Below are 144,179 nucleotides of genomic sequence, written 5' to 3' on the forward strand. Positions count from 1 at the left end.
CTGTATAGTCAACCAATGAAATGGGCTTTAGTTTTGTCTTCACCTTCATATGCCCCAACTTGAAATACAAAATGGGCATCTTATTCCTCTGACTTATTAGAATTACTTTTTTATGAGGGGGAGGAATCTCTTATATAACCTCCAAATTAAATGATATAACTACCCTCTCCCCCCAGCACTTAGGAGCTTCCTACTTGCCCTCCACTCCCAATCAGATAGAATCATCCTCCAGAAATAATTGCCTGCTGTACTTGTGCACATCCTTCTTTTACTTTTCATTATGATGTGACCCTACAGAATCACCTAGACAGTCATAGAAAGGAAACTGAGAGTCAAAGCTGGAGAGGACAAGTTTAAGTGTAAGTGATAGAGCATATAAAAGCAAAGTTTGGGCATTAGCCTTGGTGTTGCCTACTATGGGTGTGTTCATAGGTAAGAAACTTCACTCTGTGAGCCCCATGACATGTAGAACTGACATACTGAGAACAACAACTCAGGGTATTGTGAAAGAGAAATGTAGATGAACCTGGGGCATGTAGCAGTGTGTGACTCATTGTCAAGTTACTACTGGTCTGTTATCCTGTGTCTGTTACTTGGACACTCACGTGTATCTGAAAGCCAAAGATATTTTGTGACTCATTTGATAGAAATCTTGATATAAACATATTTGAAGCTATTTATAATCTTTATTTCTCACTCTTCATGTGAATATACATATGTTATTCTGCAGAAATATTAATATGTCTGATTATGGTTTGTTACTTGAGGTACCTGTAAGACTAATGTCATATACAGTGTTTATACCATGAGATGTCTCTAAAACCTATGAGTCTCCAAATTCTGAAACAGATTTGGGTTTTGATAAGGAATATTGATTAGTATTCACTCTCTACATAATTCTTATGGGTGAGGGGAAGGAGGGTACTGAAAAAAAATGAAGTCAAGGGCTGGGTTGAGAGAGGTAATTATGAGAAATCAATCAAGAATGAAGAAGAGAAGCCTTCTGAATGTTCAGAACCTGCTTTAATACACCCTTTGCTGCACCGTGGTCAGAGTATTGGAATGGCTTGAAAGAATTTGGGAAGGGAGCTTTTGACATGTGTGCTTGTGATCTCAGGCATTGCTTAAATATAACTGACAGAGATGTGAAGTCATTTGGATTTCATCTTTTGAAAGTAGTTGAATCTCATTTTTACATTGAACTAGGTCTAGTTAATGGTGAAATTCTATGGCAAATGTCTAAAGTTAAGCAACACAATGTCTTTACATTATTTGTTTCTCTTCTGAATCAAAGTAAATCACTTCTTCTGAATATTAATAATTTTGTACTGGTGTTGTTTTCTTTACGCTAGGCTTCTGGAGGTTTCTATGTCTGTATACATGTTGTTATATAGTCCTGAAAGTATTACTAAGGAGAATTACTCTAGATACTTTTTGCAATCCCAGCAATTGCATCTTTCATTTAACTTCTGGGATCTCATAGGAAAAATGAGATGCCAAACAGACTCATGTAAATATTTGTAATTTGATATGGTGGTGATTCACCGAGGACACTAGAAGAAGGATCTGGCTTATACTGTGCTGCTAGCCTATGGACTAGCCATTTAGGAGGCTAGGAATGAACTCTCCACCCCACCATTCTGCCAGGAGGTCTTGGAGAACTTGCTTCTCAAACTCCTCTCCTGGAGACTAAGATGAACTATGTATTGCTCTCTGAAATGCTCAAAAGACAATGAAACATTGAAAATAGTTATACAAATACAAAATAGCTAGCTGAGAGAAGTGTAGAACTAAGGACTGGGGGCTGGATTTAAGGGCCTCAGACATTTGATGGTTAATAAGTGACATCTGGATATTGAGTGGATCTTTGCCAGGACCACAGAATGTTTTATTCTTCTTGGATACACCCTACACAATGCTTAATTCCCATCTTTTTGAACTCCATCAACAGCAGGGAGCTTACCAACTCAGAGGCAGCCTTATCCAAATTGGAACAGTTCTGGCAACTGAACAGTCTTTCTCTATATAAAGATAGAATAAACATCCCTGTAAATTTCAGGACTTTATCTTAGTTTTGTTGTTTGAGGGCATGCATTACTCCTGGTTTACATTGTGATTTTCTGTGAAGTTTCCTTCCTCGGACAGGCCGTGTCCTGTAGTTTTTAAGAACGGTGGCATGAACCGTGTATAAACCGCCTCTACCAGTTTCTGGCATTACCACCTTCAGTAATCCGCTTCAGTACTCTCAGCCTGAACAGTAATAATGCTAATCTTATGGAACCATGTGAATATTAAATGGAATAACACACACAAAATGTATCAAGTACATAATGTAGGTAAAGTACCTGGAGCATAGTAATCAATATCTGAGAGCTCTTCATATTGCAATCACATAATCACACTATCCCTTTTCTTCATATAAGTCTCTTCTGCAAGAAGATAAATCCTCTTACAGTGGTAAGAGATGCTTCTTCTCTTAAACATTTTGCTCATCCCACCCCTGCAGAGAGACTTCTTGTATGGGGTCAGGCTCCTAGAATACAGCTGTTGGCTGATAATTCCATGGGCCCAGTGAGAAGGCTGGAAAGAAGCAGAGGCAGTTTTAGAGACAGGCAAAGTCAATGTGTTTCAGGAACTTGTGGCATACAGAGCAAGACCTGTATTTCTTTTATTTCACATATAAGGAAAATAATGGAGTTTGATTTCCTTAGCTACAAGAAATCTAGACCTGTGGAAGAACATATTCACTGTCTGTAGATCGTTTAACAATGGGAACTTGAGAGAGTCTGAAAACAAAACCAAACGAAAATCTTCAAGGTAATAGCCTGCAGGAATTTGTGATACTGTTTAGGGCAGGCTGTTTAAAGGTCACGATCACTGGAGGGGAACATCAGCTGTGTATGAAATTTCACAGTGGGTACGTCCCCATTGTCATCACCACGATGGAAAGTTGTTTTATGTTATTTGTTACTCTTGAAGGACTTCCAGGACAGAGTGTACAAAGTCCCTGGTCAAATATGCAGAAAGAAACCAAATTTAGTAAACCAATGTGGCTAAAAATTGGTACCAATCATATGTGCCACTGGTCCAGGAATCATCAGTTTACAAAGTACATCACTGGTTGGGATCTAATTTCCTCTATTTGCCTCTAAATTCATGTTCATAGCCATGGCTGTTAGATTGGATGATGTGGGGTTGGGGAGGAAGAAAAGTCATGTAAATGTGGTTGAAGACCTGAGTCTTCACAGGCATATTTCCCTTTAGTGAGTTTCACTAGGTAAAGACTTTTTACCCCTAACTTGAATTTCACTTTTTTTCACTAATTATATTCTTTGTGATAATCCTGCAAAATATTTTATTCCCATTTTAGAGATGAGAAAATTGAGTTCATTCAGAGGGTTTCGGTAATTTGTTAAAAGGAAAAATTGGCTAGAATAGACCTGGATTTCAAATCTCAGTGCTCTCTTATTGCTGAGCCTTAAAGTTTGGTTCCTCTTTCATTATTATATATTTCCACTTATGTCACTAGATTGTGTTGCTCAGATGTGAGAATTATTAATAGGTATATTTATAGAGTGCTTCTGTGACTTTACAGAGAATATCACTGCTTCTTAATTCATAATGCTGCTTCTTCTTCTTCTTCTTCTTCTTCTTCTTCTTCTTCTTCTTCTTCTTCTTCTTCTTTTTCTTCTTCTTCTTCTTCTTCTTCTTTTGGTTTAGGGGTGAAATAACAGAGGTACATTTTAGATATTCAATCGTATGTCCAGGTATTGTATAACAAAAGAATCTGGCTGGCCTTTATCCATAGCTCCTGGGAGGGATACCCTAAACCCTTGGAATTTCTTGTGTGAAAGGAGTGTCTTTGTTATTCATGCTGGGCCCTCAGACCACATTTGAATTTATCCTAAGGAGATGATCCAGGATGGAGCATGGTTGTGCCAGAAAGTCCAAGTGATTAGAGGTTTGGAGCTTTCAGCTGCTTGATGTCAACTCAACCTCCAGGGAGGGGAGAGGGCTGGAGACTGAGTACAATCTCATGGCCAGTTCTTCAATCAGTTGTGCCTACATGAATGCACCTTCCCCCTCGGAAAAAAAAAAAAAAAAAAAGAAAGAAAAAAAGAAACACCAGATAACTAGGCTTGGGTGAGATTCCTGGTTGGTAACATACTTCAGTGTGTGGGGCAGGTGACGTGACTCCACAGTGAGAAGACAGAATCTTCTCATTGGGTACCTTCCCAGACCTTGCCCTTTGCATCTCTTCTTTTAGCTGGTCCTCATTTATATCCTTTTTTGGTATAGTCAAACTGTGATTCTAGATAGAGTTGACCCTTGAACAACACGTGTTTCAACTGTGTGGGTCCACTTATACATAGATTTTTTTGGAAAAATGTACACTACAGTACTGCACATGTATTTTCTCTTCCTTAAATTTTCATAACATTTTCTTTTGTCTAGCTTACTTTTTTGTAAGAATACAGTATTTAGTGCCTATGATCTACAAACTATGTGTTGACTGACTGCTTATGTTGTTGGTAAGGCTTCCAGTCATCCATAGGTTATGAGTAGTTAAGTTTTGGGGGAGTCAAAAATTAAAAGTGGATTTTGTACTGTGTGAGGGGTCAGTGCCCCAATGCTCACACTGTCCAGAGGTCAACTATATAGCGTTTTGTGAATCCTGTGAGTCATTCTAGCAAATCAGTAAACCAGAGGATGTAATGGGAACCCCCAAATTTGTAGCTGGTTGGTCAGAAGGGTAAGTAGTCTGGGAACCCCCAAGATTCTGTGTTGTGTCTAAAATGAGGGCAATCTTGTGGAGGACTGCATTTTTAATTTGTGAAGTTTGGTTGAGCGCTGAGCAGTTAGTGTCAGATTTGCATTGCGCATGGATATCATTTTCCCCTTCCCTTGTTTCTTTTCACTGAAGTATGGTTGACATACCATGTTACATTAGATTCAGGTGTCCAATACAGTGATTCAACAATGCTGTATACATCGTACTATGCTCACCTCGATAAGTGGAGTTACCATTTGTCACCATACAACATTATTACAATATTATTGACTATACACGGCTTTTCTCATTTTGAACATGATGCTATGATGGTTTTGAGAAGCCTCAGGATTCAGATACACCCAGTGAATAGAAAAACTATGGCAAAAGCAAGATGTGGCAGCCAGTATGGCACTCAGCTCAAAACCACTGAATACCTTCCCTGGGTTGTAACAGCTGCAGCTGCTTTAAAATGCATTTGACAGGGTCACCTGGGTGGCTCAGTCATTAAGTGTCTGCCTTTGGCTTAGGTCATGATCCCAGAGTCCTGGGATTGAGGCCTGCATCAGGCTCTCTACTCAGTGGGAAGCCTGCTTCTCCCTCGCCCACTCCCACTGCTTGTGGTCCCTCTCTCTCTGTCTCTCTCTCTCTGTCAAATAAATAAATAAAAAATCTTTAAAAAAATGCATTTGACAGAAAGAGAAGAAACAGTGAATTCCTTACACAATGGGTTAGCTTACATGGAAACTATCAGTAAAAGCTGCTTTTCCACCGGAACAAGAATGTGATGTGGCTTGAGTTATGATCTAGATTTTGTAGGAGAAAAAAATAACCAAAAAAAGAAGACTTCAAGACCTCATCTTCATGAGGAAGTATCAGGTCCTTGATTATGCTTAACTGTCTTCTGTAGGTACCTAAGTGTAGCAGGTATAAAAGCTCGATCCCTTAAAGCTTATATATTTCAGAGGGTTTTTAGATACCCATCATGAGAAACATTTCTCCTTGTTTTATATTGTTTTTATGTTTTTTTAAATAAAATTTTTTCCAAAAAATTTCTAAGACTTGTCATGAATTCAGTACTTCTATGATTGAAATTTGTGGAAAAGGGACAATATACAAGGGAAAGTTATTCTCTGATACTAGGGACAGTACATGATACGATATGATACTGATGATTGATAGAGACTAAGTTACACTGGTAATTAAGATCAATCAACATTTCTTTCTGTACCAGGTCATTTTGTTGCCAGTTTTTCACCCATGTGGAGGCAGCATACCTAACAGAACAAGCATTTACGCTGGCATTTCCTGAAGAAGAATGAGAGACATATGGAGAAGAGTCATCCCTGCTACCAGAATCTGAAGCAGAGATACTCCAACTACCTGCAAATGAACAGTGAGAAGCAAAGCTGTCCACCAATCTCAGCCTACATTAGCTAATTCCCAGATGAACCACAGATACTTGAGATGATTGCTATTCTTGGTCACTATTTTGGGGAAGTTTATTACATGGCAATTGTTGATTGATATGTATCCCGAACACTTGAAGCTGGTTGTTTATTTCACTGATATTCCAATTTGCAGTAACTTAGAATCTTACACTGGATTCACTTAATATTTCTAAAATTTAAAATTATATGTCATCCATTAATGATTTATTTATTTATTCTCAATTACTGAAGACATGTCATGGGTGAAAGAGATAATAAAAAAATCAATTATATACTATTTAGAAAATGAAAAAATGTACTCTCCATATCTTATGAAAAGTGGTTAAAGATATACAGAAAAAGATGCAGTTGTAAATGTTCTTAATACGAACCAAAAAAGAGAAAGTGTATATATACACTTATATGTATAAAAGTCAATAAAAACATGACAGAAAAAACTCATATCAAGCTTTAATAGGACTTACTGATATGGAGGCAGAGTAGTTGGATATGGGGTTGGTAGAAATAGGGAAGAAGATATAATTTGGTAATATTTGAATTGTTCTCAAACGTAGTATTTTATTTATCGTATAGTTTTTAAAAAAAGCCAAGGGGCACCTTGGTGGCTCGGTCAGTTAGACAGCTGACTCTTGATTTCAGTTCAGGTCATGATGTTGGGGTGGCGAGGTCAAGCCCTACGACAGGCTTTGTGCTGAGCGTAGAGTCTGCTTCAGATTCTCTCTCTCCATTTCCCTCTGTCCCTCCCCCTGCTCTCTCTCTCTCTCTCTCTCAAAAACAAAATAAAACAAAAACAACCCCCAAAATGTTAAGGTTTGTTATCTTTAGGTATTTTAACCACAGTTATATATATATATTTTATTTTTATATGATTTAGTTTCGGTTGTCCTGAAAGCATAGCCTGAGACAAAGACTTGCAATTGGATAGTGTTTTTGGGAAATGAAACTAAGAGCCAGACTGAGGGCAGAGCAAGATAGAAAAGGCAAATAGGCTGAATACAGATAGGCAAGAGGTGCTCTATTCCACTGGAACCACCTGGAAAGTATTCAGAATATCTTCCAGATGGATTGGAGGCTGGAACCTGTAACTACTACCTCCTTCTTTGGATGAGGGGTGACTGCTGGGGTGTTAACTTCCTTATGTTCTAGGTCATGGTTACACAAGAGCTAAGTGGGTTCTTCCAACTTTGGAGAAGTTCTAGGGCCAAAATCAAAGAAATGCACCTTGGATACTTGAGGGATGATCATAACACAATGTGAATCTGAGCTTGAATGGAAGTGTCAAGGACAGCTATGACTATAATCAATAATGGTTCAAGGGGATGTGATGCAGCACTCCATTCTGTTACAATTTTCTTTTTTTGCTTATTCTTTGTAAAGGGAAATAAAATCTATTCTAAAAGCATCTTGGCAAAATACACTTTCCCTCCCAGCTACAGGAAAGAAGGATTATTGGAAGGATTTTTAGTATTTACATTCACAGCATCATACATTTAAATACCCTACTGCAAACATTAGAACTGTCTTAAATATCTACATATTTTATAAATTGGTTGTAGAGTTATTAATTAACTACACTGACAAGGAAACATAGGCTTGCCAAGATACAAGGCCTAATGATGGATCATTTTGAAAACTGCTACAAAATACAAATACTAAATCTAAAATGTTAAGAAACACATGATTAAAACAGGTCTTTTGTTGTTTGTATTCTATTATTTTATTCAGTAATTCTTCACTGGTTAGAACTATTTTCATTTTTTGCTGTATAGCTCTCCAAATGGGAATAACCACCGCAGCAACCTATCTTGCCCTTGATCTGAAAAGAAAGCTATGGGATTGAACAATTTTTCATGACCTCGGTAATGAACCAGAGTTCCAGCACTGACTTTGTTCTGTTTCCCCATCCCCCAATAACCAGTCTTGTTGTTCACTTTTTCATTTTCTTTTTCTTTTTTTTAATTTTCATTTTGATACAGTCATTTACTAGTCTATTTACTCAACCAACTGGTGTCTGTTGAATTCTTGCTGTGTTCCAGATATTCTAAGAGGTGGGGTTAAATGAGATGGACATGGCCACTATCTTCACAGACCTGGAAGCTTTTAATAAGTGGAACAATCTTATGAATCACCTTTCAGGTTTGACACAGCACCATTTATCTAACTTACCGTAACCTTGGCTCTTCTTGACTAAAAGTTCTTTTTGTCAAGACTTGGTTAACTCAGGTTGTCTTGAGGAAACAACCCTCTGCATTTGGGACAGTTATGGCCTTGGGATTTTCCTACTGCAGCAAAATAACTTAATTTTCCATAAGGTTCTGTAAGAGGGAGGGAGTTTAACCTCTCTAACTGTTGGAAGTTGTACAGCTATAGTTATCCATTTACCTGGAGAACATAAATATTCACTCTAATGGTGAATCATCTTGTTTAATGGATGCCTCATAAAAAGGAGAATGATAAAACATTTTTTTCATTCTAACAAAGAACTTGTTTGAGGAACACCCCACATTGATTTTCTCTATGTTTGTATGACTACTGCTTATTCTACTAACCAACGTTGTTTCAACTTACATCGGAGACTATTAACTGTGGAGAATCATACCAGGGCCTCCTTTGCCATATTTCTTTCAGGAAATGCCTTTCCTCACCTGGGCCTATCTTCAAAGGACCAGTGGGGACATTTTCTCCAGATCCCAGCCTGAATTTTTAAATGCATGTTTGCATCCTTATCTAGAGTCTTTCCGATAGCAGAATATCCCCTGTCTGCTTGCATTTGGTACCATGGCTCCCTTCTTAACTACTAAGGTCTTTGATCTATATTTATCTCAGGCTGGAACAAGTCTTCTAAATGAATCTCTTGGGTTATGCTATTTACCCTACCTTTGCTTAAACTGCCTGAAATAGAAACTAATTTTCTTTAATGGTTCAGAAACATGTAAATCTCCTTGCTTGAAACTAAATCTTAACTGCAATAAAGGATTTTGCCTTAAAATACTGATAGATTTTAAACTTTTCACAAAATAAAACAGCATGGTGTCAGATTTACCTTACATACTAATTATTTGTTTAAGAAACATACACACAATTTTCAATACATTTTAATAGGCTACTGAATGCCATTTTCTTGGCTTACATATGCTAAATAACTAACCCACAATAGACATAATGTCTGTATTCTTTAAGCTCACTAAGAAAAGGAAAATTGTAAAGGAATTTATAAAGAAATTAAAGCAGCCCTAAGAATTACCTAAAATGTATAATTCACTGTTTGAAGTCTTGTTCTTGGCTGTGAACTCTCTTATTTGTCAGCTCGTCATTTAACATTTAATTTTCCCAACATTCATTCATCCAGTCTTTAAATAAACATTTAAGTACTTATTGCTCTGAGTCACTGATTTAGGTACTTCAGTAAAAGTTATGGTCACAGTCATTTAGGAACTTAGAGTTTGGAAAGCAAGAGAGTATATACATCAGAAATTGAAATATGATATAAGAATGATGATATCAAGTCACTCATCCATTTCATTCATTTATTCATTGACTTTTTAATTCATTATTTGATTCTTTAGTTAATATTTTGGAATTTACACCATATATCATATGTTGTAATAGAAAGACAAATAAGACACAGTTTATAACATTAAGTAACTAAACAGTCTATAGAGAAATATAGACACAAAAATAAAAGATAAAATCATGTATCAAATATATTAATAATAGAGACATGCATGAGGCCTTATGAGAGAAAGAGAAGGGGAACTTATCCTTGTATAGGAAAGAGTCAAAGAAAATTTTCTCAGTAATACCAATACCAAAAAGAGAAAGGAGAAGAACTTTCAGAATCTGAGGTACCACCTAAGTAAAGGCAGAGGCATAGAAATGCATGGAATGTGGGAGGAATTACAAGCATTTTTGTTTTTTGGAAAGTTATTCACAAAAGAGGGAGTAGCTAATGAGGCTAGACATGTGAAGGGTCTGGCTCATGTAGGGGAAATGTGTTGCTTTATAGATCTTAAAATCTAATCTATAAAAATGAGGAACCATTGAAAGTTCTTAAGAGAGGAAATGATGTCATCATGTTTTGTTTTAGAAAAGCCACGTTAGTGGCTAGTGTGTAGGAGGGAATGTGGCTCTTGCAGAAGCACAGTCATTGTAAGAGGTTAAACCAAGTTCCAGGGATGATGAGAGAAGGGTTGGTTTGAAAAATATTGAGGAGATAGTTTGGTTTACCAGTTGGATGGCAGAAGTTATTGAACATGAAGGGTTAAAGTTGGGTGGATGATGGTGCCACTAATAGAGATGTCATCTGAATGAAGAGCAGTCAGTTGAAGATGGACTATTTCAGTTTGGGTAGGTTCTGAATTTGAGGTTCGGTGGAGACTTTCAACAACAGGTGGTGGAATATATTAGCAGGCATGAGATTTACAATCATGAATTCTAAAGGTGGGTGGAATCACCTAGGGACAGTATGTACAGAGAAAGAGCACTAGGAATGGGGTCAGCCCTGGGACAATCACCAGTACATGAGGAATGGGAGGAAGGAGAACTCTTGCAGGAGGAATGAACAGGTTGGTGAGTGAGAGGGGTGTGTGAGGGAGTGAGGAGGTGTATGGAGGATCAGGGAAGCCTAGGTCATAGAGAATTTACCCACCTCATCAGTTTCAATTGCACCAATATGTTCAATTAGATAAAAGCTGACAAATGGCTGATTAGTGTTGCACTGGTGATCAGGGTTTAATCAATTTCAGTAGCATTCTGGAAACATGAGTCACATTTTGAGGGAAGCAGAAGAGACTCGGAAATGTGGAATGTGAAGACAGATAACAGATTGTGTTATTCTGAGAAGTTTGAGTTAAGAAGGGCAGGGAGAACATAGATAGTATTTAGAGAAAGACATAGATTTAAGGAAGAGTTGTTTTTCTGGAAATAAAAAGCAGACAGTTGCTAATACACTGGTGAGCCAGCAGAGGAATGTGTAATGAAGATACGAGCTAGCATGTCTGGTAAGATAGCAGAAGACATGAAGACACGAACAGCTGAAATGGACCTACCTCCTCTCCTCAAAGGAAAGCTGTATTGGGTGTGTGTATATATATATGTGTGTGTGTGTGTGTGTGTGTGTGTGTGTGTGTGTATATATATATATATGACAGTAAGAACTGAGGAGGATCCTGCCTGAGGGATTATACCAGGTAGGCACCAACACTGTGACTGTACTTAGAGAGCAATGGGTCCATCAGCAATACTTTCACAGACAAAATACACTGGATATGGGTCTTAAGAAAATGAGAAATAACTTTTTGGTTAATGCAACATATATCTATTGAGAATTTACAGTATGCTCAATATAGCTTTTACCCTCAATGTGGTTACATTTAGGTGAGATGAAGAGCATTCTAGGGAAAGGATACAACATATATAAAGAGGCAGAGGCATATTAAATCTTGGCCTGTTATGGTGTCCCTAAATTCTGTGATAGCACTTAAGTGAAGGGTTAGATCCTTCCTGTAGCAAGGACAGAGTAAAGTAACTGTAATTGTACATATTTGTGTTTTAGAATGATGACTTTGGTAAAAGCATAGGGAATGTATTGGAGGGGGGCTAAAACTGGAGACAGGCCTACTATCAAACAGTGTATTGCAATATCCAGAAAGAAGATGATGAAGATCTGAAATAAGACAGACAGTATTAACTGCGATACATTAATTTGACAAACATTTTTACAGGCCTATTTTTAAGGCATTGTGTTAATCATTTTAGAAAAGAATCAGGTATATATGTGTGTACATATATACATTTTTATGCACATAGATGCAAATAGGGAAAGCATTACAGTTATATTTATATTGTTAGATGTATCTCTAACTTTGCTGCAGCAACAAATTAATCATGGTTTGCCTTCAGACTGCAGTTCTATTCCATGTGTCTTCTCATTCTAGGTCCCATAGCCATGACAACGCAGAGGGGATGTGATCTTCCTCAATTCCTATTCTCATCCTCCACATATGTACTAAACACAGCCTTCCTTTAGTCTCAGAGTCTTTCAGCTATACTTTCCTTCATATCTCCTCCTTTTCCTTTCTGTAGAAGCATGAAAGCTGGCAGAATCTCATGATTCCCCTTGAAGTTTCTGCTTGGATGTGAAGTGTACCACATAGTCTCACATTCCATTGGCCGAGGCAGTCTTCCACATGTGTATATATGTGTATATGTATGAATTATACAGCAGTGATAATCAAAACTCATAACACCTGGTATGGTGTGGGCACAGACAAATTAGAATTGATGCACTGGAGTGTGGTGGCAGTGGCCCCTTGTTAGCATGTTATTACATTAGCTACTGATGTGGACAAGACACTAGTGGATCCAGAGGAGAGGTTGGGATAGCTAAGGTGATTATAGGATCTGGGAGACTGAAGAATGTGGGTATTTACCAATCAGTAGAAAAGGATTCAGTATTTCAACAATCACTTAAGCTACATTGGTGTGTACTGGATGGCCATCAGCCGTGTGTGTATGTGTGTGTGTGTGAGGCGTGTGTGTGTGTGTGTGTGTGTGTGTGTGTGTGTGTGCAGGCAGGTTCAACATGGCAATAAGAGAAATAGGGTGTTTTAGGATTATTCCTATTATTTCTGGCTTGGGTGATGACATAATGAGGTGATGCAAAATGGGAAAGACAATGAAGGAGAAAACTGATTAGGGGAGAGATAGTACATTAGCTTTGGTTACATATTAAGTATATATGAACTAAAAAGTTCAATTATAGGTCAGTTATGTCAGTCAGACCTCAGAGGAGAGTTTATGCTGTATATAGCCATAATATACATTATGACTAATGTATAATTGTCAGCCTGTAGATCACTAAGACACAAAATGTAGAAGGCATTAAAAAAAGATTGATATGTTTATACAAATCAAAATATACAACTTATGAATATCAAACACTTAACAAACCTTATAATAAAAGCCACACAACACTTGTAGAATGTAATTTGCATGGCAGGCAAACATTTAATTATTTTAATATACAGAGAACATACTACCTAATAAACAAAATGTCACAAACCCAACATAAAAAAATAGGTAAGAATAACTATAAATGGCTTATAAACCTACAGGATGACTCCAACTCTGAAAATTACATAATTATGACTTTTAAAATATTTAACTTAACAACTGACAAGTACAAAAATATTTCAACATAAATAGTTCTGAATGGGAGGAAAGAAAATGCACACCCCTGTGTGCTGCTTATAGAAGTGTTAATTAGTGTACACTTTTTGGCGACCAGTTTGCTAATATCTATAAAAAATAAGTTAAAAGAAACTTATGAGCAGAATATGCTGTGATTTTTGCATGTAAAAAATGCACACACATGGACACATGCACAAACACATGCACATTTTCTGATAGACCATTCAAGAAACTTTTTGTTGTGTTGCTTCTTTGGAGAGCAAATAAGATACTCCTGAAAGTGGGAGGGTTCTTTTATGCTGACATAAAACATTGTGATGTTTGAAGTTTGATCATTTGCTTATGCTATTTTTATCATTTTTAGAAGAAAAACATTTTACATATATGAATACATGTAAATATTTAGTAAAACACTTGTTTATGGGTGTTTAGACCAGAGATAATCATACAGATTTATGAAAAATCTTCAGAAATATCCTTAAAACATCAGGTAATTTTCAAAAACAATGTTTTTAATGGTTGAGTGCAAATAACTCAAGTGCAGATGAGCCTAACTTCTCTGGATTTTGAGAATTTAAAGAAAGAAAACAACTTGTAGTAAAACTTTTGGATTTTAAAAGTCATATGTACACTTTAAAATGGAAAAATTGAAATTATTTGTTTCTCTGTTTTCACTCAGTTTATTATATGCCTAAACCAACAGCAAATCTGGTGATTCTACACATTATCTGTATGCACAGACTACAATGGAATTATGTAAAAAAAAAAGTAAAAAATTAATCTCCCTGACTTTTCTGCCACAAAAACTTAAATATTTACTCTTTCCCTTTGGAATATGTTTGCATAATAAAGATTTTATTTCTTCTAGATTTTTTTTATGGAATTGGGAGAAAAGCAATAATTATATCAGCTGTGAGATTTGCATGTCAATATTGAATGAGGACAGGGCAAAAATGGGCATGTTTAAGTCAGAAATTTGGGGAAAGACAATCTAAACATGATTTGGATTTGGTTTTTGGTCTCTCCTGACTGAGGCAATAAAGTGAAATTAAAATACATCTCACACTTCTTAAGTTCCTCTTCAAAATTTGAAATAGCAGAAATTTGGCCTAAAATTTCCTTTCTCTAGATGGCTTGTTACTGTATATTAAACGTTCTTATTCACCAGATAGGTTGTGCTTTGAAAAGAATGTTTCAAAATCCCTCCTACTGTTCGTGATCCTGTGCTCTAATGCTCAACCCATTTGCAGCTTTCCACAAGCTCTGCAGATGATTGTCAGTCTAGGGTTATCTTATTTTACCTTATATGATGTCAGACTACCATATAGGATTATCAGACTATTATTTCATCACATGTGATGCAAATCCATATGTGATTTCCTGGGGCTATCTGAATAAATAAATTATTCCAAACACAATTAAGAGATGGTATTGGCAAATTTTCAAAAGCAAAGCAATCAACTTTTAAAGTTATAACATGCTTCTGCTTCTAGGAGGTATGGTTATTTTGCTGTTATATTGCTTCCTCAAGTGATTCAAGGCAAATTATCTAAATCGTTTTTTTAATGCCACATGTGAATCTCATTTTCTATAATCTTGTATCTATGTGTTAATCTGCAAGATATATAAAAACAATAAATAAAATTAAAAATAATAATCAATAATCTAAAACTTCAGATTATTTTAATTTTATCTCTTAGAAATTAAAACTCTACACTTACAAATGCATAGTTTTTGAAATAAAGTCTAAAAATAAAGAAATATTACATATATTAAGCTTGCTAAAATTGTTTCCAAGATAATTGTTCTCAATTTTCAGATGATGAAGTTAAGAGTAAAGTAACTCGCCTAAGGATGCAAAGTTATTAAGAGACAGAAGTAAATATGATCTCTAAGCTGCCTGAGTGGAAATTTCAGTCTATTTTCAGCACCGTGCAATTCTCATAAGAGCTCTGGATTTTGTCTTTTTCTCCTTACTTTCAAAAGGAGGCTGCACAATGTTCACTAAGTATCTTCATCATTTGGATAGAACTGTGTAAGGACTTCCCCAAACAGATCCACTGGGTTCACAGTAAGCTGTAATGAAATCCTGGAAATGTGTCCAATAAAACTTAATAGGTATCAGCCCTCTGCCTGCCTTGAGGCCACACAATGCACACAGGATTGTCTACTCAATGTCCTCCTTTTGAACACTGTTGTGTTCAAAGTATACAAGGCTATGCTCTTGGGTACAAGCTGTGGCCATGAAACTGAAAGAAGTTAAATGACCTACAAGGAACTGTTTCAGACCCAGCTCCATTAAACCCTGGCACTGAATAAAATTAATCTATTTTCTGAGGCTGTTGCTATCAGGGTTACCAAGGAAGTTCCTGCAATCTTTTGGCCTGGAAGAAAAGGAGGAAACTGAATCTATGGTCCTAATGTCAATCTTCAACCTTGGTCTGGTGCTGGAACAGTTTCTCCTTATTTATTCTTTTTAGTATGGAGTTTTCACAATCATTTCACCTGGAATGCAATACTGTTGAAATATCAATCTAGATTTGGTAGGTGGAGAAATGTTTACAATTAAAGTGTTATATGATTAGAAAGTATTATTTTACATAAGCTTACCATGAAAGATGGGTTTCATTGATCTGTATAATGGTGTTCTGACTACTTCCTACTCACCCCACTGGTGGAGGAATCTTGTGCTGTAAATAATATAGGGTGTTCAAATATATGGTGCCTGACACTGGACTCATGAGATTGGCAACAGTTTATTAGTCACATATATTCTTAGCCCATGAAAGGGCCACACTGCACCATGAACCAGAAATGGCTGTGGGTATCAGGCTTTGTAGTAACACAAGGATGGGATGCCCCAGGTTCTTATGGGAGGATGTGATTGGCTTGTTTGAATAATTTGATGGGTTGTTAGAAGGTAAAACCTATTAGGTTGCAAAGGAACCATTGAGGATGGGGATGCAGGCATAGGTCAGGGTATGGGTGAGAAGGTGTAACTAAGCTGTTAATGGGGGAAATAGCAGGGTAGGGAGCCTTTCCCACTGGCAGGAGAAGCACTTGAAATTTTATGTCTTATGTTACAATGTCTATAATAATTTCCTACCACACAGAGCTCTGAGGGAAATAAATGAAATAAACGTGAAAATAATCAGTAAAATGAAATGAGTTTTAAAATCCTTAGTTATTCGCAACATATTTTAAGAAAAAAGAAAAAGAAGAAGATAACAGGAGAGGAAGAATGAAGGGGAGTAAGTCAGAGGGGGAGACGAACCATGAGAGATGATGGACTCTGAAAAACAAACTGAGGGTTCTAGAGGGGAGGGGGGTAGGGGGATGGGTTAGCCTGGTGATGGGTATTAAAGAGGGCACATTCTGCATGGAGCACTGGGTGTTATGAACAAACAATGAATCATGGAACACTACATCAAAAACTAATGATGTAATATATGGTGATTAACATAACAATAAAAAAATTAAAAAAAAATAAAATCCTTAGTTATTTATGTAAGCCTTATTAGAAAAACTTGAAAGTTTAATTCTTAGTTTATATTTATGACCCCTTATCTACATAGTATTTTAAAATAAGAAGTGTAGAATATACTTTAAATCTTATTCATAAGTTTACCACTACTATACTCTTTGCCACTAATGAAGAGGACAGTGCATAGAGCATTTGCTATTATAATGGCTATCCTCCATCAGACTAAGCTGAAAATGGATTGTGTGGTTATGCATAATAAAAAGAGAAAGGGACCAAGGAAGTCAAGATAGTAACAGCCTACAATGTTCAGGAGTTCCCGAGACCACTCTAAGGTTCAAAATTTGCCAGAAGGATTCACAGAACTCAGAAAAGCCACTATACTCATGGTTATGGTTTATTACACCAAAAGGTTAGGGGCTAAAATCAGTCAAAGGACGGGAACAAAGAAGCAGCATCTTAGAGTTATCAGGTGTGAGCTTTCACTTGTCCTCTCCATATGGTGTTGTGTAAGCAGCACCTATTTCTCCAGGAACCACGTGTGAACATATACATGGAGTATTGCCAACACGAGAAGGTCACTCCAGCTTTGGTGTACAGAGTTTTTATCAGGGCATGGTCATGTACATATGGGTGACCACTTGCATTGTTGACCTCAGTCTCCAGCCCCTTCAGTCAAGTGTTCCAAGCCCCCTCACCATAAATCACCTTATTAACATTGACAATCTATATGTTCCAAAGCTGCCAGGCCAACAAAGCCACTATTGTTGAGCAGGTGATGTTCCAAGGGTTTACAGATTACCTTCCAGGAGCCAAGGGCAAAGATCACATCTCTCTTTGGGCAAAGTTAATCCTTTACTCCACATGGCATTTTCTTTCTATTCTAACACTAATTCACCATCTTTGAAAGCATTGGGCATGGGTGTCCTCACCTGAAAAGTAAAGGGACTGGACTGGATCAATCTTTTTCACTCTTAACTTTGAGGAGGATTAGGAGATTTTTAGAACTGACTGAGATATTATTGAGTGTGGAGAGAGAGGGAGCTACTAGAAAGGTGTCTCAACCAAAGCACTTCAAAGCAGTTTTATGTAGTGGATTTTGCTTAAGGTTTAATCAAAAGAAAGTACTTTTCTAATCACTTAGAAGTAGGAAATCTCTGGAAATACGTTATTTCTGAGGTTTCTTCCAAGTCTAGTGTTAAAGGATAATATTGTTTTAAGAAAAGACAACCTATGGTCATATAATTAGATACTTTGTATTTTAATGTAGTAGTCTGAAGATGCAATTTTTTTTCAATTCTACAGTTATTATGGCCACTTATATTTTCTTCCAGAGCTGCATATGATTACCTATGATTATAATAATAACATTCTTTGATGGTAGTTTTTGTAACATAAACTGCTTTCTCTATAGATATTATCTTAAACCTGATTATGTGTTATTTTTCCATTTTCCAGGTGAGTATTTGGTTAAGTGGGTAAAAAGTCCTCCACAGTCAAATTACTGTAAACAAATGTGAGTATTGAATACTTTTATAAGAGAAATATTACATTCTAGCAAATTACTAAAAAATATCAAATGAATTTTAGCTGGATACTTTGGCATGGACCAAAGAATAAGACAGAAGATAAATTTTGTATTATCTGTTCCAGCCTCATTCATGCAACTACTTCAGTGGACAATTTGGGTCTAGGTCCTTGCTCTATCAGCTCCTGAATTTTTGCACATAATTCAGATAAGTTAAAATCCCAAAATGTTTTATTTGTAAACGAAGATTTTGACCTATTTCTCTTAGTCAAACTTGCAAGCTACAGTACCAAGATAAAACAAATGATGAATTCCTTGATCCAAAATTTGAAAGATATCCTGAGGATGCCTAGGCTACGAGTTAGTTGACTTGGCTGTTAGTTCCAGCTCTGCGACTGACAATTTCCATAACTTTGGGCACATAACCCCTTTCTCATTGATTCCTCATGTGTCTAAAGAACATATGAAACTGAGTTCTCTGATTTGTGCAGTGCTTTATGTTGATTTCCTAGGCTTTTATAGTCTAACTGTGTTAGGCACTTGCAACCAAAAAAACCCCTGCAGGATGTATTTTTTCCTTATTTTATGAAAAATCATTTCAGCATATCTTAATCACTTGTCCATGATTGCTTCACACAGGGAGGCCAGGTAGGTTCAAGGTCTGCTAGAACTCCACTTGTATGATTCTGCATATTTTATGCAGTTCTCAAGTTTCTTTGTTTCCATCATAAAAATCTATTTTACTGTATAAAAAGCTCAGCATTTATTTTCCAACACCTTTGACCTTTAAGAACAACAAGTACACCCCCAGTTTCACCACTTCTATTAAATTACCGCCTATAAAGGGCGTGCATTTGCTACTGCTGTCAATGATTACTAAGAAACTATGCCGTATGGTTCCAAGGCCATGCAGTGTTACTGTGTATTTAATGTAATCTGTGCCATCACTCTGTGCCATGCTCAAGTGTCAGTCCTATTTTGTTCCATAGCTGGTGGAAGTGTGGAGGCAATGCCTGTGGTATAACCTGATCTAGTAGTGACTATTACAGAACCATACCACTATTATATTTTACAAAATGGATCATCTCACTCTAATGAGATACCATTCTGTGTAACAGTCACTCCCAAACTCTTCTTCCATCTTGTTTGTAAGCAGATGGGATTGCACATATGGATCAAATCACTAATTAAGTTTTAATCTGCAAAGCACATCACCCATTCCAACCCTTCTGCAATAAGTAAAATTTAACTTAAAACAGGAATGTAAAAAAGCAACATGCTCAAGTGAAAATGTTTCTTTGAAAGCAAAATAGTTACAGCCATCTCTGAATATATTAGCTAATAACCAATAAAAACCCCACAATTTTGCAAGAATAGCTGCAGTTGGTAGCCAATACTTTAATTTCCACCAAGTTATTCTACATTAACAAGAAGTTCTGTATGTTCTCCAAGCTGTATTATAAAAAGCTATATTGAAGCTAAAATCGCCACAGTGATTAAAATGCAAAGTACATTTTGGGTTCATTTTGAACGAGTGAGATTTTTTCAACCAACCTAAAGTAAAATAAACTAATTAGGAAGCCATCTGAGTAAAATTAAATCTCAGGAAATGGCAAGTAAAAATGTGGACCCTTAACACTGCTGTGGCTTCCAGGGGTTTTCAGAAAGATCTACTATCAGAGTTAGGTAACACTTAAACTTGTAAGTAGATTAGGATTTCACAAACCTGGATAAGTCTTATTATCACCTGAGCAAATTAAAATAAATACTGCTGCCTAAGCTCCATCATAGATCCCTTGTTTTAACTGATCTGTTGTGGGGTCCAGGCACTGGCATTTTTAAAATGTTCTTCAGGTAATTTTAATGTATAGTTAGGACTCAGGACCCCTAACTAGATGTACTTACTGTGATCAAATTTCCATTTCTCCCATTATGCAGTAAGTGACAAATTACATCTTCCATTTCCCTTGATGCTAGAAATTATGTTACCATAATCATGTCACCAGTTGATTTACATGTTGCATGTGGACTTTTGGAAGATATTGATAAAATATTATAAAATATTTTCTTAATGTCTCTCTAAAAATGTCGCCGAAATGTTAACATTCTCAAGTATTCTTGTACACTAACAATGGGTACTTTCTTTTTTTAGATTTTTCCTTATGGATCTTGGTCTTGGACTCTACAAAATCAAAGAGAGAGAAGCATACAAGATTTTCCACCAAATAGATGTTTTTAGTGTTGCATTGTATAATTAAGTTCTCATAGGAAGTTTTAGAGTTTAGGGATGGGGCAGGAATAGAAGAAATAATGATTAGGAAGGGCAGATTCAGTGGCATCAACTGTATCCAGGGCCAGTAAAACATAGGAGGAAGTAATTTTGTTGAATAAATAAATAAATGAGTGGATGGATAACTGAACAGTAAGCCTTGAGAGTTGGTCAGAGAACAAAATTTGAGTTTACGAAAGCTCAGATATAGGAAACTTCTGGTGAGGGAAATGTTGAGCTAGAACTGTGCCTCCACACAGATGTGAACTAGTGGGATTGTTGGGAAGTTAGAAGGGACCTCACCCAAATGACTGGTATCACCATGGGAGACAGTGAAAGAAAAGGTGGGAGACAGGTGCTGAAGTCCTTGAAGGAAAATGAGGGGTGTTTCATGTAATGGAACAAGGATGTGTAGAGTGTGAGGAACATGACATAGGCTTCAAAAGGAGGCACCATTAAGCAGTGGCCCAAAAAGGCACATTGCAGAGAGAGAGGAAGAGAGAGAGGGAGATTCTTAAGCATCAATGAGTATTACATACGAAAACAGTCTGAAAACTATAAAGGGCAAAGCTAGGCAGACACTTGCTAAGGAGCTCATATCTGCACTAATGAAAGTGAACTAATTTTATTTCTTTATATACTGATACAGATGACTTTTTTAAAGAGTGATCAAGATGGTAACTATTTTAATTAGAGATCTTAGAGCAATTTCAATTGGAGAACAATTTAGTTTTTCCTGATGTATGGCATGGATAGCTAAAGTCCACCTTTAACAATAAACCTGGAATGATTTTTTCCACAAACTGAAAGTTTTGAAGAAAGGGTGTTTTAGACTTGGGCTGTGGGTGGGGAGAGAACGGTGATGCAAAGACAGATGTGAATACAAAAAACATCTTGTATGAAAATTGGTCCATAGTCTGTGTAGAACGAATTGAGAGAATTCTAAGGGCCAAACCTCAGATACAGGGATATAAGAAAAAATAGCATTTATATTTCTAAGAATTGAAAGCTGTAAAGCAACATTCTCACACACCAGTATGGGTGAGGGGCACCATTTCCATTATTTAAGTAGAGATGGCTCCCTGGACTGATGAAAGATGAGCTCAAGGAAAAGTGCAGCTATTAGTATTTTATATTCTAATACATTGTATACTTTTACTTTGATTTTTCTCTTTCAAGGAAAGAGGAAGACACTGACATTCATCCATCCAATATATAAGCCTTTTATTCAGACATCTAGACAGGCTCCCAGCATCTTCAACATCCCTGTAGTCTTGTGTTCATAAGTTTACTGCTGTCCCCTCCCCTCAAGGGAACCCCTGTCCTGTGGAAGCTAGTTTTCTTCCTAAGCTCCTTGAATCTGTCTGCAAAAATGGGAAAAATGATTCTTTCCTCATTATGACATAGCGAGAATTAAAGAAGGAAATAGCTGATAGTACTGTCAATACTACTAGGTTATATTTATTAAACATTTATTATCAGAAAAAAAGTGATAGGTTTAGGCAACAAGACCAGCTACTCTAATCCCAGAGCCTTCCTTAGCTCTGATTAGGCCGACTAGTTGCTTCTAAACCTCTTATGTAATGATGCTTGCTTGCCTGCAGTGTTGGTGCTCAGTATATGATGAACGAAATGAAGGCATGAATCAGTGGGTGAGCATTGCCTCTGTGAATGTTGTTCATTGCTGCTTTACTCTCTGCTGTGGCCCAGAATTTTACCTTTTCTAACTGATGTTGTAGCCATGCTGTAGGAACAGGATGGACCCCTCATCCCCAAATAGGTTCAAATGTCAACACTGATGATGTCACACACACACCAAAAAAGTAGAAAGAGATTTGTGTAAGTAATTACATAGTGAGACTCTGTGAAGAGAATAGGGCAACTCTTCAAAAATTGGCTGAAAATGGTTTGAAACAGAAAGGAAGGGAGACGGCTTGGGATTTTTTTTGGTGGTTCAGAGGTGTGGCCGGGCTGAAAGTTTCCATACTGGAGAGGGTTTTTATAGTTTGAAACTCTCACAAATGCCAAAGGAGGGAGCACTGGAGCTTTCTTAGTTTGCCCAGATGTGTGCACAAAAATAAGAGGAAGCTGTGAGGCTTTAAAGATGTTAGTAATCAAACATTAAAAAAAAAGTGGAGTCAGATTTTATTAGAGCCAGAAACTGATGTTCTGCCTAAATCAGTGCATTCCCTTTTCACCACAATCTCTCTCTCTCTCTCTCTTTTTAAAAAAGATTTTATTTACTTATTTGACACACAGAGAGAGAAACACCAAGAGAGGGAACACAAGCAGGGGCAGTGGGAGAGGGAGAAGCAGGCTTCCCGCTGAGCAGGGAGCCCAATGCAGGGCTCAATCCCAGGACCCTGGGATCATGGACTGAGCCTAAGGCAGAGGCTTAATGACTGAGCCACCCAGGCACCCCTTTACCATAATCTCCTGACTTAGTCTAGTGACTGGATTTCTGCAGACCTCCTTCATCTGGGATTATAATTCCATGTACATACTGCACTGGTTGTCTAGACTAACCCTTAGGTTATAGGTCTCCTTGGTATTGTTGTTTCCATTTGCAACTAAAGTGGAAGAATCACCAAGTACCAAGGCTATGATCTCATGGAAGGTATCAGTGACGTTTGAGAAGGAAACAAATTTACAAATCACTTAAAGAGCATTATGTTTGTGACAAGATTCAGGAATGAGAGCCTAGTGCTCAGAAAACCAGGTGGGAGTCTACTGACAAATTCTGAACATGAGGCTGCAAGCCTTGAATGAGTCACATGATGGTGTATCAGAAAGAAAAAAAGGAATGTGAGAGGGATCATGTATGAATGACCAAGAGCAGGTCTGGGTAGATTTCATCCCTCTTTAGAAAAAAATAATTTTCTTTTTCCAACAGTGATTTAGATGGTGCAAAGTCTTTCTCTCTAATGACTAAAGATATATTAAAGTAGGAAACAAACTCTATCACCCCATAAAATATGGAAGGTTGACACCCATGAGTCAGGAACTTGGCAGATTTCCTGCAAAATATATTGTTGAGGAGACTGGATACTGAGAAACAGAAGTGGGCTGTCTACATTCAGCACACGCAAAGGAAACTTTTACCCAGGGTAGGCAGGAGTGAACACACAGAAAAATTTTCGATTCCCTATCTTAGTTCATCTTGGCCCTTTGAGGAGAGGTGGCAGTCAGGAGTTGGAAGCAAGGGTCAATTATGGAGTGGTTGGTAAGGGGGGAATATCAAACTTATATAGGCTTTGAGAAGTATAGTAAGTATTGGCATTGAACTGGCTTGTCTTCTTAATTTCCCTCTAAACTTTTATTGATGTGGATGCATGTCAAGTAAGGCAGGGATATTGACAATGTAGAACCTTAAAAAGGATAGTCATATCAGCAAGAATCCATGCAATTTATTTAAAATTTATGTGAATTCTATGCTCTTGCCAAGATATGCATGAATTCCTAGAAATGCAAGCTCAGATGGTCACCTCTGATTCTGTTTTCCTGTGTCTGTGAATTTTAGACCACACATCTCTTTTTGTTTTATAACCCAAAGGAAGAATATGGACTAACAACTTTGATTTGCTTATAGTGCCACTCACTATAGGCTGTTGCAGGTAGCTGATTTTAATGAAGCTTCAGTGGAACTGAAAGGAATTGTACGACAGAAAAATACAACAGGACAATTTTCAAGATTAAGTATTTGACACCCCTGCTTTTAAAAATTCTAAGTCTATTCCAAATTTTTCAGATGCTGATGTTTCTCATGAAGCTTCTTTACATTCCTTGTTCCTTCTCTCCTTCCTTTTTAGCTGACTCCCCTCACTTCTCTTCTCTGCTCTCCTACATTGCAAGAGTCTCTGTTTATTTTTTGAGCTAAGCATTTTAATTATTTCTCTGTTTTGATATCTCCTTCTACACCACACTCTATGGACCTCATCTTTTACATTCATGGCACAATTTCAAAGTATTTTTTTTAAGAAGACAGGCTGACACATTGAGAGAAATTTTTGATTCCATTAGGAGCAGAAAGAATTACAATCACCTGTGGTTTAAAAGAGCAGATTTTAAGACATCTGTTACACAGAAAAAGTACCTCATAAACTATTCTTCTACACGCTGTATCCAAATTCAAGTCTTTTTCAACAATTGATAGGCTTACTAGAATGTCTAACTATCATAATAAAAATCTTTAGATATTAAATCTTGCCATATCTCTGATTTACATTAAATACTTGAAGTGTAACCTGTAAAATCTTGGACAAAATCCATTTCAAATCAGAAAATATATAAATTTAATTCTGTGAGGTATGGTAACAAAAACTTTTTGATAGACTTACCCCAAGAAACTTAAGGGAAAAAAAGCATTCTCAATGATATTTGAGAAGATATATTACTTAAGGAATGGGGGGGCGGGAATCTAAGATGAGGAAAATATAACTTTATTTAAGGAACACTTTATTAGAAAATTTCTATTTTTTTCCTGCATAACTGTTAGGTCAAAGAGGAAATCAAAAGTGAAATTAGAGACTAGGTAGAAAAATAACAATAACTTTGTAATAATATGACATAACTTTAGGCATATGGTGAAAGTTATACTCTGAGGCAAAAGCATAGCTTGACTTTCTTATTATTAAATAAAAAATGTTAAAGTAAATGAACTAAATATTTAACTCAAGTAATAAAAAAGATTAAAAATAAACCTGAAGTAAGACAAAAGAAATTCATACAGATAAAAATATGAGTAATAAATTTAAAAGACAAGTGAAGTTGAACTAGATATATCCAAAATATGGTTCTTTGATATGATGAAATACATATAAAATTTGGCAATACTGAGAAGAGAAAAACAAAAACTCATAGACATGTAATATTATAGAAGAGAAATGAAGTATAATCGCAGGTGATTGAAAACATAAAAATATACTTAAAAACTTTCACAAATGGATGATTCTCTAGGCTCTTAGATCACAATAGACTCAAGACATGGTTAAAAATCTTATCAAGTTATAAAGGAAGAAATTAAAATATTTCTTTAAAAATATTGCCATAAAAATCCAGACTCTGAGCCTTTCAGGGCAAATTCTACATATCAGTGATAAACAGATCATTCTTATGTAAATTTTTTCTAGAATATGGAGAAAAAAAGTCATCCATTTCCTTTTACACCAAAAGTATATCATATTTTTCAAAAGGGGGAAAAATAATAATTTTAAATACTCAGGCACTAATTCAAAATAAAATATAATCAAATCATGAAATCAAAATTGTATTATTGTATTAGAAGCAACATATCCTGACAAGTAACATTTGTTTCAACATTAAGAGAATGATCCAATTTCAGAAAATCTATTTCCAGGTGCTGGAAAATCTGTTTTCCAGAACTGCCTGCTCTGAATGAACTCATCTCTACATACTAAACCCAAGCTTGCAGTTTGGCATTTTTCTGAGATTTGCCAGTTTCCTCCCTTATTTCCCTGACTGGCAGGCAATACCTCTCCAAGGCCTAATAATTCTGGTTTAGGGCTCTTTCAACCTCATTTTAATAAATACATATTGGGAGCTCTCCTTACTGCTCTGCAGGACTTATTTTTCAATTCTATGTTCAATAGAAGCTACACCATTAAAAGGATTTGATAGTCCTTTACAAATGACATCGGATTCCATAGGATATCTAAAAAGGATCTTAGAGATCATCTAATTAAATACCTTATTTCATTGAAGAGAAAATGTGGCTTCAGTTTTATTTCCAGGCTAAAAAGGAAGGAGGTGCCAATTTTTGACTCTGATCACTAAAAGGTATCATTAACAGAAATGTTTAAAGAGAAGTAGTTTTGGAAGTGGGTGGTGGAGCATGCTAGCTGTGTTTCACTATCAGTTCTCTTCTTTTTTCAATAATAATCTATTCCTAGGTTTTGCAGAGGACATGGTTGTCTAGAATAGTTGACATATCTCCATCCTCTTGGCAGCTAAGTGTGACTCTATCAGAAGAGGTAGTACAAGGTGCTGCCAAGAATTGTCTTTAAAGGACATGCTTTCTTCTTCCTTTCTCTCCTCCTTCCAGTTGGTTTGGATGCACCCATGATAACTGTACATGCTACAAGATGTAGCAGACATCTTGTACTGTGAGGGTTTTGGGGATTGGAAGCCATGCATAGTGGAGGGACAAAATAGAAAGAAAGTAGATCCCTAACCCAGTGCCTTGCCAGTTAGCTCTGGAGCAACTACTTCTGTCAGAGAGAAACAGAGTCACACATTTGTTAAAGATGACAAGACAGATTTTATACAGGCCCCTGCAGTAGGGGAGAGAAACTTCAGTATAAATTGAACTCAACTTCAATCCAGGCAGAGATGACTGGGAGTTTTAAGAGGAGAATGAGAAATTAGAGGGGAAGGTTGAGTGGGTTCTCGGGCAGTCAGGGGAGTGGAAAATTACAAAAGCTGGGAAGAGACTGATTTTTGAGAATTGCTAGGTAAGGCAGGTTTTGCTCAGGTCATCTATTTGCATTTTGGGTTGGAACAAACAGTAAATTATTTTGGCAGCCTTGAGCTCTCCCAGCCAGGATCTGGGTCATCCCTGGGACACAGCCTTGAGCTGGTAGAAAGTTTATGCCCAGTTGAAAAGAGGGCTCAGAGGAGCCTGGCTAAAGTTTGGTCAAAGAATCTGTCACTTCCACAGATTTTTGAATATGGAAATTAAATTATTTTCAAAGTTATTTAATATTAGCTCAGATTTTTTGAGCCTGATTATTACTACTTTCTTTAAAATACATTATATTGAACATTGGTGATGGGATATAGAATAGCAGATGTCAGGCAGAGAGTTAGTATTCTATGCTGAAGCTCAGAAGGAGGTTGGGCTTGAGGAAGATTAACAGGGATAGTATTGACAAATCTACAAAGCTGAATTTCTCAGCAAAGGATAAAAATGACTAGGGAAGAAAAAGCAGCAAAAGCTAAAGTCTAGAGGCAGGCCTCCTTTTGGTCACATGTCTTGAATTTATTTTCTAGGATTGGCAGTGGGTTTAAGTGGCTTCATTTACTTTTTTTTCCTCCCCAGATTTATTGAGATGTAATTGACATTTAAAAATTGTATATATTTAAGCTGCATAACTTGATGATTTAATATGCACATACATTGTGAAATAATCATCACAACAAGCTAACAACATAATTATCATGTCACATAGTTACCTTTTCCTTCCGCTGGTTTTTCTTTGTTTGTATAGTGAGAACACTTAAGACTTAAGATCTACCCTCTTAGCAAATTTCAAGGATTCAATATGATATCATTAACTATAGTCACATTGTTGCGCATTAGATCTCCAGAACTTATCCATCTTGCATAATTGAAATGTTGTATCCCTTGACCAACATCTCCCCATTTCTCCTACCCCCTACCTCCTGTGCCTGGTAACCACCATTCCATGCTCTGCTTTTATGATCTTTTAATCTTTCAGAAGAGAATAGGTTTATGCATAAGAGATGTAGAGAAAGTTTGATAAATACATTAAAGTGGAAGACTATTGTATCTTATTTTCTTATCAAACCAATTCTTCCCACTTAGTAAGTGGAAAGCTCATTTCTTCTTGTGTCTCTGTGTGTGTTTTACCCATTGTTGTCTAATTTGAAGATTCTTTAAAGATTCTGGTTGCTGTGAAACATCCTTATTTGTTCTGGTTCTTTTTATTTCTAAGTGCTTCTAATCATTGCTTTCCATCTATATGATCCATTTGTGCTTATGTGAAAAGTGATAAATATAAAAGGGGAACTAGTTTTCATCGCAATATAAACAAAAACTCATCATTTGAAAAACATTTGTAGTAGTGTACTGCAATATGCAAAGATGAAGCTTTATTCTAACACTATATTATGTATTCTTCTCAAATAGTATATTAACTTTATCTTTTATGTGAATTATTGTAGTCAATGAATTTAACAATATTCAGATGGTTAACCTGAGGTTAGTAGTATGGTAAAAAGCCTCCGAATATTTTCCTAACTGAAACATGGATTTCCATATGAACCTTCTCCCAAGAGACTGAAGGAATGATGAGAGTAGATATTGAGGCTTCTTGGAAGAAAATAAACAGACACACAAATAAACAACAACTTCATTGCAGTAGAGTTTACATCTTTCCTAATATTGTTGACTCTGGATGAATTATGGATGTCTACAGTGTTCAGAGCCCCACCTCTACTTCAGAATTAAAATATGACCAACATGTTGAATGAAAAGAATGGTGTCATCAACCTAGTGAGCGAAATTTGGGACTCTCATTTATGACTGTTTTCTCTTCTGCTTCAATGTGTCTCAGAAGAGGTATGCTAAAGACTAAAATTGTTTTTTGAACATGAAAGTTAGAAAAGAGAAATTGCCTATATGGTTATTGGGCTATTGTTAATAACCCTAAAAACTTCTATTCAGTTTAGTTCAGTTCAATTCAAGTCATAGATTTTGGGTATTAGCAATATGTTTAAACTATGCTAGACTCTGAGATACAAGTTATAAAATATAAGACCCTTGTGTCTGAGTTCAATAAAAAAGAAGGTAAGTAAATATGTGGCTGCAAGTAATTGCAATTAGTATTGGATATAGGGCAGTATGGTAACAAAAACAAACAACTATTGGCAAGTTTATAGAGAGAAAGTGGCTTAGGGAAGAGTACACCTGGGAAATGATACTTGAACCGAGTAAATATGGGTGCATAAAAAATCATCAAGAGTATGGGAGGTGAAATATGTGGGAAAAGAAATATGTGGGAGTATAAAGGAGCGTGCACCACTTAGAAAGTTGTAAATATTAAGGGTAAATTAAACAGAAATAGTTCATGGAAGATGGGTAGGAGAAAATGTTACCAGGTAGAGAGAGGCCAGATCGTTTATTCCATGATCAAGAATTTACCCTAACATAAATACAATGAAGACTTTTAAGTAGGAGAGTTAACCATTGAGATTTGTGATTTAGAAATACAATCCTGATACCACTGTAGAATCAGGAGAGTAGAATAATAGGTATGTATGGGAGGTATATGGAGGATATTCAAGGATGCTGTCATTGGCTGTTTGTAAACTCACAAAAGGGACTGATGTTAGTGTAAAAGTGCTCAAAGAATAAAGATCTGAATTCATAGTCATGTTATATTTCCTCGGCTGCCCATCTAGATTTGCCTCAACCTTGACAATGAATCCCTAGTGGCTAGGTGGCTAGCCTGATCCTGTAACTCAGACCTTCATTCCTGAGAGGACTGATCTCCGGGATGCTGTAATCTTATCAGACTGCTGCATTTATCTATTTACTACCAAAGTCAGGCAAGGAAGTACCAAGATCTGTCTCCAGTGGACCAACTAATTGCCTAATGTATTTTTCCCTTCCCCAGTGTGTACTAGAAGTCCTGTCTCCTCCTGATGATCAGGGTAAATTACATCTGCCAGGATGATGACTTCTTTCCTGCCCTGCTGGTCTCTTGGCAAAAGAAGCCTGAAGCAGTGGCAGCTGTAACTTAGTTTATGGGATTTTGCTGTGTCCCTGGTGGAAGTATTTCTCTTCTAGGACCCAGGACTTTTAGAATGCAGAGTTCAGAGTTGGAGGATGGAAAGCAAGTCTATAGGAGTGACAGTAAGCACTGCCAATAGTGCCTTAGTTTTGGCACCCATATATTCTGCCTAGAAGGAACACAGCCCTATAAAATGGTCACTGATTCAGGGTGCATTTTGTATTCTGTTGTTTTGCACCCACAGACTACCAGCTCCAAGCTGTCCCCTTGGTTGGGTCTTCTAAAGATTGTTTCTTTGCTTCAAATCAGTCCTCCTTTTGGATGGTATGGTACATGAGAGTAAATGACTCATTCATCCTATGATGACCCCAATTAACTTCTCATTGATGATACTAGAGGTTTCTTTCTTTTTCTTTCTTTCTTTCTTTCTTTCTTTCTTTCTTTCTTTCTTTCTTTCTTTCTTTCTTTCTTTCTTTCTTTCTTTCTTTCTTTCTTTCTTTCTTTTTCTTTTTCTTTCTTTTTCTTTCTTTCTTTCCTTCTTTCTTTCTTTCTCTTTCTTCTTTCTCTTTCTTTCTTTCTTTCTTTCTTTCTTTCTTTCTTTCTACTGAATAATACTTTGTAGAATATATTTCATTCCATTATTTAGGTATTTGTGCATCTATCTTAGTATATTGTAAAATAATTGGCTGTGACAACCACATTTTATATATCCCCTCATGGTGATTAGCTCAGTGCTTGGTGTTTATTCCTCTACTAAGTATTTATTTGTCACCTATTAAATGTCAGGCAATGTATCAGGTACTATGATATATGGTGAACTAGATAGAAATGTTCACACATAGTGTTTTCAATCTAAATGGTAGTTAAAAATTGGGAAAGGAAGGCATTTTCCTGCCACCTACTATATCCCAAGAATGACTCTTAGGGATTTACTTCCATTGCACATGCTTCTTACAATTAACATATGTGTTTGATAATATCTTCCTTTTATAGAGAGAAACTGAAAGTTTTCTTAGCTAAACAAAGATCAGAAGTCATGGAACTTTTCATTACTGAACTCATAGGCCCATTCAACTTTACCCAACTTCCCTTTACTTCACCCCTCTGAGAAGGAGTGCAGCTAAAAATTTACTGAATCCAAGGACTTTGCATTGGTGCCTAGTCTTGAATGGAGCTACTGAAAGGGTTTGCACCTCTGCAAAAGATTGCTCAGTCTTGGATGAAGCTATGAATGGGTTTGCACCTCTGCCAAGGATCACTCTCACCTGGTGCCTTGGCTAAAGTGGGCTTAGAGGTAGTTCCTGTGGGAGCTTACTAGTCCTACCAGTGGCTCTTTAAGAAGGGTGGAAGGCAAGCAGGTTTACACTGTTTCTTCAAAGTATCAGGGCAAACTGTCTTGTTCTTGCTTTATCCATCCTAGATCATCTCCCTGTGGAGTTTATATTATTTAGTTTTTCCTTGCATTTCAGGGAAATGTCTACAATTGGATTGGGCTTAGAGGTGAAGTTATTTTGACCATGTTAGTTCAAGGCAATACCAGGATACACAATTTAGATGAAAAGAGGCTCTGGATTCCAGACTAGTTCAGTAGAGTTCTAAATTGCAGTTTGGGGTCAAAGCCAATACCCAGTTCCTTTGCTTTTCTTTGTTTCTATGCATATTTTTTCCTTGGAGAAATAGAGAAGAAAAGTCTTGTATTGAAGGCAGGATTTGAGTATTTCAAGGACTGCTGTCCAGTAATGTGCCATCCACACTAGAGTTTTTACATTATTTTTACATTTGAAAATTGTCCCAATGTCATTTGTGTGACTTGAAATAATGTACCAATTTTTAAAAAGTGTCTTATAATTTGCATAGTCAAGTATACACATTTTAAGTGAACAGCTTTATACTCTTTCACACATGTATTCACACATGTGATCATCAGCTAGATCAAAATATAATCAATTTCTATCATTCAAGAAAATTTTCTTGGGGCCCATTCCAGTAATTTATCTTCATCCCCAGTAACAAGCTGTTATTCTGACTTCTATTCCTATATATTAGTTTTGCCTGTTTTAACTTTTATGTAAGTGGTATTTATTTATTACATTATTTAATCTTTTGTTCTGCCTTCTTACATTCTACATAGCGTTTTGAGATGACTCATGCTGTTGCATGTGTTGGTAGTTACCAATAGTATCCATACAATCCAACTGTTAATAGCACACAAATAACATCTAGAAATAAATGCACAAAACCTCTATATTGAAATGCAGAAAACTCTCCAGTAACATATACAAAATTTTACACTGGAAATTCAAAAAAGATATTACTGACAGAAATTAATTATGGACTGCAAAACTCAGTATTGTTAAGATGTCAGTCCTTTCTAAGTTTTTTAGTGCAATCCAGTCAAAATTGCACCATGCTTTTTAAAAAAGATATCGACAAGCTGTATCTAAAATTTATATGGAAATCTAAATGACCTAGATAAACTGAACCAACTTAAATAAGATTACATTACCTACTACCCAGATTTACAATATTATGATATTATGAATGTGTTAAGATAGTGTGGTATTATTATAAAGATAGATATACCCAGAAATATTATATTATTATATAATAATGATATGTATTATTATATTATAATATCTATTATATTAGGCTACATTTTTCCTCTTAACATGAAGAATATACTCATTGATTTTAAAATATTAAACCGACCTTACATTTTTTTAATGATTTCTATTTGATGGTGAAATACAGTTGCTTCTTAACAACATGGGTTTGAACTGCACAGATCCACTTACACACATATTTTTTTTATACATACAGTACTGTAGATGTATTTTCTTTTCTCTAGCTTACTTTTTTATAAGAATACAGCATATAATACATATAGCTTACAAAATATGTGTTAATCAACTGTTTATGTTGTTGGTAAGGCTTCTAGCAGTTAAGTTTTTGGGGAGTCAAAGTTATATGTGGATTTTCAACTGTGTTGGGGGGAGGGTTTGTGCCCCTAATACCTGCAGTTGTTCAAGGGTCAAATGTATTACCATTTTTACACATCGTTGCCTTTGATTTTTTAGGTGTTTAATGAGGATTTTCATGTGTATGATTTTGAAAGAAATTGACCTCTGATTGTATATCCTTGAAATGCTCTTAGTTGTTAATTGTTCTTTATTTTTTCTTTAATTTTTATTATGTTCAGTTAGCCACTGTATATCACATCATTGGTTTTTGAAGTAGTGTTCTTTTTTTTTTTATTCATTAGTTATGTTTAACACCCAGTGCACATCACAACACGTGCCCTCCTTAATACCCATCACACTGTTACCCCCTGCCCCCACCCCCCTCCCCTCTGAAACCCTCAGTTTGTTTCCTGGAGTCCAGAGTCTCTCATGGTTCATCTCCCTCTCTGATTTCTCCCCCTTCAGATTTCCCTCCCTTCCCATAAGGGAAGTCCTCCACGCTATTGCTTATGTTCCACATATGAGTGAAACCATATGATAATTGTCTTTCTCTTCTTGACTTACATCACTTAGCATAATCCCCTCCAGTTCCATCCATGTTGATGTAAATGGTGTCATTTGTTCTTTAAAATCAAGGTTAGAGCAATAAAATTGGCAAAGGTTTCTTCTTTTTAAAAAAATTATCTGGAAGAAATTGTGTAAGAGTGTACATTTTTTTCAATAAAAGTTTAGAATTAGAAAGTCAGTTGGTGGGACGCTTGGGTGGCTCAGTCAGTTAAGCGGCTGCCTTCAGCTCAGGTCATGATCTCGGGGTCCTGGGATTGAGCCCCACATCGGGCTCCCTGCTCAGTGGGGAGCCTGCTTCTTGCTCTCCCTCTGCCTGCAGCTCCCTCTGCTTGTGCTCTCTCTCCCTCTGTTAAATAAATAAAATCTTAAAAAAAAAAGTCAGTTGGTGCTTGATGTGGTTTGTGTGCTGGGGTGTGTGTGTATATGCATGTGTGTGCACATTTTAAATTACAGATTGCATTTATTTTATAAATTTATGGCTATTAAGATACTCTTTCTTCTTGCATTGATTGTAGTAAATTGTGTTTCTGTCTGGAAATTAGTTCATTTAATTTAAATTTTCATATTTATTGGCATAAATGGTTTCATGGAATCCTCTCATTATTCTAATGTCTTTGGAATCTAGAGTGCGATTCCCTGTTTCATTTCTGATATTTGTAATTCAGGCTTTTTTTTTTTGTTGGTTTTCTCAATTCAGTTTGCCTGAGGTTTATCAATTCTGTAACTCCTTCCAAATAACCAATTTTTGGCTTTGTTGATTCTCTCTAAATGCTTTTGTTTCCTCTTTGTTTTCATTTCTATTATTATCTCTGTAGCTTTCTTTCTTGTGTGTAAACTTTTCTCCTTATTTTTCTGTACATTTTCACGAATTTTGTTATCATGCTGCAGAGAAGTTTGCTTGTAGCTGAAACTATTTTATGTGTAAATTTTATGATTTTCTTTTTCAGATAGTTGTGGAATTATTTCTTTTGCATTTAATTTAAAAATTGCCCACATATGTGTAGTGAAACTTTTCCTGTTCAGTAATTTTAACTACTAAGTGGGTCCTTTGACCTTAAGTCAGGGAATTTTTCTTTATTTTTCTCTAATTTTTTCCTCAGTATTTTCTTACATATTATTTATTCTGGTTGTAAATTTCTCTTATTTTTCTTATTTCTTAGGTTCTCTTATATTTCCTGTATGAATTTGTTCCATATACTTAAAATTTTTAATTGGAAGAATTTCTAGAACTTTTACTCTAGTTTATCTATTCACTCTCCTGCTATTTTCAACCTGGGATCTACTGAATCCATTGTAATTAATACAGTAGTTGTGATTTTAATCTACCTCATATATGCTTCAGTTTCTTTTTCTTTTCTTTTTTTTATCTTTGGGATTGTTTTATCTTTCATAAAAGGAATTTACTATGGAATTTTGCAATTTTGTTAATAACTCAAATGAGAGATATCTTATTTTTCCCCATCCTTGAATTTAAATAGCATCCTTACAGTTTTTTTGCAACGGTTTTAAGATTATGTCTGAATTTGTCCATCTTTCTACTAGACAATGCAAATAATAAGCATGATCTATAAACAATGGGTTTATTATACCATATTCATAGCTTGATTTTGGCATTAAAAACAATGCAAAAAATCCATGAAATTTTATCGTTACATGTTGTTTAATTAACCTGTAGGATGACATAACAGTTTCTTTCATTTAGGTAGAAGTAGTGTGGAAAATTGAGTTATACTTGAACTTGAATCATGAATGGATCATGCTGATGGAAAGACTCAGAAATATAACCTTAGAAGAAAGTCTGAAGGACCTGGTAAAATGTAAAAACGTCTTCAAAAATCTCAAGGCTGCCAGGAAGATGATTAAATCTACTATTCCTATGTAGCCCTAAGAAATAGAAATTTGGATGGTGCAATCCAAAAAGTAATATTTTTAAAATTCAGAGCATGCCAAACTAGAAATTTTGGTCAGCAGAAGCTGTATGAATAAAAGAGATATGTAGGAGAATCCAAGCAAAGACAGAGAAACTCACCCAAGGGACCATCAATGTTCCTTCTGATAATGAGCTTCTGTGATTCTTTTGTTTTCCTCCTTTTCAATCCCAGTTCCTACTGCAAGACCACATTTCATAGATCTGGTATGGAAAGAATAACTAAGATGCTTTGGGGTATAAGGAAAACTTTTTTTCTCTTCAAAATGTATCATGATTAAAATATAATTTACATGCTTTCATAGCTGGTGAAGAGTCCATATAAAACCTGCATGTGAATGTTGACAGAAGCTTTATTCTTAGTTACTAAAAATTGGAAGCCACCAAGTTGTCCTTGAATAGGTAGATGGATAAACAAACTTGGGTATAGTCATATAATGGAATATTTTTCAGAGATAAAAAGAAATGAGTTATCAAGCTATAAAAGGACATGGACGAATCTTGAAAACATATTGCTAAGTGAAAGAAGCCAATCTGAAAAGGCTACATACACATATGATTACATATATATAACATTCTGGAAAAGGCAAAACTAAGGAGATAGGGAAAGGATCAATGGATGACTATGGGTCAGGGATGAGGGGGAGTGAGCGATGAATAGGTGGGAACACAGAGGACTTTTAGGACTGTGATGCTACTCTGTATGACACAGAAATGACAGACACATGTCATTAAACATGGGTCAAAACTCAGGGAATATAAAACACAAAGAATGAACCATATGGAAACTATGGACTTTAGTAAATACTGTATCTGTTTTGGTTCATCAATTGTAACAAATGTACCACATCAATGCAAGATGGTAATAGGGAAAACTGTGAGTGGAGGAAGGAGGAGGCTGTATAACAAAATTTTCTGCTCTATTTTTCTGAAAACAATTTTCTAAAAAAGAAAATGAAGCCTACTAGTTTAGAAATATGTATAACTACTTGTGTACTTTCATAACTAATGAAGAACCTTTAACAACAAAATAAAAGTGATCAGCGCAATATTAAATGGAGCTTTTTCTTTAAAAAACAAAAAGATAGAATACTCTAAATCCTGAGTGCTTTTTCTTTCTCTTTCTTAAAAACCATAGGATAAATTTTACTGATGATCAGTGCTGATACCTTAGAGTTCAATCTCCTTTTGTTTTATGCTCTGCCATATTCGGCATAGCTAGCTAGGATTATTTGCTTTTTTATTGAGATGTGTAAATTGTCTGGCTTTATCACTTTTTTAAAATACAAGGCTCCAGGGCATTTCTTGTTTTCTCTTCAGGTTAGATTTCATTCTTATGTGGGAAACTCTTAATTGATGTAATCTATATCCAATCTATACTATGTATGTATGCTATACATTGGCAAGTATGATTGTGTATTTATGCACACACATACTAGCTTTAGAATCAACCATTAATTACTTAGAAACTACAGTACTGCCTAAGAGATGTTGTGTGGGCTTTCAAAAATATTTTCAACTGTGCATTTGAATCTCCCCGAGGCACGTCTTTTTAAATGCTGGGAATCTGCTTCTCTGCCTCCGGTTAATTCATATGTGGCAGAAGTGACTGGAAATAATTCATTCTTTAAAATGATACGATATAATTGGGAGAATTTGTGCAGTTGGCAAATTGTTGCTCTTGACTATTATTGTGTCTTCTCCCTTGGTGGCCAAAGCGGATACACTATTTATAATCTGAGTCATTTTCTGTTCCTGTCTCTGGGTATAGATCCTGATGAGTTTTTAAATTCAATTCAGCCCAAGTCAAGATTCAAACCTAAAATTTCTGTTTCCTTAGAAACCTAAAAGACACTTCTTTCTAACATGGAGGCTTGAAGCTTTTGGCATCAGTTGTGCCTAATTTCCAGGCCCAGGCTTAAAATACTTGGATAAGTCTCTCACTTTTGAGGATGGGGGGAGGCAGTCTACTTCTATGAATCTCAGCTGCCTAGAACTGTCTCAGTTCTTGATATAAATGAGGAGACCTGAATTTTCTTTATATTTAGCTTCGTTAATTAAAAGTGTTCATAAACATTGTGGCGCCTGGGTGGTTCAGCTGGGTAATTTCTGACTCTTGGTTCAGCTCAGGTCCTGATTGAATGGATTGTGAGATTGAGCCCCCCATCAGGCTCCGTGTGCAGTGGGAGTCTGCTTGGATATTCTCTCCCTCTGCCTCCCCTCTCTCTCAAATAAATAATCTTTAAAAAAAAGTGTTCACAAATATCAATGGAAATAGTTTTTACTTTAAGGAAAGGTACTATTCCTTGGAAGGATACCATAAGGGTTTAAAATATGTAACAGAAAGTAGGATTCTCGTGTTCTAGGTTTTGACTGTGTTTATATGAGCGTTCTATAACTTTAGAATCTACCAAAATTACCTGGAAGGCTTGTTCAAACACAGATGACTGAGCCCTACCCTCAAAGTGTCTGATTCTGTCTGTCTCAGGAGGCCTGAGAATTTACATTTCTGACAAGTTTCCAGGTATAACCTGGAACTTCCTGAATTTCCTGATAAACTCATTCTTATTTTTTATCAGCAGTAGTTCAGCATATGTTCCACACATCCTAAGCAATTAAGTGATGAGTAAAACACAGTCCTCTACTTGTAGGAATTCCTGGCCCTCCAGAATTGACAATTTTAGTCCAGTTTTATTTATTTATACACTGAATACTACTGGATTGAATTAGATGATTATATAATATAGAATGGCTTGATGATGGGACAGATTGGTGGAGATTAAATCGACTAGCTTCTGCAACTAAGATCTAGGATCTTCTTTCCTTACTTCCTCCTGCAGTAGAGGCCTGTTACTCTTTACTAATTCATGTGTGCATGGAAATAATTGAATCTTTTCTACCTCAGGCTAGACAAGCTACTGTGGGCTTAGCTATTGTGAATTCATAAGGCACTGAATACCTTGATTAGGATAGGATTATAATTCTTTTATTTAAAAAAAAAGAAAAAATCTTTATTGAGATATAATTCACATATCATACAATTCACCCATTTAAGTTATATAATTCAGTGGTTTTTAATATATTTTCAGAGTTGTGCCTATATCATCACAATATGAATTTAGAACATTTTTGTCATGCCAAAAAGAAACGGTACCCATGTACTCATCATTCACCACACCTCCACTCCCAGGCAATCACTAATCCACTTCTTGTCTATAAAGATTTGCCTCTTCTGGATATTTTATATGAGTAGAATCATATAATATTGGTCTTTTGTGATGGTCTTCCTTTGCTTAGCATAATGTTTTCAAGGTTTATTCATGTTGTAGCCTATATATCAGGACTTCTTTCCTTCTTTATGATCCATTAATATTCCATCCTATGGATATTTCACATTTTGTTCATCCATTCATCAGTTAATGGAAATTTGAGTTGTTTCAAATTTTTGGCTGTTGTGAGTAATGCTATGAACATGTACAAACATGTTTTTGTGTTTTTATTTCCTTTCTAGAGTGGAATTGCCAGATGATATGGTAGCTATATTTAACATTTTGTGAAACTACCGAACCATTTTTCAAGTGCCTTCTCCATTTAAAGTTCCTACTAACAATGAAAAGGAATTCCAGTAATTGTCTGTCTTGTTGATTACAGTCATCCTAATGGGTGCAATGTGGTAACACATTGTGGTTTTGAATTGCATTTCCCTGATGAATAATGGCATTGAGTGTTATTTCATGTGCAAATACCCATTTGTATATTTTCTTTAGAGAAATGTCTAGTCAAGCCTGTTATAAGTGTTTAAGTTTGAGTTGTCTTTTTATTATTGAGTTGTAGGCATTGTTACACACTCTGGATACAAGTTCTTCATCAGGTACATGATTCTCAAATATTTTTTTCCATTGTGTGGATTGTCCTTTCACTTTACTGCTTGTATAACTTGCAAGAACAATCTCATCTGGTCAGGGCATGGATTTATTGGTAACAGCACAACACGGACACACATCCACGTCTGAAAACTTTCAACTATTTGCACCAATTCAAAAGCATCCACACCCTCTAATGGAATAGGACTTTAGTAAATAACTAGTTTCCTTTTTATTATGAAAGTAACACAAAATCTTTGCAAGTCAATACAAAAGTATATAGAATAAAAATTGAATGTCTTATCTTAACCTTATACCTTCAACCAACTCCCTGGGTATTTATAATTATGATTTACTAATCAAAGAATTAGAGTTCTATTTAGCATTGTGATTTTTGGAGTTAACAATATTTCGTGCATATTTTACACAGTAATAAAGACATCTGATGGATCATGTATTTTGTCATTTTTTGACCAATATATTTAAGACCTTTTCTTGCAAACAGTTGAACTTGTCATATTGATAAGGGGTAAATATTTTCACTATGTTATTTTATTTTAATTCCTGCAATAACCAATATTATTGGGCATTTTGGGGGTACATGTATTGTTCATATATGTTCTTTTATGAATTACTTTTCCATTTTAGCCATTTTTTTCCAGGTAGTTTGTCATTTTAATTTTGGTTTGTATGAACTCTGAATATACAAAGGATATTGTTCTAATTACCCATTCCACATAATAAGCCACCCATAAAAGTACTTGCTTAAAAGAATAATAAACATTTATTTTATTCATAAATTTATAATTTAGGCTGGGTTTGGTAGGAACATTTTATTTCTGCCTCATTCAGTCCAAATCAAAGACTGGGGACTTACTCACTCCCATTTATCTTTGTTGATGCTGGTTTTCATCTTGGAAATTAGCTGGAACTATTGACCAGATACCTACACATGACCTTTCTTTGTGGCTTGGGATTCCTCACAACATGGTGGTTGAATTTTAAAAGCAAACATCTCAAGGGACATCTGGGAGGCTCAGTCGGTTAAGTGTCTGCCTTCGGCTTGATCCTGGGGTCCTGGGATCGAGACCCACATCAGGCTCCTTGTTCAGCAGGGAGCCTGCTTGTCCCTCTGCCTGCTGCTCAAGAGAGATGGTGGCAAAAATAGTACTACTTTTCTAAATTAGCCTAGTATGTCATGCAGAGTCATTTCTGCTGCCCTCCATTTGTTAGATATAGGTACTTCAGACTGACCCATGGTCAACAGGAAAATAATTAGATATTAGACTACATTTTTTGTTGGGATGAGTATCAAAGAGTTTAAAAATATGTTTTAAAACCATTGCAGTTTCATCACAAACTGAAATTCACGTCTTTAGAAATGTGTCAGTCATTTCCACCAGCAGAAATTGCCCACGCTCTGTTTTCTTTTATCCCTAAGGGCATTTTCATATCATTTGTGCCCACTTCCAATAATCTTCACATAATTTTGGTCCTCATTTTTCCAATTCTCTCCTTCTCAAGATGGTTCTGGAAATCCATTTTCCCCCAGCTGTTTGGCAGAGTAAAGCAGTAGTTGTCTTTTCTTGGTGCCATGATGGGCCTTACTTCAATGCTCCCCATTTCACACCTGTACTTCCTCCAAGAACAATTCTGTCGACTGCTTCAGGTTTTTAGTCATGTCCTCGAGCCTATTTTCAGCATTTTCCACATTTTGGTTGTTAACTCCCACTAGCCCTGTTAGGAGGCTCCAGGATTCTTGGGTGTAGTAAGCATAGGAATAAGTTATTAACTAGTAGGCAACTGTCACTGCTCAGCTCCCAAGGCAGGAGGACAATGTGTTTCTATACTTTCCAAACCCTGTTCCTCCCAGGCTGGAGGTAATGCAATGGTGAGTGATGGAAAGCACCAACTCATGAGATATCACTGGCCTGCATTAGCTGGAGACCAGGTTTTTACCCCATCCAGAATTATTTTAAGCATATAGGCTCAAAATATTTCTTTATATATTTATAAGGGAAATTCTTTTTTTCTGTATCTCATCCTCTGTGGCATACATCACTCTGAAACTCCTTACCAGATACCTCTCAGGGTCAGGCTAGGCAGCCCCCTGTGACTCTGCCTCTAATTATTGTTTACTTCATTGTCAACGTGAAAGCCAATAATACTGTCGTTAATTGAAGATGGAAATTCTAGCATCAGAATAACTGTCAGTGGCAGAGTGGAGTATCAGCCCATCATTGAGGCATTGACTATTTTATTTAAACTGCACTTTCTTTGCCGTCAGTACTTTTGGAGTAAAAAAAAAAAAAAAAAAGATAGTCATCAAAACAGTCCACAGTGCTGTGCTGACTCTCTCTTGCATAGGAAGTTTCTCTTGAATTTATACATTTTAATACATTTTTTTCTTTCAATAAACTTGATTGCTAATTTGTCTTCTGAATGTTCCAGTTTAAGTAGTATTTCTTTTTTTTTAAGATTTTTATTTATTTGACAGAGAGAAACACAGCGAGAGAGGGAACACAAGCAGGGGGAGTGGGAGAGGGAGAAGCAGGCTTCCCGCCAAGCACGGAGCCTGATGCAGGGCTCGATCCCAGGACCCTGGGATCATAACCTGAGCTGAAGGCAGATGCTTAACGACTGAGCCACCAGGAAATGCCCCCAGCATTTCCCTTTTGTTTCAGAAAATATTATATAATTTTGCTACTTATCAATGAAATAGCAAATTTTCATATTTTTAGGTGGTTAGCACTTATATATAAGGATTGGTATTTTTGTTTCTTGGGTTATCTCAAATATACGCATTGATATACATCATATAATAATATACCAATTACATCAATTTATTTTCTATATATATATATACACACACACACATTCATTTATGTATTATATATGTATATACACATATATATCTCAATTGATTTTCAAACTTATTGACAGAGAATATTTGCCTTTTAAAGATTTCTGTCTATAGTTACAGTAGCCTTCATGTTATTCTTGTATATTATTTTTTTGTCAGGTAACCAGATTTTATCTTTCATCTGCTTTTGTTTCTTAATGACTAGCTCTTGGTTTTATCTTATTATTTTTATTTCATATTTTCTTTTTCTTTTTTAAATTTTATTTTGAATGTTTAACTATTTTTAGTATGCTATGCTAATACTCTGTACACTAATATTCTGTACTAAAAATACTCTGTTAATTTATTTTCTAGTAAATGAACTAAAGAATATATTTTCCTTCTAAACGCTATAGATGACATGTACAGAATACTCTCAGTTGTATTCATTTAAAAAATCTCTAATTTTAGTTTTACTTTCCTTTATAATCTAAGTTATTTAAGAGACATACTATGTATATTTAATTTCTAAATTAAATATTAGTTAATAATATTTAATAATGATTGTTAATTAATGTAGATTGTAATAGCATGGTTATTTGAGCCATTCTTCAACTTTTAATTCCATGTTATTTTATACTGTTTTTACATAATTTTCCTACTTACTTCTTTCTTTGGGTGAATTTTGAATATCACTTACAGTAGAATATTTATTTGTATTTAAATTTTTCGAGTATCTGAACATATTTTACTTTTTTTTTAAAGATTTCATTTATTTATATGACAGAGAGACACACAGCGAGAGAGGGGACACAAGCAGGGGGAGTGGGAGAGGGAGAAGCAGGCTTCCCGCTGAGCAGGGAGCCCGATGCGGGGCCGGATCCCAGGACCCACCTGTGGGGCTGGATCCCAGGACCCCAGAATCATGACCCAAGCCAAAGGCAGAAACCTAAAGACTGAGCTGCTCAGGTGCCCCATATTTTACTTTTATTGGATAAAAGACCCCCAAATAAAGACAAATGTCTCTTAAAAGACTTTTATTCAATTTATTTATTATATTATATCCAGCTCATATGTTAATAACTGAATAACTGTTATAATTCCTACCTTATAATTATGGTTGTGCCATAAAATTTCTATTAAATATTAATTTCTATTTTAACTATTTTTCCTATATTTATTTAGGAAGATGTCTTTTTCAATAGGATAATTCTTAATAGGGAGTATGTGAAATTAACGCTCATTTTTCTAGTACCTAGTGGTGGAAATAGAAATCACTTTCAACCGGTAGAGGAAAGATGGCGGAGGAATAGGGGACCCTATTTCAACTGGTCCCCGGAATTGAGCTGGATATCTGCCAGACCACTCTGAGCACCCACGAAACCAGCCTGAGATATAAGAAGATCTGGATCTCTACAAACAGAATATCGCAGGTGGTTGGTTTCAAGGTACAAATCAGGGAGCCGTGATTCCGCGGACAGATATCAGAGGATAAATGGCAGCGGGAGGAAGCCTGGCCGTGGGGATCCTACACCGCCAGTGAGCGACAGCCTTTCATGCTGGGGATGGGGCACCGATTCGCAGACTGGTAGCAGCAGGGAAAGGATTTTAGGGCAGCCCCCGGGACGGAAACCCAGAGCAGTGGGATTGCGCATGCGAACTGGGGCGCTGGTGGTTTTAGAAGCACAAAGGGCAGAGATGTGTTTGAACCAGAGGCAGGACTGGGGGCGCTACAGAGGGGCACACAACCCAGGACGCTGCAGTTTATAGCAGCACAGACAGAAACAGAAATGGTGTGGCCTGGAGAGCTCACTGAAGAACAGACTGTGGTCTCTCCGCTCTGAGGCAGAGGGTTGGAAACAGTCTCTTCTGCTCTAACTCACTGGAGAGATGCGGAAAGCTGCCAGGGAAAGAGAACAAAAGCCCCCAAAACTGATTCCCACTGAGCCCATCCCCCGCCACAGGGGGGCAGGGCAACTCCGCCCAAACAGGGTTGCCTGAGTAACAGCATGGCAGGCCCCTCCCCCAGAAGGCAGGCTGGGAAAACAAGAGGCCCGCAACCCTAAGGTCCCTAGAAAACAGGTTCATCTTGCTTGGGTTCTGGTCAATAATTTGGACTCTATACATTCCCTCAAACACCCATCAACAGAATGACTAGGAGGAGGAGCCCCAAAAATAGAAAAGACTCAGAGATTATGACTTATGCTGCATATTTACAAATGGATGTAGATATAACCAAGATGTCGGAGATGGAATTCAGGCTAGCAATTGTGAAGACAACGGCTAGAATAGAGAAATCAATTAATGGCAACATAGAGTCTCTAAGGGCAGAAATGAAAGCTGAATTGGCAGAACTTAAAAATGCTATCAATGAGATCCAATCCAATCTAGATAATCTAACAGCTAGGGTAACTGAGGCAGAAGAACGAATAAGCGACCTGGAAGACAATATAATAGAAAAAAAAGGAAAAGAGGAGGCCAGGGAAAAACAACTCAGAATCCATGAAAATAGAATCAGAGAAATAAGTGACACATGAAGCGTTCCGATGTCAGAATAATTGCAATCCTGGAAGGTGTGGAGAGAGAGAGAGAGAGAGGACTAGAAGATGTATTTGAGCAAATCGTAGCTAAGAACTTCCCTAATCTGGGGAATGAAACAAACATTCGCATCCTAGGCGCAGAGAGGACCCTTCCCAAGAGCAAGGAAAACAGACCAACACCCCGGAATGTAATAGTAAAATTTGCAAATCTTAGAACCAAGGAAACCATCTTCAGGGCAGTTAGGGGGAAGAGATTCCTTACGTACAGAGGGAGGAACATCAGAATAACATCAGACCTATCCACAGAGACCTGGCAAGCAAGAAAGGCCTGGCAAGACATATTCAGGGTACTAAATGAGAAGAACATGTAGCCAAGAATACTTTATCTGACAAGGCTTTTGTTTTTGTTTTAGAATGGATGGAGAGATGCAGATCTTCCATGACTGGCAGAAACTGAAAGAATATGTGACCACTAAGCCGGCCCTGCAAGAAATATTAAGGGGTTTCTTATAAAAGGAGAAAGACCCCAAGAGTGATATACAACAGAAATTTACAGGGACAAAAACAACATCTTCACAGGCAACATGATGACAATTAATTCATATCTTTCAATAATCACTCTCAATGTGAATGGCCTAAATGCTCCCATAAAACGGCACAAGGTTGCAGATTGGATAGAAAGACAGGACCGATCCATATGCTGCCTACAAGAGACTCATTTTGAACCTAAAGATGCATCCAGACTGAAAGTGAAGGGATGGAGATCCATCTTCCATGCCAGTGGACCTCAAAAGAAAGCTGGGGTAGCAATTCTTATATCAGACAAATTAGATTTTAAAGTAAAGTCTGTAATTAGAGGCACAGAAGGACACTATATCATTCTATGATATAGGGCCTATCCAACAAGAAGATCTAACAATTGTAAATATCTATGCCCCCAACATGGGAGCATCCATCTACATAAGTCAACTGTTAACCAAAATAAAGAGTCATATTGAGAATAATACATTAATTGTAGGAAACCTCAATACTCCACTCTCAGCAACAGACAGATCATCTAAGCAGAACATCAACAAGGAAACAAGAGATTTGAATGATACACTGGATCAGATGGACCTCATAGATATTTAAAGAACTTTCCACCGTAAAACAACAGAATACTCATTCTTCTCGAGTGCACGTGGAACTTTCTCCAGAATAGACCACATACTGGGTCACAAATCAGGTCTCAACTGATGCCAAAAGATTGAGATTATTCCCTGCATATTCTCAGACCATAATGCTTTAAAACTGGAACTCAATCACAAGAAAAAAATTGGCAGAAATTCAAACACTTGGAAGCTAAAGACCACTCTACTCAAGAATGTTTGGGTCAACCAGGAAATCAAAGAAGAACTTAAACAATTCATGGAAATCAATGAGAATGAAAACACATCAGTCCAAAACCTGTGGGATATTGCAAAGGCGGTCCTAAGGGGGAAATAAATAGGCATCCAAGCCTCACTCAAAAAAATACAAAAATCCCGGGGGGCGTGGAGCAAGATGGTGGAGGAGTAGGAGACCTGGATTTCATCTGGTCTCAGGAATTCAGCTGAATAGGGATCAAACCATTCTGAACACCTACGAAATCAACAGGAGATCGAAGAAGAGAGTAGCAAGAACTCTCTGAACAGAGAAGCGACCACTTACTGGAAGGTAGGACGTGCGGAGAAGGGAATCGGAGGCGATATTCGGGAGGATAGACGGCGGGGGAGGGGGCCTCCGTCGGCCGCTTCTGGCAAGTGATAGAGCCACAGAGCACAAAATCGGAACTTTTAGAAGTTGACTCCGTGGAGGGACGTTGCTCCAGTGGCTAAGCGGGGGTGGAAACCTCGCGGGACAGTGGGGTCTCAGGACCCTCAGGGGCACAGAAAGACTGGGGGTGCCTGAGTGCAGCAGAGCTCCCAAGTATTGGAGTGGGAAAGCCGGCTGCAGAGATGGAGCCGAGGCGTGGGCTCTCAGCTCGGGGTTGCCCTAAACTGTGATCCATGGCCCAGTCGGGCCACTGCTCCACCAGCAGGGACCCAACAAGCGGCAGAGCTGGGGAACCTCCCCTTCCTACCCCGGGAAGAGCAGTGCGGGAGCGCACCACAGGGATCTACTGGGTTTGGAGACTCCACACGGGGTTGGGTGCAGAGATAGAAACAGTCGGTCACAGGCTGGGTGAGCACGGAGTGCGGCCGGAAACCAGGGAGACGGGAGTGACTGCTTTTCTCTGGGGGCGCACTGAGGAGCGGGGCCCCAAGTTCTCAGCTCCTCCAGGCGGAGATTGGGAGGCCATCATTTCTACCCTGGTCCTCCAAAGCTGTAACGAGACCGTGCAGGGAACAAAAGCTCCCAAGAGCAAACCCGAGCAGCTTGCTTAGCTCAGACCGACAAGGCGGGGCAATTCCGCCTCTGGCAAAGACATCTGGGAACCATGGCAACAGGCCCCTCCCCCAGAAGATCAGCACGAACAGCCAGCAAGCCAAGACCAAGTTTACCGATCAGAGAGAATGGGAGAACTCCAGTGCTAGGGGAATACTACACAGAGAATTCATGGCTTTTTTACAATGATTCATTAGTTTTTCAAAGTTAATTTTTTTTTATTTTTTTTTTGAATTTTTCTTTTTCATTTTTCAACCAACATCATATCAATCCCTTTTTTAAATAAACTTTTTATTTTTCATTTTTAGAGTCATATATTATCCCTTCATAGTACTTACCCTTATTTTTGGCATATATATATAAGTTGTTCTCTCTTTAAAATGTTGAGATACAGTTTCTTCTAACAAATCAAAATATACCCTAAATCACTAGTGTATGGCTTTCTTCTAGTCTCCTGCTTGATCACATTCTCTCCCTTTTTTCTTTTCTTTTCTTTAAATCTTCTTTCTTTTTTCAAACAACTTTTTATCTCATCAATTCCTTTTATAAAATCTTTTATAATTTTCATCTTTACATTCATTTCCCATCCCTTCATTGTATCAACCCTTATTTGTATATATATAAGTCTTTCTTCCTCTAAAATTTTAGCAGGCACTTTCTTCTAACAGACCAAAATACACCCAAAATCTAGTGTGTGACACTGATCTATGCACTAGTCTGATCATTTTTGATCATCTTTTGTTTTTTTTTGTTTTGTTCTGTTTTTGTTTGTTTTTATCTTTTTCTTTTTTTTCTCTCTTTCTTTTTTCTTTCTTTCCCTTTCTTGTCCCCTGGTTTCAGGCCTTTTGTGATTTGTATAGAGTATATTTGCTGGGGACGTTGCTAACCTGATAGCATTCTGTTCTCTCATTCATCCATTCTCCTCTGGACAAAATGACAAGACGAAAAAAATCACCTCAGCAAAAAGAACAAGAGGTAGTACCGTCAGCCAGGGACCAACTCAATACGGACGTTAGTAGGATGTCAGACCTAGAGTTCAGAATCATGACTTTAAAGATACTAACAGGGCTTGAAAAAAGCATGGAAGTTATTAGAGAAACCATTTCTGGAGAAATAAAAGAACTAAAATCTAACCAAGTTGAAATCAAAAAGGCTATTAATGAGGTGCAATCAAAAACAGGGCACTAACTGCTAGGATAAATGAGGCAGAAGAGAGAATCAGTGATATACAAGACCAAATGATGGAAAATAAAGAAGCTGAGAAAAAGAGAGAGAAACAACTACAGGACCACGAGGGCGGAATTCGAGAGATAAGCAATACGATAAGATGAAACAACATTATAATAATTGGGATCCCAGAAGAAGAAGAAAGAGAGAGAGGGGCAGAGGGTATATTGGAGGAAATAATAGCAGAGAACTTCCCTAATGTGGGGAAGGAAACAGGCATCAAAATCCAGGAGGCACAGAGAACCCCTCTCAAAATCAATAAATAGGTCAACACCCCGACATCTAATAGTAAAACTTACGAGTCTCAGAGACAAAGAGAAAATCTTGAAAGCAGCTCAGGAGAAGACATATGTAACCTAGAATGGTAGAAACATTAGATTGGCAACAGACCTGTCCACAGAGACCTGGCAGGCCAGAAAGGAGTGGCATGATATCTTCAGAGCACTAAACGAGAAAAATATGCAGCCAAGAAAACTATATCCAGCTAGACTGTCATTGAAAATAGAAGGAGAGATAAAAAGCTTCCAGGACAAACAAAAACTAAAGGAATTTGCAAACACGAAACCAGCCCTCCAAGAAATATTGAAAGGGGTCCTCTAAGCAAAGACAGAGCCTAAAAGCAGCATAGATCAGAAAGGAACACAGACAATATACAGTAACAGTCACCTTACAGGCAATACAACGACACTAAATTCATACCTTTCAATAGTTGCCCTGAAAGTAAATGGGCTAAATGCCCCAATCAAAAGACACAGGCTATCAGATCGGATTAAGAAACAAGACCCGTCAATATGCTGTCTGCCAGAGACCCATTTTGGACCCAAAGACACCCCTAGATTGAAAGTGAGGGGGTGTAAAACCATTTACCATGCTAATGGACACCAAAAGAAGGCTGGGGTGGCAATCTTATATCAGACAAATTAGATTTTAAAACAAAGACTGTAATAAGAGATGAAGGACACTACATCCTACTTAAAGGGTCTATCCAACAAGAAGATCTAACAATTGTAAATATCTATGCCCCTAACATGGGAGCAGCAAATTATATAAGGCAATTAATAACAAAAGCAAAGAAACACATTGACAAAAATAAATAATAGTGGGGGACTTTAACATCCCCTGACTGAAATGGACAGATCATCTAAGCAAAAGATCAAAAGGAAATAAAGACTTTAAATGACACCCTGGACCAAATGGACTTCACAGACATATTCAGAACATTCCATCCCAAAGCAACAGAATACATATTCTTCTCTTGTGCTCATGGAACTTCTCCAGAATTGATCACATTCTAGGTCACATTCAGGTCTCAACCAGTACCAAAAGATTGGGATTATTCCCTGCCTATTTTCAGACCACAATGCTTTGAAACTAGAACTCAATCACAAGAGGAAAGTCGGAAAGAACTCAAATACATGGAGGCTAAGGAGCATCCTCCTAAGGATGAATGGGTCAACCAGGAAATTAAAGAAGAACTAAAAAAATTCATGGAAACCATGAAAATGAAAACACAACTGTTCAAAATTTTGGGGATACAGCAAAGGAAGTCCTGAGAGGGAAGTATATAGAAATGCAAGCCTTTCTCAAGAAACAAGAAAGGTCTCAAATACACAACCTAACCCTACACCTAAAGGAGCTAGAGAAAAAACAGGAAATAAAGCCTAAACCCAGCAGGAAAGAGAAAAATCAAGATCAGAGCAGATATCAATGAAATAGACACCAAAAGAACAGTAGAACAGATCAACGAAACTAGGAGCTGGTTCTTTGAAAGAATTAACAAGATGGATAAACCCCTGGCCAGACTTATCAAAAAGAAAAGAGAAATGACCCAAATCAACAAAATCATGAAGGAAAGAGGAGAGATCACAACCAACACCAAAGACATACAAACAATTATAAGAACATATTATGAGCAACTCTATGCCAGCAAATTAGATAACCTGGAAGAAAAGGGTGCATTACTAGAGATGTATCAACTACCAAAATTGAACCAGGAAGAAATAGAAAACCTGAGCAGACCTATAACCACTAAGGAAATTGAAGCAGTCATCAAAAATCTCCCAAGAAACAAAAGCCCAGGGCCAGATGGCTACCCAGGGGAATTCTACCAAATATTTCAAGAAGAATTAATACCTATTCTCCTGAAACTTTTCCAAAAAAAGAAATGGAAGGAAAACTTCCAAACTCATTTTATGAGGCCACCATTACCTTGATCCCCAAACCAGACAAAGACCCCATCAAAAAGGAGAATTACAGACCAATATCCTTGATGAACATGGATGCAAAAATTCTCACCAAAATCCTAGTCAATAGGATCCAACAGTACATTAAAAGGATTATTCACCATGACCAAGTGGGATTTATCCCTGGACTGCAAGTCTGGTTCAACATCCGCAAATCAATCAACGTGATACACTACGTTAAGAGAAGAAAGAACAAGAATCATATATGATCCTCTCAATAGATGCAGAAAAAGCATTTGACAAAGTACAGCATCCTTTCTTGATCAAAACTCTTCAGAATATAGGGATGGAGGGTATATACCTCAATATCATAAAAGCCATCTATGAAAAACCTACAGCGAATATCATTCTCAATGGGGAAAAGCTGAGAGCTTTTCCCCTAAGGTCAGGAACGCAGCAGGGATGTCCACTCTCACCACTGCTATTCAACATAGTATTAGAAGTCCTAGCCACAGCAATCAGACAACAAAAAGAAATCAAAAGGATCCAAATCGGCAAAGAGGAAGTCAAACTCTCACTCTTTGCAGATGATATGATACTGTATGTGGAAAACCCAAAAGACTCCACCCCAAAACTGCTAGAACTCATACAGGAATTCAGTAAAGTAGTAGGATAAAAAATCAATGCACAGAAATCAGTGGCATTCCTATACACAAACAACAAGACAGAAGAGACACAAATCAAGGAGTTGATCCCATTTACAATTGCACCCAAAACCATAAGATACCTAGGAATAAATCTAACCAAAGAGGCAAAGGATCTGTACTCAGAAAACTATAAAATACTCAGGAAAGAAATTAAGGAGACACAAAGCAATGGAAAGACGTTCCATGCTCATTGATTGGAAGAACAAACATTGTGTAGATGTCAATGCTACCTAGAGCAATCTACACATTCAATGCAATCCCCATCAAAATACCATCCACTTTTTTCAAAGAAATGGAGCAAATAATCCTAAAATTTGCACGGAAGCAGAGGAGACCCCGAAAAGTCAGAGGAATACTGAAAAAGAAAAGCAAAGCTGGTGGCATCACAATTCCAGACTTCCAGCTCTATTACAAAGCTGTCATCATCAAGACAGTATGGTACTGGCAGAAAAACAGACACATAGATCAATGGAACAGAATGGAGAGCACAGAAATGGACCCTTAACTCTATGGTCAACTCATCTTTGACAAAGCAGGAAAGAATATCCAATGGAAAAAAGACAGTCTCTTCAACAAATGGTGTTGGGAAGATTGGACAGCCACCCATCAGCAGAATGAAACTGGACCATTTCCTTTCACCACACACAAAAATAGACTCCAAATCGTTGAAAGACCTAAACGTGAGACAGGAGTCCATCAAAATCCTAAAGGAGAACACAGGCAGCAACCTCTTCGAACTCAACCGCAGCTACTTCTTCCTAGAAACATCGCCAAAGGCAAGGGAAGCAAGGGCACAAATGAACTATTTGGATTTCATCCAGATAAAAACTTTTGTACAGCAAAAGAAACAGTCCACAAAACCAAAAGACAGCCGACTGAATGGGAGAAGATATTTGCAAATGACATATCAGATAAAGGGCTAGTATCCAAAATCTATAAAGAACTTATCAAACTCAACACCCAAAGAAAAATCCAATCAGGAAATGGGCAGAAGACATGAACAGACATTTTTCCAAAGAAGACATCCAAATGGCCAACAGACACATGAAAAAGTGCTCAACATCGCTCGGCATCAGGGAAATCCAAATCAAAACCTCAATGAGATATCACCTCACACCAGTCAGAATTGCTAAAATTAACAAGTCAGGAAACGACAGATGTTGGCGGGGATGCGGAGAAAGGCGAACCCTCCTACACTGTTGGGGGGAATGCAAGCTGGTGAAACCACTCTGGAAAACAGTATGGAAGTTCCTCAAACAATTGTAAATAGAGGTACCATACGATCCAGCAATTGGGTATGTTCCACAAAGATACAAATGTAGGGATACGAAGGGGTATGTGTACCCCAATGTTTAGAGCAGCAATGTCCACAATAGCGAAACTGTGGAAAGAGCCAAGATGTTCATCAACAGATGAATGGATAAAGAAGAAGTGGTATATATACACAATGGAATATTATGCAGCCATCACAAGGAATGAGATCTTGCCATTTGCAAATACGTGGATGGAACTGAAGTGTGTTATGCTGAGTGAAATAAGTCAATCCGATTAAGACATGTATCATACGACCTCAATGATATGAGGAATTCTTAATCTCAGAAACAAACTGAGGATTGCTGGATTGGTGGGGGGTGGGAGGGATGGGGTGGCTAGGTGATAGACATTGGGTAGGGTATGTGCTATGGTGAGAACTGTGAATTGTACAAGACTGTTCAATCACAGATCTGTACTTCTGAAACAAATAATGCAATATATGCTAAGAAAAAAAGAAGAAGAAGAAGATAGCAGGAGGGGAAGAATGAAGGGGAGTAAGTCAGAGGGGAGACGAACCGTTAGAGACAATGGACTCTGAAAAACAAACTGAGCATTCTAGAGGTGAGGGGGGTGGGGGGATGGGTTAGCCTGGTGATGGGTATTAAAGAGGGCACATTCTGCGTGGAGCACTGGGTGTTATGCAGAAACAATGAACCATGGAACACTACATCAAAAACTAATAATGTAATGTATGGTGATTAACATAACAATAAAAAATTTAAAAAAATGGAAAATCCCTAATTCACCAACTAACTCTACACCTTAAAGAACTAGAGAAAAAGCAACAAATAATGCCTCAGCCACGCATTAGAAAAGAAATAATTAAAATTAAAGCAGAGATCAGTGAATTAGAAACCAGAAACAGAGTAGATCTGATCAGCGAAACTAGAAGTTGGTTCTTTGATAGAATTAATAAGATCGATGAACCACTGGCCAGACTTATTCAAAAGCGAAGAGAAAGGACCCAAATTAATAAAATTACGAACAAAAGGGGAGACATCACGACTAACACCAAGGAAATAGAAGTAATTATTAGAAATTATTATCAACAACTATATGCCAATAAACTAAGCAATCTGGATGAAATGGAGGCCTTCCTGGAAACCTATAAGCTGCCAAGACTGAAACAGGAAGAAATTAACAACCTGAATAGGCCAATAACCCGTAACGAGATTGAAGCAGTGATCAAAAACCTCCCAAAAAACAAGAGTCCAGGGCCTGACGGATTCCCTGAGGAATTCTACCAAACATTCAAAGAAGAAATAATACCTATTCTACTGAAGCTGTTTCAAAAAATAGAAACAGAAGGAAAACTTCCAAACTCATTCTATGAGGCCAGCATTACCTTCATCCCCAAACCAGGCAAAGACCCCATCAAAAAGGAGAATTTCAGACCGATATCCCTGATGAATATGGATTCCAAAATCCTCAACAAAATCCTAGCTAATAGGATCCAACAATACATTAAAAGGATTATCCACCATGACCAAGTGGGATTTATCCCCTGATGCAAGGGTGGTTCAATATTCACAAATCAATCAGTGTGATAGAACACATTAATAAGAGGAGGGAGAAGAACTATATGGTCCTCTCGATTGATGCGGAAAAAACATTTGACAAAATACAACATCCTTTCCTGATTAAAACTCTTCAGAGTCTAGGGATAGAGGGAACATTCCTCAAGTTCATAAAATCCATCTATGAAAAACCCAAAGCGAATATCATCCTCAATGGGGAAAAGCTGAGAGCCTTTCCCTTAAGATCAGAAACATGTCAAGGACGCCCACTCTCACCACTATTGTTCAACATAGTACTAGAAGTCCTAGCAACAGCAATCAGACAACAAAAAGAAATCAAAGGTATTCAAATTGGCAAAGAAGAAATCAAACTCTCTCTTTTTGCAGAGGACATGATACTTTATGCGGAAAACCCAAAAGACTCCACCCCCAAATTACTAGAACTCATATAGCAATTCGGTAATGTGGCAGGATAAAAAATCAATGCACAGAAATCAGTTGCTTTCTTATACACTAACAACGCAACTGTAGAAAGTGAAATTAGAGAAACGATTCCATTTACAATAGCACCAAAAACCATAAGATACCTCGGAATAAACCTAACCAAAGAGGTAAAGGATCTATACTCTAGGAACTACAGAACACTCATGAAAGAAATTGAAGAAGACACAAGAAGATGGAAAAATATTCCATGCTCGTGGATCGGAAGAATAAACATTGTTAAAATGTCTATGCTACCCAGAGCAATCTATACCTTCAACGCCATCCTGATCAAAATTCCAATGACATTTTTCAAAGTGCTGGAACAAACTATCCTAAAATTTGTATGGAATCAGAAAAGACCCCGAATAGCCAAGGAAATGTTGGAAAAGAAAAACAAAGCTGGGGGCATCATGTCGCTCAATTTCAAGCTATATTACAAAGCTGTGATCACCAAGACAGCATGGTACTGGCACAAAAACAGACATATAGACCAAGGGAACAGAATAGAGAGCCTAGATATGGACCCTCAACTCTATGGTCAAATAATCTTTGACAAAGCAGGAGAAAACATGCAATGGAAAAAAGACAGTCTCTTCAATAAATGGTGCTGGGACAATTGGACATCTATATACAGAAGAATGAAACTCGACCATTCTCTAACACCATTCACAAAGATAAACTCAAAGTGGATGAAAGACCTCAATGTGAGACAGGAATCCACCAAAATCCTAGAGGAGAACATAGGCAGTAACCTCTTTGACATCACCCACAGCAACTTCTTTCAAGATACATCTCCAAAAGCTGGTGAAACAAAAATAAAACTGAACTTTTGGGACTTCGTTAAGATAAAAAGCTTCTGCACAGCAAAGGAAACAGTCAACAAAACCAAGAGGCAACCCACAGAATGGGAGAAGATATTTGCAAATGACACTACAGATAAAGGGCTGGTATCCAAGATCTATAAAGAACTTCTCAAACTCAACACCCAAAAAACAAATAATCAAGTCAAAAAGTGGGCAGAAGATATGAAAAGACACTTCTCTGAAGAAGACATACAAATGGCTAACAGACTCATGAAAAAATGTTCATCATCATTAGCCATCAGGGAAATTCAAATCAAAACCACATTGAGATACCACCTTACACCAGTTAGAATGGCAAAAGTGGACAGGGAAAGAAACAACAAATGTTGGAGAGGTTGTAGAGAAAGGGGAACCCTCTTACACTGTTGGTGGGAATGCGAGTTGGTACAGCCACTTTGGAAAACAGTGTGGAGGTTCCTCAAAAATTTAAAAATAGAGCTACTCTATGACCCAGCAATTGCACTCCTGGGTATTTACCCCAAAGACACAGATGTAGTGAAAAGAAGAGCCATATGCACCCCAATGTTCGTAGCAGCAATGTCCGCAATAGCCAAACTGTGGAAAGAGCTGAGATGCCCTTCAACAGATGAATGGATAAAGAAGATGTGGTCCATATATACAACAGAATATTACTCAGCCATCAGAAAGGATGAATACCCAACTTTTACATCAACATGGATGGGACTGGAGGAGATGATGCTAAGTGAAATAAGTCAAGCAGAGAAAGTCAATTATCATGTGGTTTCACTTATTTGTGGAACATAAGGAACAGCATGGAGGACATAAGAGAAGCAAGGGAGAAATGAAGGGGGGAAATCAGAGGGAGAGACGAACCATGAGAGACTATGGACTCTGAGTAAGAAACAGGGTTTTAGAGGGGAGGTGGGGAGGGGGCATTGGTTAGCCTGGTGATGGGTATTAAGGAGGGCATGTACTGCATGGAGCACTGGGTGTTATACGAAAACAATGGATCGTGGATCACTACATCAAAAACTAATGATGTATTGTATGGTGACTAACATAATACAATAAAATTAAAAAAAAAGAAATCACTTTCAACCATATTTTTATTCTGGAAAACAGTCATTTATGTGTTCTCCTATTTATTTCAAATGAAGAATAACAAAGTATCAAACTGTTTTGTAAGTATGTTTTATTTTCCTATAGAAGAGCATGGCCCCAACTACCTCAGTCTTGCTCTGGAAAACCTGACAAATTTACAAAAGCTGGATTCCCTTATCCAAGTGTGAAGTCCAAGATCGGAGGTTGGGAGGACAATTGCAGTGGCAAAATAACTGTGACCAGCCAGGTTCCAGTGGTGCGGATGGCCAGGGAAGATTCTGAAGTAGTGTTTCCTTGAGGAAAGAAAGATGGGCGGAGGATGGCGACCCCGACCCCACTTTGAGTCTAGGGTTATTTACAACTGGTGGCAACAATGTAATAAGAGCACGTCACAGGACATTCAGCCTAGGCTGGGGAGTGGGGGGGAAGGGATCTTTTCTTGAGAAAGTTGAAGTTTGAAGGACAAGACCTATTTAACTGGCAATTCTTTTTCTAGCACCACAGTACCAGAACGAAGGTGGACTCTGTTGTAAGTACATAAAAAATGCTGAGCAAGATATAACAACAAGACAATAAAATAAACATGATTGATGTCGAAAGAAAGTTGCGGAATCCCCTTATGGAGGAGATAAAGCAGAGTCAAAACCTGCTTGTGAGGGGTTGTAGCAAGGACCTGGGGAAATGGCAGAAGTGGATTGAGCCTGGGGATTTAATACCTACAAGGCTGGAAGAGATGTGCCCACTGGGCCTTTGAAAGGGGCAGAGAAGCTTGAAGGAATCAACAAAAGGCAAAGTGACAAAGAATCTTGATTCTGTCCTGGGATTCTAGGTGATTCCTGTGTGAATGAAGTCCTGAATGAAGTCCTGATCTAAATACCATCCTGCTGCTGGAATCCTCAACTTGATGGAATTACTGTGAGATTATTCTAACCAATAACACAAACAACTGCAAAAAATACATGCATGAACACAAGGCACTTGGCAGGAGGATATTAAAAACCATTCTGTAGGAACACTGTCAAAATAAAGAGCATATTAGAGTCCCACGAGAGGATCAGCATTAGAAAAGAGATCAAAATTAAGAATACCCATGATGTGAGTGACTAGAGTAATTTGAAAAGCACAATCAAATAAATACGTTGAAAGGATTAAATGGATAAAGTGAGGATTAGAAAAAATGGAAACTGTAAGAAGAACAGCCATATTTTAAAAGGAATCAAATAAAACTTTTAGAAATAAAATTATAGCCTCTGATATGAAAAAACTCAGTGAATGTTAAATAGCAGATTAGGCACATTTAAGGAGAGATTTAATGAACTGAATGATGGATCTGAGAAAATTATCCATCATGCAGCACAGAAATGGAAAAAGAAAATGTGAGAGGTAGGAGATATAAAGAAGAGAATGTGAACATATCTGAGAATCAATCAACCACTGTTGTGCAAAGCTATCATAGAGAAAACCTTAATATTTTACAAAGTACATAGCAGAAGGCTTGTATTAATAGAGATATATCTCATTTCATGGCTAAAACACTCAATATCTTAAAGATGTCAGATCTTCTCAAATGCAAATAAATATCTAAATGTGTTTTTCCACAGAGTTTAGCAGAGTGGATCTTAAATTCAGACAGACGCATAAATGTCTGATAACAGTCATGAAAATTTTAGAGCAGAGGGAGGTGGGATATAAGTGGAGAGAAATTGCTATGCAAGGTAACCAAATGTGTTATAAAGCTACAGTAATTTGAATAGTGTGATATTAAGAGTGGAGTGCATTTATAGGCAAACAGAACAGAAGAGGGAGTCTAGAAACAGACCCTTTATTAGAACTTGGTATATAATGAAGTCCAGTTTTATAAAACAGTAAATAACATTCTGGGGATTGGCAAATTTCTTCTTAAAGGTTAAGGTAGTAACTCTTTTAGGTATTGTCTCTGTTGCAACCACTCAGTTCTGCTTGTTGTAGCACAAAAGTAGCCAAATATAATGTGCAGAAGAATGAAAGCTGTTCCAGTAATACTTTATTTACAAAAATGGGCAGCTGGCCTATGGGCCACAGTCTGCCCATCTTGGATCTGTTTAATAAATTGCTTTCAGATATTTGACAATTTGATTTGGAAACCTGTGAGATTAGATCCCCACCTTGCCCTGAACACTAAGTAAATTCCCCATGGCCTGTGCTCTAAACATGAAAAGGAAACCTTTAAAATGCTTAGAGAAAAAATGTGGGAGACTATCATGGTAAGATAAGGTTTCTTGAACAAGACAGGAGCACAAAAATTAAAATGTAAAATATTGGTAAATTTGGCATTATATTTTTAAAGATTCTATATGTCTTAAGACTTTGCTAAGTGACCTAAGTTTTAAAATAGGCTACAGTTGGGGACACCTGGGTGGCTCAGTCGTTAAGCATCTGCCTTCAGCTCAGGTACTGATCCCAGGGTCCTGGGATCGAGCCCTGCATCGGGCTCCCTGCTCAGCGGGAAGCCTCCTTCTCCCTCTCCCACTCCCCCTGCTTGTGTTCCTGCTCTCACTAACTCTCTCTCTCTGTCAAATAAATAAATAAATATATATATATATAAATAAAATAAAATAGGCTACAGTTTGGGAGATGGTATTTGCAACATACAGAACTAGCTCAGGATTAGTTAAAAGAATGCTTATAGAATACATGTATGTGATCCATAAGACAGACTAACCAAAAGAAAAATCAAACGGGCAAATGACATCTAGAGTCAATTTAAGAAGAAGAAATTCAAATGACTAATATGCATATGAAAAGAAACTTAATCTCTAGTAATCAGATATGTACAATTGAAAATATTAGCTCTATCACCTCACAGTCATCAATATTGTGGGTACGAGGAGGTGCAAAGTTAAATATTGCTGCTTTAAGCATAAGTGCCTACAGCTGTGCTGGAAAGCAGTTGGCCAATATTTAGCAATGCTGAAGGTGTGCATACAGTACCATCATCAATTTTCAGTATGTATTTGAGAGAAACTCTTACATATATGCGCATGAAGACATATCAGGATATTACCTTGGCATTGTTTATAGCAGAAAAAAAAAAGGCAAGCAAAAATATTTCAACAGAGAAAAGGTGAATATTTCCCGTGTTAATGAATACACTTTTCTACACATATTGATATTTACAAATATCAAAATTCTAACACGAGTGAAAACTTCTTGCAGAATTATAAATATAATAAGATTACTTTCATGTAATGGAAAGTGCAAAAAACATTGCAATATATTGCTGTTTTAGTCAGAAAGAGGGGGTGGGGAGAGAGAAAATAAATGGATAATAAATATATACATGGATTCGTGGACTTGGCTGGATAGGATAAACACAAATTTCAGGTGAGTGGATGCCTCTTGGGAAACAAAGAGAGGAATGGAATTGGAAAGAAATTCAAAGGGAATATTAACTATATCTAATATATTTCATTTTTTTGAAGTGACATGCAACAATTTTGACAATGGTCCCTTTATTACATATGGGTGGTGGGTACCCCTGGCATCACATCTTTTTGTAACTTTCTTCGTGCTTAAATAACAGTATTTTTCTAAACAGGTAAAAGAGAAAAAGATACATACATATATCTACACACGTAAATACATGTATATATGCACACATGCACACACATATACATAGATGAAAGGAGTGGGGATGACTGATAGAGGTTGGATTATTCAAGGCTAAAGTGTGCAAAGGAAATAAAGAAATTGAGAAACTTGAGGGCTGCAGGTACAGGATAAGGTTTAAAGTATTAGTACATAATAGATCATGCAGAACATTTTTAAGCAACAGAGAATCCCATTGAAGGTTTTTAAATTGAGGTGGGAGAGAAAGGAGATGGTTACAATAAATTCTGTTTTAAAAGATCCTGTAGAATGCAGCCAGGAAAATGCACGGGAGGTACACCCGTACAATGTGGGTCCACCACTTAGAGATCTATTTCAGCGGTCCCAAGAAGGAACAGTGGCAGTTCATAGTAGTCTAAGCTGTAATATCAGTAGGACTCGGTGATAAATTAGGGGAAAGAAATGAAAGTATCAAAATGGTTCAGGATATTTGGCCCACACTGTGTCATCCTATTAGTCAAGGGATACAAGAGAAAGTGAAGATCATGATTTCGGGTTCAAATATCTTTAGTTTGATGGGCACTTGAGACATGTGAGTGGAAATGTCAGATCCTCCTAGAGCTCAGTGAGTCATTTGGTTGGAAATTAAGACTTTTGCTTATTTTGGTAAATGAAGTCAGGGACTACTAGGGTATAGCCCAAGAGAGCACAGAGTTGGAGGCAAAATGGCTGCTATCATTAACCTGGAAGAACCTCAATTTCAAGTGGTCCATACGCTGTAAATAGGTCTGTAGTAACATGGTGGTGAGGTATGCTCGGGGAGGGAAAGTGCTACACAGCTTTGTGATTAGTCTGTCTGTAGACTCTGGATTGTGAACTCAGCAAGTATTTCTCAGTTTTTATTCTTCCCCCTTAGTTGGGACAGGATGACTAGAGTGGCCTGGCTTTCAGATTTCCCTTCCCTACATTAGTTAAGCTCTGATAATACCCCAGCTGATTAGGCTCTCATTGTCTAGTTCCCCTTGGGGTTGGGCCTTGTTAGGAACAGAATGCCCCGGCATATTACAAAATGATTTCTTCCCCCTTTACCCGCTGGAAGCCCAAGGAGATATTTCTCTAATATTTTCTGTGGGCGTCTGGTTGACCTCCTGGAGGTCTTCTGCCATTCCCAGGTTCTCCTGGAGTTTTGAACTCACAGAGTTGCCCACGCAGAGCCCCCAGCAAAACCTCAATTCCAGGGCAGGTTTGGTACCCTGGTCCTGGTAACGAAGTTTCAGCTTGTGAGTCTCTGCCCTTGTGAGCCATAACTCCGTGTATTAGCCTGTCTGTCTCTCCAGTCTTAGGGCCAGTGGTTTTCCCTGTGTCCTCCCTCTTTTACGGATCCAAGGAGAGTTGTTGGTTTCTCAGTGTGCTTAGATTTTTACTTGTTAGGGCATAGTGGTGGGCAACTTCTATGTTCCTCACATTTGGAACCAGAAGCTCAACAGATGTATCTTACATGTCTCAAGAATCTTTCCTATTTTGTGATTTCTCCTTTTATATACTTGTCTTATAATCGCTACATTATTTAGAAATCTCTGCAGATACTAATCAATATTGTTACTTGACCATCATCCTTGTGTTCTGCATTCTCTCTTTTTCCACTAGAAATGTTTTGTTCATTCATCTTAGCACTTCTTTGATAAGTAGTTAATTTTGTTTTCAAGTTCCTGGAAAGTTTTGATGGTTTGTTCATATTTTTCAATGAATGACTAAATTAGTCACTTTCGGTATCTGACATACATTTACTCAGTGGCCAAGACTAGCTATTTCTGCTATGTGCATTTTCACAGGATGTAACTTCTGACCGTAGGTTTGCACAGGTAAGTGGCTGCATGGGCCAAAATGCAAGCTATCATTAAGTTACATGAGCAAGGAGCTTCCAGGAAAGTAAGAAAATCTTTCATCGTTCAGTTGAGAGGGTTTATCCATTGCAGTCATGGGTTAGCTCTCTTGCTCTCAACCCCTTTTGTTTTTTCTTTATGTTTTTTGTGGAGTTCTCCTGTTACCTCCTCCTGGGATCTGCTACTCTTGTATTCTGGCCTCAACACCCGTATAAAGGGCAATCAGAAGCACATGTAAATTTTAGAGCCTGGGGCTCTGGTTCTCAAAGTCTAGTCTAAGAGCAAGCAGCAACAGCATTTCCTGGGAGTCTGTTGAAATGCAAATTCTTGGACCCTGCTTCACACTTGCTAAGAAAATCTGAGGCTTAAAGCTCTTCATTTGAACAAATCTTCCAGGCAATGCTAATGCACAAAAAAGTGTGAGAACTACTCTTCAAAAGGAGAAGATACACAGCTGACTGCTCTGTCTACCCAGGTGGGAGCTGGGGTCCCAAAGGACCACCCAAGATGGCGATGTTCCTTCCCATGCCTTCAGTCAATTACATTGACAGCAATCTAGTCCCTCAGTTTATTGCAGAATTGGGCTTCTCCGGTCATTGTTTTGGGAAAACTGGCTTTTATTTCGAAATCAGCCCTTCTGGTGCTTATTTTGAAGTTTTTCCATGAATCTGTATCCAAGTTTTCCTGTGTCAAACTTACTCAAATTTCAGTATCTCAGATGTGGCCTGCTCTTTTGCACTGTTTTGAAGTTGTCTATATATATGATCTGTGTGCATACATATTCATATATACGTACATATACACACATACAATAATAAAGAAAATGTGTATAGTAAATGGATGTGTGTATGTAAATACGGATACGTGTGTAGATATATTCCCTCCACCCCCTTACTAGACACCTACTACACTGGCCTGTGTAGAACTGCACCTTGGCTCCCTTAAAGCACATGTCCATACTGCTACTGAATTCTGTGAATTCTTCCCATTCTCTTCCCTCTTCTGCAGTTCCCCTGCTGCCATATGTTTTAGGCTCCTTTTGTCTTTCACTTAACTTATTTCAACAGTTTTCTCAATTTATCTTCGGACTTCTAAACCCTTATCTATAGAAGAAAAGTGAGGACAATGAGTACCTGGAAGAAAAGAAAGACAGGGTTGCCTGGGTGGCTCAGTCACTTAAGCAACCGACTTTTGATCTCAGCTCAGGTCTTGATCTCAGGGTTGTGAGTTCAAACCCTGTGTTGGGCTCCACTCTGGGTATGGAGCCATTTAAAAAAATAATAAAGTAGAAAAGAAAAGAAAAGAAGGACTGACTTAATGAATCTTTCTAAATATGTTGGTTCATTTGTAAAATCATGATAATACAATGTTAGGGGGAGCAACACTTGTTATTTAATGAAAAAAATTCAGGTAAGTTAAATAATTTTTCACTCTAATAGATAATGATATTCTAGGTACCTTTTTAACACTTTTGCATGAATTGACTTTTCCCACCAAGACCCACTAATTATAGGGTGTTCATCTTATTTTTAAAAAGATTTATTTATTTGAAAGAGAGAGAGTGCTGGGAAGGGGCAAAGGGAGAGGGAGAGAAAGAAACTCAAGCAGACTCTGCACTGAGTGTGAAGCCCGACTTGGGGCTCAACCCACGACCAGGAGATCACAACCTGAGCTGAAACCAAGAGTCGGATGCTCAACAGACTGTGCCACCCAGGCGCCCCTATAAGGTGTCCATCTTAGTGACTTTTAATTCTGTGTTTCCTTAATCCTGAGATCTTACCATAAGCCATAACAGCAATTTAATAATAGCTTTTCAAGAAATAAAAAAGAAAAAAACCCACCACACTAAATATATACATAGATTATAAGCAATATTCCAGTTCCAGAAACAGTAAAATGAGAAGTGTGTAAGTATTAAAATAGGAATCATGGTGGGTAGAGAAACAGTAATGGTGCAATTTCACGCTAGCAGTCAGATGGTACCTGAGTTCTCTGAGGTTTGCATGTCGATCTCTCCCATTCTTTGGAAAAGGAAACTGAGGGTCAGAAGAATTTGGTAATATGCCTATTTTATGAATTGTGGGAACATATGTCTCAGTGATTTCCACTTCCAGGCTCTATTTGGTGCACAGTACTGCCTTTGTAGGTCAAAAATTATCACCACTTAATCACAACAGAGGCATTGAATACTGTGCTCATACTTACCTAAATGAGTTCAGCCTGTTTATAAGTTTAGAGAAACACATTTCTTCATTCTTTCTCACGTGCTAACCATAAAAATGACATTACTTTTCCTCAGAAGTGAATACGATCCAAGTTTCTCTTTGAGAATTTTATCAACTTTTACCCTCCAACAATTTAACAAGCAAGGAAAATCCTTAACAGCTTGGTCTATGCTCAAAATGCAGGGGTTTGTTTGTTTGTTTGTTTGTTTTTACCCCCAATCTAATTGGGAGTAAATAAAAGTTACAAAGCTTCCTGTAAATCCATGTATTTTCTTTTAAATTTAAACAGAATTCACATTTAAGTACTTTTCCTCTTATTTCCAAAAAAAGACCACAGATCCTTTCTGGCTATAGCTAACTGAAGGCAGATTCCAACTGATGGGTGAACTATTGGAATTTCTTGGTATATTTATGGTTAGTCTTTATGTGGTTTCTAAAATTTTCTTAGCCCCTTTTCTCGTCTTTCAGGTAAATCATAGACTACTTCGACTAAAAGTACATGGACGCAGAGTACGTGTTTTCTGTTGCTAATCCCAATTCTGAATGTGTTGTTTTCCCTTGCATGGCGACTTGTATCACTCCAAATGTGCTATTTCCCTGTTTTTGTTCCTATCTGAACTCAGATTGCTCCAGTGCTATTCATTGATTAATTCCTTAGTAGACTATTGCTTAGAGACATCATCATAGACTAGTGATTAACAAGAGTCTGCTGTGGAATAGATTGGGATGCAATTCAATCTGTTATTTAGTATTTGGGTATGTGTTCAAACCCTTCCTAACTTCTTCATCTTTGAGGTTGAATTAATAAATGAAACTATTATCTGTAATGAGAATTAAATGAGACACTGTGGGTAAACTTTAGTAAACGTTAGCTACTTTTAAACAGATGTCCCATTGAAAGCCTTTTCTCCTCATCTTTAGCTTCACTGCCTGATGCACCTGCTAACTGACTCATACACATACTTTCTCTTTAGAAATAGTTTTACATTAATAATTGGATTTCCCTTTTCCCTTCCCTCCCCCTTTATCTCTATCTTCCCTCCCTCCCTTCCTTCTTCCATCCTTCCCTCTTCCCACAAGCCCCCCCCCCACCCGCCCTTCTTGCTTTCTTTCTTTCCTGACTTCTTTCTTTCTTAGGGATGCCAGGAGAAAGAAAAGAAAAAACAGGAAAATCTGGGAAATTCCAGATATATAAGGGAAGGATTTCTCATGGAAGAGGTGTATTATATTCATGTCTACTATCTTACAAACAAAAAATTGACCTGTCCAACTGACTGATTCAGTCACTGGGGGGATATATATCTACAGTGTCAATTAGAGCTTGAAAATGGATTATAGTATGCTTGGGTTCTTCTAGACATTGCCTAACATAGATACATTTGGAAGCAGGTGGTACTCATGAGTTTGGTGTCATGTACAGAAGATTTAAAAAACTTAGGATGAAAACTGGTTTCTAGCTGGCTATTCAAATAATTTTTAGAGTCTCTTCACAGGGTTCAATAAATCCTTATCCTAGTAAAGACAGAGGCTACCTCCCTAGGCTATGACTTTTCCTTTACTCTTTTTGTTCATTGATGTTCCTAATTTCATTTTTAATTCTTTGTTGAAAGCAGCTGGAAGGTTTTCAAAATCCCAATATTTCTCCCTAGAGTTCTTCATAGGTCTCTTTTTGTTTGTTTGTTTGTTTTTGTTTTTAATGAATAATGGGATTCGATTGGGTAAGGAAGGAGGATTCTTTAATTGTGAAGTGGTCCTTAGGGTCTTAGGAGTCACATGATAGGTATTTGCACTTGCTAATTTATTCCAATTATGTAAACAAAGAGACCTGGGAAAGTTGTTGCCAGTCTTCTAGTTCTTCAACATTAAAACCAGAGGCTTACAAAATGATATTTGGTGCATTTTTTAACATACCAGAAGAAGACATCTATAGATGGAGAGGCTTCCAATCTCATATTTGTTGCTGAAGATGGGTATTAGGCATAGTGTTTAGCCATTTCTCATATTACTTAATGAGGAAGTAAAGCCATGCAACTAAAGAGATTGTTTATACATAGCTTTCTGAAAGACACACACATCTTGAATGTGTAATGATTTTTAAATGGCAACTTAAGGACATAAATGATATGTGCTAAAATGTAAATCATGGATTTTCACCAAGTAAAGTTGTAAGAATAAAAGATTCTAAAAATCTATATAACATTTAAATGAACAAGGAATCAGAAAGGGCAAACCACACATTTACGAATGCTGATTTATGCTTCTAGTGAGCACAGACAGGGTGACTTTTTGAATCAAATGTAAATCACATAGTTTCTTCCAGTGCTCTAGGATTCCAGAAAGTGGGCTACCCACAAACAATCCATTAAAGCATTTTTTGGGGGGGGATATGTAAATAAAAATGAGCCTCATAATACCAAATATCTATTTTTATATATCAAGTTACAAAGTTATGAATTTTCTTTAAAATAACAATCCAGTTATGTAAATATTTTTATTTTTTAATTTTTTTTTAAGATTTTATTTATTTATTTGTCAGAGAGAGAGAGAGCGCGCAAGCAGGGGAAGCGGCAGGCAGAGGGAGAAGCAGACTCTCCGCTGAGCAAGGAGCCCAATGTGGGACTCGATCCCAGGACCGTGGGATCATGACCTGAGCCAAAGGCAGAGGCTTAACGGATGGAGCCACCCAGATGTCCCTAAATATTATTTTTAAATAAGTAGATAGGTGTTTGAAGATATTTAGTGACTCACTTAAAATTACATAGCCAGTAGGTGACAGATGTCAGAAGCCATCATAGCTTTTCTGATTCCCTGAAAAAATGCTGCTTCCCTACTGAATGTGCCATTTGACCCATGGGGATGGACCTTTAGATCATTCTGTGTTCTTCCTCTCTAATGCTCCTTCTCACTGGTGCTCGAAAATGCCTACTGCTTGGTCGTGTGCTGAAGTAGGTGTTTCCTGGGGACATGGTCTAAGTGTCCTGGTTTGGGGATCATTTAACTAGCTACGTGCTTTGTTAAAAAAATTTTTTTTGGGGCAGAGCAAGATGGCGGAGGAGTAGGAGACCTGGATTTCGTCTGGTCTCAGGAATTCAGCTAAATAGGGATCAAACAATTCTGAAGACCTATGAACTCAACAGGAGATCAAAGAGGAGAGTAGCAACAACTATCTGAACAGAGAAGCGACCACATTCTGGAAGGTAGGACGTGCGGAGAAGTGAATCTGAGGCGATATTTGGGAGGATAGACGGCGGGGGAGGGGCCTCCGCCGGCCGCTTCTGGCAAGTGCTAGAGCCGCGGAGCACAATATCAGACCTTTTAGAAGTCGGCTCCGCTGAGGGACATCGCTCCAGTGGCTAAGCGGGGGGTGGAACCCTCGCGGGACAGTGTGGTCTCAGGACCCTCGGGGTCACAGAAAGACCGGGGGAGCCTGAGTGCGGCAGAGCTCCCAGGTATTGGAGGGGGGAAGCCGGCTGCAGAGACGGAGCTGAGGCTCCGGCTCTCAGCTTGGGGTGGCCATGAACTGTGATCCGTGGCCCAGGCGAGCCACTACTCCTGCAGGAGGGACCCAATAAGCGGCAGATCCGGGGAGTCTCCCCTTCCTTCCCAGGGAGGAGCGGCGCGGGAACGCACCGCAGGGATCTGCTGGGTTTGGAAACTCCACACGGGGTTGGGTGCCAGAGATACAAACGCTCGGTCACAGGCTGGGTGAGCGCGGAGAGCGGCCGGAGACCGGAGAGACGGGAGTGACTGCTTTTCTCTGGGGGCGCACTGAGGAGCGGGGCCCCAAGTTGTCAGCTCCTCCAGGCGGAGATTGGGAGGCCACCATTTTTACCCTGGTCCTCCAAGGCTGTACGGAGAGCTTGCAGGGAACAAAAACTCCTGAGATCAAACCCGAGCAGCTTGCTTAGCCGGGACTGACAAGGGCGGGGCAATTCAGCCTCCGGCAAAGACATTTCGAAACCACAGCAACAGGCCCCTCCCCCAGAAGATCAGCACGAACAGCCAGCAAGCCAAGACCAAGTTTACCGATCAAGGAGAACGGGAGAACTCCAGCGCTAGGGGAATACTGCACATAGAATTCATGGCTTTTTTTTTACCATGATTCATTAGTTCATCAAAGTTAATTTTTATTAACTGTTTTTTTTCCCTTTTTCAACCAACATCTTATCAATCTCTTTTAAAAAAAAAAACAAACATTTTTTATTTTTCATTTTTAGAGTCATATTTTATCCCTTCATAGTAGTTACCCTTATTTTTGGCATATATATATAAGTTGTTCTCTCTTTAAAATTTTGAGATACAGTTTCTTCTAACAGATCAAAATATACCCTAAATCATTAGTGTATGGCTCTGTTCTAGTCTCCTGCCTGATCACATTCTCTCCCTTCTTTTTTTTAAATTTTCTTTCTTTTTTCAAACAACTTCTTATCTTATCAAGTCCTTTTATAAAATGTTTTATAATTTTCATCTTTACAGTATTTTCTATCCGTTCATTGTATCAACCCTTATTTTGTACATATATGTCTTTCTTCCTTTAAAATTTTAGGAGGCACTTTTTTCTAACAGACCAAAATACACCTAAATCTAGTGTGTGGCACTGATCTATGCACTAGCCTGATCATATTTGATCACATTCTGCTTTTTTTCTATTGTTCTGTTTTTGTTTTTATCTTTTTTTTTCTTTTTTCTTTTTTTCTTTTTTTTCTCTTTCTTTTTTCTTTCTTTCCCTTTCTTTTCCCCCGGTTTCAGGTCTTTTCTGATTTGTATACAGTATATTTGCTGGGGACGTTGTAAACCAGTTAGCATTTTGTTCTCTCATTCATCTATTCTCCTCTAGACAAAATGACAAGACGAAAAAATCACCTCACCAAAAAGAACAAGAGGTAGTACCATCAGCCAGGGAACTACTCAATACGGACATTAGTACGATGTCGAACCTAGAGTTCAGAATCATGACTTTAAAGATACTAGCTGGGCTTGAAAAAAGCATGGAAGTTATTAGAGAAACGCTTTCTGGAGAAATAAAAGAACTAAAATCTAACCAAGTCGAAATCAAAAAGGCTATTGATGAGGTGCAATCAAAAATGGGGGCACTAACTGCTAGGATAAATGAGGCAGAAGAGAGAATCAGTGATATAGAAGACCAAATGATGGAAAATAAAGAGGCTGAGAAAAAGAGGGAGAAACAACTACAGGATCACGAGGGCAGAATTCGAGAGATAAGTGATACGATAAGACGAAACAACATTAGAATAATTGGGATCCCAGAAGAAGAAGAAAGAGAGAGGGGGGCAGAAGGTATATTGGAGCAAAGTATAGCAGAGAACTTCCCTAATGTGAGGAAGGAAACAGGCATCAAAATCCAGGAGGCACGGAGAACCCCTCTCAAAATCAATAATAATAGGTCAACACCCCGACATCTAATAGTAAAACTTACGAGTCTCAGAGACAAAGAGAAAATCCTGAAAGCAGCTCAGGAGAAGAGATATGTAACCTACAATGGTAAAAATATTAGATTGGCAACAGACCTATCCACAGAGACCTGGCAGGCCAGAAAAGACTGGCAAGATATCTTCAGAGCACTAAACGAGAAAAATACGCAACCAGGAATACTATATCCAGCTAGGCTGTCATTGAAAATAGAAGGAGAGAGAAAAAGCTTCCAGAACAAACAAAAACTAAAGGAATTTGCAAACACGAAACCAGCCCTCCAAGAAATATTGAAAGGGGTCCTCTAAGCAAAGAGAGAACCTAAAAGCAGCAAAGAGCAGAAACGAACACAGACAACAGACAGTAACAGTCACCTTACAGGCAATACAATGGCACTAAATTCATAAATTTCAATAGTTACGCTGAATGTAAATGGGCTAAATGCCCCAATCAAAAGACACAAACTATCAGATTGGATTAAAAAACAAGACCCATCAATATGCTGTCTGCAAGAGACTCATTTTAGAACCAAAGACACCCCTAGATTGAAAGTGAGGGGGTGGAAAACCATTTACCATGCTAATGGACACCAAAAGAAAGCTGGGGTGGCAATCCTTATATCAGACAAACTAGATTTTAAAACAAAGACTGTAATAAGAGATGAGGAAGGACACTATATCCTACTTAAAGGGTCTATCCAACAAGAAGATCTAACAATTGTAAATATCTATGGCCCGAACATGGGAGCAGCCAATTATATAAGGCAATTAATAACAAAAGCGAAGAAACACATTAACAACAATACAATAATAGTGGGGGACTTTAACACCCCCCTGACTGAAATGGACAGATCTTCTAAGCAAAAGATCAACAAGGAAATAAAGACTTTCAATGACACACTGGACCAAATGGACTTCACAGACATATTCAGAACATTCCATCCCAAAGCAACGGACTACACATTCTTCTTTAGTGCCCATGGAACATTCTCCAGAATTGATCACATCCTAGGTCACAAATCAGGTGTCAGCCGGTACCAAAAGATTGGGATCATTCCCTGCATATTTTCAGACCACAATACTTTGAAACTAGAACTCAATCACAAGAGGAAAGTCGGAAAGAACTCAAATACATGGAGGCTAAAGAGCATCCTACTAAAGAATGAATGGGTCAACCAGGAAATTAAAGAAGAATTAAAAACATTCATGGAAACCAATGAAAATGAAAACACAACTGTCCAAAATCTTTGGGATACAGCAAAGGCAGTCCTGAGAGGAAAGTATATAGCAATAAAAGCCTTTCTCAAGAAATAAGAAAGGTCTCAAATACACAACCTAACCCTACACCTAAAGGAGCTAGAGAAAAAACAGCAAATAAAGCCTAAACCGAGCAGGAGAAGAGAAATCATAAAGATCAGAGCAGAAATCAATGAAATAGAAACCAAAAGAACAGTAGAACAGTTCAACGAAACTAGGAGCTGGTTCTTTGAAAGAATTGACAAGATTGATAAACCCCTGGCCAGACTTAACAAAAAGAAAAGAGAAATGACCCAAATCAACAAAATCATAAATCAAAGAGGAGAGATCACAACCAACACCAAAGAAATACAAACAATTATAAGAACATATTATGAGCAACTCTATGCCAGCAAATTAGATAACCTGGAAGAAATGGCTGCATTCCTAGAGATGTATCAACTACCAAAATTGAAGCAGGAAGAAATAGAAAACCTGAACAGACCTATAACCACTAAGGAAATTGAAGCAGTCATCAAAAATCTCCCAAGAAACAAAAGCCGAGGGCCAGATGGCTTCCCAGGGGAATTCTATCAGACATTTAAAGAAGAATTAATACCTATTCTCCTGAAACTGTTCCAAAAAATAGAAATGGAAGGAAAACTTCCAAACTCATTTTATGAGGCCACCATTACCTTGATCCCAAAACCAGACAAAGACCCCATCAAAAAGGAGAATTACAGACCAATATCCTTGATGAACATGGATCCAAAAATTCTCAGCAAAATCCTAGCCAATAGGATCCAACAGTACATTAAAAGGATTATTCACCACGACCAAGTGGGATTTATCCCTGGGCTGCAAGCCTGTTTCAACATCCACAAATCAATCAACGTGATACAATACATTAACAAAAGAAAGAACAAGAATCATATAATCCTCTCAATAGATGCAGAAAAAGCATTTGACCAAGTACAGCATCCTATCTTGATCAAAACTCTTCAGAGTATAGGGATAGAGGGTACATACCTCAATATCATAAAAGCCATCTACGAAAAACCTACAGCGAATATCATTCTCAATGGGGAAAAGCTGAGAGCTTTTCCCCTAAGGTCAGGAACGCGGCAGGGATGTCCACTCTCACCACTGCTATTCAACATAGTATTAGAAGTCCTAGCCACACTAAGCGGGGGGTGGAATCCTCCCGGGACAGTGTGGTCTCAGGACCCTTGGGGTCACAGAGAGACCGGGGGTGCTTGAGTGCGCCAGAGCTCCCAGGTATCGGAGCAGGGAAGCCGGCTGCAGATACGGAGCAGAGGCGCGGGCTCTCAGCTCGGGGTTGCCATAAACTGTGATCTGCGGCCCAGTCGGGGCACGGCTCCCCCAGCAGGGACCCAACAAGCAGCAGATCCGGGGAGACTCCCCTTCCTTCCTGGGGAGGAGCGGTGCGGGAACGCACTGCAGGGATCTGCTGGGTTTGGAGACTCCGCGCGGGGTCGGGTGCCAGAGATAGCAACGCTCGATCACAGGCCGGGTGAGCACGGAGTGCGGCCGGAGACCGGGGACACGGAAGTGACTGCTTTTCTCTGGGGGCACACTGAGGAGCGGGGCCCCGAGTTCTCAGCTCCTCCGAGTGGAGATTGGGAGGCCACCATTTCTGCCCTGGTCCTCCAAAGCTGTACCGAGAGCTTGCAGGGAACAAAAGCTCCTGAGAGCAAACCGGAGCAGCTTCCTTAGCCTGGACCGACAAGGGCAGGGCAATTCCGCCTCCGGCAAAGACATTTGGAAACCACAGCAACAGGCCCCTCCCCCAGAAGATCAACACAAACAGCCAGCAACCCAAGACCAAGTTGATCGATCAAGGAGAATAGAAGAACTCCAGCGCTAGGGGAATACTGCACATAGATTCATGGCTTTTTTTTTTTTTTTTTTTTACCATGATTCATTATTTCATCAAAGTTAATTTTTGTTGACTGTTTTTTTTTATTTTTATTTTTCCCTTTTTCAACCAACATCTTATAAATCCCTTTTTAAAAAAAAAAAAACATTTTTTATTTTTCATTTTTAGAGTCATATTTTATCCCTTCATAGTAGTTACCCTTATTTTTGGCATATATATATATAAGTTGTTCTCTCTTTAAAATTTTGAGGTACAGTTTCTTCTAACAGATCAAAATATACCCTAAATCACTAGTGTATGGCTTTGTTCTAGTCTCCTGCCTGATCACATTCTCTCCCTTTTTCCTTTTTTTCTTTTCTTAAATCTTCTTTCTTTTTTCAAACAACTTATCTTACCAAGTCCTTTTATAAAATCTTTTATAATTTTCATCTTTACAGTCATCTTCCATCCCTTCATTGTATCAACCCTTATTTTGTACATATATTTCTTTTTTCCTTTAAAATTTTAGGAGGCACTTTTCTCTAACAGACCAATATAAGCCCAAAATCTAGTGTGTGACACTGATCTATGCACTAGCCTGATCATATTTGATCATATTCTGCCTTTTTTGTATTGTTTTGTTTTTGTTTTTATCTTTTTTTTTCTTTTTCTCTTTCTTTTTTCTTTCTTTCCCTTTCTTTTCCCCTGGTTTCAGGTCTTTTCTGATTTGTATACAGTATATTTGCTGGGGACGTTGTAAACCTGTTAGCATTTTGTTCTCTCATTCATCTATTCTCCTCTGGACAAAATGACAAGACGAAAGAAATCAACTCAGCAAAAAGAACAAGAGTTAGTACCGTCAGCCAGGGAACTACTCAATACGGACATTAGTACGATGTCGGACCTAGAGTTCAGAATCATGACTTTAAAGATACTAGCTGGGCTTGAAAAAAGCGTGGAAGTTATTAGGGAAACCCTTTCTAGAGAAATAAAAGAACTAAAATATAACCAAATCGAAATCAAAAAGGCTATTGATGAGGTGCAATCAAAAATGGGGGCACTAAATGCTAGGATAAATGAGGCAGAAGAGAGAATCAGCGATATAGAAGACCAAATGATGGAAAATAAAGAGGCTGAGAAAAAGAGAAACAACTACAGGATCACGAGGGCAGAATTCGAGAGATAAGTGATATGATAAGACAAAACAACATTAGAATAATCGGGATCCCAGAAGAAGAAGAGAGAGAGAGGGGGGCAGAAGGTATATTGGAGCAAATTATAGCAGAGAACTTCCCTAATGTGAGGAAGGAAACAGGCATTAAAATCCAGGAGGCACAGAGAACCCCTCTCAAAATCAACAATAATAGGTCAACACCCCGACATCTAATAGTAAAACTTACGAGTCTCAGAGACAAAGAGAAAATCCTGAAAGCAGCTCGGGAGAAGAGATATGTAACCTACAATGGTAGAAACATTAGATTGGCAACAGACCTATCCACAGAGACCTGGCAGGCCAGAAAGGACTGGCAAGATATCTTCAGAACACTAAACGAGAAAAATATGCAGGCAAGAATACTATATCCAGCTAGGCTATCATTGAAAATAGAAGGAGAGATAAAAAGCTTCCAGAACAAACAAAAACTAAAGGAATTTGCAAACACGAAACCAGCCCTCCAAGAAATATTGAGAGGGGTCCTCTAAGCAAAGAGAGAACCTAAAAGCAGCAAAGAGCAGAAACGAACACAGACAACAGACAGTTAACAGTCACCTTACAGGTAATACAATGTCACTAAATTCATACCTTTCAATAGTTACCCTGAATGTAAATGGGCTAAATACCCCAATCAAAAGACACAGGCTAACAGATTGGATTAAAAAACAAGACCCATCAATATGCTGTCTGCAAGAGACTCATTTTAGACCCAAAGACACCCCCAGATTGAAAGTGAGGGGGTGGAAAACCATTTACCATGCTAATGGACACCAAAAGAAAGCTGGGGTGGCAATCCTTATATCAGACAAACTAGATTTTAAAACAAAGACTGTAATAAGAGATGAGGAAGGACACTATATCCTACTTAAAGGGTCTATCCGACAAGAAGATCTAACAATTGTAAATATCTATGCCCCTAACATGGGAGCAGCCAATTATATAAGGCAATTAATAACAAAAGCAAAGAAACACATTGACAACAATACAATAATGGTGGGGGACTTTAACACCCCCCTGACTGAAATGGACAGATCATCTAAGCAAAAGATCAACAAGGAAATAAAGACTTTCAATGACACACTGGACCAAATGGACTTCACAGACATATTCAGAACATTCCATCCCAAAGCAAAGGAATACACATTCTTCTCTAGTGCCCATGGAACATTCTCCAGAATTGATCACATCCTAGGTCACAAATCAGGTCTCAATCGGTACCAAAAGATTGGGATCATTCCCTGCATATTTTCAGACCACAATGCTTTGAAACTAGAACTCAACCACAAGAAGAAAGTCGGAAAGAACTCAAATACATGGAGGCTAAAGAGCATCCTACTAAAGAATGGATGGGTCAACCAAGAAATTAAAGAAGAATTTAAAAAATTCATGGAAACCAATGAAAATGAAAACTCAACTGTTCAAAATCTTTGGGATACAGCAAAGGCAGTCCTGAGAGGAAAGTATATAGCAATACAAGCCTTTCTCAAGAAACAAGAAAGGTCTCAAATACACAACCTAACCCTACACCTAAAGGAGCTGGAGAAAGAACAGCAAAGAAAGCCTAAACCCAGCAGGAGAAGAGAAATCATAAAGATCAGAGCAGAAATCAATGAACTAGAAACCAAAAGAACAGTAGAACAGATCAACGAAACTAGGAGCTTGTTCTTTGAAAGAATTAACAAGATTGATAAACCCCTGGCCAGACTGATCAAAAAGAAAAGAGAAATGACCCAAATCAACAAAATCATGAATGAAAGAGGAGAGATCACAACCAACACCAAAGAAATACAAACAATTATAAGAACATATTATGAGCAACTCTATGCCAGCAAATTAGACAACCTGGAAGAAATGGGTGCATTCCTAGAGATGTATCAACTACCAAAATTGAACCAGGAAGAAAGAGAAAACCTGAACAGACCTATAACCACTAAGGAAATTGAAACAGTCATCAAAAATCTCCCAAGAAACAAAAGCCCAGGGCCAGATGGCTTCCCAGGGGAATTCTATCAGACATTTCAAGAAGAATTAATACCTCTTCTCCTGAAACTGTTCCAAAAAATAGAAATGGAAGGGAAACTTCCAAACTCATTTTATGAGGCCAGCATTACCTTGATCCCAAAAACAGACAAAGACCCCATCAAAAAAGAGAATTACAGACCAATATCCTTGATGAACATGGATGCAAAAATTCTCACCAAAATACTAGCCAATAGGATCCAACAGTACATTAAAAGGATTATTCACCACGACCAAGTGGGATTTATTCCTGGGCTGCAAGGCTGGTTCAACATCTGCAAATCAATCAACGTGATACAATACATTAACAAAAGAAAGAACAAGAATCATATGATCCTCTCAATAGATGCAGAAAAAGCATTTGACAAAGTACAGCATCCTTTCTTGATCAAAACTCTTCAGCATATAGGGATAGAGGGTACATACCTCAATATCATAAAAGCCATCTATGAAAAACCTACAGCGAATATCATTCTCAATGGGGAAAGGCTGAGAGCTTTTCCCCTAAGGTCAGGAACGCGGCAGAGATGTCCACTCTCACCACTGCTATTCAACATAGTATTAGAAGTCCTAGCCACAGCAATTAGACAACAAAAAGAAATCAAAGGCATCCAAATCGGTAAAGAGGAAGTCAAACTCTCACTCTTTGCAGATGATATGATACTGTATGTGGAAAACCCAAAAGACTCCACCCCAAAACTGCTAGACTCATACAGGAATTCAGTAAAGTAGCAGGATATAAAATCAATGCACAGAAATCAGTGGCATTCCTATACACCAACAACAAGACAGAAGAGAGACAAATCAAGGAGTCGATCCCATTTACAATTGCACCCAAAACTATTAGATACCTAGGAATAAATCTAACCAGAGAGGCAAAGGATCTGTACTCAGAAAACTACAAAATACTCATGAAAGAAATTGAAGAAGACACAAAGAAATAGAAAAACGTTCCATGCTCATGGATTGGGAGAATCAACATTGTGAAGATGTCAATGCTACCTAGAGCAATCTACACATTCAATGCAATCCCCATCAAAATACCATCCACTTTTTTCAAAGAAATGGAACAAATAATCCTAAAATTTGTATGGAACCAGAAGAGACCCAGAATAGCCAGAGGAATACTGAAAAAGAAAAGCAAAGCTGGCGGCATCACAATTCCGGACTTCCAGCTCTATTACAAAGCTGTCATCATCAAGACAGTATGGTACTGGCACAAAAACAGACACATCGATCCATGGAACAGAATCGAGAGCCCAGAAATGGACCCTCAACTCTATGGCCAACTTATCTTTGACAAAGCAGGAAAGAATGTCCAATGGAAAAGAGACAGTCTCTTCAACAAATGGTGTTGGGGACATTGGACAGCCACATGCAGAAGAATGAAACTGGACCATTTCCTTACACCACACACAAAAATAGACTCCAAATGGTTGAAAGACCTAAACGTGAGACAGGAGTCCATCAAAATCCTAAAGGAGAACACAGGTAGCAACCTTTTCGACCTTAGCCGCAGTAACTTCTTCCTAGAAACTTCGCCAAAGGCACGGGAAGCCAGGGCAAAAATGAACTATTGGGATTTCATCAAGATAAAAAGCTTTTGCACAGCAAAAGAAACAGTCCACAAAACCAAAAGACAACCGACAGAATGGGAGAAAATATTTGCAAATGACATATCAGATAAAGGGCTAGTATCCAAAATCTATAAAGTACTTATCAAACTCAACGCCCAAAGAACAAATAATCCAATCAAGAAATGGGCAGAAGACATGAACAGACATTTCTCCAAAGAAGACATCCAAATGGCCAACAGGCACATGAAAAAGTGCTCAACATCGCTCGGCATCAGGGAAATCCAAATCAAAACCTCAATGAGATACCACCTCACACCCGTCAGAATGGCTAAAATTAACAAGTTAGGGAAGGACAGATGTTGGCGGGGATGTGGAGAAAGGGGAACCCTCCTACACTGTTGGTGGGAATGCAAGCTGGTGCAACCCCTCTGGAAAACATTATGGAGGTTCCTCAAACAGTTGAAATTAGAGCTACCGTTCGATCCAGCAATTGCACTACTGGGTATTTACCACAAAGATACAAATGTAGGGACCCGAAGGGGTACGTGTACCCCAATGTTTATAGCAGCAATGTCCACCATAGCCAAACTGTGGGAAGAGCCAAGATGCCCATCGACAGATGAAAGGATAAAGAAGAAGTGGTATATATACACAATGGAATATTATGCAGCCATCAAAAGGAATGAGATCTTGCCATTTGCAACGACGTTGATGGAACTGGAGGGTGTTATGCTGAGTGAAATAAGTCAGTCAGAGAAAGACATGTATCACATGACCTCACTGATATGAGGAATTCTTAATCTCAGGAAAGAAACTGAGTGTTACTGGAGTGGTTGGGGGTGGGAGGGATGGGGTGGCTGGGTGATAGACATTGGGGAGGGTATGTGCTATGGTGAGCGCTGTGAATTGTGCAAGACTGTTGAATCACAGTTCTGTACTTCTGAAACAACGCAACATATTTTAAGAAAAAAGAAAAAGAAGAAGATAACAGGAGAGGAAGAAAAGGGGAGTATGTCAGAGGGGGAGACGAACCATGAGAGATGATGGACTCTGAAAAACAAACTGAGGGTTCTAGAGGGGAGGGGGGTAGGGGGATGTGTTAGCCTGTTGATGGGTATTGAGGAGGGCACGTTCTGCATGGAGCACTGGGTGTTATGAACAAACAATGAATCATGGAACACTGCACCAAAAACTAATGATGTAATATATGGTGATTAACATAACAATAAAAAATTAAAAAAAAAAAAGGAAGTCCTAGCCACAGCAATCAGACAACAAAAAAAATCAAAGGCATCCAAATCGGCAAAGAGAAGTCAAACTCTCACTCTTTGCAGATGATATGATACTTTATGTGGAAAACCCAAAAGACTCCACCCCAAAACTGCTAGAACTCTTTCAGGAATTCAGTCAAGTAGTAGGCTATAAAATCAGTACACAGAAATCAGTGGCATTCCTATACACCAACAACAAGGCAGAAGAGAGACAAATCATGGAGTCGATCCCATTCACAATTGCACCCAAAAGCATAAGATACCTAGGAATAAATTTAACCAAAGAGGCAAAGGATCTGTACTCAGAAAAGTATAAAATACGCAGGAAAGAAATTGAAGAAGACACAAAGAAATGGAAAAACTTTCCATGTTCATGGATTGGGAGAACCAACATTGTGAAAATGTCCATGCTACCTAGAGCAATCTACACATTCAATGCAATCCCCATCAAAATACCATCCACTTTTTTCAAAGAAATGGAACAAATAATCCTAAAATTTGTATGGAACCAGAAGAGACCCCGAATAGCCAGAGGAATATTGAAAAAGAAAAGCAAAGCTTGCGGCATCACAATTCCAGACCTCCAGCTCTATTACAAAGCTGTCATCATCAAGACAGTATGGTACTGGCACAAAAACAGACACATCGATCCATGGAACAGAATCGAGAGCCCAGAAATGGACCCTCAACTCTATGGCCAACTTATCTTTGACAAAGCAGGAAAGAATGTCCAATGGAAAAGAGACAGTCTCTTCAACAAATGGTGTTGGGGACATTGGACAGCCACATGCAGAAGAATGAAACTGGACCATTTCCTTACACCACACACAAAAATAGACTCCAAATGGTTGAAAGACCTAAACGTGAGACAGGAGTCCATCAAAATCCTAAAGGAGAACACAGGTAGCAACCTTTTCGACCTTAGCCGCAGTAACTTCTTCCTAGAAACTTCGCCAAAGGCACGGGAAGCCAGGGCAAAAATGAACTATTGGGATTTCATCAAGATAAAAAGCTTTTGCACAGCAAAAGAAACAGTCCACAAAACCAAAAGACAACCGACAGAATGGGAGAAAATATTTGCAAATGACATATCAGATAAAGGGCTAGTATCCAAAATCTATAAAGTACTTATCAAACTCAACGCCCAAAGAACAAATAATCCAATCAAGAAATGGGCAGAAGACATGAACAGACATTTCTCCAAAGAAGACATCCAAATGGCCAACAGGCACATGAAAAAGTGCTCAACATCGCTCGGCATCAGGGAAATCCAAATCAAAACCTCAATGAGATACCACCTCACACCCGTCAGAATGGCTAAAATTAACAAGTTAGGGAAGGACAGATGTTGGCGGGGATGTGGAGAAAGGGGAACCCTCCTACACTGTTGGTGGGAATGCAAGCTGGTGCAACCCCTCTGGAAAACATTATGGAGGTTCCTCAAACAGTTGAAATTAGAGCTACCGTTCGATCCAGCAATTGCACTACTGGGTATTTACCACAAAGATACAAATGTAGGGACCCGAAGGGGTACGTGTACCCCAATGTTTATAGCAGCAATGTCCACCATAGCCAAACTGTGGGAAGAGCCAAGATGCCCATCGACAGATGAAAGGATAAAGAAGAAGTGGTATATATACACAATGGAATATTATGCAGCCATCAAAAGGAATGAGATCTTGCCATTTGCAACGACGTTGATGGAACTGGAGGGTGTTATGCTGAGTGAAATAAGTCAGTCAGAGAAAGACATGTATCACATGACCTCACTGATATGAGGAATTCTTAATCTCAGGAAAGAAACTGAGTGTTACTGGAGTGGTTGGGGGTGGGAGGGATGGGGTGGCTGGGTGATAGACATTGGGGAGGGTATGTGCTATGGTGAGCGCTGTGAATTGTGCAAGACTGTTGAATCACAGTTCTGTACTTCTGAAACAACGCAACATATTTTAAGAAAAAAGAAAAAGAAGAAGATAACAGGAGAGGAAGAAAAGGGGAGTATGTCAGAGGGGGAGACGAACCATGAGAGATGATGGACTCTGAAAAACAAACTGAGGGTTCTAGAGGGGAGGGGGGTAGGGGGATGTGTTAGCCTGTTGATGGGTATTGAGGAGGGCACGTTCTGCATGGAGCACTGGGTGTTATGAACAAACAATGAATCATGGAACACTGCACCAAAAACTAATGATGTAATATATGGTGATTAACATAACAATAAAAAATTAAAAAAAAAAAAGGAAGTCCTAGCCACAGCAATCAGACAACAAAAAAAATCAAAGGCATCCAAATCGGCAAAGAGAAGTCAAACTCTCACTCTTTGCAGATGATATGATACTTTATGTGGAAAACCCAAAAGACTCCACCCCAAAACTGCTAGAACTCTTTCAGGAATTCAGTCAAGTAGTAGGCTATAAAATCAATGCACAGAAATCAGTGGCATTCCTATACACCAACAACAAGGCAGAAGAGAGACAAATCATGGAGTCGATCCCATTCACAATTGCACCCAAAAGCATAAGATACCTAGGAATAAATTTAACCAAAGAGGCAAAGGATCTGTACTCAGAAAAGTATAAAATACGCAGGAAAGAAATTGAAGAAGACACAAAGAAATGGAAAAACTTTCCATGTTCATGGATTGGGAGAACCAACATTGTGAAAATGTCCATGCTACCTAGAGCAATCTACACATTCAATGCAATCCCCATCAAAATACCATCCACTTTTTTCAAAGAAATGGAACAAATAATCCTAAAATTTGTATGGAACCAGAAGAGACCCCGAATAGCCAGAGGAATATTGAAAAAGAAAAGCAAAGCTTGCGGCATCACAATTCCAGACCTCCAGCTCTATTACAAAGCTGTCATCATCAAGACAGTATGGTACTGGCACAAAAACAGACACATAGATCCATGGAACAGAATCGAGAGCCCAGAAATGGACCCTCAACTCTATGGTCAACTTATCTTTGACAAAGCAGGAAAGAATGTCCAATGGAAAAGAGACAGTCTCTTCAACAAATGGTGTTGGGGAAATTGGATAGCCACATGCAGAAGAATGAAACTGGACCATTTCCTTACACCACACACAAAAATAGACTCCAAATGGTTGAAAGACCTAAACGTGAGACAGGAGTCCATCAACATCCTAAAGGAGAACACAGGTAGCAACCTCTTCGACCTCAGCCGCAGCAACTTCTTCCTAGAAATATCACCAAAGGCACGGGAAGCCAGGGCAAAAATGAACTATTGGGATTTCATTAAGATAAAAAGCTTTTGCACAGCAAAAGAAATAGTCCACAAAACCAAAAGACAACCGACAGAATGGGAGAAAATATTTGCAAATCACAGATCAGATAAAGGGCTAGTATCCAAAATCTATAAAGAACTTATCCAACTCAACACCCAAAGAACAAATAATCCAATCAAGAAATGGGCAGAAGACATGATCAGACATTTTTCCAAAGAAGACATCCAAATGGCCAACAGGCACATGAAAAAGTGCTCAACATCGCTCGGCATCAGGGAAATCCAAATCAAAACCTCCATGAGATACCACCTCACACCCGTCAGAATGGCTAAAATTAACAAGTCAGGGAACGACAGATGTTGGCGGGGATGCGGAGAAAGGGGAACCCTCCTACACTGTTGGTGGGAATGCAAGCTGGTGCAACCCCTCTGGAAAACAGTATGGAGATTCCTCAAACTGTTGAAATTAGAGCTACCATTCGATCCAGGAATTGCACTACTGGGTATTTACCACAAAGATACAAATGTAGGGACCCGAAGGGGTACGTGCACCCCAATGTTTATAGTAGCAATGTCCACAATAGCGAAACTGTGGAAAGAGCCAAGATGTCCATCGACAGATGAATGGATAAAGAAGAAGTGGTATATATACACACTGGAATATTATGCAGCCATCAAAAGGAATGAGATCTTGCCATTTGCCAGGACGTGGATGGTACTGGAGGGTGTTATGCTGAGTGAAATAAGTCAATCAGAGAAAGACATGTATCACATGACCTCACTGATATGAGGAATTCTTAGTCTCAGGAACAAACTGAGGTTTGCTGGAGTGGTCGGGGGTGGGAGGGATGGGGGTGGCTGGGTGATAGACATTGGGGCGGTATGTGCTACGGTGAGCGCTGTGAATTGTGTAAGACTGTTGAATCACAGATCTGTACTTCTGAAACAAATAATGCAACATAATTTAAGAAAAAAGAAGAAGAAGAAGATAGCAGGAGAGGAAGAATGAAGGGGAGTAAGTCAGAGGGGGAGACGAACCAGGAGAGATGATGGACTCTGAAAAACAAACTGAGGTTTCTAGAGGGGAGGAGGGTAGGGGGATCGGTTAGCCTGGTGATGGGTATTAAAGAGGGCACATTCTGCATGGAGCACTGGGTGTTATGAACAAACAATGAATCATGGAAAACTACACCAAAACAAATGATGTAATATATGGTGATTAACATAACAATAAAAAATTAAAAAAAAATTTTTTTTCCCTGACACTTGTTAAAGTTGGTAAGGAAGACTATTTATTCAAGAGGGGCTACTGCAGTAGGGCAGAGAGATTGGACTCAACTCCAAATACAAGGACAAGTGGGGATTTACAGCCAAGGAGCATGGTAGGGGTGCTCAGTGCATTGAGAATTACTAAGAGGAAGTATCAAGGGTGGGGGGATTCCAGCTAAAGAGCCTTGACAGAAGTCTTGCTGAAGGCAGGCCAGGGCGATAATATGTCAAGGGTGGGGAATGAGGAATTTGATTAGATATCCAGGGTGGGGGATTTTCACCAAACTGAAGCAGCAGGATTCTTGTTCCGACAGGACTAAGCTGGTAAAGGACGGGGCTCAAGGTCAGGACCCAGTTCATACCAGGACTCCAAGGAGCCTGCCTCAGGTTTGGTCAAGAATGAGTCTTGCTGTCAGTTTCTTTGATCCTGTTGGAACAAAGAGAACCTTCTCCTCCTTGCAGCACTCCCGATGTGGCTGTCCTTTATCTGGCTTGATAGGAAAGATATGCAAGCCAAGGGGCAGATGTTAATCTCACTTCAAACAAGCAATTTAAGGTGCTCTGAGAAAAAATGCCACTGCTTCTCTTAGTAGGTAGTGAACCAGGAAACTTTGTGCTTGGAAAACGTTTTTTAGAGCAGCGCAAGGCTAGGGAAACTATTCACTTACCATGGATCCCGAGAACGGAAATATCTAGAATGACCATAAGTGAGTAGGTGAAGCTTAATTCGTTCATCTTCCATTTCCTATCAGTTTTAAAGATCATCAGATACTTATGAAAGGAAAGTTCATTCTTTGTTTGCTTTTACTCATTTTGGCAAAAGATTAATGGTAGAAAAGTTCTCTGCTCTGCCTGTATTTCAAATTGCAGGTATGGGATTGTGATTGTAATTCAATTGTATTTGAGGCTACAGAGCCTCATGATTTTGTTTTGTTTTCCAGAACCCAGCATTATCATTACTCTTTGCTCTGGGAGGTAGGTTTCCCCTCTCCCCTATACGCCAGCATGGCTCAAGCTGTCACCAATGCTCTTTTAGAATTATAGCCCTGTTAGATCCAAGTATCAGTACCTGTTTGAATAAAACTCTGATGTGTGGGAGTAGGTGGGGAGACCCTTTATGTGCTGCTCAAAGCACTTTCACTGATACTGAAACTGTGTCATTAGACAAAGCAAATGTATTTTTACTTTGTGTTATTTTATTGTGAATTCAGAGCCTTCTTGCCACTTATCAATTTACAGAGGTAGGGAAAATTTTTCTTTTATCTAACTTGTCTCAAAATTATCAAGCTTGAACTTGACCAATTGTTCTAAAGTCTTACCTTTTAATCCTAGGATGTCTAGAAGCTTTTGTGTTTTGGAAGAGCTTGGTGGCAGGTGCTGTTTAGGACTGATACATTTTTTTCATCCTAGATTTAGTGTAAATGTTATTATTATAACTCACAGGTGCAGAGACTTATTTATCCAGTTTGGATCCATGCCTAAAATAATGCTATTTAATGAGACAAATTAAAATCATTTTATTTGAAATACATTGAGCTTCACATTGAGGAATTCATTCATGTACTCATTGATTCATTTATTCAAGAACCATTAATGAACACCTCATAAATGACAAGCACTGATGTCAAATGATGAGCAAAAAAACAAAAACAAAAACAAATAAAAAATCAGATACAGTCCCAGCCCTCAAATTGCTTATGGTCCCAGTTCATTATTTTTTCTTATCATCTTTGATGAGAAATAAGATACAATAAACTGTATCAATTTAAAGTGTTCAATTCAGTTGCTTTTGAAAATTATATAAACTTATGAAACCAATATACAGAACATTTCAATCATGCCCTAAAGATTTCTTATGCTCCTTTGCAATGATGCCAGTCTCCACCTTCATCCATAGGCAAGTATTGATCTGCTTTTTATCACTAGAAGTTGATTTGCATTTTATAGAAATGGAATTAAATTATAGAAATAGATGCTCTTTTGTATTTGGCTTTATGTCATAAATTGTTTACATTATTAATTATAGCTAATTAATTTCATTATAATTATGTTGTATTAATCATTATATATTATATATAATCATATATAATATTTATTATATACGGTATATATTATTATATTACATATTATAATATATGTGATTATAATAATTATGTTGTAATTAATCATTAGTTATATTATAAAACACCATCATAATTATAATCCTAGTAGTGTATAATATGATATGATATAAATATGATATGTATAAATAGATATGATAATATATATAATTTAGGCCCTCTGCTTAAAATTTCTTCCATTCTGTGGCTTGCCTGCATATTTTCTATGTTGAATTTGTTTTGTTTTATTTTTAGCTTTCTTTAAAGAATAGTTCTTAATTTTGCTTATTTATTTATTTATTTATTTTTATTTTTTATTTGTCCCAATATTTCAAGTAGTAGTTCTTAATTTTAGTACGTTTCTTTTATCATTCTTTTCTTTTTATTTTTCATGATTTCTATGTCTTAAAACCAGGTTACAAATATTTTCTCCTATGTGTTCTTCAAAGACTTTTATAATCATAGTTTCTACATTTAAGTTTATAATCCCTTTCAGGGGAATTTTTCTATATGGTGTGAAGCACTGTTGATATTTATGCTATAGAGATAACCAGTTGTTTCAGTGCAAGTCTTGGAATTATGTCGTGTACGTCTGCCAACTTTGCTTACCTTTTAAAACATGGCTTGGGATAGTCTACATTTTATATATTTCTTTATATATATTAGAATCAGCTTAACATTTAAAATAATGCGTGTTATAATTTGAATGTGAATTGCACTGTTTATGTAGTAAATGCCCATTCTTAGGTTTTTTCCTAAGTAATTTATGTGTTTTAGTACATATGTAAAAATTTTGTTTTCCCATTGTTAGTTACTTGTGCATAAGATATGATCGATTGATGTGTATTAGCCTTGCATCCTGGGACCTTATTAACTTCACTTTTCAATTTTAGTAGTTGATTTGTTGAGGCTGAAGATTTTCTGTGTAAAATGATGCCGTCTGCAAATAGAAACAGTTGTAATTTTTTATGATCTTTATTGTTTTTCTTTTTTGCTTTATTGTATAGCATAGTACTTTTGCTTAGTGATGTTTTCTAGATTGTTAGGGTTTAGTTATTGCATGTCCATTATTAGATTTTTTCTAAGTATTTTATGTGCTTTGGTGTAACTGTAAATATATTTTAAATGTTATTTTCCCTTTGTTTACAGTTATTGGGCTCTCTATTCTATCCCATTAGTCCATGTCTATTCTTTCCAATATTACATCATTTTGGTTACTATAACCTCAAAAGAAAAATCTTAAAAGCAGTACCAGAAGTCCTCTAACTTTTTTGTTAAGACTTTTAGAATTTTTATTTATTATTATTATTACTTTTTTTTTTTAGAGAGAGAGAGAGAGAGAGAGTGAGAGAGTAGTGGGGGGTGGGACAGAGGCAGAGGGAGAGAGAATCTTAAGCAGGCTCCACACTCAGCACAGAGCGCAACCCCAGGCTCAAGTTCATGACCCTATACATCCTTCTTATCAATACTTGTATATATTTCATCGTATGAATACATAATACCTTCATAATTTCTCAAATTTGTTACATTAATGTGGTTTCCAGTCTTACAGTATTATGAATAATTCTACATTTAATATATTTAGTTTGTACATCATTTTATAATCCATTATGGTGTTCTCATAAGACATTCTTAAAGTCATAATTTATTTCTCAAACAGTTTTCAGATTTCAAATCCTCCTTATGCATTATATTTTTACTCAAAATGAATTTACCAAGTTAATGTGCACTTAATATTGCCAGTGTACATCCAAACCAACACTTGAATACATTAAAATTTCTTTTAATCTATAAGATAAAAATATTATTAATTTCTACTTCCAAAGAATAAAAATATAGAATATTTTTGCTCTTTTATTATTATTCTTGTAAATGCCTGTTAAATGGCTCTTCCCATTTTTCTTCCAAAATCATTGCTTTATTCTACAATGTATAGATTAAAAATATTAATTCATTACTCATACTGAAAGAGTAATACCAGGCCACCTGTGTGGCTCGGTCCATTAAGCATCTGCCTTTGGCTCAGGTCATGATCCCAGGGTCCTGAGATCAAGCCCCATGTCAGGCTCCCTGCTCAGCGGGGAGTCTCCTTCTCCCTCTCCCTGCTGCCCCCCCAGCCCCACACATGTGCTCTCCCTCTCTCTCAAATAAATAAATAAAATCTTTTAAAAAATTGAAAGAGTAATACCTATATGTCATATAAAAATTGGAAAGTTTATGTGAGCCAAACATAAGACCGAACACAGAAGTACGGACAATGAAAAAAAATTTATGATACCTGAACAGTGAAGTAATATGGTAGTGAAAATTTATTTGATTTATGACTGGACATATCTCTCTAATATAAACAAAAACAAAACAAAAATATATGGGTATTTTGTCCAGAGTTAGGTAATATTTTGGTGGAAATGCATCTATGTTAAAAAAATATGAATGAAAATTAAAATTAAGGAAAAAACAAAGAAATAAATCAAACATATAAAATAATCAATCTATACAATTTAGACATTGAAAATGGCTCTGTGTAAAGAAACTTCATCAATATTCTGAAATGACAGAGAAATACTTCAAAGTGTAAATGTAAAATTCAATATTACTAACAGAAAATGATTAACAAAAGAATTGCAAAGAAAAATTTCAAGAATATAAAGAGCTAAATGATACTAAAAATGATAAACAATTTTTTAAACTTACCAGTAAGCAGATAAATTATTTTTGTTTTGTTTTTTTTTTTTAAGTAGCCTCCATACCTAGCATGGAGTCCAAGGCGGGGCTTAAACTCATGACCCTGAGATCAGGACCTGAGCTGAGATCAAGAGTCAGACACTTAACTGACTGAACCACCCAGGCTCCCCAGATAAATTATTTTTGTAATAAAACATCATTTTGGGGGCACCTGGGTGGCTCGGTCAGTTAAGCATCTGCCTTCGGCTCAGGTCATGATCCCAGGGTCCTGGGACCGAGCCCCACATAGGGCTCCCTGCTCAGTGGAAAGCCTGCTTCTCCCTCTCCCACTCCCCCTGCTTGTGTTCCCTCTCTCTCTGTCAAATAAATAAATAAAATCTTAAAAAAATTAAAAATAAATATCATTTTGTGTCATTTTAGCTAAGTCAATATATCAAAATTATGAATAATAATAATTATAACAATAATCACTAACATTGTTACATGCAGATGAAAATAAATACACTCACATAGAAAAATACGTTTGTTTTCAAAAGAAAACATAACAAACAAGTATATGAAAAGATGTTCAACATCACTGATCATCAGGGAAATACATATTGAAACCACAATATCACCTCATACTCATCAGGAAAACAGAAACTAGTAATTATTTTATTTTTTAAAAGATTTTATTAATTTCTTTGTTAGAGAGAGAGAAAGCATGCGCAAGCAGGGCGAGTGGCAGACAAAGGGAGAAGGAGGCTCTCTGCGGGGAGCCTGATGCGGGGCTCCATCCCAGGACCCTGGGATCATGACCTGAGCTGGAGGCAGATGCTTAAGTGACTGAGCCTCCCAGGCGTCCCAATTGTTATTTAAGAAAAAAACCAAACAAACAGAAAATAACAAGTGGTGGCAAGAATGTAGAAAAAATGGATCTCTTGTGCACTGCTAGTAAATGTAAGATGTGAAATGATGCAGCTGCTAAGGAAAACACTATGACAGTTCCTCAAAAAATTAAAAATAGAATTACCACCATATGTTCCAGCAGCTCCATTTCTGGGCATATGCCCAAAAGAATTGAGTAAAACCTCAAATCAATATTTGTATACCCATGTTCATAGAAGCACTATTCACCATCGCCAATAGGAGGAGGCAACCGGAGTGTCCATCAACAGGTAAACAAAATATAAACATATAATGGAGTGTTATTCAGCCTTAAAAAGGAAGGAAATTCTTACACATCTACAACATGGATAAACCTTGACATTATGCCAAGTCAAATAAGCCAGTCAGAAGACATTTTAAATGCAAATGATTCCATTTATATGTGGTATCTACAGTAGTCAAGTTCATAGAAACAGAAAGTAGGATAGTGGTTACCATGAACTGGGAGAGGGGGAAATGGGGAGTTGTTGTTTAATCGGTAGAAATTTTTAGTTTTGAAGATAAAAAGGTTCTGGAGATTGGTGGTACAAAATGTGAATATATTTAACATCAATGAACTGTACACTTAGAAATGATTAAGATAGTAAATTTTAGATTATGAGCTTTTTACCACAATAAAAAGTAATTTTAAAAACCCACCAGAATTAACAATCCAGACAAGTATAGAAAAAGATCATGACCTCAGATGAAATCAAGAGTTGGAAGCCTAACCAACTGAACCACCAAGCCGCCCCAAATATGCTCTTATTTTTAAAGTAATCAAAAAATTAGAAGATGACAACGGAAATTTCTCTGCTCTATTTGTGTATGCATGCGTGTGTGTGTGTGTGTGCGCGTGACAGAGAGAGAAGAGAGAGGGAGAGGGAACGAGAAGAGAGAGAAGAAAGAGAAGTCAAAACTATGGACAATGTATGTAAGAGAAGAGAAGTCAAAAGTATGGACAATTCTATGTAAGTTTGGCTCTTGGTCTGGTTGAATTTTTTCCCATTACAATATGCTTTCCTTCCTATATCCCATCTAAATATTGTCTTCAGTGTCAATGAAATCTACTGATGGAAAGGTATAAGTTACTTGAGCTAACTTCTTGCAATGTGACACAGAAATTCTTTTCTTCACTGTAGCAACCCTGAAGATATATAGTCAACAGCCTTAAACAGAAGGTTTAATAATGGTGGAGTAAGGCATTGCTGTAAACTTGAACATCCTGACCATAAAACATCATTGGCAAGTATTAGCCATTTCTTTGCAAATGCAAAGCCCTCATTTATCATTGCTCCATAGAAATGATGTTAAAAAGTTAGCACATTCATTGTTTTATGTCCCCTATTTTTTATGACCATTTCTTCTTTCACTACAGAAAGAATTGTTATATGAGCTGTTGAACTGCTTCTGTTTTCTTATCTGCCCATTTCCCTGCTTTACTCTGTCCGTACTCTCTTCATTCCTCTTTATTAGATCTGCAAAATGCTGAAAATGCCTGTCTAGTGTGAAAGTTTTTGTCAATTATTTAAGGAGGGAAAAAGCTGTCTAAGACAGAAAGGCTTATGGAATTGTTCTGGTTTCTTTTCCTTATGTACTTAGTCAATATTTGCTGCCCAACCCCACAATTCAAGAGGACTCAGATTTTCTTGAAAACCCTGTAAATCATGGCACAAAGTCTTCTAGCCCAATTAAAACCAGAGGGAAATGAGAACTACTCCAATGGTTAATGAGTGTGCATGGACTAGAATGCAATGACATGTTTTAAAAAGTTGTCCTTATTCAGAATTAGATTAATTTCAGCAGGTCCAGGTAGACCACCATTCACCCTGGCTTTCTGATCTCAGATATTTTCTCAATCCTGATAATAAATAATAATAGTGTTTTATTCTTTGGGATTTAGCAACCATTCTCTTTCAGGTACAGCCTCAGATGTCTAACACAGAAAGATGGTGATGCCTTGGATAACGTGCCTTATCAGCAGAGATTCCTGGGAGGGCATGGGACCAATCTGGCATCTAGGGGCCAAGTTAAGTAGGGTCTGTTGCTAGGAAAGCAATGGAAGAGGAAGAATATAAACCAAACAAGTAAGTGAACATATGGATGAAGTGCTAAGAGACTGTTTGCAAGCAAACAGTGAGACTCAAAAATCAGAATGTGTGAGAGACTAGAGAACAAAAGTGAGACTCACAGCCAGAGAGTCAGAGAGATCAAATTCTAATACCACATAAAATTTATTTCTTTCCATGTTTTTGTTGGGCTCTTAGTATTCTTGTGTTTAATATCGCTCCATTTAAACTTTATTAAAGTAATTTTTGAAATATGCATATAAAATTTAATGGTAAAAACTGCTAATAATTCTTTGATCTTAAGATAGTTTCTGTTGATAAATTAAATTTCCTTCCTGGGGTGCCTGGGTGGCTCAGTTGGTTAAGCATCTGCTGTTGGTTTCGGGTCAGGTCATGATCTCATGGGTCATGAGATTGAGCCCAGCTTTGGGCTCTAAGCTCAGTGGAGAGTCTGCTTGAGAGCCTCTCCCTCTGCCCCTCCCCCCACTCTTGCATTCTTCCTCTCTCTCTCTCTCTCTCTCAAATAAATAAATAAATCATTTAAAAAAATAAGTTTTTTTCTTTCCTGTTTCTTAAAATAAATTTTGGGGTTATACTGTATATGTGATTTTGTAGCTGACCATATAAGCATTATCCATAACCTGTTAGTAAATGTATTAATTAGCTATATAAAGGTATATCACATGATTCTGCTTTGATATTTAACAGTTCCCATGAATTTGGAATATTTTTTCTTAAAATTTTTTTTTGCTATAACATATTTGTGTCAGTACTTTATCATGAAAAAATATTGCTAAATTATTTTCCAAAGTACTTGTAATACATTGCAGTCTCCAAAGTAAGCTATTTGATCAGTGCTTTTTGAAGTTTAATGATGAGCATATGAGTCACCTGGGGATCTTGTTAAAATACAGATCTGATTCAGTCAGGTCTTGGGTGTGGCCTAAGATTCTGAAATTCTACCAAGCTCCCAGGCAATGCTAATGCTACTGGTTCATGGACTGTACTTTTAGCTTCAAAGTAGTAGATCACATGTTCAATAAGTCCTCATCCACTGTGAATATTTTCATTTTTTGAATCTTGGTTATTTTGGTAGTTGAGAAGGAGTGATCACAGAATATTAATTCTCTTTTTCTTTTTATTGCTGGTGAGACTAAACAGTTTTGCATTTTTACACTTTCTATTTTGTTTTTAGTCTCTTTATGTTCTTTTGTCATTGCTTAAGCAAGGCCTCTAACAAAGAAAAAGTTCATCATTTTATATATTTTAATAAGTTTTATACATACTTGTCATTTGACAACTAACTTTCATCTCTAGGACCATAAAATGGTAGATGAATAAATTTGCATATAATAATGTTATGGAATTATATTTATCATTTTATTTTAAAGAAAGTTAAAAGATCATGATTTTTGAAATGATTTTCAAAATACATAAATTATAAAAGCTTAACTTTAAATACATGAAGAACTCTTAAAATGAATAAGAAAAATCCAGTAGAAAAGTGAGCAAAATAAATGATCTGTCATCTCAAAGAAAAGGAAACACCTATGGCCAAACATTTTTTTTAAATGCTATTCTTGGGGTGCCTGGGTGGCTCAATCTGTTAAGGGTCCCACTCTTGATTTTGGCTCAGGTCATGATCTCAGGGTTGTGAGATCGAGCCCCGTGTTGGGCCAGCATGGAGCCTGCTTAAGATTCCCTCTCTCCCTCTCCCTCTGCCCCGCCCCGCCCCCACCTCCCATGCCCTCTAAATAAATAAATAAATAAATAAATAAATAAATAAATAAATATAAATAAATGCTATCCTTATTAGAATCATAAATTGCCAATCAAGATCCCAATGAAGTTCACTTTTTAAAAACAAATTTTCAAGATGAAGCCTGACAATGCCAATTGCCCCTTACCCATTATTGAAGCAAGTTTAAATTGGTGTAATTGCTTTGGAAACTAATCTAGAATTCGTGTATCATGTTGAACTTCTGTGTATCATACACTCAGCATTTCCATTCTTGGGTATAAACCCATGAAAACAATTTGTATGTGTAGGAAGTGGCATTTCTAAGAAAGCTAATAATAACAAAAATTCTGGAAAAACACACATGTCCATAGAAAAGAGAAGGGATGTCACAATATATATAATGGCATATTCTCACAGTGGAATACCCAAAGATATAAAAGAAAGAATCACAGCCACATAAAATAATGTGCATAAAGTTTCATGGTATAACATTGTGTAAAAAGGAAAGTAATAAAAGAAATATATTCCATAATATCTTTTACATACAATTTTCAAACAGGAAAATCTGAATTATTTATTATTTAGGTATATATATTTATATGATAAAAAGAAAGAAAATATATACAATTCAGTATAACTGTTATCTCCGAACAGGAAGATAAAAAGATGGGCAATAAATCAATGTAATTTCTTTAGTGTTATTCTGGTTCCTTACTTGGACACTCTGGTGTGTATTTTAGTTCTTAATGTCAGCTTAAAATCTGATTTTGGATTGGAGACCCTGGATTACTAGGTGTAAAACAAACAAACAAACAAACAAAACCAACTCCTCTCCCCAAACTCCTGGACAGGGAAAGGTAAAAAAGATCCCTTCAGGGGCACCTGGGTGGCTCAGTCAGTTAAGCAGCTGCCTTCAGCTCAGGTCATGATCCCAGTGTCCTGGGATGGAGCCCCACATTGGGCTCCTTGCTCAGCGGGGAGCCTGCTTCCCCCTGCCTGCCATTCCCCCCTGCTTGTGCTTGCTCTCTGTCTCTCTCTCTTGTTTTCTCTGTGTCAAATAAATAAATAAATAATCTTAAAAAAGAGATCCCTCCAATCAAAATAAAACACACAAGTTAAATTATCACTCTAAGAGAGATAGTCAACAAAATCAACAAATTAACAAATAGTTGATGAATTCAGTCAAGAAGAAAGTAAAGTAGTATAAGAACCTGAAAACTACTTTAAAATAAGGCGCCTTAGTTCCTAGGATTTCCAAAAAGATAAATGAGAATAAACCCTTGATTAAATTGTCTAAGAAATTATGAAACAAAGTAGGCAGAACTAAAATGAAAGCAGTTGGATATAAAATAAAACCTGGATATAAAATTAGAAACATGTTGCTTTAAATGTGAAACAGGAACTCTAATTACAAATAAGCACATTTGTTCAATATTCAGTGAATAGTTAGAGTATGAAAACCCTTAACTTGTTCAGGAGTTGGTTAGAAATACTGAATGATTTTAGGTTTATTAGAAAGAAAACATAGCCATGCATGTATATTGAACGTTTAATGACAAAAGATCGTAATATCAAACTCCCTTCTTCCTAAAAATCTATAATTATCTTTTCACATTTATGTTAATTATCTACCTGGAATATATTCTCATGTTTTATGTGAAATATGGATCTAATATTTTAAGAGAATTGTCCACTTAGAAAACCAATGGTCCTGGGCGCCTGGGTGGCTCAGTTGGTTAAGTGACTGCCTTCGGCTCAGGTCATGATCCTGGAGTCCCCTGATCGAATCCTGCATCGGGCTCCCTTCTCAGCAGGGAGTCTGCTTCTCCCTCTGACCCTCCCCCCTCTCATGTGCGCGCGCTCTCTCTCTCTCAAATAAATAAATAAAAGAAAAAGAAAAAAAGAAAACCAATGGTCCTAGCATGAAGTCCCAATGGTCCATTTTCCTACTGATTGATGATAGTGACTCTACCATATATCAATTTCTAAATACGCATGAGTCTATTTATAGGCTCCCTACTCTATTCTTTTACTATTTGATTACCCCTAAATAAATAAAATGCTGTATTTATTATTATATCTTTGTAAAAAAGATTTATATACTATAAGGAAAATCATCCTACCTCATTCTTTCTCATAATTGTTTCGCCTAGGCTTAACCCATTGCCCTCATATTTATAACTGTTTCCAGTTATACATGTAAGTTCTAGCATACATTTTGTTGGATATTCCTGGACCCATTGTGCATTTTATATTTTGGTGAATAGAATGCTTAGTGTATTTCCTAATTGATTTTATATATCAATCTTTCATCCACCATCTCTGCTGAAATCTTTTACTATCTCAAACAGTGTATAGATTATTTTATATTTTCTATGTGGATAACTATGTTGTTGGGAAATAAAGACAGTTGTGGTCCTTTCTTTTCAATTCTTGTACTTTCTTATTGGCAGAGTCTCTAGTACAACAATAGAAGTAGTTATTGTAGACTTTTTGTTATGTTCCTGAATTGTGCAATTTTATCCCTATGCCAAGTTGTTTGCTTCAGAATCTTCATACATACTACTTAGCACATTAGGAAAATTTCCTTCTATTTCCTATTTGCTAAGAGTTTTATTATGAATGTTTACTGAATTTTATCAGATGGATTTTTCTACATGTATTGACATGTTTTTCTCTTATCTATTAATATACATTTTCCTTTCTACATTGCTTTAACTATTGAGAAGTTTGTAATATTGTTCACCATGTTCTTTCTCCCATTCCCTGTAAGGGGTTTATACATCTGTGCCCATTGTCATGTGACTTGCTATTGTTATGCCAGCTGTGGGAAGAACTGTGCTCTTGTCCAGGTAAATGCTTTGGTTACAGCTTCTTGAAGGGGCACACAGTCTGGAGCAAAGCTGCAGCTTGGAGCAGAGCCATGGCTGACCTGCAGTTTACATGAAACAAGAGTTATAAAGAAACTGTGTTCAGTCACCGAGATCGGAGGTGACTAAAACAGCTGACTAAAACAGCCTTATTAGATAATGTCTGTTCCATAGTATTTTTACTACCATTATTTTATAAGAATTTTGCAAATTGTTTTGCTTTTTTTCTTATAAATATTCCCAATATTAGAGTTTATCTTTTTTCCCATTGTATGGCAATTTTCACTGTTTCATTTTAAAGTAGGTTGGGGGCGCACCTAGGTGGCTCAGTCAGTTGAACATTGGACTCTTGGTTTCGGCTCAGGTCATGATCTCAGGGTGGTGAGATGGAGCTCTACGTTGGGCTCCCCGCTCAGCAGGGAGTCTTTTTGAGACTCTCTCTTTCCCTCTCCCTCTGCACCCCCCCACTCACATATGCTCGCTCGCTCGCTCTCTCTAAATAAATAAATCTTTAAAAAAACAAAGTAGGTTGGGTTGTATTATTTCTATGAATTTTAATATATTTTATTTTTTTTACTATAAGGTCAAGTTTTATACAATTTCCATGTGCATTTTAAAAGATATTTTTTCCATTTTTAGAGAGCATACTAATTACGTGTGTATGTATTCACTCATATATACATATATATTAAAACTGCCTTACTTCTTATATCATTTCAGATCTCTGTTTTAGTTACTTAATTTATCTCTCAGGTGTTGCAGTGAAGAATAAAAGTCTACAACAATCAAATATTCATTGTACGCCTTTACAAAGGGCTGTATCATTTTTAATATGAAATAGCTCTAATGGATTTTTTTTTGCCTTTATTTTGATATCATGACTATCCCTTGCTTTTCATTTGCAAGGACTTGCTCTGTCTTTGTTCGTTTTTTAATAATACATTTGTGATACTATCTTTTTTCAGGTATCTTTTGTTTAAGATTATTTTTGTATGTTTTTAAACTATCTGCATTTCTTTCACTTTTAAAAGTCTTATTTGGGGACACCTGGGTGGCTCATTCTGTTAAGCATCTGCCTTTGGCTCAGGTCATGATCCTCGGGTCCTGGGATCAAGTCCCACATCGTTGGGCTCCCTGCTCAGTGGGGAGCCTACTTCTACCTCTGCCACTCCCCTTGCTTGTGCTTACTCTCTCTTTCTCTCTCTGACAAATAAATAAATAATTTTAAAAAATAAATAAAAGTCTTTTGATTTATAGGCATGAAAATATGTTTGATCTTTATTTCTAGCATTTTCATTTGTTTATTTTTTACACATGCATTCCATCATACTTTGTTGTGTCATATGAGTTTCTTTGTTTTGTTTGTTTGTTTGTTTGTTTTGTATATATGTATTTTCCTTCTCAGTATTTAAAACACTTATATCCCGGCTTTTCTACTTATAGCTGTAACTTTCATAAATAAATAGATCGATAAATAGATGTAGTATATATATATGTATATCTTTTTAACCTTTGTTTATTGTTAACTTTAGTCAATGTAAAATTACTGCTAATTTCAGTTTATAAAAATATAAAATCAGTCTTCTTAGTTTTTCAATATTCTTTCTCCCAAAATGCTCATCTTGCCTGGTTATATTTCTATAATCATAATTTTTTCTGCTAGCTTTGAATTACATTCATTTGAATAATATATTTAAACTGGTCTTTGATTTATCACATTTAGACTATATTATGTGAAATACTATGAAAGGTGAGAACTATGCCTTCACACTTCCTTCATATTTCTTACTCATTTAAAATTATATTTTTACATTATCAAGGCTCATTAAATTTATATCCTATTTAATCCTAAAAATTCTGAGTTTTCTAGCCTTACTTTTAAATTTCTATTCATATGGTTCACACCAACTAATGCTTTGTTATTGTTTTTTTTTGTTTTGTCCCTGGTAATAGCAGCTTCCCTACTTCTAAATTTTAAAATTTATCTTATCTCTTGGCTAGAAGAATTTATGTGGTGAATATGGAGATGATCATAGGTTTTTTACTCCTCTAGTGTTTCATATGTTGAATTATATTGATTACTGAATGTTTAACAAAACCTCCCATTCTTGACCTGGGAAAAGCTATGTGGTTATTGCATATTGCATTTTTTATATATTGCGGATACAAATAACTAACAGTTTATTAAATATTTTTTGTTTGTCCATGAGGGTTATTTTTATGGTACCTTTTCCTCCCTGGTTTTGGGATCATGGAATTTCTTGCCTCATAAAATGAGGTGGGAAATGTAGTAAATGGAATAATGTTTTCCCCAAAGATGCTCATGTCCTAACCCCTGGAACCTGTAAATGTGTTATCTTGCATGGCAAAAAGCACTTTGTAGATGTGAATAAATTAAGGATCTTGAGATGGAGATTTTCTTGGATTATCTGGATGGGCCTACTATAATCATAAATTTCCTTATAAGAAAGAAACAGGTGGGTCAGAGTCAAAGAAGATTTTAAAGAAGAATCTTAAAGTCAGCAAGGGGTAAATTGTGTCCCAACAATTTGAATGACAGTGGATTTCTCTACAGAAACCATGGATGCCAGAAGAAAGTGGCCATCTCATGTGATTTTAAATGTATGTAGAGACTATATCTGGCAATTGTAAATGGGGAGGATAAATGGACTAAAGGGAGGTGATATTTCAATATTTCACTCAGACGAGTAAAATCACACCAGTAGCCTATGATTAGGTATGTATGTAATGTAAAACCTTTCATAACTATTTAAAAAGATATACAAAAAGATACAATAAAAAAGGACTCTAGGTAAATAAAAGTGGAAATTTAAAAATATTCAATTAAGCCACAAGGAAGCAGGGAAAATAAAACAGAAAAACAAACAGAGAGAACACAAAACCAAAAGGCAGAGGTAAGCCTTAACCTACCAATAATTAACATATCATACATTATCGATACATGATTTAAATATGGCACCTAAAAGGTAGAGACTAGCACAGTGGATTAAAAATCATGGCCCACCTCTCTGCTGTTTATAAGAAACTAATTTCAAAAATACTAATATAGGAACGCCGGGGTGACTCAGTTGGTTAAGCGACTGCCTTCGGCTCAGGTCATGATCCCAGGCTCCCGGGATCAAGGCCCATGTTGGACTCCCTGCTTGGCGGGGACCTGCTTCTCCCTCTCCCTCTGCTGTTTCCACGGCTACTGCTCTCCTTCTCCCTCGTTCTGTCAAATAAATAAATAAATAAATAACATCTTTAAAAAATTAAAAAATACTGATATAGTCAGGTTGAAAATAAAATAATGGAAAAAATATTATGCCAACATTAATCAAAAGAATGCAGGACTGGTTATATTAACATCAGAAAAATATGACTTTAGAGCAAAAATATATTGCCAGGGGCAGAGGGGGACATTACATAATATAACCTTAAATGTGTACATACCAATCAACAGAGTTACAAAGTATGTAACAATATGTCTTAGTAATTGATAGAACAACTAGACAGAAAATTAGCGAAGGTAAAGAATTCAACAACACCAACAGTCAAAAGAATATGGTCAATATTTACAGAAAATTCTGCCTAACAACGTGGAATACATATTTTTTAAAAAATATTTTATTTATTTATTTATTTGAGAGAGAGAATGAGATAGAGAGAGCATGAGAGGGGGGAGGGTCATCATGTACTCATGGAACATATGCCAAAATAGACTATATCTTGGGCCATAAAAAACCCTCAAGAAATATAAAAGAATTGTACTTGCTAATAATTATGAAATCAAACCAGAGATTAATAACAGAAAGATAACAGGAAAATTACCAAACACTTGGAAACTAAACACCGATGTCTAAATAGCTCACAGCTGTGTCAAAAGTTCAGAAATAGCAGAAGTAAAACCAGTGGATCACTGAAGTAGTAATTAGTAAAAGTTTATATGCACACAGCCAGAAGACGGTTTGCAAACAAGGAGTGCTCAAACCAAACCATGGAAGGAGATCCAAGGGTGTATTTTTATAAGCAGCTTAGTAGGAGGAGGTAGTGATTGTTTATTCTTCACAGTGATTGACTATAATATTAGAATTTTCTAAAAAGACAGGGAATTTGTTAGTGGTTACCTCATATCAAATTTGAGAAACAGTTTAAATTTTGCTTGTAATTTCCAGAGGCACAAGCAAGAAATGACCCAGGTTAAGTTAATCTTGCAAAATAAGCTAAATTAAGCTTTGCATGCATGACTAAACTGGTTTTGCCTGCTCAGGGAATTTTTTTTTCTTTAAATTTTTTTATTGTTATGTTAATCACCATACATTACATCATTAGTTTTTGATGTAGTGTTCCATGATTCATTGTTTGTGCGTAACACCCAGTGCTCCACGCAGAATGTGCCCTCTTTAATACCCATCACCAGGGTAACCCATCCCCCACCCCCTCCCCTCTAGAACCCTCAGTTTGTTTTTCAGAGTCCATCGTCTCTCATGGTTCATCCCCCCCTCCGATTTACTCCCCTTCATTCTTCCCCTCCTGCTATCTTCTTCTTCTTTTTTTTCTCTTCTTAACATATATTGCATTATTTGTTTCAGAGGTACAGATCTGTGATTCAACAGTCTTGCACAATTCACAGCGCTCACCATGCCTGCTCAGGGAATTTTTAAGGCCAGTCTCTGTTTTTTATTTTAACAGGTGAAATATAAAGGGAATTAAGAAATATATTGAACTGAATGAAAATGAAAATACAGCATAAAAAATGCCTTGTATGGAGGGGCGCCTGGGTGGCTCAGTCGTTAAGCATCTGCCTTTGCATCAGGTCATGATCCTAGGGTCCTGGGATCGAGCCCCACGTCAGGTTGGCTCCCTGCTCAGCGGGAAGCCCGCTTCTCCCTCTCCCACTCCCCCTGCTTGTGTTCCCTCTCTCACTGTGTCTGTCAAATAAATAAATAAAATCTTAAAAAAAAAAAGTTTAAAAAAATGCCTCGTATGGAGCTAAGTAAATGATAGAAGGGAAATTTATAACACTAACTGTGTATATTAAAAAAATAAAAGGTCAATATCAATAACCTAAGTTCTTACCAAAAGACTATGGAAAATAAAGAGCAAAATAAACCCAGAGAAAGCAGAAGGAAGGAAATAAAGTTAAATAGGAACATAAATAAATAAAATCAAAACATAAACAATAGAGAAAAGTAGGGAAACAAAGAACTGGTGCTTTGAATAGATCGATAAAATTGCCAAAGAGAAACTGACCGTGAAAAAAGTCACAAATAATGAATATTAGGTAAGATACAAAGGTTATCCTAATAGACCCTGCAGACACAAAGAGGATAGGAAGAGAAGGCTCTGAATAATTCTACACCCATAAATTTTACAACTTAGATGAAATGGACCAATTCCTTGAGAACACAAACTACCATAATTCTTTTTTTTTTTTTTTAATTAGGCTCCACTCCACTCTCAGCATGGAACCCAATGAAGGGCTTGAACTAATAACCTTGAGATCAAGACCTTAGCTGAGATCAAGAATAGGATGCTTAAGTGACTGAGCCACCCATGCACCCCTACCATAATTCTTTATTCACAGAAGTAATAAACAATTTGAATAGTCATATAATTATTAAGGAAATTGAATAATAATTACCTTATAGAAAGTTTCCAGGTGCATATGTTTTTATTGGAGAATTCTTCATTTAAAGAAGAATTAAAGCCAATTTTACAAAATATATTTCAGAAAATAAAAAAGAGGCAAGATTTCCAATTCACTTTATGAAACTAATAATATACTAATACCAAAAGCAAACAGACATAAGAAAAAAAACCCACTATAGATGTATGAATATAGATGCAAAAATACTTAATAAAACTTTAGCAAGTAGATTTTACAATATACAATTTATACAATATACACCAAATAAATATAACTCAATGGGTTTTAGTTTAGGGATGCAAAACTGGTTCGATACTCAAAAATTAATCAATGAACTCATCATATTAACAGGCTAGAGAAGAAAAATTACACAATCGTATCAGTCAATGTGGATTCAGCATTTGACAAAAATTTGGCACACGTTCAAGATAAAAAAATCACAGAAAAATGGAAATACATGATGACATCCTCAGCTTGATAAAAATCATGTTAAAAATCTATAGCTGATGTTATATTTAATGGCAAAAGACTTAGTCCTGCCCCTTGAGATTGCTAAAAAGGCAAGAGTGTCTGCTCTCACCAGTTTTTGCTATGTAGGGATGGTAGTTCTAGTCAGTGCAATAAGAAATAAAAGAAAAGAAAAAGGAAAATTAAAAATCATGTAGTTTGGCAAGGAAGAAATAAATCCATCCTTATTGTAAATGACATGATCGTCTATGTAAAAAAATCCCAAGGAACCTGCAAACAAACCTAGAAACTTGTGAGCTCAGCAAGATTATAGGACACAATATACAAAAATCAATTATCTTTCTAAATATTAGCAATGAGCATATAGACACTGAAATTAAAAAGAATACCATTTACAATTACTCAATAAATGAAATAGTTTGCTATAAATCTAACAAAATATTTACCTAATTGGCATGCTGAGAACTACAAAATACTAATGAAAGAAATTAAAGGAGATCTAAATAAATGAAGAGATGTACCATGTTCATTGCTTGGAATACTCAACACAGTAAATATGCCAATTCTCCTCAAATTGATATAGGTTTAATAAATTTCTTATCAAAATCCCAACAAGATTTTTTCTTTATATAAAAAATCGTTATACTAACTTTTACCTAGAAAGGCAAAGGAAATAGAATAAAATGGGATGAATGAGTCTACATAATATCAAGTCTTATTATATAGATATAGCAATCAAGACCCTGGAGTATTAGCTGAGAGATCGACACTTAAAACAATGGGAGGTAACAGAGGACCCAGTAATAGAAATACACAGATTTGCCCAACCGATTTTGACAAAGGTGCAAAAGGGATTCAGTGGAGGAAAGATAGATTTTTTTCAGCAAATAGTGTTGGAGCAATTGGATGCCCATAGGCAAAAAATTTAACTTCAATTTAAAACTCACACTTTACATAGAAATTAACTCAAAATAAATCACAGGATTAAATGTACAATGTAAAAATATAAAAGTTTTAGAAAACAGTATAAATAAAATCCTTCAGAATCTAGGGATATGTCAATTGTTCTTAAAATTGCCCCACCCAAAATTGACCCCAAAAATATGATCTGTAAGAGAAATTGATAAGTTACACTTCATCAAAATTAAAACTTTTGCTTTGTGAAAATTGTTTTAAGATTTTATTCATTTATTTGACAGAGACACAGCGAGAGAGGGAACACAAGCAGAGGGAGAGGGGGAGGCAGAGGGAGAAGCAGGCTCTCCGCTGAGCAGGGAGCCTGATGTGGCGCTCAGTCCCAGGACCCTGGGATCATGACCCGAGATGAAGGCAGATGCTTAACGAACTTAGCCACCCAGGTGCCCCAAGATTTTCTTAATAGTATGGAAAGATAAGCTAGAGAGTGAGAGGAAATATCGGTAAACCACTTATCTGACTCATCACTAGTATCTAGAATATAGAAAGAACTCTCAAAACTCAACATTAAAAAAAACCCAAACCAAAAAAAAAAAAAATCCCCAAACAATCTAATTAGTAAATGGGTAAAAAAACAAACCAAAACAGGAAATTCACTGAAGGTGAGGAACAAGGTATTAAAAGGAGAACATTAAAAGATGTTTAACATCATTAGGCATTAGATAAATGCAAACTAAAACCACAAAGTGATATCCCTACATACCTGTCTGGATAGCTAAATTAAAGGATAGTGACAACTAACTAGAATTTAAGTGAAAATTTGAAAAAAAAATAGTGATGACGTCAAATGCTGGTGATGATGTGAAGAAACTGGATGATTCCAGTATTGCTGGTAGAAACGTGAAACAGCTGAGCCACTCTGCAAAACAGTTTGGCAGTTTCTTAAAAAAAATGAAACATAGAACTACTCTGTGACCAAGCTCTTTCACTTATGCTCCTGGCCATTCATATTAGGGAAATAAAAACTTATATTTACATAAAAGCTTGTACACAAATGTTTACAACAACTTTATTCGTAATAGTCAAAACTTGGAAACAAGCCAGATGCCCTTCAATGAGTGAATGATTAAACTGTGATACATCCATACCATGGCCTACCTCTGAGCAAGAAAAGAGAATGAATTTTTGATATACAGTCCAACCTGGATGGATCTCAGAAGAATTCTACCAAGCAGGAAAATTTTATCAAAGGTTACATACTGCAAGATTCCATTTATGTAGCATTTTTAAAGTGAAAAAATTACAGAAATGGAGAACACTTTGGAGGCTGCTAGTCTTTAAGGCAGGGATTCAGGTATAAGAGAAGTGGGTAGAGCTTTAAAAGGGCAACACTAGGAAAACTTTCGGTTGATGCAAGTGTTTTGTGTTCTGACTGTATCAATGTCACTATACTGGTTGTATTGTATTGTATTGTAATTTTGCAAGATTTTACTATTGGGGAAACTGAATAAAGGGTATATGAATCTCTCTATTTTTCTCCCAACTTCATGTGAATCTTCAGTTGTCTCAAAAGAGAAAGCTTAATTAATAAACTATAATAGATGATACGAATATTTGTGCTATAAATTTGGAAAATTAGATGAAATTTTCCTAGACAAATACCTCTCATCTAATTCATTCAAAACTAAATATAAAATTTTAAGTATCCTCTATGTTTAAAAACTAGAATTTTAATAAAAATAGTTTCATAAATAGTTCCCTTCCCATTTGGCCTCAAGGATAAATTCTTCCAAACTTTTAAGCAATGTATATTCATTAATCTTACGGAAACTCCAGAGAGAAGAAAAGAGGAAACACTTCCTGTATTTGTTTCCTAATGTGCCATAACAAATTAAAACAACCCAAATCTATTCTCAGAGCTATGGGAGTTGTAAGTCTAAAGTCAGGGTGTCAGCAGGGCCACCTTCCTCCTGAGGGCTCTACCTGGGAATCCCACTTTTCTTCTTCGAGCTTTTGGCTCCTGGTGTTGCTTAGCTTTTAGTGGGACAACTCCAGGCTCTCCATCTTCAGTAGCCTTCTCCCCTGCTTCTGTGTCTCAAATCTTCCCTGCCTTTCTCTTGTAAGGACAACTCTTACTGAAGTTAGGGCCTGCATTAAATCCAGGACGATTTCATGCCAAGATCATTAACTTAGTTACAATGGCAAAGACCTTTTCTCCAAATAAGGTCACATTCCCAGGTTCCAGAAATTAAGACATGGACATATCTTACTGGGGCCATTATTCAACCCACTACACTTCCCAACATATTTGATGAAGCCCGAAGTACTTTAATATCAATACTTGACAAGGACATTATAAGAAACTTATAGGTCGAGGCGGAGCAAGATGGCGGAGGAGTAGGAGACCTAGATTTCGTCTGGTCTCAGGAATCCAGCTGAATAGGGATCAAACCATTCTGAACACCTACGAATTCAACAGGAGATCGAACAGGAGAGTAGCAACAACTCTCTGAACAGAGAAGCGACCACTTACTGGAAGGTAGGGCGTGTGGAGAAGTGAATCCGAGGCGATATTCGGGAGGATAGACGGCGGGGGAGGGGCCTCCGCCGGCCGCTTCTGGCAAGTGATAGAGCCGCGGAGCACAGAATCAGACCTTTTAGAAGTTGGCTCCGCGGAGGGACGTCGCTGCAGTGGCTAAGCGGGGGGTGGAATCCTCCCGGGACAGTGTGGTCTCAGGACCCTTGGGGTCACAGAGAGACCGGGGGTGCCTGAGTGCACCAGAGCTCCCAGGTATCAGAGCAGGGAAGCCGGCTGCAGATACGGAGCAGAGGCGCGGGCTCTCAGCTCGGGGTTGCCATAAACTGTGATCTGAGGCCCAGTCGGGGCACAGCTCCCCCAGCAGGGACCCAACAAGCAGCAGATCCGGGGAGACTCCCCTTCCTTCCCGGGGAGGAGCGGTGCGGGAACGCACTGCAGGGATCTGCTGGGTTTGGAGACTCCGCGCGGGGTCGGGTGCCAGAGATAGCAACGCTCGATCACAGGCCGGGTGAGCACGGAGTGCGGCCGGAGACCGGGGACACGGAAGTGACTGCTTTTCTCTGGGGGCACACTGAGGAGCGGGGCCCCGAGTTCTCAGCTCCTCCGAGTGGAGATTGGGAGGCCACCATTTCTGCCCTGGTCCTCCAAAGCTGTACCGAGAGCTTGCAGGGAACAAAAGCTCCTGAGAGCAAACCGGAGCAGCTTCCTTAGCCTGGACCGACAAGGGCGGGGCAATTCCGCCTCCGGCAAAGACATTTGGAAACCACAGCAACAGGCCCCTCCCCCAGAAGATCAGCACAAACAGCCAGCAAGCCAAGACCAAGTTGATCGATCAAGGAGAATAGGAGAACTCCAGCGCTAGGGGAATACTGCACATAGATTCATGGCTTTTTTTTTTTTTTTTACCATGATTCATTATTTCATCAAAGTTAATTTTGTTGACTTTTTTTATTTTTATTTTTCCCTTTTTCAACCAACATCTTATAAATCCCTTTTTAAAAAAAAAAAAACATTTTTTATTTTTCATTTTTAGAGCCATATTTTATCCCTTCGTAGTAGTTACCCTTATTTTTGGCATATATATATAAGTTGTTCTCTCTTTAAAATTTTGAGGTACAGTTTCTTCTAACAGATCAAAATATACCCTAAATCACTAGTGTATGGCTTTGTTCTAGTCTCCTGCCTGATCACATTCTCTCCCGTTTTCCTTTTTTTTTTTCTTAAATCTTCTTTCTTTTTTCAAACAACTTATCTTACCAAGTCCTTTTGTAAGATCTTTTATAATTTTCATCTTTACAGTCATCTTCCATCCCTTCATTGTATCAACCCTTATTTTGTACATATATGTCTTTCTTCCTTTAAAATTTTAGGAGGCACTTTTTTCTAACAGACCAAAATACGCCCAAAATCTAGTGTGTGGCACTGATCTATGCACTAGCCTGATCATATTTGATCATATTCTGCCTTTTTTATATTGTTTTGTTTTTGTTTTTATCTTTTTTTTTCTTTTTTTTTTCTTTTTCTCTTTCTTTTTTCTTTCTTTCCCTTTCTTTTCCCCCGGTTTCAGGTCTTTTCTGATTTGTATACAGTATATTTGCTGGGGACGTTGTAAACCTGTTAGCATTTTGTTCTCTCATTCATCTATTCTCCTCTGGACAAAATGACAAGACGAAAGAAATCAACTCAGCAAAAAGAACAAGAGGTAGTACCGTCAGCCAGGGTCCTACTCAATACGGACATTAGAACGATGTCGGACCTAGAGTTCAGAATCATGACTTTAAAGACACTAGCTGGGCTTGAAAAAAGCGTGGAAGTTATTAGAGAAACCCTTTCTGGAGAAATAAAAGAACTAAAATCTAACCAAATCGAAATCAAAAAGGCTATTGATGAGGTGCAATCAAAAATGGGGGCACTAAATGCTAGGATAAATGAGGCAGAAAAGAGAATCAGCGATATAGAAGACCAAATGATGGAAAATAAAGAGGCTGAGAAAAAGAGAGAGAAACAACTACAGGATCATGAGGGCAGAATTCAAGAGATAAGTGATATGATAAGACGAAACAACATTAGAATAATTGGGATCCCAGAAGAAGAAGAGAGAGAGAGAGGGGCAGAAGGTATATTGGAGCAAATTATAGCAGAGAACTTCCCTAATGTGAGGAAGGAAACAGGCATTAAAATCCAGGAGGCACAGAGAACCCCTCTCAAAATCAACAATAATAGGTCAACACCCCGACATCTAATAGTAAAACTTACGAGTCTCAGAGACAAAGAGAAAATCCTGAAAGCAGCTCGGGAGAAGAGATATGTAACCTACAATGGTAGAAACATTAGATTGGCAACAGACCTATCCACAGAGACCTGGCAGGCCAGAAAGGACTGGCAAGATATCTTCAGAGCACTAAACGAGAAAAATATGCAGCCAAGAATACTATATCCAGCTAGGCTATCATTGAAAATAGAAGGAGAGATAAAAAGCTTCCAGAACAAACAAAAACTAAAGGAATTTGCAAACAAGAAACCAGCCCTCCAAGAAATATTGAGAGGGGTCCTCTAAGCAAAGAGAGAACCTAAAAGCAGCAAAGAGCAGAAACGAACAGAGACAACAGACAGTTAACAGTCACCGTACAGGTAATACAATGGCACTAAATTCATACCTTTCAATAGTTACCCTGAATGTAAATGGGCTCAATGCCCCAATCAAAAGACGCAGGCTATCAGATTGGATTAAAAAACAAGACCCATCAATATGCTGTCTGCAAGAGACTGATTTTAGACCCAAAGACACCCCCAGATTGAAAGTGAGGGGGTGGAAAACCATTTACCATGCTAATGGACACCAAAAGAAAGCTGGGGAGGCAATCCTTATATCAGACAAATTAGATTTTAAAACAAAGACTGTAATAAGAGATGAGGAAGGACACTATATCCTACTTAAAGGGTCTATCCAACAAGAAGATCTAACAATTGTAAATATCTATGGCCCGAACATGGGAGCAGCCAATTATATAAGGCAATTAATAACAAAAGCAAAGAAACACATTGACAACAATACAATAATAGTGGGGGACAGATCATCTAAGCAAAAGATCAACAAGGAAATAAAGACTTTCAATGACACACTGGACCAAATGGACTTCACAGACATATTCAGAACATTCCATCCCAAAGCAAAGGAATACACATTCTTCTCTAGTGCCCATGGAACATTCTCCAGAATTGATCACATCCTAGGTCACAAATCAGGTGTCAGCCGGTACCAAAAGATTGGGATCATTCCCTGCATATTTTCAGACCACAATGCTTTGAAACTAGAACTCAACCACAAGAGGAAAGTCGGAAAGAACTCAAATACATGGAGGCTAAAGAGCATCCTACTAAAGAATGAATGGGTCAACCAAGAAATTAAAGAAGAATTAAAAAAATTCATGGAAACCAATGAAAATGAAAACACAACTGTTCAAAATCTTTGGGATACAGCAAAGGCAGTCCTGAGAGGAAAGTATATAGCAATACAAGCCTTTCTCAAGAAACAAGAAAGGTCTCAAAGACACAACCTAACCCTACACCTAAAGGAGCTGGAGAAAGAACAGCAAATAAAGCCTAAACCCAGCAGGAGAAGAGAAATCATAAAGATCAGAGCAGAAATCAATGAACTAGAAACCAAAAGAACAGTAGAACAGATCAACGAAACTAGGAGCTGGTTCTTTGAAAGAATTAACAAGATTGATAAACCCCTGGCCAGACTGATCAAAAAGAAAAGAGAAATGACCCAAATCAACAAAATCATGAATGAAAGAGGAGAGATCACAACCAACACCAAAGAAATACAAACAATTATAAGAACATATTATGAGCAACTCTATGCCAGCAAATTAGATAACCTGGAAGAAATGGCTGCATTCCTAGAGATGTATCAACTACCAAAATTGAACCAGGAAGAAAGAGAAAACCTGAACAGACCTATAACCACTAAAGAAATTGAAACAGTCATCAAAAATCTCCCAAGAAACAAAAGCCCAGGGCCAGATGGCTTCCCAGGGGAATTCTATCAGACATTTCAAGAAGAATTAATACCTCTTCTCCTGAAACTGTTCCAAAAAATAGAAATGGAAGGGAAACTTCCAAACTCATTTTATGAGGCCAGCATTACCTTGATCCCAAAACCAGACAAAGACCCCATCAAAAAAGAGAATTACAGACCAATATCCTTGATGAACATGGATGCAAAAATTCTCACCAAAATCCTAGCCAATAGGATCCAACAGTACATTAAAAGGATTATTCACCATGACCGAGTGGGATTTATTCCTGGCCTGCAAGGCTGGTTCAACATCCGCAAATCAATCAACGTGATACAATACATTAACAAAAGAAAGAACAAGAATCATATGATCCTCTCAATAGATGCAGAAAAAGCATTTGACAAAGTACAACATCCTTTCTTGATCAAAACTCTTCAGAGTATAGGTATAGAGGGTACATACCTCAATATCATAAAAGCCATCTATGAAAAACCTACAGCGAATATCATTCTCAATGGGGAAAGGCTGAGAGCTTTTCCCCTAAGGTCAGGAACGCGGCAGGGATGTCCACTCTCACCACTGCTATTCAACATAGTATTAGAAGTCCTAGCCACAGCAATCAAACAACAAAAAGAACTCAAAGGCATCCAAATCGGCAAAGAGGAAGTCAAACTCTCACTCTTTGCAGATGATATGATACTGTATGTGGAAAACCCAAAAGACTCCACCTCAAAACTGCTAGAACTCATAAGGAATTCAGTAAAGTAGCAGGATATAAAATCAATGCACAGAAATCAGTGGCATTCCTATACACCAACAACAAGACAGAAGAGAGACAAATCAAGGAGTCGATCCCATTTACAATTGCACCCAAAACCATTAGATACCTAGGAATAAATCTAACCAAAGAGGCAAAGGATCTGTACTCAGAAAACTATAAAATACGCAGGAAAGAAATTGAAGAAGACACAAAGAAATGGAAAAACGTTCCATGCTCATGGATTGGGAGAATCAACATTGTGAAGATGTCAATGCTACCTAGAGCAATCTACACATTCAATGCAATCCCCATCAAAATACCATCCACTTTTTTCAAAGAAATGGAACAAATAATCCTAAAATTTGTATGGAACCAGAAGAGACCCAGAATAGCCAGAGGAATACTGAAAAAGAAAAGCAAAGCTGGCGGCATCACAATTCCGGACTTCCAGCTCTATTACAAAGCTGTCATCATCAAGACAGTATGGTACTGGCACAAAAACAGACCCATAGATCAATGGAACAGAATCGAGAGCCCAGAAATGGACCCTCAACTCTATGGTCAACTTATCTTTGACAAAGCAGGAAAGAATGTCCAATGGCAAAAAGACAGTCTCTTCAACAAATGGTGTTGGGAAAAGTGGGCAGCCACATGCAGAAGAATGAAACTGGACCATTTCCTTACACCACACCCAAAAATAGACTCCAAATGGTTGAAAGACCTAAACGTGAGACAGGAGTCCATCAAAATCCTAAAGGAGAACACAGGCAGCAACCTCTTCAACCTCAGCCACAGCAACTTCTTCCTAGAAACATCGCCAAAGGCAAGGGACGCAAGAGCAAAAATGAACTATTGGGATTTCATCAAGATCAAAAGCTTTTGCACAGCAAAAGATACAGTCCACAAAACCAAAAGACAACCGACAGAATGGGAGAAAATATTTGCAAATGACATATCAGATAAAGGGCTAGTATCCAAAATCTATAAAGAACTTATCCAACTCAACACCCAAAGAACAAATAATCCAATCAAGAAATGGGCAGACGACATGAACAGACATTTTTCCGAAGAAGACAACCAAATGGCCAACAGACACATGAAAAAGTGCTCAACATCGCTCAGCATCAGGGAAAACCAAATCAAAACCTCAATGAGATACCACCTCACACCAGTCAGAATGGCTAAAATTAACAAGTAGGAAACGACAGATGTTGGCGGGGCTGCAGAGAAAGGGGAACCCTCCTACACTGTTTGTCGGAATGCAAGCTGGTGCAACCACTCTGGAAAACAGTATGGAGCTCCCTCAAACGGTTGAAAATAGAGCTACCATACGATCCAGCAATTGCACTACTGGGTATTTACCCCAAAGATGCAAATGTAGGGATCCGAAGGGGTACGTGTACCCCAAGGTTTATAGCAGCAATGTCCACAATAGCCAAACTGTGGAAAGAGCCAAGATGGCCATCGACAGATGAATGGATAAAGAAGAGGTGGTATACATACACAATGGAATATTATGCAGCCATCAAAAGAATGAGATCTTGCCATTTGCAACGACGTGGATGGAACTGGAGGGTGTTACACTGAGTGAAATAAGTCAATCAGAGAAAGACATGTATCATATGACCTCACTGATATGAGGAATTCTTAATCTCAGGAAACAAACTGAGTGTTGCTGGAGTGGTGGGGGGTGGGTGGGTGATAGACATTGGGTAGAGTATGTGTCTGGTGAGCACTGTGAATTGTGCAAGACTGTTGAATCACAGATCTGTACTTCTGAAACAAATAATGCAACATATGTTAAAAAAAAAAAGAAAAAAGAAGAAGATAGCAAGAGGGGAAGAATGAAGGGGAGTAAATCGGAGGGGGAGACATACCATGAGAGACGATGGACTCTGAAAAACAAACTGAGGGTTCTAGAGGGGAGGGCGGTCAGGGGATGGGTTAGCCTGGTGATGGGTATTAAAGGGGGCACATTCTGCTTGGAGCCCTGGGTGTTATGCATAAACAATGAATCATGGAACACTACATGAAAAACTAATGATGTAATGTATGGTGATTAACATAACAATAAAAAATTTAAAAAAATAAATAAATACAAAACACTGAAGCTTAAAAAGAAAAAAAAAAGACATTCGCTGTTGTGCTCAACCCCTCTTATGTTCTTTCTAAGTCAGTCTCCATTTTACACTTTGCATTTGTTTCTGTTTCCTGTCTTCTATCATCTCACTGGAGGTTTTAAAATTTCTGGTTTATGTTTTTCTACCATGTCTTGTGATGATTTCCTAATGACTTTGAGCTCCTTCTCAAAGTGTGAGTTTGTTTTCTGCGTCATGTCTTTCTGGTAGGCTCGCAGTATACACAGAAATGCTGTTATCCTTATTCTCCTCTATCTTTGGTTAACTTCGTGTGACATTTGACCTCAATACTTTTCTAGTGCCTGTCTTTTGTAAAACGCATTATCCAGAGCTTTTAGAAAGAGGTGTGGTACAGGGTGGCTTTTTTTTTTTTTTCCATTTCACACAGCTCCTCTTCTGTTTTTTTCATTAAGACTTCAAAATTATGGTGGATGGCTTTCTGAAATTTCTGCACTCTCTTCCTTTCTTTTTTTCCTGGAACTCCTTCTGCTTTTCGGTATCATCCTTGGCCTGCTCAATTTTAATGCTACTCCTAACAGCTGCGCTCCTACAGTCGTCTCCTAAGAGGGAGCTCTAGGAGGTAAGTCTCTGGGGTTCACAGGGAATAGACCAGACCAGCGTCTTCAGTCGCTACTCTCATCTCCTTGCACCGAGTCTGTGCTAGAAGGGGCAATACCACCCTCCAGTTTCAGATACTGTTCTCAAATTTGTCAGTCATACCAGCCAATGGGAATTTATGGGCTATTTTGAGATTCTATTATTCTCATGTCTGTCAGTTACTTTATGACGCCCTTATATACTCTCCCAGATGGACGCTAATAACCATGCAGGTTATCTATACCATATTGGTAGTTTGTCTTCATCTGCTTATAATTTGAAGTTTGCTGTTATAATCTGTAACCTAGCTTTATTGTAAGTGTTGTCCATATGTCTTTGGTTTTGCTATCTATTTACTTTGTTTGCTTTAATAACTAGATTCAGAGATATTCAAGATGTCTGCTGTCACTTCCTTCATTTTCACAGGGTACTCATGGGTAAGATTTGAAATCAACTAATTAATTAATACTTACATTAATTAAATTAATTCAATTTAGATCATGCTTTTCAGTGTCCATATGCACAAAAGCCTTAGGTATTTATTAGTAACCAAGGAATTTTACTTGTCAGAATTTAGCCAAGAAGTATAATTATAAAAGACCACAGTGATATCTGGGCAATAGTTTTTACTGGAGTGGATTTATAATTGCAAAAATTAAAAACAGTATATATTTACAATAACGGTTAAATGGTTCGATAATAAATACATAAAATACTATTTACTTCTTAAGAATCTGATATAGAAATACCTTCAGAAATGATAATGTTAAGTGAAAAGTAAAAATTTAAAAAACAAACCATACAATACAATCCTTAAAGCTTATGGATCTGGATATAGACCTGTCTTTTTATACAAGTATACCTGAAGATAAATATTATAGTGATTAGTATGGTGAAACTTTAGTAATTTCTTTATACCATTAGCTTATGATTTTTTTAAAATGTGAATTCACAATCTTGTTCATTTAATGCTCTGACCTACTTGTGGTTGTTAAGTAATAACTAAAAGAAATGGTTACCAAGATGCATCAACATTGGAGTTGTAAATAAATTCCAGAAAGCTTGTGGTGTGTATTGCAAAAAAATTTTCCTTCCCTTCCGACCTGTGCAACTTCATTTATTTGCAATCACTAAAGAGTTATAGGCTTGCAATTTCTGATTTTGGTTTGGGGCATGAAATTTCCCATCACTGAGAAAAGTCTGTGACTTTCTATTAGACTCTTGGAGGTGGGAGTTCAAAAGGAAATAAAATCCTCTAATCCATAGGTAAACTGAAAGGAAATAGGAAAACAAAGCCTCTAATTTTTTTCTGTCATGTTTCATTGGTTTTTAATGAACTGTTTAAGTTTATTGAGTAAAAAAGACAAGCCAGATGTTTAATGGTCCAATAAAGTAATTAATTGGTACTTCTGGTTTAACAATGTTTTGCCTATCAGCCTCCATGGCACAATTTCAAATATATTGGAGTGTTTAATTGCACCAACCATAACCAGTTAACCCTTTATCAACAGCTAATGACAATGAGTATTGTTATTTACCACTTTTTCTTTTTAATTTGTGTAATTACATATGACCGTATGAAGCCGGAATTTCAGAATTTATCAATTTCCCTCTTCCCATAACAATTATTAACATTTGATTAATCATCATATCTTGTCCATTCTACCACAGATTCTTTTTTCTTGTATCCATCTCTTTTGCCATTATTGTAGCTCAGGTGCATATTATCTATCTTTTGGAATCTTAGGCTTGTTTCTCTTTGTTTTAATATACTTTGGTGAGAATGTTTTTACTAATCCAGATCTTATGTCACTCTAGATGCAACATGTTTGATGGACCACTATGTCTCATAAGGGGTTGCACACACAAAATGCCTTTGAGGGCCAGGCAGATCGACAGGTAACATGAACAAGAGGAATGCCCAGAAAATATAGTAGGTCTTAGAGCACCGAGTAGCCAAATGATTTAAAAGCGTCCTCCTGAACAAAAGGAATGCATCTTCAGTCCAAAAAGCTAGAAGTCTGTGCTCTCCGTCTGGGAAAACAGAATTCCAGATCCAAAAGTAAGCATACAAAACACCTTATAACATGTCCCATACTCATATTCTCATTTGTCACTATTCTCAAGAAATGACAGGCACTGTTTTCAAATAGGCACAGACCCTCATTCCTCCACGCCCCTGTCCCCAATACAAACACGTACTTTGGGATTAAACCTGGTCATTTTTCAGTATTCAAATCAGTTTTTTTCTTTTGTGAAGAATTCCCTGGCATCTTAGTATCCTCTCCAGCTGATTAATTATACTTTGAGCTGTCTCCTTATTGTTCCCTGTTCATAACTCAATTTGAATACATTATCATCGCATTGTGATTATTTATTGATGTGAACTTCTTAAGATATGCTCCAAGCTTCTTGGGGATGGGGACTGTGAGCTCTTCCCCTGTCAACCCATGGTACCTATTCCAGTGCTTAGTACATGTTTAATGAATATATGTGAATAAATTTATTCTGCCCTTTAATTTGTTTATAAGGTAAACAATAACATTAATACTTTGTTTAATATTTTTTGTTGTTCTAAAACCTGAACTCCCATGTGCAGCTCAGAAAAAACTCACAGAGGTCGTCTGTATATTTCTTAAATTTTCTGGGAGCATTTTGACTATTGAAAATAATCTCCAGACATTAGGTACTTTTAATGATAGACTGACTGTGTGGATTGTCAGCAGGATCAGAATAAAGAATTTCAGTTTAGTGAGAAAATTTTACAGATGTACCATAGTTAGTAGAAATCTTGGTCCCATTCATTTACTATAAAATTCTGGAAAGATGATTTACTTTTTTTTTCTTTTTCAGTCTATTCAAAGGAAATAACAATACCTATTTTATCAAATTGCTGTCAAAATCTAATAAATGCTTGATACAAAAGTGAGAGCACAGTGCCTGGCACATTGCTATTACTGACCTCCCTCACAAAGCAGGAAAATGACTTTCTTTTCCCTCCATTCCTCTGCTTGGCCGCTGAATAGTAGCCCTCTTAAGAATATTCTACAGTAATCAGATCTTCACGATTACTGTCCTGGGCACCATATTTACCGCATAATATTCCTGGGATCTAAGCCAGGGGTGGGTATTTTTTTAAAGTTTTAAAGAAAAAAGTTTCAAAATATTTCTTCACCTAAAAACCATTTGGTTAGTTAGACCTAGTTTCAGTTCAAGTGCTCTGCTTCACTTGAGATTCTAAATGCGTTCTTAATCATCTCGGGAACAAAATCCCAGGGAGAACACCGATATCATCTTGGAGAGTCTTTCAAAAGAAGGGCCGGCATTTCCCTTGCATGGGAGAAAACAGGGATGCTGCTGTCATATCCTGAACTGACACGTCTGTCACACAAGATGGGCGGGTTGAGCTTAAGACATAAATCAAGATGGTGTGTTGACTTTCTGGAATGTGGAATTTGAGTTGTTTGCTGAACATCTTCAAACGAAGGAGTAGGCAGAGGAAGACTGTTCATTCACAACCTTGGAAAGTGTTGTGATGGAGAACAACACAGAATAGTTACTTACATAGTTAGAGGTAAGATTACTCATTAACCCACAAAACTACCTCCATTTTCACTGGTTTGAATTTTCCTGCTTCTGGAAATTCATGAAGCATTTGGACAATAAATAACAAAGTCTTACAAAACAAAACAACAACAACAAAATGAAGAGCTGCCGGCCGGTTTTATGCTGAGGCAGGCAACCAGGTGCAGAGCAAATGTGACCAGAGCCCAAACTTAGTTAGTTTCACAGAATCCAATATTTCACTGTCTTGAGATTTCAGTATCTGACTAGGCTGTGTGATGAAACATACCTTAAATCCATCACTGCATAAAGGATCATATATCATGCACCTAAGGGCACCTTGTATATCGTGAATATTTCTGCCGCTAATTTTTTATCATTTCAAAGCCAAAATTTCTTCAGCCATATGCATCTGCATTCTTGAACAACAAAAAGAAAGCTAACACATTCCTGTGACTCACATTCCAAATCTGGCCTCAGGTTCCTGCAACTCCTCTTATCTGCAGTGCCTGGCACTCTTGGTGTGACTTTTCAGCCCTATTTCTCGCTCTTGTGTCCAATCTATGGTATTTCAGTCCATTCTCATCCTAAATTTAACACATCTAAAAAATGAAAATCTGTTGTCAAACGTGAATATGAGATGGGAAGTGTCTTAAACGGCAAGTATATATCTTCATTCCAATTTATTGACTTGCTAAGAGTGACTACCATGAGGAACAATTCAAATCTCCTAAGCATTCACATAAACAATCGTAGAAGAGTTCTATTTCAATGCATTTCCTTTGTGGTAGCTTAATGGACTGGTTTAGTAAGCCTATACAACTCTTGGTGGACTTGTCAGCTTTATAGGGTGACAAACCTTATTCAATTGTGGTTTATCTGTCGCTCTTAATCACTTACCTTCTCTATTGCTGCTGACTAGAATTAAGCTGTCATTCCACCACCTGATATTTATATTGTCCATCTCTTTGAATATAATATATTTTTCTGAAATCAAAATCAGCCACATAAACATTGAACTTCTCTGCTTGGGGAAACTCTGATCTCAGTATAGGGAACTCTTTCTTTCTGGGCATTTGGAGACCAGGCATTTTAGAGTCCTTGATAAGGTCTATGTCAGTGCCCTTTGCAAATCAAATCAAATGTAATCTTTAATCAAATTAGAGAATTAATTAGGCAGATGAGATTGCAATTTTTCCTTAGTGTTCTGTTGCAAGCACATGAGTGGACGGCTGCCATTTGTCTCACAATCTGTCTCTAAACCATGTAGCTCCCCAGATTTCAAACCGTTCGATATGGTTCTCTAATTTTGGAACTGATAAAGTTCTCAAAGATAACCAATCCCTCATTTTAGAATGAGGACAATGATATCTGATGTCACTCAGAAAGTGAGTGGTAAAACTAGCTGTGGAAATCAATCTCCTGAACACTCAGTTTAGGTTCAGGGTCTGGGAATTTACTAATAACTTAGAAAACCATCAATCATTCTAGTGTAGAGCACACATAAACATACATAACACAGGATTTATAGTCATGGATGAAACAAAAATGTGGCATTGTTTAATTTACTTAAACTACAAAAGGGAAAATACATATATTTACATGTTTACATATGTCCACTATGTCTGTGCACATATGCTCAGATATTATCCGAAGTATGAGATGACTTACAATAGTGATTTGAGGATTTCCACTATTAAAAATTAATGAGGAACATTTTCAAATACAGATGCTCAGAAAGTTTTCTAGAGATTTTGATTTAGGCTTTTGAGGGAGCCCAGTAATACTCACCCTTGTAAACCGCCTCTCTGAATTCTGCTGCAGATAACTGTGGATCATACTTTTAATTACACTGATTGTTAAGGTCCCTTCTTATTCTTACTATGGGCAAGTCTGTGACTCTGAGTACTATACCTTCACACTGTCAGCCAATAAAGCTTATCCGTAGAGACCAATGGCCGTTGGCCATCCACAGGAAAAGGATGAGTTATTTAAATATTGGAGAATTCAGTAATGCTATATCTGAGATTTGAATCAAGAAGATCCAGAAAGCCAAATTATGACAGCTAAACCCAGAAGGCATCTTTGGGATAGTACCCTGATTTAATTCTACCTCTGAGGCTTTAAACTCAAGAGGAGAGATGGTTGGAAGGGGCCCTGAACTTTAGAAATTAAATAACACAGTTGTTTTCTTTTTATAGTTAAAAATGTACAAGATATCAGGTTTTACAGAAACTTCCCAATTGTAGCTCTGGCCCTGTGTATTTTACATAATGAAATGTATTATTTTATTTAGTTTGGGTAGGAACTACAAGAGGGAAAGGAGTAAGTAGCTAAATAGAAGAGACTGGTCTGTGTTTAACAGTTGGTGAGAATGAAAAATTAGACTTAATTTCAAGGTTGATTTTACTTTTGTTTGTTCTCAAAATAGTCAAGAACCTGGATATTGGGTGTTATAGGGGTAAGAGAGGGACTGTGCCTCTCTGTTTACTCCCTCATGGAGCTTGCCCCAAGTGTGATAGTTTTAGTATTTTACACAGAAGATGTGTAAAATCTTGTGTGAGGGGTTCAGAATTATGGGTGTGTTGAATTTTAAACTCTTGCAAAGTCAGCAATCCACAAACTACACAATCCTCGCAAGAAATAATTGCTTACTCAGCAAGCACTGTCTGTCAGATGTAAGATCAACTTTCCAGTCTTTGAAATGACAGCTGGGCCGGCACTGGGTAATCTTTTCAGTGCTTGTGCTGTAAGATCTTGGGGTTTCTCTTTGTATCTACCTACAGTCATTCTATGTAGCTCTGCTTACCTTGTTTCTTCTATTAAATTCCAGCACACACACCTCATATCAAAGTGGCTGCCATTTAAGTGTAAATACAAGTAAGCAGTGGAGTCTATGAGAGTGGACTGTTTCTTCTCGGACTGCAGAAATCAGTGGTGGAAGTATGTTAGAGATACTGAATTGTGTAACCCCTCTTCACCCCATTACCACGCACAATTTTTCATGTATGGGTTTTAATTCTTCCTGTCACCACAGTGATTCTTTTGTTTCTGAAGCCTTATGGTGGATGTGCCATATCTACATCAGTGGAAGGGAAATAAAAATTACACAAGGGTGTGAATGGTATAGAAATGCTGAGGGAGGGGCCTCCAGTGGGCCAGGGGCTGCCAGGGTGCTCAGCTAAAAGCAAGCAGGAAGTAGATTAGGAATGCCAATTAACATGACACAGGTTCATCAAGTCTGTTCAGAGTCCATAGAAAACAGAAGACGCCAGGATTAAGATTTTTTTAAAGACATGACAGGTCCGAAAGGAAGATGTGGTTGGAAATGAAGAACCAGGTGAGTTCTCATGTGTCCACAAGTAATGCTTCTAAATGAGCTGTAGATGGTTATAATCTAGAAGGGAAGGATGTGTTTTTGTCTTCTAAGTAGAGTTAGTAATGTTATCAATAGCATTGGCAATGTTGTGGAGTCTAAGGAGGAACCTGTGCCCTTTTAGTTGCTCATCTGCCATGTTGTAGATGTGAAACAGGAATGGACAAGAGATCGCCTGGAGTTTCAACCTGGAAGATTCATATGGAACATCTGGAGAGGCCATAAAGACTTACTCGCCATTCTTGCCAAGTGACTTGAAGGGAGAAAAAAAGATCAACACCAAACCTTTAATTCCCAGACTGTAGGTTATTTGGAGTCCATTACATTAGCACAGTCTCAGTAAGAAATTTTAACCACCTTAGCTCTTGCCCCTCATCCTAAGAGTGGAAAGAATTATTTGGCATCCATATGAATTTATCTTGAAATCTCAACAGATCCCTGCCTCTTTTCTTTGCAAGTATCAAAACATGAGCTTACTCATGCACACACACTGTGGAAAAAGACAGTTGAGGGACTCCAGGCTTTAAACCTAAGTACTTCCATCTCAAAATACAAGAAGATTCTCTGAGGTCTTATTGGTATTTTTGATTGCTGTTGTAATCCCAAATAAATGGTGAACTCTTTGTGTATTTTGTATACATTTGCCATATTTTATATTTATGTTGTATATGGCATATATGACTTTTCTTGATTTGCATATTAACCTTGGCCATTATAAATTCTGTCTGTGTTTGTTTTGGACTTTGGGTTTAGTTATTAAAAGCAGCTGCTTTAATGAGATTGCCTGGGTAAAATGCTGATGCAGCTACTTCCCAGCCAATGACTTAATCTTATGTTGAACAACTAACTTGATCTTTCTAAGTCTCAAATTTTTGAACTATAAAATCGGGATAAATAATACTCACCTAATATGATGATTATCAAAGTTAAGCAAAATAGTTTACATAAAGCACTTAGCACATATTAAATGCTCATCAAATGGAAGATACTATTAAATGTTATTCGAATCAGCCATTACCCTGGACTATTGAGATAATATCTCCATTCTATCAAAAAAAAAAAAAACACCCCATTCATTATAATAATAAGAGTAACTGCAAAAAATAAAGACAACAAAGTCACAGCGTTTTTCTCTGATAGCTTTTCTCCAGGTTTCTGCTTTGGCACTATTGATGAAATGGTACATTTTGTGGTCTTCAGTTATTTTCAATTTTTGGAATTGAGACAGAGAAACATGAGAGGGATTTTCATTTTCTTAAAATAATTACAAAAAATTTTTAGGTTAAAAAAATTTATAAACTTCAAGGGCACCTGGGTGACTCAGTTGGTTAAGCGTCTGCCTTCGGCTCAGGTCCTGATCTCAAGGTCCTGGGATTGAGCCTCACATGGGGGCCCCCTGCTCAGCGGGGAGTCTGCTTCTCCTTCTCACTCTCTGTGTTCTCTCTCTCTCTCCCAAATAAATAAACAAAATCTTTAAACAAAAAAATTTATAAACTTTAAAACACATTTAAGGAAAAAATTATTTGACTTTTCTTTTCCAAATCCAGTAAGGGTAGGGTGTAGAAACCAAATACCAATTTTCCTATTTGGACCGTAGATTTGTTATGATATCTATGAGAAGCCAGATTCATTGTACTGATTAAGCCAATCTGGGTTTTGCTTCTGTAGCAAAATGATGTCAAAACACACCTGCCTGACTTAAATTCTGCTGAGACTCCTCTGTTGGGCTCTGATCGGACTTGGAGTAATTCAGCTCTGCTGATTCCCTCTCTGGACAAGTCAACTCCTGGAACTCTTCTTCCCTCTGCTGGGCTCCCTGGAGACATAGTCACCAAAGCCTTCTGCTCACGGGGCAGTGTCGATTGGAGTGAATATTGGCTGTTATTTGAGCTGCTCTGTGGCTTGAGTTGCAAGTTATTTTTTTTTACATCTTTTTAAAAATAGTTTCCTGAGACTTAGATATTCTGCTTCTAATGTTAGATTTTATGTCTTCAAAAATCTCCAAAGTGGTTACAGTGAAACTTGCAAAAACTTCAAGTTTTGCAGCTGAATCTTTAGGAGTGCATAGTTCTAATGTTTAATTGTGTGACACAAATGCAATTTTAAAAGTAAGCCATATTTATCTCTCCATATGGTGTGTGAGGCCTTCAATCTCTCCAGCTAGTCACTAACTGCCTATAAAAGACCATGATGCAAGACGTTTTTGCCTGAGTATAATCCTTATTTGATTGGGTTTTCATTTCATTTTAAAATGCTACCTGAATTTTCTTAATTCTCCTTCATTAAAATGAGTCTGTTTAACATGCAGGGCAGGAATAGTCTTTATGGTTGATTGTTGTTTGAGGTCTCATTCACTTGCTGCTCATTTCAAGGAATAAATTACCAACAGATTAAGCCACATAGGAGGAGACTCAACCTAAGTGACAGAAAGGACAGTGAAGCAGTGAGCTCGATCAACGTCTATGGGGGTCAGTCTGATCGACAAACCAGGAGAGAGAAGCCAGGGATGGTTCTACACACACAGTGGAGTAGGTATGAAGTCTAAATGAGCTGACTCCTTCTTTGGAAGTTTGGAAGTACAACTCGAAGGAAACCTCTTCCATGAAAACTTTCCTGATTCCTTCTCTCCCACCTGCCCCCGCCCACCCTTTTAACCTTAGGCTGAAAATAATTTCTGTTTCTACAAATATCCACAGCTCAAAAGACAGTAGTAATAATAACAATAACCATTTGAATGTTTTGCTGTGTACAGATTAATGATCTTATTCAACCCAAATTTTAAATTTTATTTATTTTTAATTACCACAAGTCTCATAGCACATCTGGCATATAGATAACACAATAACTGATTGTCAAAAGGAAAAATAAAGAAATAGTGAATGATCTGGAACATTGACTGAACATTTTCTGGATGGCCTTATGATTTCCATTTTAATCTGACTTCTACTTCAAACATGCAGCCTGGTTCTCCCCTGCCTTTCTTCCCACATTTTACTCTCTTCCATGATGTTCTAGAATTATCATCTCTTTTCAGTTCTTGTGTCTTATTGCTAAGATGTGTAGAGCTTCAAGGCTAAATGGTGACTTCCACACGGGGTTCACAAAACCCCATCTCTCTATTCCAATTCAGATGACAAAACCAGGGATGTTACCAAGTAGAATCTGAGCAGAATCTCTCTACAACACAACTCTGCTTATCACATGGGTGTTTTCATTAAGCCAGTAGCAGGAGAAGAAGATCTAGATGTAGGGGAGCCAGAGATAGAGTACCAGAGCTGGAGATGTCTGAACAAAGGGGGCATTATCCGTGTACAACCAGTTGAGGTCCCAGTGGAGCTTCCAAGCCCAGAAGAAAGGCAGGGGGCAAACTTCCCAAGAAGAAGAAAGTCTAAAAATAAGTTTGGTGTTAGAGGGGCTCCTGGGTGGTTCAGTTGGCTAAGTGTCCGACTCTTGGTTTCTGCTCAGGTCATAATCTCAGGGTTGTGAGATGGAGCTCAGAGTCTGCTTGAGATTCTCTCCCTCTCCTTTTGCCCCTCGCCCTCCAAAATAAATAAATAAATCTTAAAAAAAAAAGTAAGTTTGGTGTTAGATATAAGCTTGATCTTCAGTATTGTCAAGGATTGACATCCTCAGGAAAGCAGTTTTAGATGATGTTTCTTGAACAATAAAATGAGGAGGAAATGCTGCAAGGTTAAAAAAGGACTCAAGGTGATAGAATCCCTGTGATAATCCACAATGGAAAGGTGGAGAAGAAACCTACACAAGAGAGAGTGAGGCTAAGAATCTTTAATTACACCTGGTAGATTAAAAAAAGATCATCATTTGCACCAGAAAAAGAAGCACCTTTTAATTTCAGTGTAAAATTAACAAAGCTGGTGTAATGCATGGTGTCGTATCTGGTCTCACATCAGCTAATGTGCCTTCTTCTCAAAAATACACCCCAAATGTATAAAACCTAGCACTGCAAAATGCAGAATTTTTATAGTTTATACATCACTGCTTGAGAGAGAAAATAATAACAAACATAACACAAAAATCAAACAACTTGGACATTTGTAAAGAGCAAAATACAATCTCTTGAATAAATGCCTAGTCAAAGTGTAAATCAGACCTAGAAGTACAAAAACTACAAAATACAAAAATAAGAACCGTATGCATAAAAAAGTCTGGATTCTTGCCAAAGCTTTTATTGGGCACAAATTCACTGCCTTAGATATTTTACTTGTAAGCAAAAATAATGAAAATAAGTTAACTAATTATTTAATGTAAAAAGTTGGCAGAAGAAAGATGTCCATCGACAGATGAATGGATAAAGAAGAGGTGGTATATATACACAATGGAATATTATGCAGCCATCAGAAGGAATGAGATCTTGCCATTTGCAATGATGTGGATGGAACTGGAGGGTGTTATGCTGAGTGAAATAAGTCAATCAGAGAAAGACATGTATCATATGAACTCACTGATATGAGGAATTCTTAATCTCAGGAAACAAACTGAGGGTTGCTGGAGTGGTGGGGGGTGGGAGGGATGGGGCAGCTGGGTGATAGACATTGGGGAGGGTATGTGCTATGGTGAGTGCTGTGAATTGTGCAAGACTGTTGAATCACAGATCTGTACTTCTGAAACAAATAATGCAATATATGTTAAGAAAAAAAAAGAAGAAGAAGATAGTAGGAGGGTAAGAATGAAGGGGAGTAAGTCGGAGGGGGAGACGAACCATGAGAGACGATGGACTCTGAAAGACAAACTGAGGGTTTCAGAGGGGAAGGGGATGGGGGGATGGGTTAGCCTGGTGATGGGTATTAAAGAGGGCACATTCTGTGTGGAGCACTGGGTGTTATGCACAAACAATGAATCATGGAACACTACCTCAAAAACTAATGATGTAATGTATGGTGATTAACGTAACAATAAAAAATTTTTTAAAAAGTTGGCAGAAGAATAAGAGAAACAGATCAGATAAATCAATAAATATGGAGACAAAATTGAGGAGATGATAAACAGAAAATGGTAAAAATTAAATAACAATATCCAGACCTACTTATGAAGATGAGTAAGAACACATCTGATTGTTCACTACCTTCATCAAGAAAAAAGAAAGAAAGCTACAACTTTCTAATAAATGAAAAATCAAACAATGCATACAAAGGAGAAACAGAAGATAATTCTGTATATGAATTTATATTAATAAAAGAGAAGTGAATTATTTTTTAGAAAAAAAGCACTTTAGGAAAAATAATACTCATAACTCAAGAAGGAAATGAGGACCAGGGCAGACTAATAATTAGAGAGTCTCAGTCTTTTCTTCAATTGCCTACTTACTGTCTTAAAGACACCTGAAACCAAACTTGGTTGGACTGAACAGCTCTTCTTTCTCCCAGTAAACTCGGTCTATTCACAGGCTTCTCCAGCTCAGGAAATGACAAAACTCTCTTCCCATTTTCTCAGGCTAAGAACCTTGACACCATCACTAACAATTGTCCCTCACATTCAGCAATAACCTCTTGTCATTGCTTTTGTGTAGTAAGCAGAATACAAAGTCCACTCCATCTCCATGCGACAGCCCTGGCCCTCTCTCAGCCCGGCTACTGGTCTCCTTCCTGGTCTTTCTGCTTTGGCTCTTGATTCCTTTAAAACTTAAATAAATCAGATTATTGCTTATCAACCTTCTAGGCTGCCCATCTTGCAGCCTTCACTTACCATCACTTCCAGGCCCTGCGTGACCTGCCTCCCCATTCCCTCTCTGATCTCCTTCTTCTACTCCCCAACTTCCTGTGCGCCCAGGCTCCACACCCTGTGGGAGAGGTCGGGGCAAAACTTTCTGCAGGCTAATTTGAAAATATGGATCAAAAACCTTTAAAAATGAGCGTTCTCTTATTTCCAGCATTTTTTTAAAATTCATAACAACAAGGTGCACACATAATATTTGCAAGAATAGTCATTATAATGCTAATTTATTTTTTTAAAGATTTTATTTATTTGCCAGAGAGAGAGTGAGAGAGGGAAAGAGAGAGCACAAGCAGGGGAAGTGGCAGGCAGAGGGAGAGGGAGAAGCAGGCTTCCCGCTGAACAGGGAGCCTGAGGCAGGAGGGCTCCATCCCAGGACTCTGGGATCATGACCTGAACCGAAGGCAGATGTTTAACTGACTGAGCCACCCAGGCGCCCCTATAATGCTACTTTAATATCAAAAAACTAAAAATGTATGCCCTTGAACATCTGGGAAAAATAATAAATGAATACATTAATAAATTATGGCACATACATGAAAGGAACAATTAAAATCGATGGTAAAAATGCTTATTTTGTAACACGGGAGATTTTTACTGTATATTTTTGTGACTATGTTAAGAACAACATATGTATTATAACCTGAATCTTAAATATACACATATATATCATGTAACATATTACATTACATAAACACTACTACATATGTATGTAAAAATGTCATATGACATAAATATTGCATGGATATTCACAAAAATGAATGTTAAAGATATATCTCTTCACAATTTGATTAAGCATAAATTTAAACATTTTAGTTGATATCCTCTTTTATATTCTTTAAATTTTTAAAAGAAAATGATTGATTTTTAATTGTAATGCTATGATAAGATTAAAAAGAATTGAGGAGAATTTATAAGAGAAATTGTTTCAAAGTCCACTGGTACGTTGTCACCATTAACAATGGTAATCATTTCTGTAAAGCTTATTTTATGTGATAACCACTCACATAGTCATCAATATTAAAAAAAAATTATTCTATTGTTTTGCTCCTTTAACAGACGAGGATACTGAGGAAAAAGCCCCGTGCAGTGTATTAATTTGTACCCTGGGTACACAGTTTACATGCTTGTGTGTATATGTGTATGTGTATCTTGACCTTCACAAATGAATTGTGAACATTTTCTAAGGAGAGTAGGTGTGTCATAAGAGAACATCAAACATTCTCCAAACACATTTTGATACCAAAGGTCTTTTATTGTATAAGATGATATCTTGTTTTGCCTTCGTATCAATCTCCCACCTGTACGTGTGCATCCTGAGAGTCATTTTCAAATCCACAGTCCTAATTGTCTATTCCTTCCTACTCAGCACGATGTCAAGGCACCTGCCGCACTGGCCTCACCTGGGAGCTTGCTGGAGTGCTGCATCTCCCTTCCCCCTCCCGGACTTGTGGAATCCTGATCTGCATTTGGATAAGGTCCCAGGTGGTCTGCAGGCACATGAAAGTTTGAGAAACTCTGGTCTAAAAACGTTCTTTAACATCAAAGGAAAAAAACCCTTTCCTTTTCTCTCAGTTTTCTCTGTAAACTGATTCTGACCCATTGTCCTTGGGAGCACCTTTATTCTTTTATTTGGCAATGTGAACAGTCGCATCTCTTCCTGAGGTCTTGCTCTATGATGTCACCTACAGAGCATCTGGCTTAAAGGAATCCGAGATGAAATGAACGGTGTTCCTCACCGTTCTAGAAGAGACACGATTTATTTTTTTCAGTTTGCTCCTTTTCACATCTGTGAGTTCACGTTGATTTCTGGCTTCTTTCTCAGCTGCCACTCTTTGTGTGTGGGCTTCAGGAGCTGTGAGGTGCACACGGAGGGGGGCTCTGCTCCCTGAACTTCGGAGGTGGCTCAGTGGCACCAGCACCCACACAGAGTTGGCAGAGAAGCGAGTTATGCCTTTGAGCCTGCCAGATCATCTTCTGTACATGACACCTGCCAGACTTGGAACGGTTTCTCATTGGGAAAGGACCAGGTTCTCAGAATGGAGGGATTCTTAAATGTCACCTTCCTGCATTTTTTTTTTCTTTCTGGAACTTGGGCTGCAAGTGCTCAAATCCTCTGCAAAACTATCTAATACAGAACAATTCACATAGTAACTTAGAATTTAAATTGCGGTTGACCGATGCTAGTCTTATAGACAGCCATGTAAAGTAGATACTATTGTTTCATTTGCTAAATGAACTAATCTCCTCTCAGAGTTTAGTTACTGCCCTGAGTATCACTTTAATGAAGGTTGGAGTCCCATGTCCCATACCCAGTTCTCTGAGGCCCTGACCCCTGGACTGGGAAATTACAGTTAGCAAAAGATGATCAGGCACCTAAGGGGCAGAAGGATATCTGGCTCTGCATCTCCTAATCATATCACTCCGTTTTCCCTTTCTCTAAAACCGCATCCCTAAGAACCCATCCTAGCATGAAGCCGCCCATCTGCAGTCCCAAAGCGTTCCTTTAATTGGCTGTTTTACCCTAAGCTGGAGTTTCATTAGCCTATAAAATAGATGTCCATCTATCTTTAAGAATGAAAGCATCTCCTCTGTCCTTTTCCTCAAAACTCACTGGGTCCCACTTCCACTGCCTATTATCAATTGTAAGTTTCACTCATTCCACCCTTCAGTCCTTGTCTTCTCCCTCCGATTTTGCTCTATGTATCCTCTTGTGGTTTTGTGTCTTCAATCCAGCAACTTTTTTGGGGTTCCCTAATATGCCAGACCGCACAACAGGACGTGTTGTACATGTCCAGAAGCCACCCCCAGGGGAGGCGGGTGTTACCACCTCCCTCCCCTACACCTCGCAGAAGCGCTCAGACGGCTCCCCCTCACACTTCGGCAGCCCAAGCACCATCACATTTGTGTGGCTGTTTTCCAGTACTGTGTTTTGTCTTGCTCTCTTGGTCTGATCGCTTGTGTTGGTGGTCTGTGTCTTCTCCTCGCCCAGGGCTCGAGATGCGGGTTTGTTTCTTGGATCCGGACTCTGGCTACCAGTGACGGCTGCCCACTCGTCAAACATCCTCCCCTCTCTGCCTGCTGTGTGCTGTGTCCTTCCCCTGGGACAACGCAGTTATTTGTCTGTTTCCTGCTACCAAGGGCTTACCTGTACTATGATCTATGAATGCTGATTGTTCTGGATACTGTGTGCACCTTGACGGTACCTGCCCTTCTGTTTCCTCCACCCAGCTCCCTCCTCCCTGACCACCCCATGTTCTTTCCTCAAGGAGAACGTCATCCTAGGCCTCACCCTCTGGCTACCTGTGGTTATCCAGGCCCCAAGCAACTAGCCTCTTTGATAAGACAGAAGAGAAGGAGAGAGAGAAAAATGAGTGTGAAAATATTTCAGCAACAAACTGCAAACTTCACAATTTGTCCTTCCTGTTCAGTTTTGCATCGTGATGAGTAAGAATTCAACAAGGGTTGAGTTACACTAAGACACAATTGTCTGTACCGCCCTTCCCAGTCCTTGACAGAAGATGGGTGCTGTAGAAACAATTTACATCTAGTGGCTCTTTTTCCACTTCCTTTTTCATAGTCTCCCACCGTTTCTCTGACACATTGACCTGAGAAGGAGTAATGGGAGGCATTCTTGTTACTCTCAGAATGAATGAGAAGATTGAGATTTATTGATTTTTAACACTGTCACTGATTCTACAAAAACAGCCTATTCAATGCAATCAACTTCTTATCCAGAAGACAATGACATGCATTGGGGAGCTTTCCTTCTTTCTTTCTCTTCCTCCCAATAATTACTTGACAGGAATACAACTTGTGAATTTAATATATTGGAAATTTCTAACTAATTCTCTGATGTGGGAGGGTACTTCACAAACCCATGGTTATCTCTTCACAAATACAACAAAGACTGAGTCTTCTACAATTTTTCTATATAGATTAGCTTTGGAACAAACAGTAATAAAGTCATCTCCTGGAATCTTAATTATTATACATGATTCCATGGTACTGATCATGTGGGTATCTCAGGTTCCTCAGCTGAGTGGATGTTATATATTCATCAGCCCTGCCCTCGGCTATCCACCCCAGCATTGTCCACTGACGCCCATGCAGCGGCACCCAGCACTGACTGGAAGTCCATTGTTTGGCACCTTCAGAAGGTTCTTGCATCACCATCATGCTTCTCTAAGTTAGCAGGTATTCTTGATGATTCCTCACTGTGTCCGAGTCAAAAATGGATGAAAACTTGCCTACGAATCCTAATCGTCTAAAAAGTTCCAGCCCTGAGTATTATACTCAAAGGCATCCTTTAAGTTCAGATGGAATGGGAACCCGTAGTTTGTGATATGCTTGCTATCCCTGAGATCTTTCCAGAGTTTGAGATCCAGGACTCCAAATACAACTGCTTCATACCTTCTTTTAGTTTAATTTTTTGGCTTCTGTGATATCACTATGTTCTCAGTAATGGCAAGGCAAATGTTATAGCATCCACACGTATATTCCACAGCTGCAAATCTAAAGTGAAGAAATGAACAAGATAAGACATAGTGACATATTCTTTGAAAACCTGCTATGGATTGTGAAGTAAATTCACAGTTAGAACATGTACGAATGCCAAGTTCATAAACAAGGCTTTGCATGATGACTTGAATGTGGAGAACGCATGACCCTCTGTTTTAGAAGATAGAGTGGTATCCCATAGGAGCAAGAGAACATATACCTTCAATTTTACAAAATGGGAGAGAAAACTACCATCGTGCATCTGTTTTACAAGACTTTATTTTTGCAGGCATATAGTTAGAGTTACATTTCTTTCAGGTATTTGTTTATTCCCTGTTTCCCAGACAAAGATTTCAGAACTTATGTGATCAGTGAAGGTCTTTTCAGAGTTTCTTTCCTTCTGTATGACCCTGGGCAAGTAATCCAGCCATTTTTAGGCTCAGTCTCTTTATTCTTTTATTGTTATGTTAATCACCATACATTACATCATTGGTTTTTGATGTAGTTTTCCATGATTCATTGTTTGTGCATAACACCCAGTGCTCCATGCAGAATATGCCCTCCTTAATACCTATCACCAGGCTAACCCATCCCCCCATCCTCCTCCCCTCTAGAACACTCAGTTTGTTTTTGAGTCCTTCGTCTCTCATGGTTCATCTCCCCCTCCGACTTACTCCCCTTCATTCTTCCCCTCCTGCTATCTTCTTCTTTTTCTTTTTTCTTAACATATGTTGCATTATTTGTTTCAGAAGTACAGATCTGTGATTCAAAAGTCTTGCACAATTCACAGCACTCACCATAGCACATACCCTACCCAATGTCTGTCACCCAGCCACCCCATCCCTCCCACCCCCACCACTCCAGCAACCCTCAGTTTGTTTCCTGAGATTAAGAATTCCTCATATCAGTGAGGTCATAGGATACAAGTCTTTCTCTGATTGACTTATTTCACTCAGCATAACACCCTCCAGTTCCATCCACGTCGTTGCAAGTGGCAAGATCTCATTCCTTCTGATGGCTGCATAATATTCCGTTGTGTATATATACCACCTCTTCTTTATCCATTCACCTGACGATGGCCATCTTGGCTCTTTCCACAGTTGGGCTATTGTGGACATTGCTGCTATAAATATCGGGGTGCATGTACCCCTTCGGATCCCTACATCTGTATCTTTGTGGTAAATACCCAGTAGAGCAATTTGTGGATCCTATGGTAGCTCTATTTTCAACTGTTTGAGGAACCTCCATACTGTTTTCCAGAGGGGATGCACCAGCTTGCATTCCCACCAACAGTGTAGGAGGGTTCCCCTTTCTCCACATCCCCGCCAACATCTGTCGTTTCCTGACTTGTTAATTTTAGCCATTCTGACGGGTGTGAGGTGGTATCTCATGGAGGTTTTGATTTGGATTTCCCTGATGCCGAGCGATGTTGAGCACTTTTTCATGTGTCTGTTGGCCATTTGGATGTCTTCTTTGGAAAAATGTCTGTTCATGTCTTCTGCCCATTTCTTGATTGGATTATTTGTTCTTTGGGTATTCAGTTTGATAAGTTCTTTATAAATTTTGGATACTAGCCCTTTATCTGATATGTCATTTGCAAATATTTTCTCCCAATCTGTCGGTTGTCTTTTGGTTTTGTGGACTGTTTCTTTTGCTGTGTAAAAGCTTATCTTGATGAAATCCCAATAATTCATTTTTACCCTTGCTTCCCTTCCCTTTGGCGATGTTTCTAGGAAGAAGTTCTTGCAGCTGAGGTTGAAGAGGTTGCTACCTGTGTTCTCCTTTAGGATGTTGATGGACTCCTGTCTCACGTTTAGGTCTTTCAACCATTTGGAGTCTATTTTTGTGTGTGGTGTAAGGAAATGGTCCAGTTTCATTCTTCTGCATGTGGCTGTCCAATTTTCCCAACACCATTTGTTGAAGAGACTGTCTTTTTTCCATTGGACATTCTTTCCTGCTTTGTCAAAGATGAGTTGACCATAGAGTTGAGGGTCCATTTCTGGGCTCTCGATTCTGTTCCATTGATCGATGTGTCTGTTTTTGTGCCAGTACCATACTGTCTTGATGATGACAGCTATGTAATAGAGCTGGAAGCCCGGAATGTGATGCTGCCAGCTTTGATTTTCTTTTTCAACATTCCTCTGGCTATTAGGGGTCTCTTCTGGTTCCATACAAATTTTAGGATTATTTCTTTGAAAAAAGTGGTTGGTATTTTGATGGGGATTGCATTGAATGTGTAGATTGCTCTAGGTAGTATTGACATCTTCACAATGTTGGTTCTTCCAATCCATGAGCATAGAACGTTTTTCCATTTCTTTGTGTCTTTTTCAATTTCTTTCCTGAGTATTTTATAGTTTTCTGAGTACAGATCCTTTGCCTCTTTGGTTAGATTTGTTCCTAGGTATCTTACGGTTTTGGGTGCAATTGTAAATGGGATCGACTCCTTGATTTGTCTCTCTTCTGTCTTGTTGTTGGTGTGTAGGAATGCCACTGATTTCTGTGCATTGATTTTATATCCTGCTACTTTACTGAATTGCTATATGAGTTCTAGCCGTTTTGGGGTGGAGTCTTTTGGGTTTTCCAAATACAGTATCATATCATCTGCAAAGAGTGAGAGTTTGACTTCCTCTTTGCTGATTTGGATGCCTTTGAGTTCTTTTTGTTCTCTGATTGCTGTGGCTAGGACTTCTAATACTATGTTGAATAGCAGTGGTGAGAGGGGACATCCCTGCTGCGTTCCTGACCTTAGGGGAAAAGCTCTCAGCTCTTCCCCATTGAGAATGATATTCGCTGTAGGTTTTTCATAGATGGCTTTTATGATATTGAAGTATGTACCCTCCATCCCTATATTCTGAAGAGTTTTGATCAAGAAAGGATGCTGTACTTTGTCAAATGCTTTTTCTGCATCTATTGAGAGGATCATATGATTCTTGTTCTTTCTTTTGTTGATGTATTGTAACACGTTGATTGATTTGTGGATGTTGAACCATCCTTGCAGCCCAGGATAAATCCCACTTCGTCATGGTGAATAATCTTTTTAATGTACTGTTGGATCCTATTGGCTAGTATTTTGTTGAGAATTTTTGCATCCATGTTCATCAAGGATATTGGTCTGTAATTCTCCTTTTTGATGGGGTCTTTGTCTGGTTTTGGGATCAAGGTAATGCTGGCCTCATAAAATGAGTTTGGATGTTTTCCTTCCATTTCTATTTTTTGGAACAGTTTCAGGAGAATAGGTATTAATTCTTCTTGAAATGTCTGATAGAATTCCCCTGGGAAGCCATCTGGCCCCGGGCTTTTGTTTCTTGGAGATTTTTGATGACTGCTTCAATTTCCTTAGTGGTTATAGGTCTGTTCAGGTTTTCTATTTCTTCCTGGTTCAATTTTGGTAGTTGATACATCTCTAGGAATGCACCCATTTCTTCCAGGTTATCTAATTTGCTGGCATATAGTTGCTCATAATATGTTCTTATACTTGTTTGTATTTCTTTGGTGTTGGTTGTGATCTCTCCTCTTTCATTCATGATTTTGTTGATTTGGGTCATTTCTCTTTTCTTTTTGATCAGTCTGGCCAGGGGTTTATCAATCTTGTTAATTCTTTCAAAGAACCAGCTCCTAGTTTCGTTGATCTGTTCTACTGTTCTTTTGGTTTCTATTTCATTGATTTCTGCTCTGATCTTGATTATTTCTCTTCTCCTGCTGCGTTTAGGCTTTATTTGTGTTTTTTCTCTAGCTCCTTTAGGTGTAGGGTTAGGTTGTGTATTTGAGACCTTTGTTGTTTCTTGAGAAAGGCTTGTATTGCTATGTCCTTTCCTCTCAGGACTTCCTTTGCTGTATCCCAAAGATTTTGAACAGTTGTGTTTTCATTTTCATTGGTTTCCATGAATTTTTAAAATTCTTCTTTAATTTCCTGGTTGACCCATTCATTCTGTAGTAGGATGCTCTTTAGCCTCCGTGTATTTGAGTTCTTTCCGACTTTCCTCTTGTGATTGAGTTCTATTTTCAAAGCATTGTGGCCTGAAAATATGCAGGGAATAATCCCAATCTTTTGGTACCAGTTGAGACCTGATTTGTGACCTAGGATGTGATCAATTCTGGAGAATGTTCCATGGGCACTAGAGAAGAATATGTATTCCGTTGCTTTGGGATGGAATGTTCTGAATATGTCTGTGAAGTCCATTTGGTCCAGGGTGTCCTTTAAAGTCTTTATTTCCTTGTTGATCTTTTGCTTAGTTGATCTGTCCATTTCAGTCAGGGGGGGTGTTAAAGTCCCCCACTATTATTGTATTGTTGTCAATGTGTTTCTTCACTTTTGTTATTAATTGCCTTATATAATTGGCTGCTCCCATGTTAGGGGCATAGATATTTACAATTGTTAGATCTTCTTGTTGGATAGACCCTTTAAGTAGGATATAGTGTCCTTCCTCATCTCTTATTACAGTCTTTGGTTTAAAATCTAATTTTTCTGATATAAGGATTGCCACCCCAGCTTTCTTTTGGTGTCCATGAGCATGGTAAATGGTTTTCCACTCCCTCACTTTCAATCTGGGGGTGTCTTTGGGTCTCAAATGAGTCTCTTGCAGACAGCCAATCGATGGGTCTTGTTTTTTAATCCAATCTGATAGCCTGTGTCTTTTGATTGGGGCATTTAGCCCATTTACATTCAGGGTAACTATTGAAAGGTATGAATTTAGTGCCATTGTATTGCCTGTAAGGTGACTGTTACTGTATATTGTCAGTGGTCCTTTCTGATCTATGCTGCTTTTAGGTTCTCTCTTTGCTTAGAGGACCCCTTTCAATATTTCTTGGAGGGCTGGTTTCGTGTTTGCAAATTCCTTTAGTTTTTGTTTGTCCTGGAAGCTTTTGATCTCTCCTTCAATTCTCAATCAGAGCCTAGCTGGATATAATATTCTTGGCTGCATTTTTTTCTCGTTTAGTATTCTGAAGATATCATGCCAGTCCTTTCTGGCCTGCCAGGTCTCTGTGGATAGGTCTGTTGCCAATCTAATATTTCTACCATTGTAGGTTACATATCTCTTCTCCCGAGCTGCTTTCAGGATTTTCTCTTTGTCTCTGAGACTCGTAAGTTTTACTATTAGATGTCGGGGTGTTGACCTATTTTTATTGATTTTGAGAGGGGTTCTTTGTGCCTCCTGGATTTTGATGCCTGTTTCCTTCCCCACATTAGGGAAGTTCTCTGCTATTATTTGCTCCAATATACCTTCTGCCCTTCTCTCTCTTTCTTCTTCTTCTGGGATCCCAATTATTCTAATGTTGTTTCATCTTATCGTATCGCTTATCTCTCGAATTCTGCCTTCGTGATCCTGTAGTTTCTCTCTTTTTCTCAGCCTCTTTATTTTCCATCTTTTTGTCTTCTATGTCGCTGATTCTCTCTTCTGCCTCATTTATCCTAGCAGTTAATGCCCCCATTTTTGTTTGCACCTCATTAATAGCCTTTTTGATTTCAACTTGGTTAGATTTTAGTTCTTTTATTTCTCCAGAAAGCGTTTTTGTAATAACTTCCACGCTTTTTTCAAGCCCAGCTAGTATTTTTAAAGTCATGACTCTGAACTCTAGGTCTGACATCGTACTAATGTCCGTATTGGGTAGGTCCCTGGCTGACAGTACTACCTCTTGTTCTTTTTGCTGAGGTGATTTTTTTTTGCCTTGTCATTTTGTCCAGAGGAGAATAGATGAATGAGAGAACAAAATACTAACAGGTTAAGAACGTCCCCAGCAAATGTACTCTGTACAAATCAGAAAAGACCTGAAACCAGGGGAAAAGAAAGGGAAAGAAAGAAAAAAGAAAGAGAAAAAAAAAAGAAAAAGATAACAACCAAAACAGAGCAATACAAAAAAAACCAGAATATGATCCAATATGATCAGGCTAGTGCATAGATCAATGCCACACACTAGATTTTGGGCATATTTTGGCCTCTTAGAATAAAGAGCCGGCTAAAATTTTAAATGAAGAAAGACTTATATATGTACAAAATAAGGGTTGATACAATGAAGGGATGGAAGATGACTAAAGATGAAAATATAAAAGATTTTATAAAAGGAATTGATAAAATAAGAAGTTGTTTGAAAAAAGAAAGAAGATGATTTAAAAAAAAGAAAAAGAAAAGGAAAAGGGAGAGAATGTGATCAGGCAGGAGACTAGAACAAAGCCATACACTAGTGATTTAGGATATAGTTTGATTTGTTAGAAGAAACTGTATCTCAAAATTTTAAAAAGAGAACAACTTATATATATATATATATATATATATATATATATATATATATGCCAAAAATATGGGTAACTACTATGAAGGGATAAAATATGACTCTAAAAATGAAAAATAAAAAATGTTTTTTTAAAAAAGGGATTGACAAGATGTGGGTTGAAAAAGGGAAAAAGAAAAATTAAAAAAAGAAGTTAAAAAAATTAACTTTCAAAAACTAATGAATCATGGTAAAAAAAAAAGCCATGAATTCTATGTGCAGTATTCCCCTAGCGCTGGAGTTCTCCTGTTCTCCTTGATCAGTAAACTTGGTCTTGGCTTGCTGGCTGTTCGTGCTGATCTTCTGGGGGAGGGGCCTGTTGCCATGGTTCCCAAATGTCTTTGCCGGAGGCGGAATTGCCCCGCCCTTGTCGGTCGGGGCTAAGCAAGCTGCTTGGGTTTGCTCTCAGGAGCTTTTGTTCCCTGCAAGGTCTGGTACAGCTTTGGGGGACCAGGGTGAAAATGGTGGCCTCCCAATCTCCACCTGGAGGAGCTGAGAACTCGGGTCCCCGCTCCTCAGTGCGCCCCCAGAGAGAAGCAGTCACTCCCGTCTCCCCGGTCTCCGGCCTCACTCCGTGCTCACCCGGCCTGTGACCGAGCATTGCTATCTCTGGCACCCGACCCCGTGTGGAGTCTCCCAACCCAGCAGATCCCTGCGGTGCGCTCCCATGCCGCTCCTCCCGGGGGAGGAAGGGGAGTCTCCCCGGATCTGCCACTTATTCGGTCCCTGCTGGAGGAGCAGTGGCCCGACTGGGCCGCGGATCACAGTTTATGTCCAACCTGAGCTGAGAGCCCGCGCCTTGGCTCCGTCTCTGCAGCCAGCTTCCCCGTTCCAATACCTGGGAGCTCTGCCGAACTCAGGCACCCCTGGTTTTTCTGTGACCCCGAAGGTCCTGAGACCCCACTGTCCTGCGAGGGTTCCACCCCCCGCTTAGCCACTGGAGCGACGTCCCTCAGCAGAGCCGACTTCTAAAAGTTCCGATTTTGTGCTCCGCGGCTCTATCACTTGCCAGAAGCGGCCGACGGAGGCCCCCCACCCCCCCCGCGTCTATCCTCCCGAATATCGCCTCAGATTCACTTCTCCAAACGTCCTACCTTCCAGTAAGTGGTCGCTTCTCTGTTCAGAGAGTTGTTGCTACTCTCTTCTTCGATCTCCTGTTGAGTTCGTAGGTGTTCAGAGTGGTTTGATCCCTATTCAGCTGAATTCCTGAGACCAGATGAAATCCAGGTCTCCTACTCCTCCACCATCTTGCTCCACCCCCCAGTATCTTTATTTTTAAAGTAGATATGTTCTCTTTGTAATATTTTGTGAAAACTTAATTTGATTATGAGAGATTGTAGCAAAAACCAAAAAATGTTACACAGCTCTCTTTCTAATTTTATTGTTATCATTAATATTAGATCAGATTATATTCTGAAAAACACATAGTATCTGGTATGATACTCAGTACCTGATTCATTATATAAACTGAACATATATATTTGAATACATGCTGAATGAAAATTGGGAATCTCGACCAAGGGTGTGATGTCATACATTGATTTTAAGTATGGTAACAGTATTATTATTATTGAGCAGCTACTACTTATTTGACACAGAGCTAGGTACCTTACATTAATTATTATTCATGCTAACAAAAACCTTAGCAGTTTAGGATTAGTTTCCCAATTTATCAATGACAGAATTTGAGCTTAAGTTTGAAAATATTTATAGTCAGCAGATGCCAAAGGCAGAAACTGAATTCAAGGAGGACTAGCTCAGTAGTATCCCAGCCTCTATGTTCCCGCTATACCATCCTAACTACCCTAGGAAGGTAATAGTGGAAAGTTATTGGTGTTGTGACCGCTCAGAGATTGTTTTCAGAATTTTCTTTGATCATCTGATTAATTTTGGAAGCAAACTAATCTCGGGCATCTGGGAATAAAATTACTTTTATCGACTCAAGTCCAATTACATTGATCATATTTTTATCAGTTCAGACTACCTTTAACACACGCTATTTAAAAAGATTATATAAAATCTATTCAATGATATTTTAATCATAGTTTTAAAATCCCATAGTCAATTAAAATAGCTGATATTTATGTTGAAATCTGCTCTTGGCTGTGAAGAGATGATTTATTCATCTCCACTGCTCTTTTCCTGATTAATTAAGGTCCTTTGTTCAGTGCTGGGCTTCAGACCTCTTCTTCCTGGTGACACAAGTCAAATAGGGCCACTATCGCTCTCTTCCTGCTCCTTGAGGGCACATTCCTCATCCAATAGGAAGTCAATACCAGGACATATTTTGGTAAGAAGCCATGGTTGGCAGAAGAGGGGGTGGATAGACCTTGGCATCTCCCACTTGCAGCAGGCAACTTCCCAACTGGACTTGGGTGTAGATCACTGGATAGAACAGCAGATGTCTTCAAGGGTGAGAGGTATTCTTCCCTATTTCTCATCAATATACATCTATTCATCTACAATCACATCTATGTCTCCAGGACACCAGCATATTGGACACTGTTGTACAGTGAGGTCCTATGGGATATGGCAGCCGAGTCAAGATAATAAGCCCCAAGCTGATATGGGCTCCTTAGAAGTGCTCTGAGTGGCAAATATGATAAAAGCTCCTGAAATCACAGTCCAGGAGAGGTGATCTAAGACAGGAGGCCAGGCACAGAGGAAATATAAAGAAACCGTAGACTTTCAAGGCAACCAACCAAGCAGTTGAGACTGCGTGAGATTGCTGGGGTGAGGCCCTGTCAATATTCTCTGGAAAAGCTTAACGGACACTTTAGGGCTTTCTCTTAGACTTTTGACCTTCATTAGCACATTATGTTACACTGAATCTTAGGTTACACTAAATAACTTTCCTTTAATGATATTTTCCTTTAAAAGTTAACAATACTATGGTTCTGGGCTTTTGGGGCTATCTTTTTCTTTTGCTCTAGTTTTTAAATGCAGTCAATATTTCTGAACATACCTGAAGGCACTGAATACATTCAGTATATGCTGTAGCCCAAGCCTCATTTCCGGTGTAGAATTTATGATCTTGTTTCATCTGAAATACAATTTTAGAAAATACAGTTTTAACAGTTAAAAATGAGCTGGGGGGCCAGCAATTGGTTTTGTAGCACAGGATACCATGTCACAGTCAGCTCTCCTATCCTGCTTGAGTGGGAGGCAGTGACTCTATAAGCAAGGTCCTGGGACCAAGCCTGGATATATTTCATGCCCACAAATAGGAAATTTCATGCCTATGAGGTTATACATCAATACCAAGAAGAATAATTTGTAACTGGTTATGAAATTCAAATGGGACAAAGGAACATAGGGAACTGTGATGTGACCTATGAATGTGGTCAGAGGAAGAGGAATCTGGCAGAATCCTCTGGAGTTCAGGTATCAGCTGCAAAATATCAATCATCTGTAGTTTCAGTTCAGTGGAATAAGCCAATAGGAAACTTCTAGCAATATGTTTAGGTACAGGAAAGTTAAAGAGCATTCCTCAAAGCATGTGATTCCAGCTGAATATGCAGCTGACTTTTCTATTTCCTTAAAAACATCAATCCTTGTGCTGCCTGGGTGGCCCAGTTGGTTAAGTGCCTGACTCTTGTTTTTGGCTCAGGTTATGATCTCATGGGTCAGGGGAGTCTGCTTGAAGATTCTCTCCCTCTGACCCTCCCCCACCCTCTCTGTCTCAAATAAATAAATACATCTTTTTTAAAAAATCCATCCTTAGTGCATTTTCCATTCCTGCAAAAAATCTCACGGGCTATTAACTGGTTTACACATACTTTCCTGGAGAAGACTGACTTGGAAAGAAAATCTCTAAGCTAAATTTCTCTGTCAGATATGCTAAAGTATTTTCTGTACAAATAAACTATGGTGTGTCCAAACAATTTCCTTCATGCAGCTTGAAGTTGCTCTAAGAGAGGAAAGATAGTGATTTCTCATCAGATGGATGTATAGTAATGGTAATCGCCTCATGGAAATTAAACTCACTGGAGCTGCAGGGTACTTGGTAAGAGGGTGAGTAATCCTTACTGTCACTCAATGAAAAGATAAAGAGTAGCTTGAAGCAGGAATGGCTCAGAATCCATTACCACCCTCCAAAATCTCAGCTCACCCCACACTTTCCCTATTTCACTAGTAGTATCATCTTCCAACAGTCTCCAACCCTGAAGCCTGGAGTAATCCTTGTCTTCTCCACCACTCTTATCCGCTCAGCCAGTGGGTCTCTAGTCTCTAGCTAGAATGCAGACAGCTGTGGAGTTTTAAACCCTTTGGGGAGAAGGGTATGGAAAAGTTGATGAGCCAGAAAAACACACATAATATATAAAAAGAGTTGACATAATTTCTGGGACTGGAAGGTCTTAATGACCTTAGTTGTGGACCTTAACTTTCAATATTTTAAAATTCGAACATCTCAAAAATATGTCCAATCATATTCAGGTTTGAATGTTCTGTTTCAGGGTGCCTGAGTGGCTCAGTTGGTTAGGCGACTTCCTTTGGCTCAGGTCATGATCCTGGAGTCCCGAGATCGAGTCCCACATCGGGGTCCCTGCTGCTCAGCAGAGAGTCTGCTTCTCCCTCTGACCCTCCCCTCTCTCATGTGCTCTCTCTTTCTCTCTCTCATTCTCGCTCTCTCAAATAAATAAATAAAATAATCTTTGAATGTTCTATTTCAATCTTTATCATTTATCATCATTTTCTAATGCTGCCAGATCCTTAAAAATCCAAATCTAAGTTACATCATTCTTTTGGGGGGGGCAAGTGGAGAGGGGGAAAGAGAATCTCAAGTGGACTCGGTGCTGAATGTAGATTTCCCCCATGCAGGCCTCGATTCCTTGACCCTGAGATCAAGAGTCAGATGCTCAACTGACTGAGCCATCCAGGAGCCCCTAAGTTATATCATTCTTTAAGAAAATTCTTGGCTCCCACTCACTTCCACAGTGTATGGCTTTTTTAGCTTCAACCCTGATCACCATCCTATTGCCCGGACATAAAAATTTATATATAGTTTTAAAAACAAGTGATTAATTTTCATACGTGAGTGTCTTCAATCACGCTGTTTCAGCTCTGTGCAGCTTCCTCTCTTGGGCAGTCGCCCCTACACACCTGCCACCTTCATATCCTTTCCCTTTCCCCACCTCTTCCTAATTCACCTTGAAATTTTCATCTCAACATTAGTCAATTCCTGACTCAATTTTTTCCTAACTTCCTCATGCAGAAGTAAGCAGTTCCATATTTCTAGTCTGATGATCATTTTATTTAAATTGCCCATCACCATATGTCATTCACTGTATTATGATTAGCTCTTTGTATATCTGCCTACTTGGCTGGATTGTGAATTTGTGGAGTTCAGACCTGCTTATGCTTCCATCCCCAGAATTCTAGCACACTGTTTGGCAGATAGTGCTCGACACATATTTAAATGAATTAAGAACAAATGTTAGATTAACTTATCAGTTTACTTTTCAAGGCACTAACCTACCGGTGCATGGTTAAATGTATATTTGGGCTAAGGTTCAAACCCCAGGTAATGATATACGGATACTATTTTTCTTAACACTCTCTTCAGTCCTGAGAGTCCTGAGGATTGGTTTAAGTATGGAGGATATTTCAGAGAGAAGAGAAAGAAAGGCAGAACAGGTGCAATCACCAGACAAACCATTCCTTGTTTAAGTTCTTGCATTTAGGATTTTAGAGGGAAAATGAAAATGCATGCAAGGAAACCTAAATTTCTGTGATTGCCTTTTTATTGATAACCTTGGATAAAGTCAGCCCAACTTCTGGAGTTGCACTGCTCATTAATTTTTAATTTAAAAGATTAAAATTACAGAAAACTAAAAGTTCAGTTTCTTGGTCGCACTAGCCACATTTCAAATATCTGCATATAGGTAGTAGTTACCATATTTGAACAGCGTAGACATAGAATATTTCCACTTATTATCACAGAAAGTCCTACTGGATAATTATGATTTCCCAAACTCCTGAAAGAGCCATCTTTGTAAATGTAGCATGTGTATATCGCTCTCATGCCTCAATCCTTTAGTGGATTAAGATTATGGCCAATATCAAATTCAAAAGCTTTACTACATTTCCCTGCCCTTTCTTAATGATCTCTCCAGCTTCATGGCTTTTTATATTCCCAAAATCATCCTATGTGCTAGAGGAAATGGTGTTCTTGTAAGTTGATAAGATTGGTAGAGCTCTGACCACCTACATGTAAGTTTTACCTGGAATTCCTGCCCATATGCCTAGTTACTATGACTCTTCCAGGCACAACAATGTGCAATCTTCCTTGGCTCTCGCCATTGGTAATACTCCCATCTGTGTTCCCACAATTCCAGGTGCTTATCTCTCATCTCCTAATATGCTGACTTTTCAGGTACAATTTTCCCTGACCAGTAGTGCTATGCCCTTCACCTCTGTAATATGGTAAATATGGCTAATAAAGCATAGTGACTGATCCTGTGAAACAAACAGATCAAAGTTACATACAATGTTCTCCTACCATCCATTTTTAGCCCCCAAAATGGATATGATACATAAATAATTCCTATACTTGGCAATAGTTTACAAGACCAGTGCTCTAACCCCTGAGCTATGGAGCCAACCACACTACTTGGCAATAGTTTGAGTTAGATATTTCTATGCATTACTCTACACTCTATAACTACACCATTCTCTAATTTACAAATTTATTCTCTGACATATCTTCATAAAAATATCATTATTTTTGAGTTAGTTACCTAAATTATTTAGTTATCCACATTATTTAATTTATTGGTTTTAGTAGCCTTCTGCTTTGTCCCCACCAAGATTATGGTTACATATTCAGAGATGCTTTTTTTTTTTACACAAAGAATAATACAAGAAGTTAAAGAAATGTATCACGAGATGCAATATTCAGAGAACTAATTGAAGAATGTATTATGTTGTCAACATTTAGCCTTTATAATCAACTTTAATCATCAAAGCTGCCTTGGAGTCTTTAGTATTTTAACATTAATTTCAAAATAATTTATTCTATTATTACACTGACTTTCATACTAATGTAAATGAACTTAATACGATGAAACTCAAATGTAATGTTAAAACAGAAACATAATAGAAATTGTAACCCAAATGAGTACACGTGAAAGCAAAGAGGATTTTGGCTGGCCTCATAGAAGGATTTTCATTTCCTTTAATCCATATCACAGACTTCTTGTCACATCACCAAAAGGGGAGATGAAAGTTCTAATGAAATTTTTTGCATTTAAATGATAATTTGTGTTCTGTATGCATTTGCTTTTGAAATGGATTGGACTCCGTCTGAAAACACGGGCACTCTAGGGTTAAAACTACAATTGTGAACGTGACTTGCTCACAAATATGCCTGCTCACTTCCCTATACGGCCTTCATAACATGGAGATTTTCCTGGCTTTTCATCCTTATTTCCTGATTAAAGGGAAAATGATCTTTGTTTAATTTTAATTTTTAGAAATTATAAGTAGTACTCAATTAGTCTTTGTCATTAAGTCTAATCTGCATGATTACCTGGGAAATAATGACAAAATTAAATGCACCTATTTAACTCTTGAATCCTGGATAAATATTTATTGATGTTACTTCATTCTAATTAAATACGGTGAGAATATAAAACTACACTTTGAATCCAAGGATATGTGGTGTGTGCATCAAATGTGGATTTGTCTTTGGGACATTTTTGGCCTCTCCATGGTTCTTCACCATGAAAATTTTTAACAATTAGTTCATATTAACTGTGATGTAAAATAAAATATTAAATAAACTGTAATGTTTCG

This window comes from Eumetopias jubatus, unplaced genomic scaffold (genome assembly GCF_037043125.1).
Source record: "Eumetopias jubatus isolate StellerSeaLion01/CBP00866 unplaced genomic scaffold, mEumJub1_p1.0 scaffold_17, whole genome shotgun sequence".
NCBI classification, from domain to species: Eukaryota; Metazoa; Chordata; class Mammalia; order Carnivora; family Otariidae; genus Eumetopias; species Eumetopias jubatus.